Source organism: Uloborus diversus, chromosome 2 (assembly GCF_026930045.1).
Source record: "Uloborus diversus isolate 005 chromosome 2, Udiv.v.3.1, whole genome shotgun sequence".
Classification (NCBI taxonomy): Eukaryota; Metazoa; Arthropoda; class Arachnida; order Araneae; family Uloboridae; genus Uloborus; species Uloborus diversus.
In genome coordinates this window covers 206,550,091-206,694,269 of record NC_072732.1, presented here as the reverse complement: position 1 = coordinate 206,694,269, position 144,179 = coordinate 206,550,091, and the positions used below count along the sequence as shown (strand labels likewise).

Here is a 144,179-nt window from a genome sequence, read left to right as displayed (position 1 = left end):
CATAGGGGATTTTAATGCAAAACATAGATCTTGGAGTTCAGGCGGCGGGAACACTGCCGGTAAAAGAATTTATGAAATGGCGGGGAAAAACAATTTTCAAATCCTAGCTCCCTCAGACCAAACCCACTTCTATGGTGATAGAATCAGCACCACCATTGATTTTGCGATTACAAACTTCAACAATAGCTTTACTATCGATTCTCTCCACGAGCTTCGATCTGACCATAACCCAATCATGATAAACTTCCACATAAATCATACCAAACAAACATACCAAAAAACCATCACCACTATTAATTGGGAAAAATTCGCTACTACACTTGAAAGTATCACTCAAGTCACTCCCCATATCCTAAACCAAGACAACATTGACGAAGCTATCAGCTTCATTAACGAAAAAATCAAAGAAGCAAAATTAACTGCCTCCTATACTAGGATTGTCACAAACAAACCTATCAAGCTACCCACATACATCCTGAGTACAATAAAATTAAGGAATCACTTTAAGAAACTCTGGAACTCCACCTTTTACCCTCCTAATAAAACAATGTATAATCACCTCACGAAAACAGTCAAGAAACTTATTTCGGACTACAAAAAAGAAAAATGGGAAAATTACGCTCAATCCCTCTCTACTGAAGACAACTCACTTTACCAAGCTACGAGAAAACTGAATAAAAAAACCCAAATCATTCCCCCCCCCCCTCCACAGTAGCAATGGAATGGCTTACGATGAAAAAGAAAAGGCTAATGCAATTGCCTATTCACTTGAACAACAATTTACACACAGCACCCAAAGTTATAACAACAATTTAATTGATCACGTAAATAGAGAAAACAACATATTTTTCTCTTCTGATAACCTTTTCCTTCCCCCTCCACGTATCTCCCTTGATGACGTAACTGCTGAGATCAAAAAACTGAAGAACAACAAAAGCCCAGGAGAAGATGGAATTAATAACTTGATCATAAAAAATCTCCCGATTAACATTCTCATTTATATTACTCAAATTTTCAACCTCTGCATAAATTTAGGATATTTCCCGAACATTTGGAAAAACGCTATAATCGCTCCTATCCCCAAACCTAACTCGAATCCAAGCTTCCCCCAAAATTATAAGCCAATAAACCTGCTAAATTCCCTCTCAAAAATTTTTGAAAAAATTCTTTTAGCAAGAATCAACTCATACCTTGACGAGCACAATTTGATACCAAATTACCAATTTGGTTTTCGAAATAAACACTCAACAAAACATCAACTCCTAAGAGTTACTAATCATATCACCGAAGGATTACGGAAAAATCATTGCTCAATTGGACTTTTTCTAGACATATCCAAAGCATTTGATAAAGTATGGCACAAAGGGCTAATTTACAAAATGATCAAATTAAAAATCCCTAATTATCTTATAAAAATAACTAACTCCTTCCTACAAAACAGATCTTTTCAAGTAAAAATCAGAAATACCCTCTCAAACAAACTCCCAATACAAGCTGGCCTCCCACAGGGGGCAGCACTCTCGCCACAACTATACAACATCTACACCCATGATGTACCTGCTTATTCCAATACCCTCATATCTATGTTTGCCGATGATACGGCCCTTATTGCCACAAACCCCGATACTTACATAGCCCATCTCCTTCTCCAAGAACATACTAAAAGATTACAATCCTGGTTTATAAGATGGAGATTTGACATAAATACAGACAAAACAAAACTCATATATTTCACTAAAGGGAAAGTTAAATTCTTCCCCCCTCCCATAAAACTCTACGGAAACGACATTCTCTACTCTAATTCGGTCAAATACTTAGGTATTCAACTTGATGAAAATCTAAATTTCAAACAACATGCTACCAACAAAGTGTCGGAATGCAAAGAAAAAATTATAACAAACTACTCACTGTTGGTCTCTCCTAAACTAAGTCTATCAAATAAAAGACTACTATACCTCACTATTCTAAGACCAAAGCTACTCTATGCAATTGAGATTTGGGGATATGCGGCAAAATGCCACATAAACTCCCTACAAATATTTCAAAATAAGATTCTCAGAACTATCACCAAAGTTCCTAAATATGTCAGAAACAATACTCTTCACAAAGATCTAGGAATTGAATCAATCTCAAAATATATTAGAAATCAAGCCACCAATTTTTATACTAAACTCCACCCCCACCAAAACCCTAACATTGCAGATCAAATTCACTACATCTCCAACACCAAACAGTATAAAAACCGTTCAAACACTATGATTTTAAATTTTGAAACCATTAAAAATTTTCAAACTACTACAGCCAGACGTGCAGATACGACCCACCCCTTCCAGCCTCCTTGAGCCAATGGAAGCACTCCTCCCATCCGAGGATTAGCTCTCGTCCAATGGGAACTGACTGAAATTCGATTCTAAAATTTTTAAAATTTGTTTAATTCAGCACCTTTTTTCTGATGTTTTTCTGTTTGTTTTCTCTAAGACTAGTCTCTCTAGTAATTAAATCACATAAAAATAAATAAATTTATGGGGTCTCCCCATATAGTATTTATTTTTTAATTACTCTCTCTCACATATGAAACAAGATAAAGGGACCTGAAATCCCAAAATCTAAAACAAATTCGAAGAATATATAGCCTGGTCAATTTAGACATAAAAATAGTGATCAAATAACAAAAATTCCGGGAAAGCTAAATTTTTGTAGGGATCTTGGGCTTACTATTACAAATAATGTGCCAAAAGTCCCCATCGATCCCATGTGCGCTAAAAAAGTTATTCGGGGTCAAAGGTCAAAATTTTAGGTTTTTTGAATTTTTCTCAAAAACGGTAAGTTTTATCGAAAAGTACCGCAGACCAAAGTTGTAGATCTCAAAATTATCTATAAAAATGGTCCTTATGATTTTTTTCTCCAAGACCAAACCTTCCCAGATATTGCGTACTCTCAAAAGACAGCCAGTCATTTACAGAATCCCCTCTACTTGCATGGCCTTGAATAACATCTGGCTGTTCTAGTCCGTGTGGTATCGTTCACGTACCCAAAGGGGCCGGACCTACTAAGGGCATGGGCGCACCCCTCAATATCGCGGAGCCCCCCCCCCCTAAGAAGCAAGAGTCCCCCTCCAAAAACAGAAAAATACCCCTCAAAACAGCCCCCCTTTAAATGTGTTTTGAGCTCTCAAACTGTAACCACATTTCATACAATAAAACATAGTTTGGCTGGCGAGTCGCATTATTATCTTGACTTCTGACAATGTTTGGCCTTAGTGATACATTGTGAGTAAGATTTCTGGATTCTAATCTGACTCTAAGAAATCCATCTCTCTTGGTTAGACAACAAACCGTAATTGACGCTTCTTCATCTAATTTTACGTATCGTCTCACTGCTTTAGTATAACATGAGGTATTGGAAATCATATAATTCAGTAGTTACGCCCTCAAGCACCATTTCTTTTAAAGTTTTATCTGATATTCCTTTTTTAAGAAGATGATCCGAGTTTTCCCACTTCTGCTTATCAAAGAACTCAAGTTAAAATCTGAAATTGTAAATTTTCGCTATACAATCGAATTTTTTAAACTTGCCAACGTACAATGTTTAGAACATCAGCTCTTGTTCTGTAAACTGGTTACTTTGAGAATCTAAAAAATATAACACTAGGCATTGCGGATGACCATCATCAGAGAACTTGTTTCAAGACGGATTACGACGATCAGTTCGAAGATGGACAATGAACATGTATAATTCCAGATTTCAATTTTGAAGCAGAGAGACTGCTATGAGCTCATCGATAAGCAGAACTGGTAAAACTCGGCAGCTCCCTCTTTCAAAAAGTGGACTTCCGATAAAACTTTGAAAGAAATTGCTTGGTGGCGTACCTACTGAGTAGTATGGTTTTCAAAACTTCACGTCATACTAAAGCAGCGAGACGATAGGTAAAATAAGAAAAAGAAGTGTCAGGTACTCAAAACCTCACGTGTCATACTAATGCAGTGAGACGATAGGTAATATAAGAAAAATAAATGTCAGGTAGTTTGCTGCCTAACCAAAAGGGATGGATTATTCGAGTCAGATTAGAATCTAGAAATATTAAGCCACAATACCATCAAGCCACAATTTCAATCAAGACTGAAAATTATGAGGAGTAAAATAGTTCAACTCGCATGCAAAACTTATGTTTTATTGTAATCAATGTGGTTGCAGTTTGAGGGCTCAAAACCCATTAAAATTTCTTTAGAAACGTCTCTTGTTTCAAAGGGTGACTGATGTGGGCTGTTGCAAGCCACATTATTTTAAAATTTTTATACTTAACCTTTGTTCTCTATCATAGGTAAACTTGACATTTTGAGCCAAAGTTATCTGCTAAGTGGAGAATTAAACATTTTTTTACTAGATAAGAAATGCTTTTATTATTTATTTTTTTTCGTATGTATGTAAGAATTAATATGAAAACAAACTTTTACAAATCATAACTTCTAATTTTTTTTCTCTAAGTACGGAGCAACACGATGTCATTCAATTCTGACTATATTGGTCAAATTCAAGACTCAACGCATGTGTGGAACTTTAAAATACAGTTTATTATTAAAATGATCTTATGCAATGTGTAATCTACACAAAAAGCCTGCTCTTAAAAGCGATAACATTAAATTTCTCAAATTCTGATATTTGATGAAATTATTATAACTTTTTCCAGTTTTTATGCATTTATGGTCAACTTCGAGGCGCGAGCGACACCTTAAAATATTTTTTGCGGTCGAAATCCTTTTGTTGAACCAAATATCTCTACAAAAAGCAATTTTTCCGGGCTATTACTTAGCGTTTATCAGATTTTGATTTTTTTCAATCCACCCTAATGAGCATGGTCAGTAATTCAAAAGTAAGTCCACCTCGAACAAAAGCGGGATTAAGTGAATCTGAATCCAGCTTTTGTTCTAAAAAACACTGCTTATTTCGTGGCGAGGAAGCAGATGAAGAGACTGAGAAGAACAAAACGCAGAATTATCGCAGAAAAATTTAAAGTTTCCACACTTACATTCAAAGAATCACTTTTAAAATTAGCTAAAGATCGTTCTGAGGTGTGTCAAAAGCTGCTCTTGCACGTTTTAATTTTGAGTATGATTTAGTCGATGCTTTATGAATTTTTCTTTCATTATTCTGCGTTTTCTTCTTCTCAGCCTCCTCATCCGCTTTACAGCCACAAAATAAGCAGTGTTTTTAAAAACAAAAACTGGATTCAAATTCACTTAATCGCGCTACAGTACGAGGAGGACTTACTTTTGAAGTACTGGCCTCTTTATCCTCACGTTGCTGCAGAGATTGAATTTTTCCGGGTGTATGATTTTCTGCAATTCACGCGAATTGTAATGGACTTTTGACTTCTTAAATAATTAGCATTCTTATAACTTCTCCCGAGACTTGCATCGATTAAAGTTGGCATTCCATAACTGCCCAGCACAACAGTTTCCCCTTCAGTCAAAAGTTTATTGCAAATAAAGCGAAATTGTTACATTTTTCTTAAACATTGATCAGCACAACCAACAGTAGACGCTTGTGATAAATACTGTAACGGATTCGGTGCGACTTCCACTTTCTTGAAATGAAGACACAGTTCTTGATAAAAACACAGGAAATTTATTTACACTATGTACAGGAAAGATCTTCAACAACTGCTAAATTACTCATCAGCAATTAAGCAATTATCACACAACACCGTAAACTCAACGTTTACACACGTATTTACTTCCAAATACGAAAACAACACAGCGAAATGCCTCGCTATAAACAGAGCAAAATGCTCTCCGTTCGAAATCTGAATCGAAACTCACTGTTTATCCATCGCTAACGGCTTAAATACACCGAAAAGAAATCTCTCAAATATTCCAGAAATTGCTACGACGTTCTACAACTACACTTCCATTGATAAAATCAGTGAATGAAATAAAAAAAAGAATAGGGGGTTGTATACTTGAGCCATATGTTAAGGGGTTGTATATTCATTACGGGAAACTATTTACAGGTTACGTTCCTACAATAATTACTATTTACAGAATTTGTAACATTGCCCCCTTCCCAAGGACTGCACGTCCCGGGCAGTACAATCCCCAGAAAGGGTGCCAAACTTCTATCACAAGTTTACAAATATACACATTAATTAATAACTATCAGATACAGAAAACACAATAATAACAAGAAATATTACTAAACATTAAAAGCAAAAATTATCTACAACTTTTATGTTATCAACCATGGTTGTTTACGTAATACTCATGAACTATGGCCATAGTATGGGGCTAACCGATCATAATGTACAACCCTAGGTTTTGCATTAGGTGATTTTTGGATCCTCACTACGACGTCATTTAGTCGGTTAACGACTTTGTAAGGTCCATCCCAATGCGACTGCAATTTGGGTGAAAGACCTTTCCGTCGGATGGGATTCCATAACCAAACCTTGTCGCCTTCGTTGAATTCATGTCCAGTAGATCTTGTGTCGTATCGGGTCTTCATCTTCTCCGCCGCGATGTTGATTCGCTCTCGTGCGAAGTTATGAACGTCTTCCAACCGGGCCTGGAGATCCTGGATGTACTCCTCAGGCGATGCAGGCGCATCCGGAGGACGACCGAAGACGAGATCACAAGGTAGCCGAAGCTCTCGTCCGAAGAGCATCTGAGATGGGGCATATCCGGTAGTCTCGTGGACAGCACTGCGGTAGGCCAGCAGGAACAAAGGTAGCTTCTTGTCCCAATCCTGTTGATTTCTGGAGACCATAAGCGAGAGATTATTTAGGATTGTGCGGTTAAATCTCTCCACCATGCCGTCCGATTGTGGGTGTAGTGGTGTTGTCCTAGTTTTCTCAATTCCGAAAATTTGACATAGGCCCTTAAACACAGCAGAGATGAAATTCCTCCCTTGATCGGAATGAATCTGCAAAGGTGTTCCATATCTCGAGATCCAATGTTGGACTAGAGTCTCTGCTACGGTGGTAGCCTCTTGATCTGGAATGGGATATGCTTCCGGCCATTTGGTGAAGTAGTCGATGGAAACAAGAATGTATTTGTTCCCATCAGCAGTTCTTGGTAGAGGACCCAGGATGTCGATCCCAATTCGTTCGAAAGGAGCTCCAACGTTGTACAGATGTAGCTTCCCTCTGCTTCTCTTCTTCGGTCCTTTACGAGCAGCACAGGCGTCACAAGAATGGCACCACTTCTCCACGTCATCCTTCGCCTTGCTCCAGAAGAAGCGCTCCCGAACTTTATTGAGAGTTTTCAAGACACCAAAATGTCCTCCAGTCGCACTACTATGTATTTCTTTCAGAACATCTGAAATCCTGGATCGAGGAAGTAGTAACTGCCACCTAGATGTCTTGCCGTCGTCAGACTCCCATTTCCGGTGTAGCACGCCGTTCCGTAAATGGAGTGAGTTCCATAAAGCCCAGTATCTTTTTGTTGCAGGACTGAAGATGGAAACGTCCTGCCAGCTAGGTCGCCGACTGTCCCTTTCCATGAATTCCAAAATTGGTTTTATGTCGGGGTCTTCAAGTTGATCTTTTCGAACTTGGTCATCACTCCATGGATCAGGTTCTGATGATGTTGGAGTCACTGTCACCTGATAGGCGGTAGGGCTAGTCGTTCCATACTGTTTCTCGATCCGGGAACAATAGTGGCAGTTCTCAGGACAGGGTCTCCTTGATAAAGCGTCAGCATTACCGTGAGATAACCCTTTTCGATGCTTGATCTCCATGTCATATTCCTGGAGCCGCTGTATCCATCTGGCTATCTGGCCTTCCGGATTTTTGAAGTTCAAAAGCCAAGTTAATGAGGCATGATCTGTCCGAAGCAGAAATTTTCGGCCGTAGAGGTAATGATGGAAGTGTTCTACAGCTTTCACTATGGCCAGTAACTCCTTTCTGGTGACGCAGTAATTTCGCTCCGACTTTGATAAGCATTTGCTCCAGTAAGCGATGACATGTTCATTTCCGTCAATTTCTTGGGATAAAACAACTCCGATGCCCTCGTTGCTCGCATCAGTGTCCAGGATGAAGGATTTTTCAGGCTGAGGATAGGCGTTGATGTTAAAGCCTCCTTCAGTCGTAGAAATGCATCTTCGCATTCTTTGGACCATTCGAACTTTTGCTTGCTCTCAGTCAGCTTATGCAAAGGTCGTGCAATGTTGGAAAAACCCTTCACAAACTTCCTGTAGTACGTGCAGAGCCCCAGGAAACTTCGCAGCTGATGGATGTTTTCGGGACGACTCCAACTCTTGACCGCAGATACCTTTTCTGGATCGGTTTGTACACCTTCAGAAGAGATGATGTGACCAAGGTAGTTCACTTCCCGGCGGAACAAATTACATTTGGACGGACTTAACTTAAGATTGGCTTCCTTAAGCTTTTGCAGCACCTTCCTAAGATTTGCCAGATGTTCTTCGAAACTGCGTCCCACGATGATGATATCGTCTAAGTAGACCAGACAGGATTCGTAGGAAAGTCCTCTTAACACTGTCTCCATAAGACGCTCGAACGTAGCTGGTGCATTGCAGAGGCCGAAGGGCATCACTTTAAACTGCCATAAGCCTTGCCTAGTTGTAAACGCTGTCTTCTCTCGGTCATCAGGGTGTATTTCAACCTGCCAGTAGCCGCTCTTCAAGTCCAGGGTCGAAAACCACTTGTGTCCGGAAAGAGTGTCCAAGGTGTCGTCTATCCGTGGAAGAGGATTCAGCCGTCGGTAGTCGACACAAAATCTGGTGGAGCCATCTTTCTTTCGGACCAAGACGATGGGAGAGGCCCAAGGACTGGATGACGGTTCGATTACATCATTCTCCTTCATCTCTTTCAGGAGGGTTTCAACCTCTTCCTTCTTAGCGAACGGTAGTCGTCTTGGATGCTGTTTAATAGGGGGGTGTTCTCCAGTGTAGATCCTATGCTGCGTTAAATTCGTCCGACCCACATCCTCCGATGTAGATGAAAACAGATGCTTGAAGTCGTCCACCAATTGTTCCGCAGCAGTTCTTTGATCTTTCGTTAATGGTGCACTCCCAATTAACTTCGATGTCAAGGACTCAGAAGACACAGTCTCGGGGGAATTGATTCTTCTAATGATGCAGTTTACTGGAGTACAAGTTGCTAACACTTCACCTTTCCGGATATTCCTTGGCCTTTCACTCACGTTGGCGACTCTCACGGGAATTACATCCTTAGAAAGGTCCACAAGCGTAGATGCTACCAGCACTCCTTTTAGGCTATTGCTTAGGTTAGGGTATTCAATGAGTCCAAATCGAAAACTATTGGTTTCTTCAATGGAGCCAGGTATTAATGATTCTGACCTTGAGGGAATCGATAAATCTGTTTGGGCTATTATTTGATGAGCGGATTTTACATCACTTTCTGCAGGGAAAACGGCTATGTCTTCTCTCATCGAGTGCAGCTCATTAGTCTTGAAGTCGAGAGTGAAGTCATATTTCTTCAAAAAGTCCAATCCGAGAATGAAGGGGTCCGTGATATCAGCGACGAATGCCGTATGATGGTAGGTGGCATTCCCAAACACTATTTCCAAGTCCACTTTACCGTCAATCTCAATTTTGTCACCTGTCACAGTCTGGAGACTTACGCGTGGCGATGTCCACAGCAGTTTCAATCCAAATTCACGAGCCACATCTGTCCTAATGATTGTCACATTGGCTCCAGTGTCAACAATCAGTCTGCAGGGGTTCCCATTTACATGTGCATAAATGAAAAGTCCATCACTGCCACTACTAGAAGAGGAAATCTGCAGAGCTCTGGTGGTGGTGATTTCCTTCCCTCGCGTAGCTTGGCGAGCCGGACAACTCCTTCGCAGGTGTCCTTCACTACCGCATTTCCAGCACTTCTGCTCTTGTTTCTTTTGGGCTGTTATACTGCTCAGATGTCTTGCCAAGTCACCGAGTTGTCTCTCGAGTTCAGCGAGGTGGGACGACCTGGAATCAGACTCATCAGCTTCCAGAGTTCGAATGGGATGGCGAACCACACGGGTTGCTTGCTGGGCGGCCTCCAACTTCATCGCATACACAACAGCAGAATTCAGGTCTTTGACATCCGCCATCCGTAGAGCTTTCTGGATTTCCGGATCTCGAACCCCGTCGATGTAGTAGCCGAGTGCCAGGCCGTCCCGAACATCCGCAGGACAGTCACAAAAAACAAGATGAGACAGTCTCTCGATGTCCGCCGCGAGCTCTTGCAGGGTTTCCCCGGTTTTCTGGAAACGGGACTTCAACTGGAGTCGGCTGAAATCTTTTCGGCACTTCTCACCGAAGCGAAGCTCCAACACAGATGTGAGGGCGGCGAAATCCAGGCGCTGGCCGTCCGGAAGGGTCTGAAGAATGTCCGCTGCGTCACCTCTCAGGGATGCTGCAAGATGGCAGGCCTTGGTAGCAGAGTCCCATCCGTTCGCTTCCGCCACTATCATGAACTGAGTTTTGTAAACCTGCCACGAAGTTTTCCCATCAAAGGTGGCAAGTTTAATGGACGGTCGAGCAACCGATGTGGGAGCGCCAAACTGTACAGAGCTGCTTTCCGCGGTCGCCAATCTCCTTTCCAGGTCTTTAAAGATCTCCTCTTTAAGTAGATGAAATCTTCTATCTTCATCTTCAAATTTATTTTCTACAGCATTGAATCGGCTTTCAACGGTATTAAATTTTTCTTCAATAGCATCAACTCGATGCTCTATGTCAGCGGTTCCCAACCTTTTTCTCTTTGCGAACCCCTTGGAACAGGAAAAAAAGTTCGCGAACCCCCTGATGTTGAAATTAGTAACATGTAAAAAACAATAAAAAACAGCATGTTTGCTTTCCATTTTTTGCAGCATTTGATTGCAATAAACAAAAATATAATTGTAAAATATCATTATGTGCAAACATTAGTAAAAAGTTAAAACTACATCTACAAGAAAAATTATAAACAAGAAGTTTTATAAACCAACTATTTTTTTTAAGCATACTTTAAATTGGGGAAAAAATCCTTAATGCGATATTTGAGGCTGTTTGACGGAACAAAGAAACTGAAAGTTTGGTTCAATGTCTGACAGTTTGAGTCTTAAATCAGGCTCTGCATTCAATCTGCTTCGGTATTTATCTTTGAGATAAGTATAGGAGGAAAATCCTTTCTCGCACAGATATGTTGTACAAAATGGTAATAAAATTCGAATTGCTTTTTTGGACAAAACGGTATAGTCATTTCTTACACTGAGACAGAAGTCAATTAACGAGAGCTCTTTAAAGGTAGTTTTCAATGAATTATCACAGGATAACTCGATGAGCATTTCCTTTTCAGGTAATGTCAGGGTGTTCTGTAAGCATGGATTTCCTTCAAAAGGATTGCGTATCCAGTTGTTTGAGAGAGGGACGTTACGCCTATTAGGAAAATACTCGTCAAAAGTTAGTTCAAGATGTTGCAGATGTTCACATACATTTCTTTTAAAATTTCATCAAGTTTCATTGAGTTTTCTGATAAAAACTACTAAGAGAAGTGAAACAAGAAAACTCACCCATTTCCAGGCATTGGATCCAGAAATTCAATTTTTTTTACCCTAGCTTCAATTTTATCATATACAACGAAAATATTAACAACTGCACCTTGCAAGGATAGATTTAATTCATTTAATTTTGAAAAGATGTCAGCTAAATATGCAAGCCTTTGCATCCAAAGAGGATCGAATATGCAAGTGGACAAGTGAAATGGATGATCAACAAAAAATGCTTGGACTTCTGACTTCAATTCAAATAAGCGTGTCAAAATTTTGCCACGGGAAAGCCATCTAACTTCTTTGTGAAGAAGTAAAGTAACATGAAGCTTCTCGATTCCTCACAAAGCCCGTGAAATAGACGGCAGTTTGTGGCTCGTGATTTTATGAAATTTACAATTTTTACCGCATCATTCAAAGTAGCGGATAATTCTGCGGGAATACGCTTACATGCTAATGCTTGTCTATGAATGCAGCAATGAGTCCATTCAATATTCTCGTTAATCTTCTTTACTCGGACCACAAAGCCAACAAATTTTCCTGTCATTGATTTTGCACCATCCGTGCACACACCCACACACAAAGACCAATCTATTCCATTTTCTTCAAAGTAACTCTTGACCAGTTCGAAAATTGCTTCTCCAGTTGTGTTGGTTTTCAAAGTTTTTGCAAATAGTACATCTTCTTTAATTGTATCGTTAAAAATATACCTAACATAGACAAGTAATATTGCAGCGTTTGCTACATCAGTCGACTCATCAAGCTGGATCGCAAAATTATTCTCTTTTATTCTATTCACAAGTTCTTCCTCCGCATTACTTGCCAAATCAGTAATTCTGCGTGATACTGTGTTGTTTGATAGCGGAACCAGGTCAATTTTTTTTGCTGACTTTTCTCCCAGCATAAACTTAGCAATATCTTTAGCACACGGTCCAATTAAATTTTCTGCAATTGTATGTGACTGTCCAGATCTTGCAATTCTATAACTGACTCTATATGAAGCTTCAAGGGCCATTTTACTATCTTCGTTGGATTCTAACAGAAACGTAGAGACGCTACACTTTTTATTATATTCCAATTTTCTTTTAAAATATTCGATAGGTTTGTCCTTGTGTGTCGGATGCTTTGTTTCGAGGTGTCTTCTCAGAAGTGACGGTTTCAAACTGCTGTTCCCTAGAACTTCGTTGCAGAGAAGACAAAGCGGTCTAGGTTCAGACTCTTCTCCAGTAAAATAAAAGCCCATTTGTAAATAGTCACTGTCATATTTTCGGTTTTTTCCTTTTTTCTCCCCTAGTTCACTTTTCTATTTAGTCGGGGGAGGCGGCAGTTCATTACAGCTATCTATTTCAATATCCTGTGTTGATTCGAAAGTTACTGCTGATGTTGAGGGTTGATCGATTGACTGCTTGTCCATTTGTCGCTCAACCAAACTACCAGTTTTCAACCATCGATCCATAACAGCAGAAAGTTATTAAATCATAAAAATTACCAACACGATTATAACTTCACAAACGGAGTAGCAAGTTCACGTAGCAAAACCAATTGCAAACAAAATCACTTGTTTTCAAGCATCTCTAAAGTATCTCTAAATACGTCTGTTAACAATTATTTCCCCAGAACTATGAGCATGCTGATGTTATATATTTTTGAAAACGAACAGATGGGTAAAATCCAGTAATAAATTTTAAGTTTGGAGCCTTTTGCTGACATGTCTGCTATTCGATGACTGAATTCGACGGAAATTCCAGAGTTATATTTCAACCAGATTAGAAATAATACCCCTATGATGCATTGTTTGAGAATTCTTTATATTTTTCAACATATGTATAGTATGTATATTGTTTGATTGACTCCACGCGATGGCGCCTTTTTAAGGTCATCGTGATCCCCGCCACAGCTTAATACAATGTTTCTGCATGGCGCCTTGCAATAAAGAAGGAAGGATATCTCTTTTTGGTGTCTATCGAAAAAAAAATGAGAAAATTTCTTTTTAACCAAGATTATAAAACCGCTGAAAGATTTTTTTTTTTTTTTTGAGCTTAATACAAGAGTCTGGAGCGTTTTCAAATTAAAAAAAAATTTAGTAACTATGTGTGCAAATTGAATATTTTATAATTTTTTACCAAACTAGGAAAAATCCGCCATTGCACCGAAATTTTCGCGAACCCCCTTCCTGCACCTCGCGAACCCCTGGGGGTTCGCGAACCACCGGTTGGGAACCTCTGCTCTATGTCATTAAATTTATTCTCCATCACAGTCTTTACCGAAATAAGGTCGTTTTTAATTTCTTCTTGGTTAGACGTTAAGTCCTTTTTCAGCACCGTTAAATCGCTTTTTAACTGGTCTTGATTTGCCAACATACTTGCAGTCAGATCACTTTTTAATTGTTCTTGATTAACCGCCATATCATTTTTTAATTGTTCTTGATTAACCGCCATATCATTTTTTAATTGTTCTTGATTAGCCGCCATATCATTTTTTAATTGTTCTTGATTAGCCGCCATATCATTTTTTAATTGTTCTTGATTAGCCGCCATATCACTCTTCACAGAGTTGATTGCATCAAGCAGTTGTTTTAATTGTTCATCCATTGCGCGAGTAATCACCATAAAAATAAAGTCCAAATTTAAAAAGTCTTTATGAAAAAATGTCCAAAGTCAAACTTACTGCAAGAAAGTCCTGAAGTAGCCCCACGTTGGGCGCCAAATTGTAACGGATTCGGTGCGACTTCCACTTTCTTGAAATGAAGACACAGTTCTTGATAAAAACACAGGAAATTTATTTACACTATGTACAGGAAAGATCTTCAACAACTGCTAAATTACTCATCAGCAATTAAGCAATTATCACACAACACCGTAAACTCAACGTTTACACACGTATTTACTTCCAAATACGAAAACAACACAGCGAAATGCCTCGCTATAAACAGAGCAAAATGCTCTCCGTTCGAAATCTGAATCGAAACTCACTGTTTATCCATCGCTAACGGCTTAAATACACCGAAAAGAAATCTCTCAAATATTCCAGAAATTGCTACGACGTTCTACAACTACACTTCCATTGATAAAATCAGTGAATGAAATAAGAAAAAAAAGAATAGGGGGTTGTATACTTGAGCCATATGTTAAGGGGCTGTATATTCATTACGGGAAACTATTTACAGGTTACGTTCCTACAATAATTACTATTTACAGAATTTGTAACAATACGTTTATTTACTCGAACTGCACGTTTAACTCAAGGAATATTTTTCATTTGGGGGGAGGCATGCTTTTGGGGGGGGGATTTCCGCGAAAATGAGGGGATGCGCCTTTGCTCTTAGTGGGTTGGGCACCTCTGGGTACGTGAACGATGCCACACGGACTAGAATAGCCAGATGTTATTCAAGGCCACGCGAGTAGAGGGGATTCTGCAAATGGCTGGCTGTCTTTTGAGAGTACGCAATATCTGGGAAGGTTTGATCTTGGAGAAAAAAAATGATAAGGACCATTTTTATAGAGAATTTTGAGATCTACAACTTTGGTCTGCGGTACTTTTCGATAAAATTTACCGTTTTTGAGAAAAAACCTAAATTTTTGACCTTTGACCCCGAATAACTTTTTTAGCGCACATGGGATCGATGGGGACTTTTGGCACCTTATTTGTAATAGTAAACCCAAGGTCCCTACAAAAATTTAGCTTTCCCGGAATTTTTGTTATTTCAATTGTCTAAATTGACCGGACTAATATGGGCATTTTCGCTACTCCCAAAGTAGTAGAAGACGTCGTCAGCACCGTTTTCCCATATGTCTTGTGTTGGATTTCGATAGAGCTGATGTTCTACGTCGGTTTCGATTATCAAATGTTCTAAACTTGGAAATAAAGCTTGAAATTGTAAAAGGCCTGAAACACGAACACCTTATGCAGAAAAAAATCAGGTCAGTAGACTATCATTTAGTATTCTAATCCTTTTTTATGAATTACGCCGAAACCTGTCTACAACAATACAGTGGGGACGTAAAAAAGAAATTGTTATAGACTGGTTATCATTTGAACTTACGCAGTCATTTCCTCCTTATATGTATCGATATGTTTGAAATGTAAATTTGAATTATAAATGAATGCAGTATATTATACGCTTGCCTTTCTATTATTTATTGAAAAAATCTCTCTTCAAATATATTCAGTTTTAAACTACTAGGTAGGGGAGACGGGATACTTGATCCCCACTTTAGTTTTCAATTTTTTTCTCTGCTGCAAATTATCACAGAATGGCGACATATCAAGGAAAAGTCAGGGAACTTTATTAATCAGGGAAATATCAGGGAATTTTGAAAAAATAACAAAAAATCAGGGTAAAATGATTTTATGAAGAAAAAATATTTTTTATTTGCTTTACAAAATTAAGTACTCTGATTTTCTAAGCTTTTTCCACAGATTATCTGTTTAAAAAAAAGTAAAATTAATGAGGTGCGATTATATACTGCCGCATATTTGTGCATCATTTTTTCTCAACGTCAAAGTATTGAATCTTACTTATTAACCACAGGATGAATTCCTAAGATTGCTTCTGTGTCGATTAGGTTGTTTATTTTACCTAGCTTGAAATTTCCTTTTACGCTTTCAATGCTACTTAAAATAAACAACCACACAGACAAAGAGGAAGCCTTCATTAATGTCGTGGCTCCTTTGCCTTTATTCCATTGTCTCGAAGTAATTAAGTACTGTAATCACGATTTCAAGACGAAATCTTTGGTTTTTGATTTAATACTATAAAAGCTTAAAAGTTATTACTTCTTCGGGTTTTTAATTTAATTGCTAAAATTGAACTTTCAATAAAAAAAAAACTTTGTTTTTTGCCGTTGTACTATTTGTTGTCACAGCAGATTATAAAGGTTTTCTTTTCTTCAGACTTAAGTAATTCTTTAATTTTATAACCAAGTTGTATTCTTCTTTTATATATTTTAAAATTAACTAATTGCTTTTTTTCTTTTTTTTTCCCTTACATTTCAAAGTTGTTTGTTACAAAAGCAATCTAAGATTTTTTTCGTTACATACTGAAATCATTTGAAATAGAGTTAACTTGTGTACTTAAGTAAATATTTTTATTTTTTTATTGTTAAAGAACTGTATTTATTCATTAAAACCTATGTTCTTGATTAGAGAAAAGCTCCCCATGAATGGATGTCAAATGGTTTCATCTGTTTTGCATAAATATGTCACAATTAGTTATATAAGAGTTAGAGACGTACCGAGTAGCACTTTGGCCGAGTACCGAGTACTCGGCCTTTCACTACTCGGCCGAGTACCGAGTTACCGAGTACTCGGCCTTTCACAGCTCGGCCGAGTTACCAAGTACCAATTATGTTTTACGAAGAACCACCGACACACATGAGATGAATTTTGAACTTATTGGAATAGTAGTATAGACCTCCTTGTCCATATAATAGTTTTTAAAACTAAATTCCTGCTGAAGTTTAATTATGCATTATATAAACAATTTTGTTTGTGTCAAAAATTTTACCAAAAAAATTATTCTTAAAATTAAAAATAAATAAAAGGTATGATTAATCAAGTTGGAATTAAAACAAATTACAGTAAAATCCCTCTAATGTGGACACTAACAAGACAATTTTTTTTGTCCGCAATAGAGAAGTGTCCGCAGGACAGGGGTTTAATAATGTTATTTGCATTGGAACTGGGGAATTAAAAATTGTCGGCATAAGAGGGGTGTCCGTTAGGAGGGGTTTCACTGTATACCAATCAATTATAGTTTTAGTTAGTTCTAGTCCGCCAAACATAAATATTTTCTAAAAGCAGATAAAACAAATGTGCAGGAACACTGCAGACATGTGTTTCTGCCCTCCCCCCGGTTACAAGGAACGTCTTTTTCAGTGCATAACATGTGAGCTAAAGAATGTAAAGACATTCGACAAAAAAATCCGACTTTTGTCGGATGCCTTTAAATCCACGAGCTCCCATTTTGTGCATTGAAAAAGGTATTCTTTGTAACTCCAAAACACGTGTCTGCAGTGTTCCTGCACGGTGCTTTTAACGTTGTTTTATTTCCTTTAATTTTTCAAGCGAAAGTATTTTTATATATTTATAACTAATTTTTGTTTGTAGCAAAAGACCATTTTTAATATAAAAATTCCATATTTTCTATACTTAAATTTTTTGCATAATTTTTAATAAACAAGTTTTATTAACTTTGGGGACATTAAAATAAAGATTTATTCCACTGAAGCATTACAAACTCATTATTCTCAAAATTTAAATTTGACTTATAAATTTTAATTGTAAGTGATTGCAGAATATAATGCTTGCTCCTTTTTTTTTTTATAAATTTTAGTATCTGTCTTGGACAATATTCAATTTTTTGCAACTACTCGGTATTGGCCGAGTATCTGATCAGAATTTGGCCGAGTACCGAGTACTCGGCAAATTGGCCGAGTAGGCCGAATACCGAGTAGTTACCGAGTACTCGGTACGTCTCTAATAAGAATAACTACATTACTTCTCTTCAGGGGCGCCGACTTGGAAAAATTATTGAGGGGGCTGGGCCAGTCATCACCGGGGGTTTATGGGGTTATGTAACCCCGCGGAGGTTATCCCCCCCCCCCCAAAGAAAGGTCGTTTTTTGTGCCTTGAAAATGCCAATTTACATACTTTTTGGTGTGTATAATTTAAACAAACAAACAGTATGTGACATGGCGTTTTCAAAGTAAAACAATCCAAAAATTGGTATACAAATTTTTCTGGTTCAACTAGATCATGCCACTTGTCTCAGTAAGAGACATTTTTTTGTTCTATTTTATGGGGAGTCATGCAGTGCTGTAGCTAGGCATGGAAAAGGTACGGCGCTTGACTTGCATTGAAGGGCACTCCCAGAAACTCCGACTTAAAAAATATTGGGGGGAGGGGGCATGCCGCAGGAAATTTTCTAAATCTGAGATGAAAAAAAGTGAGTTTTGAAGTTTTTTTAAAGCATTTTAAAGTCATATAATCAACATTCGAACCCCGAAAAGTCGACAAGCCCGACACATATTTTTTGGCTTTGAAAAAAGGAAAAAATAAATAGGAACACACACAGTATTTTTGTAAAAAGGTAATTTAATTTAAGCATGCTTTTTAAGACCAGTTGTTTTTTCATTAGTGATATCGGCTAACATATTCAAGCATAAACACAGTCTCTCAATGTCTAGGTCACTTTTGAAAAACTCAGTTGATTTTTCAAAATGTTTCACCTTTGTTTAGTAAAAGCAAGCACTCTTGTTCAACTGCAATTACCTGTGTGCGTCCAGTTGATGTAAATCGCCCAACAATGCAAAATTGCACCATTTTACAAACCTCAATGTATATTGCCTTGTAGTACACTCGAGTCCCGACCTACGCGAGGGATGCATTCCAAGACCCCTCGCGTAAGTCGAAATTTTGCGTTGTGGAAAAAGGTATGTGTAAAATTTTTTTATAAACATACCCATTTATTTTAGACACTTGTAAAGACCCCATCAAACTGTTAAAAACCATCTCTTAACTCTACTCTAACTTTACATTCCTGTTTCTTACATAAAGAACTGAATGTTAACTTGTTTTTTAAAAATACCGTTTTACTCAACATAAAATACTGCTACGATGTACAAAATCAATGATCAATGGGAAAAAAAGAAAAAATAAACCGGTATACGGTAAGCACAGTATATAGTAAGAAAAGCAAATGCATCTTTAGTTGTACTGAACAGTCGATCCATTAGTGATATTTGTGCACAATACATGAGCAGTTTCCATTTTCATAAATATTTGCATTTTACTAAGACACTACTCGGTGAATTTTTACGGATTTCCTTTTCTTGACTTGTAATTGTATGTATGGAAGATTCACTCATATCTAATTCTCGTGCTACCTTCAACGCATTTTTTAGTTGAGCTTCAGCTTTTCAAGAAGCTCTAGCCTTTTAGACCAAGAGCTGACCCCCCAAAACACGATTTATCTCTTTTATGGCTTGTGACCGGTTAAAATAATAAAAAAATGCAATTTAAAACTTTGGCTCGAATCCCCCCCCACTAATTTTGGGTCACACGGCTGCGTGGGGGGATGAAAGGTCAAAAAAATGAAAAATATCAAAGTGATGAGTTAAATGGCTAAAAACTATATAATAGCATTAAATTAATAAGAAAAAACCCGTAGCTAATTTCCCCCCCAGCTATGTTGGGGCGAACGTGGTGCCCCCCAGGGGTAAAGTATCGATTATTAAACTTAAAAAAAAATGATCACTTTCGTGGGGGGGAATTTTACAGGGTATTAGTTTCATTATTTTGATTGCCAAAAAAAATTCCCCCCCCAGTAACTATGGGTCAATTTGTCAAAAAAAATTTTTTTTGTTCCTCTTTATTTGGTTCAAGTCGAGTATTATTCGAACTTACGCATGACTGTTTAAGTTGCAAAAAAACCCCCCAAAGTTTGAACGTTTTTTCATTAAAAAAAACTCGTAGCAATCCCCCCCCCCACACCTATGGAGGGGGTTGCTACGCGGTGCGCAGTTTTACAACGTGGTGCCCCCCCCCCAGGGGTGAATTGTCGATTGATTAAATTAAAAATAAATGATCACTTTCGTGGAGGGAATTTTACAGAGTATACATTTAATTGCAAAACAAAATATCTCCTCCCCAGCAATTATAAGTCTACTAGCTGCATTGTCAGGCGTTGCACGGTCTACCTCAAAAATGTACGTGTTTTCGGCGTTCCAAGCATTTTATACAATTATATAAATTTTCTCGCTTTCATTACATTTCTTATTGCTGCTCCACTCTTATTAGTCAAAGCGCAATGTTATATAGCCTATAGCCTTCTCAATAAATGGACTATTCAACACAAAATGAATTTTTCAGTTCGAACCCGTCGTCCCTGTAGACCAAGAGCTGAGCCCCCAAAACACGGTTTATCTGTTTTATGGCGGGTGGCCGGTTAAAATAATAAAAAAATGTGATTAAAAATTTTGGCTCTAATCCCCCCCCCTCCGCCCACTATTTTCAGGTCACACGCTGCATGAGTGGATGAAAGGTCAAAATAAAAGAAAAATATTAACATAAGTGAAATGGCTAAAAATTATATAATAACATTAAATTAATTAAAAAAAACCACGTAGCAAATCTCCCCTCCAGCTATGTTGGGGCGAATGTGGGAGCCCCCCCCCCCTCTAGAAGTGAATATCGATTGTTAAAATTAAAAAAAAAATCACTTTCGTGGGGTTGGGGATGGGGAACTTTACAGGGTATTTGTTTCATTATTTTGATTTCCAAAAGATCTCCCCCCCCCCCCCCAGTAACTATGGGTAAATTTGTCAAAAAAAAAGTTTTTTGTTTCTCTTTATTTGGTTCGAGTCCAGTACTATTCGAATTTTCCCATGACCTCTTAAATTGTAAAAAACAATTGCAATTATTTATTCGGTAAAAAAAACACGTAGAAAATCCCCCCCCCCCCCAGCTATGTTAGGGCGAACTTGTTGCCCCCCAGGAGTGAATTATCGATTGATTAAAAAAAAAAAAAAAAGATTACTTTCGTAGAGAGGAGGGATTTTCTCAGAGTTTACATTTGATTGTAGCAGGAAAAAAAATCCCCCCTCCAAAAAAATGTTTTTAATTTAAATTAGAAATTTTGAAATATTTTTCAAAATGAAAGGAAGCAATACAGCGTCCGTACATCTGCTTCTACCATTGTGTGCTCAGCATGAAAAGAATGAAGGGGAAAGTATACGCCTGTGATGATTTCTTCTTGCTGTTTCGAGGGCAGTTTCGTCAGTGATCAACTGTAGCCAACACAGTGAAGTCGTTATAGCTGTTGGTTTTTCTTTTCGGAGCACGCTGTACCGAATCCTTAAACTGAAAACGTAAAAAAAATCCCTTTTTCAAAATATATTTTGATGTTTTTTATATTATGAGTGTTTTAAAGGGTAATTTTAAGTGTAGCCAGCCACCAGATAAAAGATAATTTAGTATATTATCTCCTGAGTATACATTTAATTGTTTTTAATTGCAAAAAAAAAAATCTCCCCCTACCCCAGTAATTATGAGTTTATTTCAGAAACAAAAGTGATTTTATGTTAAAATTGCAATAACGACGTTTTTACTTGTAAATGTTAATGCGTTAATCCGATGCGTTAAATGAATTTTTAAAATAATAATTTGGAAATTCATATAGATTTATTTACCTTCAGCATATTGGTTGTGATAGTGTCTATCTAGTTTGATAAAAATGTTCTTGCAATCTCGATGATATAAATCTGCTTCTGTTAAGAACTCGGAGAAAATCTAAATCACAGGAATTTCAGTTTTCAGTGTTTTCGAATCTTTGAAACTTTTATTCCTTCAAATAAAGTTTCTGTCAAAACATTATCTATTATCTGGTGGCTGGCTACACTTAAAATTACCCTTTAAAACACTCATAATATAAAAACATCAAAATATATTTTTGAAAAAAGGATTTTTTTACGTTTTCAGTTTAAGGATGCGGTACAGCGTGCTCCGAAAAGAAAAACCAACAGCTATAACGACTTCACTGTGTTGGCTACAGTTGATCACTGACGAAACTGCCCTCGAAACAGCAAGAAGAAATCATCACAGGCGTATACTTTCCCCTTCATTCTTTTCATGCTGAGCACACAGTGGTAGAAGCAGATGTACGGACGCTGAATTGCTTCCTTTCATTTTGAAAAATATTTCAAAATTTCTAATTTAAATTAAAAACATTTTTTTTTGGGGGGGGGGGGATATTTTTTCCTGCTACAATCAAATGTAAACTCTGAGAAAATCCCTCCTCTCTACGAAAGTAATCTTTTTTTTTTATTTAATCAATCGATAATTCACTCCTGGGGGGCAACAAGTTCGCCCTAACATAGCTGGGGGGGGGGGATTTTCTACGTGTTTTTTTTTACCGAATAAATAATTGAAATTGTTTTTTTACAATTTAAGAGGTCATGGGAAAGTTCAAATAGTACTGGACTCGGACCAAATAAAGAGATACAAAAAACTTTTTTTTTTTGACAAATTTACCCATACTTACTGGGGGGGGGAGATTTTTTGGAAATCAAAATAATGAAACAAATACCCTGTAAAGTTCCCCCATCCCCAACCCCACGAAAGTGATTTTTTTTTTTTTTTAATTGTTAACAATCGATATTCACTTCTGGGGGGGGGGGGGCTCCCACATTCGCCCCAACATAGCTGGAGGGGAGATTTGCTACGTGGTTTTTTTAAATTAATTTAATGTTATTATATAATTTTCAGCCATTTCACTTATGTTAATATTTTTCTTTTATTTTGACCTTTCATCCACCCATGCAGCGTGTGACCCGAAAATAGTGGGCGGAGGGGGGGGGGGGATTAGAGCCAAAATTTTTAATCACATTTTTTTATTATTTTAACCGGCCACCCGCCATAAAACAGATAAACCGTGTTTTGGGGGCTCAGCTCTTGGTCTACAGGGACGACGGGTTCGAACTGAAAAATTCATTTTATGTTGAATAGTCCATTTATTGAGAAGGCTATAGGCTATATAACATTGCGCTTTGACTAATAAGAGTGGAGCAGCAATAAGAAATGTAATGAAAGCGAGAAAATTTATATAATTGTATAAAATGCTTGGAACGCCGAATATACGTACATTTTTGAGGTAGACCGTGCAACGCCTGGCAATGCAGCTAGTAGACTTATAATTGCTGGGGAGGAGATATTTTGTTTTGCAATTAAATGTATACTCTGTAAAATTTCCTCCACGAAAGTGATCATTTATTTTTAATTTAATCAATCGACAATTCACCCCTGGGGGGGGGGGGGCACCACGTTGTAAAACTGCGCACCGCGTAGCAACCCCCTCCATAGGTGTGGGGGGGGATTGCTACGAGTTTTTTTTAATGAAAAAACGTTCAAACTTTGGGGGGTTTTTTTGCAACTTAAACAGTCATGCGTAAGTTCGAACAATACTCGACTTGAACCAAATAAAGAGGAACAAAAAAATTTTTTTTTGACAAATTGACCCATAGTTACTGGGGGGGAATTTTTTTTGGCAATCAAAATAATGAAACTAATACCCTGTAAAATTCCCCCCCACGAAAGTGTCTTTTTTTTTTAAGTTTAATAATTGATACTTTACCCCTGGGGGGCACCACGTTCGCCCCAACATAGCTGGGGGGGAAATTAGCTACGGGTTTTTTCTTATTAATTTAATGCTATTATATAGTTTTTAGCCATTTAACTCATCACTTTGATATTTTTCATTTTTTTGACCTTTCATCCCCCCACGCAGCCGTGTGACCCAAAATTAGTGGGGGGGATTCGAGCCAAAGTTTTAAATTGCATTTTTTTATTATTTTAACCGGCCACAAGCCATAAAAGAGATAAATCGTGTTTTGGGGGGTCAGCTCTTGGTCTATTTCTTTAATTGTCAGAAACTTTCTCCTTTTATCTTCACAAACTTTAAATGAAACAGCGCTCTTAGGTATCATTATATTTCATTAACTTTCGCATTTAAAATGAAAAAGGAACTTCCACTCTCACCGATGCTAAAAGGAAAAAGATCCTATCATTATTCACACCTTTCGTTTTTCAGTTAACCTGCTTACACAACCGTAATAATTATTTGTTTTAACTCATTACTGAATGTATTTTACAAGGTAAACTATCTTCAAATAAGGAAAATAAAAGATAAATTTATGAGTTTAAAAAGCATAATGTAATTAATAATTTTTTTGATTTATTGGGGGGGCTCTGCCCCCTCAAAAATATTTTTGAGGGGGCTCGGGCCCCCTCAGGCCCCATGGAGTCGGCGCCACTGCTTCTCTTCTTTCACTATTACTTGTTATTCTTGCAACAATTATTATACTGTTTGAAAACTAAGTTCAAAATAATTTCAATTACTTTTTAGTTCTATCTTAAATACACATATTTTTTAAGAGTAATTTTAATAGTTTCTTAAAAGTCTTATGCTAAGTGGTTTCTAGAAGCAAAGTATTTTTTTTTTTAATTTTCTATAATCTTTCCATTGTATAAAAATTTAATATACTGTTTTGTAGGTTTTTTTCTCCCCCCCCCCCAAAAAAAAATTGTCTTGTTTTTTCTTTTAACCATTTTATTAAAAAAGTAGCATCTTTTTAAAATATATCTTTAGTTCAACAACTTTACACAACTCAAAACGTTTAAAATACTGCATTTTATACAAACATACAATGGATTTCAAGTAGAGCAAAGAAAGAAAACCATTATCATTGGCAATGTAAATCAGGGAAATTTGGTGAACTTAATCAGGGAAAAGTCAGGGAACTTTTTTTCACAATTCCTGTCGCCACCCTGTATCAGTTTTTTTAAGTACGTGAACAAGGTAATTTTTTCCTCTATCTAACAATTTTTTACTTCCTTTTACAAAAAAGGAAGTATTGTATTCGCGAAAAAAATTTCACTCAAAAATCGACTTTAAGTTCCATTTTACTTCCCCCCCCCCGAATGAAAATTGAGTTTTTTTCGACTCACCCGCACGTGGATAAGTGCCTAAGAACGTATAGACACGCGAAATATCCATAATGACGATTCCCGAGTTAATTACAACGAATTTTCTCGTGATTTCTGTATGTACGTATGTATGTGCGTATGTATGTCGCATAACTCAAGAACGGTAAGTCCTAGAAAGTTTAAATTTGGTACGTAGACTCCTAGTGGGGTCTAGTTGTGCACCTCCCCTTTTGGTTGCATTCGGGTGTTTTTAAAGGGGTCTTTTGTCCTTTTTTGGGGGGAAATCATTGTTAACTTCGATGTAAACTCAAGTGGTGTTACATTTGGCGGACACTCGGCGATATAGCGCCAGTCTTTTAGTCGCCAAGTTTTGTCACTAACTTGGCGACAAATTTGGTGTTTTTTTTTTTTAATCTGAGGTATAACTTTGATATACACTCCCAAAAATTATGCGCCAAATCTGGCATTTCCTACGGACTTTTTAGAGTTGCTGTTTCTTATTTTGGTGTTGCCAATTTAGGTTTTTTCAGCTTTTAGGTTTTTGCTGTTGCCAAATTTAGTATTTTCTTATATTTTGTACCATTTTTTGAGTTTTTTTTTAAAGTTTTGTTGCAACAATTTTTGTGGCAACAAAGTTTTGTGTCAACAAAAACAAAAAAAGTCGCCAAATTTCCAATTTGGGGGGGGGGGGGGTATATCAAAGTTGTTCCTAATCTGATTTTCTATTTGGCCACTGTTGGTGATAGTTAGAGAGTAAACTATGGAATCACATTAAAATTGCTAGTAATGGGAAAATGACATTAAATTGGAGTAATAGGAAATCATGTGATGCACACATCAGCTCGTTTTTAGTTTAAATTAAACAGATAGTTTTGGTAAAATAACTTTTTTCAAAAATTTCATAAAGGGATCTTGTATCCCCACATCAAGGGATAAAACACATATAGACTTCATTAGATCAGCAATTAATATATGGATTTTAATTTTTGCATAATGTTTCTAAAAAATATCACTGTTTCTAGTTTTATTTATTAGATTAAAATAATGTGAACACAAAATAACATTGTTTTAAATTCCACTAGAACATTTGTAAAAAATAAAGTGTACACAACTTTAATGAAGTTATGATGCTTTTGATCAGTTACTTATTGTCCAATACAGTTGTGAACAATATATATATTTTATTAATAAAACTAACAGGTTTTTTTTTTTTTTTTTTAAAGTAGCGTAATGAAGCTAAAACTGCAACAAATAGGATGACAAGCACAAAATTCAACTTATTTCCTTCTTGTCTTGCAATAATAAAGTTCAGAGTTTTACAGACCCAAAAGAGTTCCTATTTTTCCTACTTTTAGTGCTCTCTCCTTATTTCAAAGTAACGGACGTACCATTTGCAAGAAAAATACAATGATTCATGATGTTTTATACCTCATTTATTGATTTGCTAGTTTAAATTTTGGCATATTCAGATCAAACCCAACACTTTCTTTCACCCTGTACAAGTTTTCATTCTCATACATAAAATAAATCTGGGAACTATACATTTTTGCGAATGGTAACGGACGTACTATTTTTGGACAAGACTTTCAATGGAAGGCTAGTATTGATCAAAATTCTGTGATTTACTACATCTCACAAGTGAAAAAATATTTTTCTTACTAACCTAAATGTACAAGAATTCAAAAACAATCACAAGATTTAGAGAATTTTTTTTTATTATAATGAAAAAAAATATTTTGTGTTGGTAACGGACGTACCTTTTACAAAAGATTTAGTGTAAGAATGAAATTAATTGACAAAATGCTGTGTATGATCAAATCAAAACTTTCATATAGGATTTTTTTAAATAGTCGAGTACAGTTGTTAATAATTGAAACATTAAACAGATTCATAGTATTAACACAGTCATAATTAAAGCGGTAGTGTAATATAATGATAACGTTCAGGTCCATCATCTTTAAATATCTTACTATTTTCAAAAACATTTCACCTTATATCCAACATCCACTCACATGAGATTTGTAAGTTCAGCTTTTGCATTTAACAGCTTTTTGCATTTAATTGCAATTTTAACATGGACAAATGATCATAATTTTTTAGCATTAGAATCATTTTCCTCCTCTTCCTAGGCTGTTTCATTTAATTTTCCACCCTTTTATTTTATCTATTCCAGAAAACTCATCAGGTACAAGGATTTGATATAGTCTTTTATAGATTTTATGTAATGTAGTCTTAGGGAATTAGCTACAGCTGTTATCAAACCTTTTGAAATATGTATTAGTGTGTGGACTTGCAACATATTAAATATGTATTTTTGGATTGTCCTCTATTGCAAGTGAAACAAATTCTGAAGCAGTATTAACTATGCCTCGATGTCTCCCCCAAATACCATCAAACATTCCTTTCCCAAGAAAAGTTACAGATGATATTGAGAATGTTTTTTTCAAATAATTTGAATTTCAAAATCATTTTTTTTAACTACGAAGAAACTCCATCTGGAAATGCACTTTTCACTGTCTGAGATACGTATAAACTCTAAGTTTTTCATAATCTAAACAGTCAGAAACTAACACAGAACTTTTATTATTTTCTGTTAATCTACGCATATCTAGTGTATAAAGTATATTAAGCTCTAGCCCAGTGAGCACTTAAAATTTTCTTTTGACTTTTAAATAAAATTTAAAAAAATTTGCAAAGGATCGAGAAACAACAAAAAACATTTCCAAATATAATTATTATTTCTCTAATTCAAAACTTTCCTAGAGGGGGGGGGGAGGGAGGGCGTGCTCAATGGCTCAATGCATAACAAAAGTGCTTCACAACGAAAAAGTTTTAAATATTCAATTCAATAAGTAAAAATGACAACAACGTGTATAAAGTACAAATAAAGTGGTATAAAAGAGTTAAAAACTCAGCATGAGTAAAACCATTACCATATATATGAATGTATACCACTTTATTTGTACTTTACACACGTTGTTGTCATTTTTACTCATTCCATAGTACAAAGTTTTCGACTGCTTTTTTACAATTCAATTCAATATTTTGTTTAAATCTTTCAATTTGAGCATTTTCCAATAAATTGAATGTACTTTGAACTATATTTAGTATTTATGTCTTATATAGTTTGTTTTTACTCACTTAATAGCTTTTGCTTTAAGACTTTTTACTTTTTAGTTGAGTAAGATTGAGTAAAATACTAATAATAAATCTTTAAAGAATGCAGCTATAAATGCACTGCAATTTTATATGAAACTTAAATATTTTCGGGCGAAAAATTAAAGCTAAAAAATTTATTTATTTATTTTAAATCTGAATATTATCAAAATTAATGCAGTAAACTTCTTTTTTTGTCGTTTTTAAATAAACTATAAGACATTTTTTTATTTGAATGAAATTTTTCATAATTTTTGAAATCCACGAATTATGTATATTATTCATTTATTTTACATTAGTAAATAAAAAAAATGCTTAAAAATTTTACTTACTTTTTATCTTCATCCGAAGAGCATCTTGGTAAACCATCCAATAAATGTCATCAATCGACAAGCTCAGCTTTTCAATCATGGTATTTGTTACTCTTCCGAAAATGCGTCGAACTTTCACAAAGATCCCGTGCATGGTAGAACTCAATTCCATCTTCGTTAATGCGTACAACTTTCACAAACAACACTGTCAGCGCATTAACGGTAATGTATGGCGAGAAGTTCAAATGTTTTAGTTTCAGGGTTGTCGGAGATAACGCTTTAAAATTTGATTACCGTTTCAAGTGCTGCCTCGTGTTATGAACATGAACGGAATAAAAATTTTCCTTCTTATCGAAGCTGTTATATTTTCATTCAGCTATGAGTTGCAACGACACGACAGCTCGGATGGAAATGATTGAGCTTGCGGTGTATTTTATTGAATCTCATTAGGTTTTTTTTCGTTTTTCATTTCTTTTTTAATACAAACCTTTCTGTTCAGCATATTTCGCAAACCTTTTATTCAGAGTAATATCAATGGTTTACGTTTAATTAGAATTATGAACCGTGTTGATACCTCCATTGGTTAATTTTTAATTGTTGCATTAAAATGCTTTTTTAACCAACACGCATTCACTTTTCAGGGCTCACGAGAGGCCATATCAGCCTTGTCAAAAACTAGGGCCGCCGTCCTTAGAAGGGCCTCGCTCTTGAAAACTTTTTAGGGGGATGGGATCTGGAGACCAATCTGACAATGGGTCCACCTTGAGACCTTCGGCGGCCCTGTTAACAAGGCCGTATCCAGAGGGGGGGCCTGACGGGCCCGCCCCCCCCCCCGAAACCCGAAATGTTTTGTACCGTAAAACAGAAGAAGGTTTTTTTTTTCTTTTTTTTAAATTCCTAATGTCAGAAAAGGAAAATAACAATTTTTTTTTTAATTCTTAATTTTGCTACTATTCAAAATTTATAATATTTTGAAGAAATACAGAAAAAGGAGTTCTAGTTCTCATTAGCTGCAAGGCATACTTGAAATTTAGACCTTTAATTAGGACTTCCTGCTCTCTTTCCCAATTCAATTCAGAGCAGTCCAGGGTCAAGGCAGGCCCTTTGTCAGTTCGGTAGACTTTTAAGTCTACCGAACTGACTTCTGTGCACTTCCTCCTCAAGAGGCGTGCACAGAAATTTTGGGGCTGTCACAAATGCTTTTTTTGGGCCCCCTCCATATTGTTTACCCATATTTTCAACCCTAGGTTAAAAAATATTGGGCCCCATTTAAGCTCGGGCCCGTGCCAACAGGTGTCCCTTCTCCCCTCTGTGAACGACCCTGCCCACCTCCCCCTAAAACTCTTATAAAACTTACACTGTACTGATTTCGAGCCGGGGACTCCCCAAAGGCTGGGCCCCTAGTTTCCGATTAGGCGAGTATCTTGTTACCAAGATGTGCCAAATTCAGCTCCTCGATACATCCTGAGTAAAACATGCAAAAATCACGATTCGCGCGTTTTTGTAGCATAATTTTCAAGATCATTTTTGTGACTGATATGTTCTTGTCTTGCATTTATTTAATGCCGAATTCAGTATCATGGAAGTTTTTTGTTATTGCTTGTGTTTTTTTTTTTCTTATTTCTACTGCATACTGTTAATACCTTAAGTATAAGAAAAAAATAACACTTAGTCTACTCTCTTTCATTTTCTGCACTACTTGTGATTGAAAAAAAGTTTGTTTCGAGAAATATTTCGCTGCATTTATTTTTAACTTAAAACGGGTGTGTCCTACAAAGTTATAATCATTTTGTAAGACTTTGCAATCAACTGCTGAAAAGTGTAAATAAAGAGCTTCAAATAATTTCAACTGTTCGAGAGTCTTTGAAAATTATTTAAGTTTTTGAAATTCCTTGAAAAGTTCTTCAATTTTGGATCTTATCAAGAAAATAAAGTATGAATTGTCCAAATGGCCAGAATATTACTCTTCCGTTCTTATTTTCTGAATGTCTACACTATTTCTTTTAAACTGTTTTGTACAATTTTCATACTGTAGGGCATTTATGAAAAAAAAAAAGGGGGGGAGGGGGTAGGGGGAGTGATCAAAAGCAAACTTCACTAAAAGTCGATATGAGCAGATGGCGGGGTGCTTCTCTTTTCTCCTCTGTCGTTTTTCCTCTCTGTCCATTAAGTTCCACGATTTGGTGAGCAAGCAATTTTTATTTTGTTTGACTGATTTGCAAAAGAATGTATAACTTTTAAAAGACTTTGTTTGCATATTTTTTTTTTCATATTTTTGTAGTCTCAATTACCTAATGTAAGGCCTTAAACTACAGATTTTTTTTTTTTTTTTTTTCAAAAATTTCTCGGGGGAAGACCCCCGGACTCCCTGAAATTATGGATGTTCTACATCCGACTTAAAGGGACACTCTCCTGTTATCCTTACCACTACAAGGTGAATAAGAAATTAAAATAACAACAGTCCAAACAGTGGAATCATTAAAAATCGAGACAAAAAGTCTTCTATGTTAACATTTGTATGCGTTTGGTGTGTCTATATGTACTATGTGTGTGTGTGTGTGTTAGGGCAATGTACTAATCTGGGCCCCTCCCGAAAAAAATTTCTGGATACGGCCTTGCCTGTTAATTCCCTTGTACTATAATTAAAAATAAAATAACTGATTGAAGAATGCAGTTGATTTCTTGAAATTTCAAGCACTCATCTATCATACAGAACTATAAAAAGTTATGTATTTTTGAGTCAGTATTTCAATTTCTCCGTAATTATATCCCGTATTTCCGTTTTAACCGATATATCGGACGGATAGAAATCTAAATATCGTTACCGTGGTAATAGTTATATATCGGTATATCGCCCAGCCCTAGTACCCACCCCTGGTTCTTATGCTGTAGTTGCGGAATCGGCATTTCATTACAATCCTCATTTAAATAATAGTAATAGTAGTAAGATCGAGTAACCCGCGTGTTTCAACAATGAAACTCGTGCCACTGCATGATAGTTTCATAATGTGTTTTGGTAATATTTAACATGCAGGAAAAGGCTTTATTGTGACGAGGCTGAACTGCATCCGGTAACTTAACTGTTTTACTGGTAAGACTGTGTCATTTCAGGGGAATGAGGAAACGAAAAAGCGGTCAACTATGAACTCTATCTACTGGAGTTTAGGGTTAATCCACTAGAGTTAGGATTAAAATTTCTACTTTAAAAGTATCACCTAACTTGCAATTGCTGCGTTAAAATGTAGAAGAGAAGCAATTTTCACCCGTCATACCTTGACGGGCGACTTTGTAGTAAATTAATAAATTTTCGAAAATGCTAGTAAGCCGTGATACTGAACTTTTTTTCAATGATTTTTTTTTTTTAATCTGTCTTTTGACGACTATTATTTTTTTTTAAAAGTATTGTATTGAATTTTAAGACAATTTTTTAATGTTTTATAGACTCTGTGATGAAGATTAGGTTCTATGCCTATGTTCAACTGCTCTGTCATCAGATTTTCTAGCTTCTCCTGAAAATGAGAAAACTCCATCTCCAGTCTTCCATCTGCAAAATGTTAAATGTGTGATATGACAGAAAAAAAAGTAAAAAACATAGACAACCTTAAATCCTCAATTATTATTCCATTGGTTGTTTTTTTTTTTTTTCTATCTGTATTCTTTTGTATTAACTTATCTTGGTTGCTATTTCATCTTCTAAAGTTAAATTCAGTTAACGATTTGCTTACGTTTTACATTTTTATACTCAGCTTGTCAAAGCGTTGATTTTCATTTATTATCTTCCTTAGTATCTATTCAACCATTTACTTTTTTTTTTCAAATTGACATCATAGTTTTACTACTTATTTAGTATGAGTAATCAATTTTGAGCATTGTAATTCTTTATCAGTTACTATACTTTTGTTGTACTTATTCACCTAGAGTTATATGTTGTGAAATTGACTTTCCTAGTTTCATTTTCTAATCTGAAATTCATGATTAAATTAAAACTACCTTCATTTATCATTTCAAAAATTGCTCGTCTAAATAAGTAGGTTTGTTTTTTTCTTTCTTCTTTTTTTTCCCCTTTAAGAATATTTCGTATTGACATGGTATTTGTTTTTAGTGTTTTGGAATTCACTTTCGATAAGCTGTATAGTTTTCTATTTTGTATGTTTATTGTTCTTCTCATTTTAGGTATTAAGTGGAAGTCATTTATTGGTATTTTACTTTTCTTTTAGCAAATGATAAATTTACTTTGTCAACGGGAACTTTTTTATTCTTATGATTTTTTCATTGTTCAAGCAATTTTCTTTCATTTGATATTTCAACGTTTTAACTGTCAACTATTCATGTGTTGCTGCCTTCTCATTTCAAAAATTATTGATTTATTTTGTTGTGTTAAAACTGAATTGTACATTTTTAAGTGGAATAATAAAATCTTTTTCAAAATGAGTGGAATAAATAGTGTTTTACTATTATGTCATAGTCTTTTGACGTCTTAAACAAACTATTTGCACTTAGAAATTTAACTGAAAGCCTTTGAGATCAGAAACTGATTTTTGATGTGACGAGTTGGTGTTGTGAAAACCATTAAATTCGAAGTTTATATAATTTTAAGTTATTTTTCAAAACGTTTGAAATTCACATTAACTACATATTATAAATTGCATTACAGTCGACTCCCGCTACAACGCGATCCGACTTACGCGAAATGGCTAAAACGCGATTTTCCCCCCATAGTAAAAAAAAATTTTAGATTTAAAGCGTATTCCTCGCCCACAGCACAAGCATTTTCCCAAAGGAAGGGCAAGTATCGGCTTTGTAATTTCCTAATATTTTTTTTTCGTGAATAGACCTTTATCCCTTTTGCATCACTTCAGAGCGGAAGTTCCCACATCGTACTAGTCTTAACATCGCTGATACAAATACTCCTCATTTTCCATTTATTTTTTTCATTCGCAATGTGAATGTTGATGAAATATAATGACACCTAAGAGCGCCATTTCATCTCAAGTTTGTGAAGATGAAAGAAAAAGAGACTTTTTGACAATTAAAGAAAAGCTAAAGGTTGTGTGCATGAACAACTATGAAATGCGTTGAAGGTAGCACTTCAATTAGGTATGAGTGGGTCTTCCATATGTACAATTAAAGTCAAGAAAAGGAAATCCGTAAAAGTTCACCAAATAGTATGTAAGGAAAATGCAAAAATTATGAAAATGGAAGCTGCCCTTGTATTGTGAATTTAAGAAACCAGGAAGAGAGGTATTACCATAGATGGAAACGTTATAAAAAATAGTGAAGCAACTGTATTGTTTATTTAAAAATATATAAGAATAACGGTTTGATCAAGCAGCGTAAATCATCCTCACCATCTTCACTTTATTAAGTTACAAATATCATTACTGGATCTACTATATATTACAATTAACTGCATTTGTTTTTCTTACTACATACAGTACGTACCATACTGGTTTATTTTACATCTGTTTTTTTTCCATTGATCATTGATTTTGTGCATCGTAGCAGTATTTTGAATTGGATAAAACTTTTAAAAAAAATAATTTGAATTTTGACATCTTGAATTCAAATTATGTTTTTTGCAATCACGAGTGTGTGTGTATGTAGGCGTGTGTGCTTGTGTGTGGGGGGTTTGTGTGTATAGGCATGTGTGTTTGTGTCTGTATGCAGACATGAGTGTGTTGGCAGTTGTGTGTTTGTGTATGTATGCGCGTGTGTGTAGCACATGAACGCAACCTGGAGACGGTTTTCGCTATAGGAGCAGCATCGGGAGGGCGGTGGCGAGAAAATAAAATGATAGCACATCAAAACATTCAAATGAAAGCAATAAGCAATCGTGATTGCTCAAAAAAAAAAAAATACGTTTTTTTACGTAAGAAACAGTAATGTATGGTTGAGAAATGATTTTCAACAGTTTTAGGTGGTGTTTACAAGTGTTTAAAATAATTGGATATATTTCTATAAGTTTTTACACACACCCTTCGCCACAACGCGATTTTCGACCTACGCGAGGGATCTTGGAACACATCCCTCGCGTAATTCGGGATTCGACTGTAAAACGTAATGCTCCTACAAAGGTTTTTTTTATTGACCTCATCAATGTTTAACATTTTAAATACTTAATTGAAACAGAAGTAGTACAAGCAGTCATGAAACACAAATGTTTTAAGATTGTTGATATGACCCAAGATTTAAAATCAGGGTGGCGACAGATCAAGGAATTTTGAAAAAATAACAAAAAATCAGGGAAAATTGATCTTATGAAGAGAAAATTTTTTTTTTTTTTTGCTTTACAAAATTAAATACTCTAATTCCCTACGCATTTTCTGCCAATTATCTGTTCAAAAAAAAAAAGTAAAATTAATGAGGTGCGATTATACACATATATGCCGCATATTAGTGCATCTTTTCTCCTCAACGTCAAAGTATTGAATCTTACTTATTAATAACAGGATGAACTTCCTAAGATCGCTTCTGTGTATGTTAGGTTGTTTATTTTACCTAGCTCTAAATTTCCTTTTACGCTTTCAATGCTACGTAAAATAAACAACCATACAGGCAAAGAGGAAGCATAGCTCCTTTGCTTTTATTCCATTGTCTCGAAGTAATTAGCGTATTGTAATCACGATTTCAAGAAGAAATCTTTGGTTTTTGACATAATACTATAAAAGCTTAAAAGTTATTACTTCTTCGCGTTTTTAATTTAATTGCTAAAAATTTAACTTTCAGAAAAAAATCTTTGTTTTTTGCCGTTATACTATTCGTTGTCACCGCAGATTATAAAGATTTTCCTTTCTTCAGACTAAAGTGATTCTTGAATTTTATAACCAAGTTGTATTCTTCTTTTATATATTTTGAAATTAACTAATTGCTTTTTTTTTTCTTTTTCTTGCATTTCAAAGTTGTTTGTTACAAAAGCAATCTAAGATTTTTTTTTCGCTACATACTGAAATCATTTGAAATAGAGTTAACTTGTGTACTTAAGTAAATATCTATATTTTTTATTGATAAAATGCTGTATTCATTCATTAAAACTTATGTTCTTGATTAGAGAAAAGCTCCCTATGAATGGATGTCAAATGGTTTCATCTGTTTTGCATAAATATGTCAATTAGTTATATAATAATAACTACATTACTTCAATTCTTTCACTATTATGTTATTCTTGCAACAATTATTATACTGTTTGCAAACTTACTTCAAAGTAAGTTCAATTACTTTTTAGTTCTATCATAAATACACATATGTTTTTAAGAGTAGTTTTAATAGTTTTTAAAAATTCTTATGCTAAGTGTGGTTTCTGGAAGTAAAGTTATTTTTTTTAAAATTTCTATAATCTTTCCATGTAGAAAAATTTAATCTACTGTTTTGTAGGTACCCCCCCTCTCCCCCCAAAAAAATTGACTTGATATGTTTTTTTTAACTATTTTATTATAAAAGTAGCATTTTTTAAAAATATATCTTTAATTCAACAACTATACACAACTTAAAACATTTAAAATACTGCATTTTATACAAACGTACAATGGATTTCAAGTAGAGCAAAGCAATTAAACCATTATCATTGGTAACGTAAATCAAAGAAATTTGGCGAACTTAATCAGGGAAAAGTCAGGGAACTTTTTTTCACAGTTCCTGTCGCCACCCTGAAAATTTACGAATGTTAATTTGAAATAACAAGCTGAAGGAAAAAGCAGTTGTGAGCAAAGGTTACAAGTCGTATCTACACATAACAAAAGAAGCTATTAGCCATAGCATTTGTAAAATTTATTTAAATTTGTTAACCCTTTTAAAACGGAGCTATTTAAAAAGAGGTCTCTTTTGACGAATACACGTTTGTTAACTATAGGTAGTAAGAGCTAATTCAGCAAAATTTGTAGGCTCCCATGAACATGGGGGATCCAAAAAGGAACAAAGAAAAAAAAAAGAAGTTGTGTAGTTCGGTTTATTTTCATCGTTAAGGGCCCTAAAACTAATTCTGCCATTGTGCTTTAATCTGTGTCTGTAAATCGACGTCGATTGAAAATAATCATTAAAAATACCTTTCACAGAACTGTCCTACTGGTCAGATTAACTAAAAATGATGTCTTCTTGAAAAGGACTGGGTGTCCCTCGCTGTTTGACGAATTTTATACGTTGATCGTTTTAGTACTGAAAAATCTTGTCTGCATATAAAAAATAAGGAATAAAATCTCGCGTATTGAAAAATATTAGTAACGCTTCAAATTAACTCTAATTGTAAAATTTTATCAATCCCTTTCTTACATATGCAGTGCACTTGCACATTAAAGTTGCATGGTTTTATTCCGTTGATTCGTTTTTTACGCCTTTACAATACCGCAAACTTCAAATATGAAAAATGTTCCTGGAGCAATTTTTTTTTCTGTGGTTTTTTTAGGTTGCTAGCCGTTTCTTCTCCTTTTTAGCTATATACGCTGGAAGTAAATTGCAGCAGTTGCGTGATCGCACTTCAAGGCATACCAAGAGAAATGCCATAGCTCTTGATCGCTCTCAAATACAGCGAAACCCCAATTTTACGTCGTCCGAATTTGCGCTTTCTCCAGGTCCCAGTTTTTTCGTAGACTAGTTAATTTCACCCGGATATTTATGAATTTCCCGCATTTTACTTTTTTCCTGCGAAGTAAAAAAAAAAATGTTTTCTAATAAAAAGGAAACCACGTTTTTGGAAGTCAGTCTATGAAAACAGAAAGCCGTAGTCTGTACAAATGCTAAAATTTCGTCTTCCACTGAAGATGAACCAGAAGCATAATTTTTTATCGTGTTTACGGGAAACTTTCTTTTCTGTTCCTCTAAAATTACATTACACCACAAACTGCCTTTACTTTACTCCAAAGAAAACACGTGGAACGGATTGTTTAACCTTTTCGGTAGTATTGCTAATCACCGCAAGGCAGCGTATTCGAGCTCTGAGTTGCGAATATTTTCCCGAAGAGCCCCACTCCCAGTCATCGTTGACGTCATCAAATCAGCCAACTATTTAACCGTTCGCTCTCTTCGAACATACCTAATAGGACGTTGCTACTACTCCTCGAAAATAAGCAGCTATGATTGGCTAACGTAGTCTACTCCAGTAGGGACTACTTATTGGCAAAATAATCGCTTATTTTGGCGAAAAACTTCTAATTCTACAGGAAATAAATTACATGACGAATTATACAGTTGAGTAATATTGTCGGTTGCCATTTTTTTCTTGCGTGCAGAGAAATACGCTCGGAATCAATGTTACAAAAGCTTTGAGACTTAGTCGTAAGCGAAAGCAATTTAAATGTTTCCTTTTTGATTATTCTTTAAGAAATGCTGATGTGTATGAGAATTTTGTGGAATCCTTATTGCGATGAGGACTTCCCTTGAATTTGCTTTTTTCCAATTTTTGTGTGTGTGGGGGGGGGGATGCACTAGTACTAGAGTTCTCATGGGTTTTCGAACTAGTATTATAGAGTCCCTACGGAGATTTTTAGAAGGCGGAAATGGTTAAGAGGAATGTATTGGAAAGGAGATCTCTTAATACTCTAATGGAGACTTTTGGGGAATGTTTTTCTTTTTATAATATAGCTTGAGTTCTTGAGTATTAAATATCCTCCTTCACAGGGGTACCCACCTAGGGGGAGGATCATGGCGTTTTTAGGGGGATTCTTTTAGGGGTATTTTTTTTCATTCGGGGGACTCTTGCTCGGGTGTTTTTTACGATATTGAGAGGAGATGCGCCCTTGCCCATCGGGGATGAGCACCCCTGTCATTCAAACAAAGCTTTTCAGGGACTATTGTCCTTAATTTGATGCGTCACTTGAACAGGACCGTTGACGTTATTTATTAGGAAGAAATATACGCGGAGAGAGAGAGTTCATGGTGCACAGGCTGCTTTAATTAGGTTTTTAAGGGGGTAGTTTTAAGTGATATGTTTATCCTCATTTTAGAGGGACTCTCTTTATGGGGGGGGGGTACTCCGGTCATAGACGCTCATATGGGTGGCAAGTGAGGGCTCAAGCCCTCCCCCCTTAGAAATCAGAGAGGCGTTACCCTAAGGGCAAGGGCGCACCCGTCTCAATATTGAGCTCCTTCCCCCAAATGAGAAAAATACCCCTCCCTATAAATATTTTAATGGCGCAGTATGCGCCATGACCCCCCCCCCCCCCATCCCAGGTGTACACCCTCGGAAATCAGAACTTCCTTGATTTTAGTATTTTTTCTTCGCAAAAATGTATTAACATTTCTCTAGCTACTAATGAATAAGATATTAAAAATGTCAAATTTTAATAACTCTAATCTGTACAGAAATCGGTTTCCACGGGGAGAATATATCCTGCTACACCATGGGGAAAATATCTGGTCCCCCTCTTCTCAAAATGTTGCATATGGGCGCCCATTTTCCGGGATCAATATGATATATCAAGGGGTTAAATGGAGTTAGGACATCGCTCATGAGAAAGATTTAGGCACTCTTTTGATACTATTAAATTGTTTCATCATTCCAAGATAGTCACTTTTGGAGATCGGGAGATGTCGATTGCCCCCCCCCCCCCCCGTTATAAAAAATTTTTTGGACTAATGTCAACTATACTTTATCTTAATGAACATTGGCAAGGTCGATGCTATTCCGAAACTGTTGACTTTTTTTGTTCAGCATCATTTTTAGTATTTCTTCAGGAGAGAAATCCGACACTGCCTCTGTTTCGGTTTCTGACTTTGTATGCATATCGCGCGTCATCAGCATTACGTTAACGTCATATGTTCCTAAGCATGAATCTTGCTTTGTAACCGTGTTTCTGATCTACACACAGTCAGCACAACTTATTTGGACGATATAGTTATGAATCCCGTACTGTATATATGCACAATGGGAGAGGGGAGCATGAGTGTCCTCGGTTCCAGAGCTGGATCTGCGTACCTGCAGACCCCGCGTTGCGGGGGGCCCAATGTCCCAAGAAATTGGGGAAAAAATTAAAAAAAATAAATAAATAAATAACTACACAAAGACTTAATTACGTCACAAACATACTACTAGGGGAATGAACCTACAGATTTTGGGGCACAAAATTTATAGATCCGGTCCTGCTCAGTTTAAAGTAAAATAAAAAACAGAGCCCCTTCAAAAAAAAAATTGGGCCTACCAATACAGGGCCGCCAGAGCTTGAGTTTTCCTTCAAGATCTTATAGTTTTTTCAATTGGAGACAACCTTTTTTTAAGATCAAACTCTCCAAATAACGAGCCTGAACCTCCCTCCCCACGACCATATGGCCTATTGTGGCAATTGTCCCTGATAAAAAAAAAAAATACTTTGTGCTGATTAACTAATACGAATACGACGATCAGCCAGTTGGGGCGGATACAGAAAAATCATTTGGAGGGGGTACGAAAAATTGAATAGCCCCCCCCCCCCCCGCGTCACCTTTGATGTTTCATAACAAAGCTTTAATGACTTTATTTTTAAAAGTGCATGTTTTTTATTTCTCCTTTAGATCGAGGAATCTACTTCGAAGTACATGAATATTATGCACTAATAAACTTTTAATGTAGACCGAAAACATGTGAAATACATGAACCGAAAACATCTTTAACGTTTCAAGCCATTTAAATACTAAACCCAATATAATGTCACCGAGATGCTAGACAATGAGCAGTTTTACTCAGGAACATTGCCGTTAAGGTTATAACAAAAGGGCAAAGTTATTAAATAAACCCATATCTCACTTGAAGTTTTTTAAATTAATTTATAAAGAAAATCATAACATATAAGTTTTACTGAAGAATTCAGAAACTATTTTTGTGTGAATTTCAAAACAATTGCTGATTTGTTCTTGAAACCATGATACAGTTGAGATAACATATTGATACTACATGCCGTTTCCATTAAAAATCATGGTTTTTCCAAGAAACTACCATATTTCTTTCATTTTGCATTTTTTATAAGCTGAAAAAGAATCGCAAATAGGTTCCTGGATCAAAATGACTCTTTTAGGTGCGCCTACAAATTAAAAAAAATAAATAAATAAAATTAAAAAAAATCAAAATAATTATTGATTCCATCAAAAAAGAATTAGTGGACAAATCGCGATAATACGGTCCCTTGAATTCGAAACTAGTGAGTTAAATGTATTCTGCAACTCTGAGCCTCTGACTCCAGTAATACATCCTTAGCAAGCAAATATGCTGTGTGTGTTTTGTGTTCTTTTTAATTAACTACGTAAAAAATGCAAAAGAAAAGTCAATTAAAAAGTAATAACTAAAATAGTGAAATTAATTCATCCTTTGGGGGGGGGCGCAACTCCCAGCCAGTCTAGCATAGATTAGGGTTGGTGACAAAACCTCTCCTGAAACGTTGGTCAAAAAAAAAAAAAAAAAACCTCAAAACCATTTATTCCTAGAAAGAAAAAAAAGTGCGATTTTTCCGTTCATGTCATAGGTAGGAACAACTGCCTTAGCGCATTACAGAAGTGGGAAAAGCAGATTCTGTAGGTCGAATTTGGAGTTTAGGTTAGGGTAGGGGGGGGGGAGGAAAGCATCTTTTCACGGATTAATCGGTAAAATAAATTTAAGTGATCGATGTGCTAATTAATGGACGTATCTCAACTCCACATCAAGGAAAATTGATATTCCGTTGAGATTCTTGAGTCATTAAATACAAAATTAATCAAAAAATTTATTTTCCTTTTTTCTTCCCATAATAGGAGGAAACAAACATTAAATATGTATACTCAAACCCCAAATAATGAGGGAACTAACAAAATATTTATAAACGAATAAAAATTTTATGTTTTAAATATTTATTTAGCGACACTTATTTTCGTCGTCATGGTTACAAATCGTCTGCATTCAAGGCTTATCTCAAATAGTTTTTGCATAAAGGGGTTTTTTTGTGTAAAATCAAATATTTTCAGGAAAAACATCTAAAAATACTTAATTCTGGTAAGGATAAAAGTATAACATTATACGTTGTAAGTTTAATCTTTATGAAAAGTGCACGAGTGCAATTTGGTCATATCTTTATTACCTCATCCTAATTACTAGTTTTTTTTAAGAATATGCCTCCTTTTACCTAACCTAGAAAATCACTGGTCATGATATGATGAGTGTGAATTTGTCCTCTACTTCCATTCTATACATAGAAACAAGAAACTCAACGAGTAGGGTCCTATCACAATTTGTGATTTCGAAAAACATAATTTGAAATCAAGACGTCAAAATTCAAATGAATGCCAGGGCCTTTTTTTTTTCAAGTTACAACAATTTATACGTTTTGAAGTAAAATTGTGAAATCAAAGTTTGTGTGTGGTCTTTGTATTAATGTGGGGTCTCTTGACTAGAATGTGCTACGCTGCAAATGCTTGAAAAAAAAAATGACAGAATCTTGAAAAAGAGAGGAAAGAAACAAAATTTTGAAATCTAAGAAATCATGGCTAAAACTAAAACAAGTGAAAATGTGTGAGGGCTATCAGCTAAAAACAGATAAATAATTATAAATCATGTATTAATTTGAAAAAGAAAGGCATATCCTCTCTAATATGCACACTTGAAGGATCCATGAGCAGTGCATGTCTGAGACAATTTCTTTTACTCATTAATTTGTCCTAACATAACTGAACCCACACTTATTTGCAATATTAGCAACCAAACTTCAAATGATTAAAAATTTTTTTTTTCCACCACACTTCTAAGATTTATATGAAATGGCTAGATGTAACTGTTAAAAAATATCGTAGCTAATTTGAGAGGTTGCAGAAAATTTATAACAATCTGGTAGAAAACATTAAATATACAGACACAGAGATTTGATACAAGAACTTTATTTATAGCTTCCAAAAATATACGCAAAGTAGGTACCAATTCAAATGATCAAATCTTTATTTCTTCATGAATGAAACAGAAATATATCTGTTTAACAAATTGGATTTGATCAAGGGAAATGGAGCAAGCCTCCAAACAATATGGTAAAAATCTTTTAAAAATTAACAAATTCCTCTTAAATGAATTGTTATGAGGCATGTTATGTCTTCAGATACTTCCACCCTTTTTTGATGACAAGCAGACAAATTACACAGAATAATTTCAATATTTTGCCCCAATGTCTCGTTAGTTCTACCATTATCCTGCTTCATACTGTTCCTTCAATGTTCTACGTAGGATGCCTTTAAAGATGTCTTAACAAGCTTCTAGGCAAATATCTAGAAAAAGGAGGATCCAAGCTTTAAATCTTCAAGAATATGCTCCTACTTAGTCTTCCATTGAGCTTAAAAATTTACTTTCTGAATTTTCATTTAAACTATTTTACAAAAATTATGGGTGCTATTAACAAAGATGGGGTAAGAGATATTAAGACATGAAAGAAACAGGTGATCTAAAGAAGCTCCAAACATCTCTATATGGAGTAAAATTGCGTAACACTTTTTCATCAGGGGTGTGTAAAGAGGTGTCAGAAGGTATAAAAATTACTTAACAAATACACAGTAAAAATTAATTTAGGTTAGCTATGCCAATCACTGTAAAGTCAAGAGATCAATGAGCCTGAGCTGTTATCTTTCGCTAACAGCTCAGTTAGCAAAAGCTAACACAGTTAGCTTTTGCTCCTCAGATGTGTAGACAAAATACTACATAGTACAGTTAACTCTCAATCACTGTACTCAAAGTCCTGAAAAAAAAACTGGCTGTAACCTTTGAGTTACGGGAAGCAACCACAGCCTTCTCAAGAGTTAGGGACCCAATGAAATCTATGAGATAAAAAAATATTAGAATTAGAGTCAACTGCATAACACAAATCAATGAATAATAAAAAGTTAGAACATAAGAAAAAAATTCATGTACACTTGTTATTTGATGATTTTAAAGTTGAATAATTTCCTCCTTGATTACTTATTACAGATTAAAACTCATGAAATATCACACACATTCATACTTCTGTTGAATCAGTTATTACTCTTCAGGCTCCGACTAAATTGAAAAGCATAAGCAGAGGAAATGACAGCAAATGAAGCCAAATCTCTCTACTATGTGCCATTTAGTCACGAATTTTCAGTTTTTGCATCTGCACATGCAAAATACTTCTTGGACTGAGGGGGAAAAAACAACTTAATTTAAAACTTAAATGCACAAATATTGCCATGCATCATAATCATACTGGAATAATACACAATGCATTGTTTTTTCTCCTTTTTCAAATATCAAATTGCAGTTGGTTCTGTTTAACAACATACTATTGAATGACTTTTCATAGCCCCAGGTACTCCACTGTAGTTTTAGAAGCATTCTATTTAAGTACGATTTTTTTGTGGTCCCCTGAAAGTCGTTAGATAGTCAACTGTATTATATTTCTCATCTATTTCTAATTAAATCATTTATTTAATAGTTTTAATAGGTTAACATGCTGTTTTCAATAGCTTACTCTGCTTGACTTTTTTTGAACACAAATCAATAAACAATCACAAGTTAGAATACATGGGAAAAAGTTCATGTAGGCTTGTGTCATTTATCAACTTTTAAAAATACTACTAAGATAATAAGTAAAAATACTACTTTATCTACTTTAAAAATACTACATACAACTGAAGTTGTATGATTTTCTACTTGATTACCTCTTACAGATGAAAACCCTTGAAACATCATACAGATCCATACTTCTGTTGATTCAGTTGTTACTCTTCAGGTTCAGGCTAAACTGAAAAGTACAAGCAGAGGAAATGACTGACAGTAAATGAAGCCAAATCTCTCTACCATGTACCATTCAGTAAGGAATTCAGTTTCTGAAGCTGCACGCCCAAAATACTTTTTTAACTATGGGGGGAAAAACAACTTAATTTAAATCTTAAATGCAACAATTTTACAATGCATCACAATGGAATAGTACGCAATGCATGAGTTTTCACTGTTTTCATAAACAAATTATTATATATTTCTGTTGTCTATTACACCACGTTTCTACTTACTCAGATGAACAATATAGAATAGCATCCAAAAGGAGAACAATTATAATAAATTAATATGAATTTCTGCCTTCTGTGCATAGAAAAAAAAATCAAGAATACCAAATATCAAGCGGGGAAATGCTTTGCATACAATGCATTTTAACCTGGAGTGCTCACAGACATATAAGATAAACACACCAGTTGTGATCAGTTCTTCAGCAGTAGCCACTTCAAGGTTAATACTTGAGAAAATAGGATTCCAGGTCTCCCAATGGATTCAAAAGTGCATCAAACATCATTTACACCTCAATAGCGAAATATTAAATACATTGTAACATTTTACCCGCATCAAATCATATTATCGACATGCAAGGTCGAGCGAAACAATTTTGTAATAGATTAACTAGGTGCAACAATGTTTAAATAAATATTGTGATTCTTTAAGAATTGAAGTTTTCAACACTTTTTTTGGGCACTTATCTAGTTCTTTTGTGAAACATAAATTAAACTTAATTATTAAAATTTGCCTTACCAAATTATCCTTGGGTACTTTTCGTTCGTTCATGCGCGTCAAACCATTGCAGTCGCCTAACGTCATAGTTGCCATAAAATCCAGGTCAAAATCACAAACGATTTAGCTGTTATTTACATCTACTCGACAAGATGCTGTCCATATTTAGATAAAAGTAGCCTCACAAAAACTAGCCCAGTAATGCATTACCATGAAAAGAAAAAAGAAGCCAGGAATATAATACAAACATTACAGTGCAACAAGAATAACACACAGTAAAAGAGCTGTAACACACTATTGAAAAGATATTACATGAAGCAATTTGGCATTAAGTATAAAATAATTACCTATTGCTATTTTAATTGCCTGTTGAGCTGTAGGAGCTCTTAGTATAAAAAATGTCAGTCAATGCAATAAATGTATTATCAAACAGAAAGCTACATTAATGTTGATTAAAAATACACCAAATCGAGGTCTCAAAAACAATAGATATCTTCTTTGGTGACTAAATACGGTTCATAAAACCTATCATCGGCAAACTTAGAGTCATTAATGAATTGCGACGCATTTTGAGCAGTGTATTTATTTATAACCTTATAAAACAGCTTATACATGCAACGTAGTATTATTTTTTAAAGAGGAAGCAACTTGTAAGAAAATTAGATTATATTTCTTGTATGTCAGTTCGGTGTACTGGTCAACACACAAAACTTATACTCACTTATAGATTTCCTTTCATTTTTGTTTTCTTTCCTTTTTTTGGCACTCTCGTCCGCCAAAAACATTGGTGTATTTTAATTTGTAATACACCAATTCGACATTTCCATGTTTTTAACGTGTCGAATATGAACATCACTCGTCAATTTAGCAGAATCTTGCACATCAAAATGCACAAAATTCTCTTTTTCCGTAATTTGTCTTGTAAGCTTTCAAATGTGGAAAACTTCGCCCCTACTTCAATAGTCATTCCTCTATAATTACAATAATTAGATCTTTAAAATACTATCCATAGAGGAAAGTATGCCGAAAAAGCACGAGGCGCAGTTGTTTCTCACTGGAATAAACAACGCGAACGTGATCGCCAAATATCGAGGACGTCTGAAACCACGCCAAGTTACTACAAAGGTTGCTAGAAAAATCGAGGAGTAGCAGACACTTCCTATACCTAAATATTACTCACTTCCTACGGTTTCTTACAACTCAACTTAAACTACTTCTTCTTCAATTCGTGTTGTTTACATGAAGACAAACATGCTTAATTAATTAAAATTTTAAACAATTCTGACATTTTAAGCTTGTGTAAGAGGTAATTTTTATTATTTACAGTATTTGTTTTCATAGAACAAAGTATACCTTTCGTAAATTGTTCGATTCAGGAAAAACACCGGCTATGAATTTAAGATTATTTTAGTGTTTACTTTTTCTTCCATAAAGTGTCTAGGAACTTTTTTTTTTTAATATTTAATTTGGTTGATGCGATCATAACACTCTTCTACGTGCTTGATAAATGCTACTTTTGTTGCTCTTTTCCTAACTTTAATGCTTATCTAGTGTTGTGAATGATTTTATGTTCTTTTTTGGATCGTTTTCTAACTTTAGTTTATTGTTATCATTCTTTTCCTTTCTCCAACAACTTCCTACCCTTTAGGTTGAAGCGGTTGGATTTCATTACTCTCTTGCCTTAGTTTTGTGTACAAATTGGTTTTATGATCCCTTTGGAAGGAAATTCGAACTTCTAAAACACTTTGCCAACTGTAGATGACCAAATAATTTCGTATGGTTTTGATCTTTGCAATTTACAAATTGTAAGTTTCTTTTAGTGTAAATTTTTATTGCCAAAAAATTAGAGCAAAGATTGTAGTACAAAATCATCATTAACTAAACTTATGATAACATATAATATTTAAGTTTCCCAGTTTTTTTAGAAAAGATCTAACACAAAACAAACTATTGATTTCAGAAAGTAATATTGTGCGTATTTATGTCCAAAAGTGAGCGGATGTTCAATCTCCCAGTTGTAGAATAGTGATAATATTAATCTAAAATTGTTTTGTTAAAGGCAAATGAGCTAACACTGCATGGCATCAAAAGTAACAAAAGTCATTTTTTGTTTTCTTAAAAAGAAAAAAAATCCCCATGGATTGCAAATATTCTCCCCGAAGTAAGCATTCAGACTTATTCTTCACCCCCTACTTAGCACTTTCTTATATTCTCTATATATGTTCCATGCAATAATTTTCAAACTTCTTCCTCAATGTGCTAATGCAGCACTCCTTAATATCTATACATATAATAAAACAAGATGTTTGTGTGTGTGTGTGTGTTTGTGGCGCGCATCCTGGGAAAACGATAAGGCCTAGAAAGATGAAATTTGGTACACAGGTGCAGTTTTTGCTGAAAATGTGCACCTCGGGCGGAACAAATCTGATATACCCCCCTCTTGGCGACTTTTTCCTGTTGGCGCCAAAAAAGCGTCGCCAAGAAAACTATGTATGACGTCATATGTCATACATCGTTCTTAGCGATGCTTTTTTAGCGCCAACAGGAAAAATTCAAATTATGTCATTAATTATTTAATGAAATTAATGCATTAATTTTTTTCCGTTGTTTCTCCGGGATACGAGCCCTCGGTCTCATAGTACCTTCGTAATGAGACCTCGGCTCGCCGGCCCTGCCTCGGTCTCATTACGAAAGTACTATGAGACCTCGGGCTCGCCAGGACCTCGCTGCCGCTCGGTCCGTTATCCCTCCGACTTTTAATATACATCACAGTCGGATATAAGTCACAGATCTCCTCCGTTCAGTATACAATAAAGTCACAGATTTTATGTGAAATTAACACCATTTTTGTGCTACAAAAATGCCAACCAGACCAAAATACAAACTACCAGAAACACACTAAAAACACAATAATTCAAAATATGTTCACTTACCTTTTTTACTTTTCTTTTACTTCCTCACGTGAGGCAGTGCACATATGTTCCGCTCTTAGGGAAATTATCCCATTTTTTATTATCATTACTTTACAAAAATATTTAAGACATTTAGTTTCTGGATCTACAAAATTAAGTTTATGGTTGACTGTTAAATGCTCATACCCCTCCTCCCCCAATGTATCATATGCCCTCCAACAATCGGAATGCACCGTCGTGCCTGGTAGTATCCACTGCTTAATTGCCAAAAATAGAGTTTCCCTACCCCTATCCCCAACAGCAACCAAAAAAGTTTTCCCCGAACCCCGTTCAACCCCCCCAAAAACCCATTGTCCCTCAACTGCATGTCCCCGATTATATTTTCTTTTCCCAACTTTAGATTCATCAACTTCAATAACTTTCCCAACCCCCCCTATTTGTTCGGATTTAAATTCAATGTAATTTAATATTTCTTCATTAATATAATTTCGCCAATCGGCTAAAGTTTGTGATGAAAAAAAATATTGACTTTCAATATCAGCAGTTTTGGTCCCAATTAAAATCTCATATGTTATCAAAAAAATCTCCTCTATTTTCAACTTGCTAGAACTAAACCATGACCCACTCCTGATCGTTGCTTCTTTTCCACAAACAACACCCCCAATAACCTTTCTACAAAAAAAAATTAACCCATCTGAACATTTTTTAGTTTTTTTAATTTTCATAACAGAATTACATCTAGAACATAACATTTCATTCTTAAGTAAACCAATTTCCCTTAAAAATTCTAAAAAAACCTCTTTATTTTCAATTAGTTTAAATATAAAAAATCTATTTAGGACTCCGGTACGTCCAAACGTTGGACGACCTGACGAAAAAGAAAAAGAAGATTCATTCAAAAATTTCAATTGATACATTTGGACAACATCACAAACCAAACTCATAATTAAAATAGAAAATTCAACTAAATTAACATTAAAAAACAACAAGAAAAAGAATACTCTAAAATAAAGTTTGAATTGAAACTTTATTTTAGAGTATTCAACTTAAAATCTCCCTAAGAGCGGAACATATGAGCACCTACCTCCTACCACACAGACACGTGCAAAAAGACAGACTTCGAGAAACTACTTTCCAGCGTTCAAGTTGCAAAACCAGGGTTGCCAAGTTATCGCCTTATTGGCGATTTTCGTATCGAGCGAAAAATTAAAATCTCGCCAAGAGGGGGGCATATCAGAGGAGAGCCCCTCGGGCTTCGATTTTTGATATTTTAATTAGAAAAAAAGTTATTTAATGTTTTATGTTATTTTTAGCACTTTTTAGTACTTTTGACCTTACAGATCCCGAACCAATCGCGCCAGACGAATATTTTTTGTACTATTGTGTAGGAAATTTAATTTTAAATATGATGAATGAAAAAATTTTGAAGATAAAGCAATTTTTGTATTTGTTATAGGTTTTTGAAAAAACCTTTATTTTACATTTTTTTTTGGGGTTTAGTTTTTTTCGAAACCCATCCTGCGACAAGTATTGAACCCTCAATTCTAAAATTTTAGTTGGTAATAGTAAAAACATTCCGCCCCCTTCAGAAGAAAAAAGTTTTGAAAAATACGCAATAGTTTTTTTTTTACAATCTTTTTAATGGCAGAACACAACGCGAGCTGTTCGCTTGCCGGCTGAGTTCCGAGCTTACCTCATCACGTGATCCAACTGAAATCGTTTGCCTTCTCTTCACCTTTTTTTTTTTTGCAAGCGCTACTTTTTGAACACTACGGGGAACATAGAGCCTTTATTTTTGAGGGCTATTTTGATTAAATAAATAAAGCCCGCGATTTTTTGCATGATCTTCGTTTCTGTTACGAATTGGCGGTTAGGTTAGGTAGATACAGAGATAGATAGAGGTTGAGTGGACAAAAAATGTTTTTGTTTTCGAATTAATACTTATATAAATAAAAAAAGATTGTACTGTTAGGAGGTAGATATGCGCAGATCGTATAGAATGATAGATAGACAAATATAGAGTTCGATATAGTAGATGGACAGCAAGAAAGAGGCATGCCCGTCATTTAAGGAATTTCAATGGGGTGTCAGTGCCCCCCCCCCCCCACACACACACCATGACTTTGAAAAAACAATGCTTTCACATAAAAGTGGAAGTGCTTTTTGTTATTTTTTGACAAAATTTGCGTGAAGAGTATGTCGTTTGTGTCACCCCCTCCTTTAAAAATATTCCAAACAACGAAACTGGAGATAGATCTGGAAAATATTTTATTCAAACTACTAATGATATAGATAGATATAGATTGATTGATACCATCACGAAATTTGTTTAAGCAGCCGCCGAAGGCGGCAACATTGGTGTAAAAAGGCGAATGATAATATTGAGAGAAAAGAGAAAAACATTGATTAATACCGTCGCTAAATTGTCTAAGCAGCCGCTGAAGGCGGCAACTCTGGCGCAAAAAGGCGAATGGCGTAAAAAGACGGACCAGCTGGTCGCCGCAGGCGGCTAGTATATAATATATATTTCGCTCCCAAGGGCCCGGTACCAGGGTTGGCTTTCTGCCGGCATAAACTAGTTTTTGCCATGCCAGTGGCAGAAACTGGTTATAAATGGTAAAAGACGGCAGAAACTGGCGAAAACTTAAAAGTCTCTTTAATAATTCAAATAATTACTAAATGAAACTTGTTTAAGTAAACTAAAAAATTAAACTTCATTTCATCATTAAAAAAAAATAATTCTATGATTTGATCCTATGATTCCTATCCCTTGATTTAGTTCGGAAAAGCAACTTTTCAATTCCATTCCAGATGTTCGTAATATTTACCTATTAATTGTAATTTGCTCGCTTATAGGCTTCATCTAAATTACTTGTGATGGAAATTATCTTCAAGAAGAAAATACCAGAATTTTACTTGCCAATATTGACATATATTTTATATCTAATGTCACAGCTTTGCAAAACAAATTGGCCACATTTCTCGAAACTTAATTTTTCAGTCAAATTTTTGTCACTACTAAAGTTACTACATGGTGAACCAGTTTAAAAAAAATTACAATCGATGACAGTTTCACGAAGAATGCTTGTTCCTTGATGCATTGCCTGCTAGTTCTTCTGTTGCAAGAATATTCTAAAGTTTCTCATTTGTGCATAAATTGTGAAACTGTTTAGATTTTAGAAACTATCTTTCTAAGAGGCAACTGCAGGGTGCAAACAATGCAGCATTTGATTTTGAACTGTGATGATATTGTAATTAAATTGTGCTTTGGTTAACAATTAACTATTTTTTTCATGCATTTTCTATTGTGTGTCAATAATTAATTTTTTTATCATTTTTTGAGTTTTTGCCAGTTTCTGCCCCAAATATGGCAGAAAGTGGTTTTTACCATGCCAGTTTTAACTGGTTTCCACCAGTGGTTTTAACCACCTTGGCAGAAACTTGTGAATCCTACCGGTAGCAGAAACTGTGAGACGTGCGTCGCAGATTTTTCAGAGGTCTGCAGACTTTTTTTCCAAAGAACAAAACGAAAGAAAGATAGAAAAAATAAATAAATAAATAAAAGAAAAAAAAAAGGAATTCGACTTGGCAAAGATCGTTTTTTTACCGGAAAGGCGATGGATGCTTCAGCATTTCAGCTAGAAAAACAGTCGCCTAAGTTTTCTAAAACAAAGCAGAGTTGGATGTTTTACTTAACTGAAAACTAATGAAAATAACTTTAAATTTTCACCTTATCCTCATTGGACACAAAAGTGCTAAAAAATTTTTCAGCTAAAATGTAGTCTCATAAGGATTTTTATTTATAAATTATTTTTTGCAAAAAAATCAGAATTTAGCATCTTAATTTTTGGCATAGTTGCCATGTTTGGTGATTCCCAAGATGTTGGTTTGGTACACAAGATTCTTTAATAGGTTTACTGTCTTTCATGAGAAAAGCTCCCGCCGTTAAGTCTGAGCCTGTTTACTGCCATAGAAACTAACTTCGTTCAATTTCTGCAAGGGTTAGCAGGAGGGGTTTTTTGGCGCAATTTTGGCACTCATTCTCCTGCCTTGTGCAGTCGTATGGGTTTTTCCAACACTAAGCTTCCCTTGGGAAAATGAGACACACCTCGTTGTTATAGCAACAGACAGGCGAAGACATTTTGGCGGGGGCTTTTCTCGTGACAGTCAGACAGTTCATTTTCATAAATGGAATTGGATGTTAATTACAATGAAAACTCAAGAAAAGTGCAAAATGTGCCATTTTTTCGGGTAATTCTTAATTATTGCCTTGAAAAATGCAAAATTTTATCTTTAGAATATTATCTTGTCTTCATTGCTTTAGAGGCTAATGTGCTAAAAACTGACTATTTCGTATAAATTGTAGTTTTTCAAGGATTTTGAATTTGTTACTACTTTCATGTAACAAATTCGAAAATCTATTTATAATCATGAATTTTTCACGTGGACGCCATGCTTGGTCATTCGCAAGATGGAAATAGACGAGACTATTACTTGCCTAAGTTTCCAAAAACAGAATTGTATGTTTACCTCAATATAAACTATTGAAGATAATTACTGAGTCTTGACCTTTACAAGGGACTTGTGTATTTTATGAGAACTTAAAATAAAACTACTAATAATGCTGTAGATTATTTTTAACTGCCCAAAATAGTGTTGCAGACTAGCTAGAAAGTTTCTGCTACTGGGCCCTAGGGTTCCATGGAAATCAATCAAGAGTTTTGAGTTCATTTTCTAAATTCAAAATAGTCAGTCGACTTAAAATATTGTGAGTGAAGCATTAGTAGATATTTTTCCAAATAAAAAGCTAATAAAACATCAAAATAGGTTGTGGATTAAAAACTTAATTGTATTGTCAATGTATGACTTGTGTAAAAGTACAAGAATACAAAACTTTTTCAAAATGACATTTTATTTAAAATTAAAAAAAAAATTTTTTTTTGATGACAATAAGTATTTTTTGGAATATTTTTCATTTTTATTGCTAGCCAGCTATTTTTGAATGTTGCATTCAAACTATACTATTGAAGATAAACCAGGAGTTCCACGAGAAAAGTGGATATTGAAAAGGGTTCCACTTATCAAATAAATTAAGAAACATTGTGCTTATTGTAAAGTGTTAGGATGATAAATTTTATAAATTGTTATTACAGTCGAACCTCCATATATCAAACTTCCACATATCAAAATTTTCTATATATTGAAATACCAGCAAATTTCTATGTTCATTACATAGAAAAATTGTTTCTATATATCCAAAAAATCTCTATATATCGAAATTTTTTTCGAGACATTCGTATATTTTTTTCCACTTCAGACTGTTTGTCTCGTGAAAAATGAAAATTAGGGGAGAAAATTATGTTCACTAAAGTTGCTACGAAACTCATAAGGAATCTGGGTTGAGGGCTGTGTGGACAGGTCGTTGTTCCGTTCTGGAGTTCTTAAATTCCCTCAAGTTTATTTCAAATCTAAGTTGTAACCAGTAACACTGTAAAATCAGTTTCAAGTTATCCCTTTTGTCTGTTGATTGTCATTCCTAGTCTTTTTAGCTTCAGTAAAAATTATTCAAGTTAAGTAGATTGATTTTTTACTTTTCTTTCGATTACACTGTCAAAACGAAACCTCCCTAATGTTGCGAATCAAGTGAATTGCTGAAGAATGAAGATGTATGATGGCGCAAAAATGTAATTTCTGTTAATTTTTTATTTTTCAACTTTCATTTAATCCGATGCTCGTATAAATTAGAAATTGGGTTTTATACAGTAAAATTAGTTTCAATTTTATGGTTTTAGGAGATTTGTAGGATAAAATAAGATCGTTTCTATATGTCAAAATTTCTATATATCGAATTTTTTTCCTGAAATTTGCTACTTCGATATATGGAGGTCCGACTGTAGTTTGTAAATGATCCGAAAAATGATTTTCTTGCAGAAGGTCCTTGGTTATAAGATATTTAATCTGCCCAAACAATCAATTTATTTATTTCAGATTTCAAGTTTGCTGATAAGTTTTAAATTATCACCAATCTTCAACAAATGGCGGCAACTGCCCCAAGTGCCCTGGTGAGCCAGAAGAAGAAACATTTTATTGGTGTGCCTGCACCTCTTGGATATGTTGCTGGTGTAGGCAGAGGGTAAGACTTTCATAAGCAAGCTTCTATTAAATGGCATTTAAAACAAAAATGGTATGCAATGTGAATTGTTAAAGCATATAATGCAATTTTGTTACTGAAAGCATTCTTTATTTTTTTTATTTCTTACTATTTATCATCCTGGATTAAGATTTAAAATTCAAATCTGGGCCTATTTGTAAATCAGTTTTGTTTTACATTTTTCAAAAAATGTTGAAATTTTTTTTCCCTCCCTTTTTTTATGCGCAGTAAACCAAAGGTTCTCAAACTTTTTTGATGATTCAGAATTTTTTCACGGTACCTCAGTTCATCTCTATCATATAAACAACTAATAAGAATAAGTCGTTATTTTAAAGGGAGGTGGGGTTCCGAAACGTACGCACAGTTCATGCAGCATATGTAGAACAGAATCATATCCTCCTCCCAAATACTCTGGTGTCCGGTGTTATATTTTAGGACAAGTTTTACTAAGGCAAACCATTGCTACAATCTACCTTTCCAGATTACCAAATCTCGGGAAAAAATTGAAGGCACCCAACAATATTATTCTTTTTGAATTCATCAACTACATAATTTAAGTTTCTGGAACAGTATGCAACTTTTTTTATTCTAGTTAAACTTAAGGGAACCATGTAAAAACAAAATTACCTTAAAATAAGATCAGTTGGTTTATACATCACTCCTCATCAACAACTTTTGCTACACTGTTGCACGGTAATTAAAAGTGGCTGGTCGAAAACACTTCATCATGCGTTTAAGCTTTCTGAAAACGATGAAAAAGGATCTAGTGAATTTTTGTTATTATGTATTGAAGAATGGGGGATTTTTCCTCACTGAGCAACTGGGCATTATTTGGGGCATTCACCGTACATATATATTGATACGACAGACACTTTGCGTCACCCCTCACCTCTTCCTATGGCACCCCAGTGTGCCGCGGCATTCAGTTTGAGAATCCGTGCAGCCCAGTGGCAGAAAGTTTTGTAGCTGTCTGCGACAAGCTTTTAGAACTTCATAATCTGTCTGCAACATTTCGGGCGTAGTTTCAATAAAAAAAATAATAAACGAGTCTCTTTTAAATAATTATTTTTGAAATAAGGCAGGACCCCCCCCCCCCCCAAAGTAGATGGTGCACTTTCCTAAATTCTTTGAATCACTCCCCTCTCCAAGAAAGAGACCTCCCCCCCCCCAAACGGAGATCAAAATCTTTCTCAAATTACCTCCCCCTAAAAGTTTCAATGGTGCAATCTGATGACCCCTCACCTCTGTCCTTGGTTGGCACCTGACATTTGCAAACATGCGTTGGCTATTGAACAGGGGTCCGTCCAGGAGTTTTCACAGGGTCCATTTTATTTGTGAAAAATCAATTCATTTTTTGAAAATATAAAAACGGCTCATAAAAGAATTATTTTTTTAAAAATTGTTTTAGAAGCCTATGATAAACAGATCATTAATATCTATAGACACAGTTGCAGCAAAACTAAAATTAAACCATCTATTCAGCATTTAAGATTTTGACTCAAACAAAAACAGAATTTCGTTTTAAAATCTTAAAATGATGGTTTTAATGTACTTTTCATGAATTTGCCTTCATATGAAGCAAAGTTGGGTTCAAAGAAAAGAGAAATTTCAATTCTCATATCGGATGCAATCTTAATCAGATTGCATTTTTCAAAATGGAAGCAATAAAAGTATAAAAACGGTAAATAAAAGTTTATTAAAATAAAATAATTTTAGAATTACCATTTAACAGGGGGTGCATATTGAATTTTATTAATATCACTGACATATTCACCGAAAATTCGGAGTCGTGAAAAAAAAAAAAAAAAAAAAAACAGGATGAGTAAAGGTTTAACGCCAGACACTAAATGGCGATAATTTTAAAGCTGGTAACCGTATTTGAAGCGATCGCATTTCAATGCGCCGATAAATGCGTTTTTTTTTCTTTTTTTTTAAGTCATTAGCGGGAAGAAAAAGTTCTTACACTGCGTTTTTAGAGAACTTTATAACACCATTGCTAACGATGTGATAAAAACAAACAAGCAAAATTATTCACTATGTTAGTTATGTATCGCTTGCATCACAGAAATGTGCTAAATTTTTTTTTTTTTTTTTTTTTTTGTACACAGAAATATGCTTTATTTTGATTTCAGATTTGCTTTTTCAGTAAATAATTTGAAAAAGATCGCATTGCTTTGGTTTATAAGTGTGGCAGGCTTGTGAACAAGAACAATCACATGCGTGCGATCATTCTCTCCCTGCGTCAGGAGTTCATTATGTCCATGTCCGACAGTTGCAGACAGCTTTATTTTTTCTTTTTCTTCACTGCGGGCAGTTTCTTTTTTTTCTTTTTTTTTTTTTTTGCGGACAACTTTTATTTTTTTAGCGCGGACAGAACTGTCCGCGATAGGGTTGGGTTCCGTTGTCCGCGACATCGTCGCTGTGTCGCAGCGTTTCTGCCACTGGGCCGTGCAGTAAACAATAAATGTACTTTAGAAACAACATTTTTTAGTTAGAAGTGATGCCCATTGAGGGCAAACATTAGTGCTCTTAACTAAAAATGTAAAATTTCCGGAAATTTTGAAGTGGTGGAAAAACGTTTTTTTACCATTTTTTTTCGGAAAAAAAAGAAAAATTTATTTTTTATGAATAAAAATAGGGTTCCTTAATAGTTCTATGTTTCTTGGAACATATAAAGGGTTAAGCTTTATAAAATATGTGCAATCCAGTCATCTTTTTCTGCTTGACAGAAATACACATAATAGTAAGTTTAATTAGATAAAATATGAAATGTTTTTTGATCTACATGGAAATTATATTATCATTCTACAACTTGCATTATCAAAGTTAGACAGTATTTTAACATAGAAGAAAGAGGTGGGGGAGGAAATTGCCTCAGAATTTAAGTATGAGAAATTTCTAATCACTTTTTGCGGAAAATTTCAATTAAAACTTCCTGAAAAGTTGAAAAAAATCGTTTTTTCAATTTTTCCAAAGTATGAATAAACCCTTTCGGGAAAAAAGTCCCCCCCCCCCGTTTTTTCGGAAATTTTCCGTTTTTCCCCTGACTGTTAGTTTTCATCTCTACTCTTAACACAAAAAACTTTTTCACTGAGATAAGTAGCAACACTAATAGTCATAATCAAAAAACAATGAAACATATGAACAGCTAAATAGGACAATGTAAATGTATGGTTTCTTAAAAATTTTAAGCATTTTACTTTTAGGTTTATTAAAATAAATACATTTATTATTATTTCTGCTTGTTATTGTAACTAAACACTTTTAAAGTGTTTATGTATTTTTTCTTGCAACTATGTTTTTTTAGGTGAAGAATTTTATCCTTCATTAATTTTAATTATATTTTTAGAGCTACTGGTTTCACTACACGTTCTGATATTGGTCCAGCAAGAGATGCAAGTGATGTTCCGTAAGTATATTTTTTTCCGAATATTTTTGTTCCATTTTTAAAATGTTTAATTTATTTTTAATTTTATTGTATTTGCATTTCATAAAGAAAAGAAACTTATTATCATTTATTTATTTTCCAACTTATTGAGTTTCCATAGCCTTTGACAGTAAAATCACGTAAAGTTTCGAGTTGAACCAAACCATTGCTTCGGTCACTCGTCTGGTCAGTGCTAATTCTGTATTAGCTACCAGTTTGTTTGGTTCTCTTGTCTTCCTTAAGAGATTTTCCACCTCCAGCTCAGTCACTCCTATGCCGGGCTGATGAGCGTTAATAAGCACAAAACTGCAGTCCTCGGCTGGAATTGACTGAGTTGGCGGTGTATTCCATGTTAAGTGTTTACTTTTTGTAATAAGGTTATAAGTATCTTTTTATTCTCTGTTTGTATATTTGTTTCTCCACTCTAGTTGTTTGTTTTACTTTATTTAATTAAATTTGTTTTTGTTGAGATGTTTTATGCAGTGATATTAATATAAATTATTTTACAGCAGCGGTTCCCAACCTTTTTAGTTGTGCGCCCCACCAGTTTTGTAGAAAACACCATTGAGGCCCACTAACTACTCTAGATTAATTACACAGCCTAAATTTACTTTCTCTAGAGGGGGGGGGAGGTTGGTGGTATCTCAAAATAACTCCTAAAGTGTAAATGTGCTGTATTAGAATTGAAAGTGCATTAAAACAAGGAGTTCTGGAGATGTTAATCCCCTTTTCCCCTCATGCTGCAGCACTAATGTAGATATTCTGTACAAGAAAAAATTTCAAAATAATTTTAAAGCAAGAATATAGCTTCATTGCATTTACTTAGCTGGCATAGCTTCAAGAAAACTCAAAAAGAAGTCATCAAAGTTAGTCTCCATGGGATTTTTGACGCTGTTTTTACTCTACGAGGGAGTTGATATCTGGATTGAAACTGGATAGTTTTATTAGTCTGAAATATCTCGCAACATTCACTGCATTTCTATATTATTTTTTAAAGGAACTGCAATGAAAAGTCTCATTTAAATAGGTAGGTTGTCGAAAGTCCCACTAGTGCCTCAATTCACTGGTTATATTCATGCCAGTTCAGCAAAGGATGAGCATTTTTAGTTTGAAGATATAACTAGTTTCTTTCACAATTTTCTTTATAGTTGTTTCTGGTTTATTAGATTTCTTCTTCAATTATGGGGTAAAGTTTTAAGAAGTATGAAAAATCTTAATCTTAAAGTTTCTGCCGAGGACAGTTTTTGAGTGACGGTAAAACTAATGAGTGAATTTTCGTAAAAAACAAAAATTAAAACCTCAAGATATTACTTTGGTTCATATTCTCTACCTGTGTCCATGGCCCTGTAACACGCTGTTCGGCCCATGGGTTGGGAACCGCTGTTTTACAGCAAAGAAGAAGGGGGGGGGGATCATGTTTTAAAATGAACAACAAGGGTTTTACTTGTCTTTTACAAAACTCATATTTATCTTTATCACATTTCAATTGTATCAAACATGGATTAGAGATCTTGGAACCTAATTTCATTAATAATATTTAATGAACCCATAATAAGGGATGCCAATACTTATTTCAGTTTAGTTATGATGAAAAAAAGGGGAAAGGGCAAACTGCAATGTTTAATAAGACATTTTGCTCATTTTTGTCTATTGTAATACAAACAAGGGTGAATTTTATCAGATGAAATGAAACGAATCAGTTGTGTGGAAATAACTTGCAATAATAAACAGAAAGCTGTCCTCCCCCCCAAGAAGCTAATTTTAAGATATTTTTATTCTTTTTATGGGTATTAAAAATAAAGTAAGAATAAACAAATTTCTGAAGGGTTATTGTACAAAAATATAAATTTCACTGTGTAAGAATAACTCAATGTAGCGTAGGAAATAAAATAAAATCTAGTTTCATTTCTTTGTTTTAAGATCTGTTGAATTTTTTAAAGAAAGTTTTCTTTAAAAGTTTAAATTCACTATTATTGTTATTATTGATAGAGATGATCGCCATGCTCCTCCTAACAAGAGGAAAAAAATGCAACAAAAGGATGAAGAAGAGGATGATGATGAAGATTTGAATGATTCAAATTATGACGAGGTAATACTTTCCTCTGTACAAATTGTTTGAAGCTTGAATATCTGATGAAACCTGTGTTTTTACTTATTTAAAATTTTTGAATTCTTTCTGTTTATAATTTATCAGTTATTAATGGATAATTATCATTAGCCAATAATGAAAAAAAGAAATTTATCGATGCATTAAAACTAGAGATGGTATGAAGCGCGATTCGACTGAAGCGCCAAATACCAAAGTTTTGGCAACTAATGACCAGAGCTTCGGCTGCTCTATATGTTGAGTTTTAGCATTAAATGCGTAATAAATGCATATAGCATCATGTAATTTTTCAGATACTTTACTACTCTCTTTTTTTTTCAATATTTTCAGCTTGCTGATGTGTTTTTTAAATTAATATGTATCACCAATTAAGATTTTATCTTTGCTTTGCACTGGAAATCTGAAGCAAGGGGTAACAATTCAAATTATCCTGTATTCTGATTATTTTTTAAAAGAGAATCTCTAACATTTAAAAAAAGAAAAAAAATGAAAATTGTGTTTTTAGTTATGTATATTACATTCACAAATGCCTGTTGTTCTTTCGTAAAGCTTGGTATTCTTTGTGTAAAAAAAGTCTGTACAGCTTTCTTTTTTTAAAATTCTTAACTTGTGAATTATTTCTAGCACGTAGATGTCGTAGTATAGTTTGCTCTGTTAAATGTCCCATAAAAGTGAAAAATTTAATGCAGACAGACAATATACAGGTAAAATATAAATTGAAATAAACCTAAAATAGCATTTTGGAATACAACTTTATTTTTTTAGCTTTCTTGTTAAAAGTTTGTTTTTCACATGCATCAGCATTGACAAAATACACTTGAACACTTTTTTCTTTGAACAAAATTTGCAAGTGGTTTATGAAATGCTGTTGCTGGGTTTGGTAATACACCCAAACCTGTTTTTATGCGGTGGATAGGAGCCACATAAAATAAATCTCATTAAAAAGTTCATGAGTAGCTTTAAAAAGTTGTTCTTGCAACACAATTGCAAAAAAAAAAAAAAAATTATGTGGTGGATAAGGACTACATAAAAAAAAATCTCACATAGAAAATAACTCAAAACTTACAAAATTGTAACCTTTTAACAAAAAGTGGTGATAATTTTTGCTAAGTACTCGGACCAAATTTTCTGAATAAGGAAATTTTTAGGAGGTCACAGTGACTCCCCAAGTCGTCACTTGAAGATACTACCTCGCACTCGTTTTAAAAATAATTTCGTCAATTGAATTCCAATCTGAAATTTTAATATACCGTACAAAAAAAAAATATAATAAAAAAAGGCTGCATAAAAACAGGTTTGGGTGTATTTAAATTATGTTAAGATACCCAATTTTTGTAGCTTACTGAATATTTAATTCTATTTGTAACTTTTTATTTCTGTCATAATATTGATGTTGGTTTATTTGACAGCACATTGAGACACATTATTGAATGTTAAATGTATTCATTTCAGTTTGCTGGATATGGCGGAAGTCTTTTTAGTAAGGATCCATATGATAAAGATGACGAGGAAGCTGATGCCATCTATGAAGCGATTGATAAAAGAATGGATGAAAAAAGAAAAGAATACAGGTTATTGATTGTTGTGTTGATTTTTTTTATTTATTAATCTCTTCAAGTATTAGTTTTGCAAAATAGCAAAATGTCAACCTTAAATCTGTTTTTTAATTAGTTGAGTTATAGGACCATGAAACTTTATTTGTTAAATGACTGAAATTATCACTGCGTTCCCCTATGTTGCATAAAAGGAGTGTCCTTGTCTTATATGTCCTAAACCTTAGTGCACTTCAACTTAAATTGCTATTTTGTTCATTTTTTGTGAAATTTTTTGAAGAAATGAAACAAAAAGTCCAAATAAAAATCCGCTGACTTTTTATATATGTTTGATAGCATCCAAAACTTTTTGCTATGCTGTGATATATATATATATATATATATATATATATATATATATATATATTTGTCTTTCTAATTCTCCTTCATTAGAATTCTGTTACATTGCTAGTTATAATCTATTTATAATAATTAAATTCAAATAGAATGATTGTCTATTAAGCTAAACTTATTAAATCCATAATGAAAGGAAAGTGTTAGTTACATATTAGTGTAAACAATAATAAATTATATTAATAATTATAAATAAATAGTTTTTCCCATGGTGGAAAAAGCCTGACAATCGTGAATCCAACAATTCTCAAAGATTACTTTTAGTCTCCTCACCATTTTTAACATTTCCCCAAAAATATGAGCTTGTAAGTTCAGCTTTGGCTTGAAGACCGGACGGGAAAGGTATTTAAAACTTTTTTTTTCTCCCTGCAGTATGATAAAACATACTTTATATCGTGAGTATGAAAATAATGGTTTTAATATTTGTTGCATTTATTTCTAAATGGTCAAGGTTTTTAATAACTTGATAAGCAAAAAGATTTTTCTAAGATTAATTTACAGTTGGTTTACTGTGGTGGTAGTATTAATACTTAACATAAGGTTGGTCCTTTTGCTGGCAAAGTGGTATTTTTGTGGGGACAGTAATCAAAACTGGGAAAAAAGGCAAAACTAAGATAATTGACTGAATTTCAAAAAAATATATTAAATAACAATGTAATTTTGTACATAATTACGATTGAGAATTAAAACCAAGTATTAATTAGAAATTTCTTTAATATTAATTTGACAGTTTAAACAATTTTAAATAGTTCTCAAACAAAAACTCAAAACATTGTGGAAAAAAGTTAATTTTCTTATAAAAACAAAATGTATAAAAAAAAAATCAGGTAATATGTGATGCATTTAATAAGGAAATTATGTGTCTTTTTAGAGAGTTTATTTAACTTGGTACTGTAAGTGAAATTCCAATTTACTAACGTGGGTTCACTCTTATAGCTCAGGTATTATCTGAGGTACAGAGAGACAAAAGTTATATCTGTTGTGACAACCACATTGAATCCACATTATGGTCGATTTTTGCACATAAGAGCTGTGGTGAATAGATTATTCTATTGGGACTTAATCTGATTAGTTGGGTTTTTCAGTAAAACTCAGAACACTAATTAGCATGTATTCGTAAACAGAAAGAAAATATTAATTTAGCAGTAATTATTAACTAATTCATATCCTTCTTTGTTATTTTGACGATACCTTTTTAAGTTGATGGTGTTAACCATTTTGAACTTTTGTGCAGAGAAATGAAATTAAAAGTAGAATTGGAGAAGTATCGTCAAGAACGGCCAAAAATTCAGATGCAGTTTTCGGATTTGAAAGTAAGTGTATTTAGCTATGAAGCTTAATTTTTTATTCCATTATAGTACAACTTTGATTTATTAAACTGTAAGGGGCATGAGAAATTATTTGTATTCTTATGAAAATATTAAAGTTTCATTCAAAAGTAAAGTTATTTTAAATAATGTACTGGATATTGAATAACCATCAACAAAACACTTACTTAAAACTTGATAACAAATTATTGACAGTTTATTTTGCATTTTGCATTTTAAACATGGAAGAGGCATGGGAAGATTGGGATAGCAATTTTTTCATGCCAAAAATGGTACTAATGTGATTCAACCTTGCTGCTAGAGCCACAATGGAAAGATTATTGCTCAAAAATTAGCGACTGCTTGAAAATCTATGAAATCCAACATCTTTTTTTTATTGTTGTATTTTTTTTTATTTGGAGGGCTTATAATATTTTTAATTAACATTTTCTTATGATGTGTAAACTGTTTTTCTCTTTTTTTCTTCTACTCTGATTCTTTATCATTGCTATCATTTCTTTGTGAATAAAAGCACACTTCATCATTTATTCTTGTAACCAATTATTAAAGTAGTTCAAAATCAAACTTTTAGATGCAATTAAAATATCGTAGTTTTAGTGTTTAAAAGTTTTTGAAATTTCTAAAATTTATGCTAAGGAATGATTATAAACCTTTTGATACTAATATAATAACATGCACACCATTATATTAAAAACATTAAATGTAGTTCAAAGCAGTGACACATTGGGTCAATCAAAATAAAAATTCTACTCTGGGTGTTTGTCTACAGAATTGAAGAGAAGAATTGAATCCATACCAGTAGGAACAGCACTAAATAGAGCAATAAGCAATTGTAGAGATATTTATTTAGCGCCTGATTACTGTCCTCAAAATTCTTTCGTAATTTCTCTTGTATTTGTGAGATACATTTTTTTTTTTTGCTTTTTTATATTTTCCTTGTACAGAAAAGTGTTAAATTTGCTAGAAGCTAACATTCTTTTACCTGAATTTAATTAATACCTTTGTGCTAGAAAAATAAAAAAATTTAAAACAACATATTAATTACCAAATCAGCAGGAAAGCTGCATACATGTGTTTCAGGGTTACAAAGTGCCTCATTTTTAATGCAAAGAAAGTGAGCTTACAGATGAAAAGACATCTGACAAAAGCCACATTGTCAGCTCTTGTGTATAATTAAATTAATATCTAAATTATTTACCTAATATGAATAAATTTTAATATAAGTAATAAAATTAGTCTCTAAATAAATATCATAAACAGCAAGCTATACTTATTCTCATCATCATGGTAATCTGAAAAAAGAACGGAGCATCAAAACCGTCAAGCAAGGATTAATAGCAACTCATCATTGCTCAAAAAGTTAATTTCTATGTATTACATTCTGCACTAGAATGTAACATTGCTTCATGTTTTGAAGTAGACGCCTATTTTAATTTTATGTAAAATTTTAAAGTATTGTTTCTTGTGCAATTCTAGAGAGATCTGGCTGATGTTAGTGAAGATGAATGGAAGAACATTCCTGAAGTGGGAGATGCTCGTAATAAACGTCAAAGGAATCCTAGACCAGAAAAGTAATATTATTTTCTTCCTTGCTTTGTATCTTGACAAAAAAAAAAAAAGAACTTTCTCAAAAATTGTTTTTGTAATATTAAATTAGTTTCTCAGGCAAGTAGTTAAATAAGGAACTGCAATTCTTATTAATACTTCCAATTTAATCTGCATTTACATATGATAAATGAATTTATTTACCCTAGGTACACTCCAGTGCCTGATTCCATCCTGGCAAAAGCTGGAATTGGTGGAGAATCCTCCCTTGATCCTCTTCAGCAAGTAAGATTTGTTGTCTTGTTGGTAGTTTTTAAAGAAACAATTTTAAATTGATAGATACATTTTGAAATCAAATACAGACAGTTTATTTCAGTGCTAGAAAATCGCTCGTCAAGGTATGACAGGTGAAAATTGCTTCTGCATTTAAACGAAAAAAATTGCCTGTTTGCCGTGGCGTAGCTAGGGAAGGGGCAGTCGGCTCCGGGCGACAATTTCACTCTTTTGATGCAAAAAAATGTAACAGGTTTTCCCAATAAGGAAATCATGCTTTTGGTTGATTACTGGAGGCAAAAAAAGATCTTCGAATCGTAAGGCACGACAATGATAATGAAATCACTCTAATACAAAACATGCTTTTCTTGTGGATATCTTAGCACTATTCTTTATTTGTTCTCTTCCTTCGTCAGAAGATGAAGACTAAGGGAGAAAGTGGTATAAAGTCAATGGACCATGTTTTTCTTTCTTTTTACTGTTAAAGTTAACTGTTGCGGAGGAAACAGTACATAATTCATTGAAAAAAAAATCTGCCAGGAGCTCCAAGCCTTTTTTCTAAAAGCGTAACTAAAAAATCCGAGGACTTAACTTTTGGAAGTTTTTGGTTTGGCTCTAAATTCTTTTTTTTTTTTTATTCTTCTGCAGGAAAAAAAAAGTTTGTTTTCTTCTTTATTAAAATCTTATTAAATTGCTTTTGATTCTTTAATATATTAACTACTTCCAATCAAAAGGACAGCAAATTGAGGAACCGCCCTGGGCGACAGAAAGTGTAGGTACGTCACTGCCTGTTTGGTGATATTTTGATAGTTGAAATTTTATTCCCTCACTTCAGTGGATTAACCCTGAACTCCAGTAGATAGCATTCATTGTTGATCACTTTTTCATTTTTCCATTCTCCTAAAATTACCAATCTTCCAGTAAAACAGTTAAGTTACCAGATCCAGTTCAGCCTTGTCAAAGTAAAGCATTTCTCTGCATGTCAAACTTTTGTCAGAAAATATTAGCAAATTATCAAGTTATGGTGGGAGTTTCATTGTTGGTGACATCAGCTTTACTCAATCAGTGAGTTTGCTATTATATATATAAGTATGTTCAAATTAATGTCAGGAAGTCCTTGTCATTTTGGAGGAGTGAAATTTATCTTGGAGGAGTAAAATAAAATGATTAATTTAAAAAAAAAAAAAGAAGAAGACCATAATTGTGACCAATTCCATGAAAACTTAACTTTGTAAGGATGAAAAAAAAGCTGACAGGGAAAGAAGAGTTATTTTTTTTCTTTAAATGTTTTAACATTTAGATAATTTGACATTTTGAATTAAAATAAAATATATCACATTCAAGTGATACATTTTGTTTTCTTTTATTATTTTGTAAAATTATTATTTTATGTTATGTTTTGAATTCTAATTACCTCCCCCCCCTCTCTTTTTTTTCCTTTTTTGTTTTTAATCATGCTAAATTTTTGTTTAAAATAGGAAATGTGAAAACACTCCTAACTGAATATTTGACACATATTTCCGATTGTTAATGCATGCAATTAGAGGCATTTAAAATGTCTCTGAGTGCATAGTTATTTGTGGTAGTGTGAAAGAGCACTAATAGGCTGAATATTTCTTGATTTTGAATTGAATCTTTTGGAATCGACTTTTATTCATTAACACTATGCATCTTTTGGGACAATTTTTTTTTCTTGAGAGTTAATAAAACGAAAAAAAAAAGTTTCTGATGCGTAAAATATTTACAAAAGGATTAAAATCTCAAAAACGAGAAGTAATTTTCCACAATGAACTGAATGTTGGTGTCTCCAAAAAGTAAATTGCTTCATTAATTATTAAAATAAAAAATAAAATGTTCTAGTTTTTGGTTCCACATTCCAACTACCCTAAGTATTAAAATGTTAGCGAGATGCAAAGGAATTGAAATCTCAAAATCGGGAAACAATTACAACTGTGTTGTTTTTGCTTTGAGGTACGTAGTGCATAATAAACTTGATAAATGAAACTGTTTTCAACATTTATTTTTCTTCCTTTAAGTTAAAAAGTGAATTGCACAGTGCTTACTTTCTATTAAAAAAAAAAAAAAAAAATCAGGATCCCTATATTCTTCACAGCTTACATTCATTTGCTACAATTCTGTTTAAAATGTGAAAGTTAAGAAAAAACTGCTTGAACCTGAGCTCTCTTGAGCTTTTATGCAAACTAAGCAATGGCAGTAAAGTTTACAATTTTTTTTTTCCTACTTAATAGTTTGAAAATTTCGAGCCTTTTCTGTTTCTCTATTTTTTTTTTTTTTTTTTGTGTTCAAATGACACTAGTGATGTGGATCGGGTGAATGCCCAGCGGGTAGGTAAATATTTTTTGGGTATTTACCCAGGTATTTACCCAAGGCCAGGGTAAATACCCAAAAACTGGGTATTTTACAAAAAAATGCAAAAAGTGAATGGGATTTTTTTTTAAAGCTAAATATAAATAAATTGGTAAAACTGATACATACACATGTATTACAGTGTATAATATTTTTTATAGAAAGACATGATGAAATTATGAAAGAAACATATTGTGAACCAAAGAGTCTCTCTTTTCAATGTCATAATTAAAGAAGTATAAGCAATTCAATGATGAACTTCAGGATTTCAAAATCAAACTAGGTTGTCATATTCAAAATGAAAAAAAAAAAAAAGGAAGCATGAGGGATGTTTGGAAGAACAAACTGAGAAGTTATTAAGACTATGATGTTATTTATTTTATTGCTGTTTAAGTGATAACATGGCAAATATAGAAATAGTTTTCACATCAACATTCTGCAGAAGAATTAGGTAAATAAATAGTAATAATAAATTGAGCAACATTTGGTTACATTTTGAGGTCATGCAGGGACTTATATCTGGGTTATAAAATACTAAGGACCTTAAAAAATTGATGTTTGCTTTTTTTGTAACCAGTTAAGCTTTTTATATCTGAAATTTAGCTATCAACATTACTTTGGCATATCCAACACATTTAATGTGAATATCATATTAGATTGCCAAGTTGTTTCACACAATGATTCTTGAAATGTGATCAAAATACAACTTTTGGGTAAAAATTTATTGTTTTGTATATGGTTGGTTACATATATACATAGTGGAATACATACAGAAAAGCATTTTAGTTGAATATAAATTTTTGAAATAAATACCCGGGTAAATACCCATTTTGGGTATTTACTCGGGTATTACCCATTAATACCCATTTAATACTAATACCCACTAATGGGTAAATACCCATTTTGGGTATTTACCTGGGTATTTTACCCTGGGTATTTACCGCTAAAAATTAATACTTGGGTATTTTACATCACTAAATGACACCCTTGATGTTTAAAAATCACGAGTTGATTAATAACATCTTCTTCTAAGAGCAATATGATTTTTTCATTTCTTTTTATTGCAGGGCTATGGTGGTGGATTGATGACTCCTTATCCTGGTGCTAATACTCCTGGTGGTATAATGACCCCTGGTTGGGCCACTTCTAGCATGGATTTGGATCTCAGAAAAATTGGGCAGGCCAGAAATGCTCTCATGGACATAAAACTGAATCAAGTATGTAAAGGTTTTCTGTGTTATTGTTCTAACTTTATCTGCTAACTGAGCTCAAGTGGTATATATTACTACCCAATTTAATGCAGAAGAGTGCAGCCTCCGTTTAATAAGCACCACTGTGTTGGAAGTTCAACATATTTCAAATAACATGCAAGGAACCACCATCTACCAACACTTCAATGTTTTTGAACAAAACCAGGACCAACAACAGAGATGCTTTGTAATGGACACTAGAGATGAGTTCGGGGTCATTTTTGAGAGCCCGGGCCCGCCCGAGCCTGAAAATTTAACCGAACCCGGGTGATATTGTCTTTGACCAAAATCCGAGCCTGCCTGAGCCCGAAAGAAACTTTCTTGTATCAAAAACAACCTTCTACAGTCTGACATGATCTCTCTGTTAATGAAAATTGTTATGTCAAATGTTCTTCGTTAACAGAAGTTTCTAAATTTTCTCAAAATGCTCCACTTTAAATTCATTACTGTATGACATATTGTAATAGTAATTGCAAAAAAAAAAAAAAAGCACTATAAAAAGGCGTTAATTTCTTTTTTTAGTTAAATTTTCACATTGATTGAACTGATTTAAGTGTTCCTTTCATTTTCTCACAATAGGAAATTGTTTATTTGCTTTGAATTTGTTTGGAGATTGACGATTGAATATCTTTGCTTGAGTCCGAGCCCGAAACCTATTTTCGGTTCTAGAGCCTGTTACGGGCTCAGACTGTTGGGCTTGAGCTGAACTCGTCTCATCTGTAATGGACACTGGGATGACTTTGTGATCATGACAGACTTAATGTGCATTAGTCTTAATTGACATGTAGAGTATCTTCAACCAGCCAGTATCAAATATGTGACCTTTCATTCACAAGCTTTGTGCCTAAGCGACTGGGCCACTCAGTCCTTGAAAATAATTGGTATCTAGCTTCGAACTTTCCTTTCTATTTGAAAGGAAGGAAAGAGATTTGACTTATCTTCAGAAAAATTTTATTAGTGAATTTTTTTCTTTTTTTAAATGAAGAGTAAAAATATTGATTATTGGCGTATTTCACTAATCAGTGTTCAAGAACAAATTAGCAACATAGCAGAGTCAAATAAATCCCAGGTGCCAGGTATCTGGGACGACTGAAAAAATAACAAAAACTTGTTGATTAATTCTTTCAGAACAAGAATCTTTCAGCTGCCATGTTACACTGGATTTTCTTATTAACTCTGAGAAATAATTTGTCTGGATGATCCTATGATTTTTACTGGCTTGTCTCCTGAGATTTTATAAATTTTGTCAGTCTGTGATCAGAAGAGGTAGTTTTTAACCGAAAAATTTATTAAATTAGTGCTGTTTCTAAAAAGAAAATCTTGCCTATGTCCGTAAAAAATCTTGTGGGTCTATTATTATTTTACTGTATCTTTAGTTTTATTCCCACTAAGAGGTAAAAAAGTAAATTGATAAATGGGAGAGGACATTGTTATGAAACACAAAATTACAAAGTATTTTGTTGACACCTGTTTCTAGTTTTCAATATTGTAACATAATTGGGATGTAAACAGATAAATTTAAGTTTGTATCTCAAAGCTGATTCTCAAAGCACTTTTTTACATTGAAAAAAAATGTTTACTTACTATCTTGAAAACCATGTTTACACAGGGATGTTTTTGAGTGGCCACGATTTTCAGTCTCTTTGTGAATCTAAATTCAAAGTCAAAAAAAATTAAACAATGGGGGGATTGCTTGGAATCTCCCATAGATAGGGAATGTAAGTCAAAGTGAAATTGGGAAATATTTGCTCTACTTTTAGCACCATCTGCCTAACAATATTTAACTATGTAGTAACACATGTAGAGTCTATTCCACTCAAGAAACAAATTTCTGAAATCAAAGCATATGATAATGCAAGCAGTTTCCAAAAATTGATACTCAAATTGTAATATTTTGTTTTAAGTCGAAAATGATTTTGATATTTTCAAGTGCTAAAGTTTTTGTTTTTAACATTTTAAAATATTAATTGAAACCTTCTAACATTCAGTGCAATATTTATTTAGTTAATATTTAGCTTATTTGTATTTTTAATATTTTTCACAACTATTCAAGTGCATACAGAGCAAAGTGAAATTAGTTAATTTTACTTACTCATTCAGTCATTTACTAAGTCACTTAATTATTCATTTATTAACTAATTTATTTTCATTCCTTCATTTAATAATTTTCATTCATTCATTTATTTTCACATTCATTCGCTATTTTAATTTTCTCATTTATTTTCCCTCATATATTTATTTATTAGTTTATTGTTTCATCATCTTTTCATTTATTCAATTATCCTTTTATCTACTCAGTAGTTTGCTCAAAAATGTTTTTCACAGTCGAGTTGGAAATATTTCATTTGAAAAATATCATTTTTCACTTTGCCCCCCACATTCCCCTAAATGTGTGAAACCTGAGATTTTTTCAAAAAAAAAAAAAAAATGTATTTTCTGATTATACTAAAGAGAAAACTACTATTCATCACCTATGTATAAAAATAAATTATTTTTGAATAAAATGAGATACATGAAATATTCCACCAGCTCAGTCATTCCAGCCGAGGACTGCAGTTTTGTGTTTATTAGAATGAGATAGTTTGTTAAAAAAGCAATCATTCTAATTCTTCAGTGTGTTTATTTATTTATCTATTTTGAAACACTTTTTGTAGAAAAAAGTTTTTATTTCTTAAGTATTAAGTTCCGTATTCAATCTTCCTATTTGTTTGAAAACTTATGGGGCAAAGCTATTTTTTATTAAAAAAATTCCCATCTTTTTCAGAATTTTTTGCAGCTTTCAGTCTATGTCTGCAACATATTGTGTAATTTTGTGCATCATAAGATTGCTCTCATGGTTTCCTTACAAGGATAAAAGCATTTATTGTTTATAAAATGGTAGTTTCAATTTTTGGATCTTTCTTTTCCTTTTAAATATTTTTTAAGTCACTTACTCAGCAATGTCGAATGCAAGTAATCATTTCTAATCTAATAATGTCAGCTGGAAAATAAAACATATTTTGAGCAGGATGATTGATGCTTATTGTCGAGAAAGTGAAAATGTTTTCTGCATTGAAGGTAAAGTTTCTTTGTTATCCTGAAATAAATATACTCTCTGGTCTTTTGATATTTGAGCTTTAAATATTGTTTTTATCACCTATTTGCACAAATGGTAAATGTTTCTCCTCCAATTTTTGAATTAAAGGGGTCTGATGCCTACAATCTTTTGTAATGCTGTATGATTTACTTCTTGTAAGCACTGCTGATATTAAAAATAAATGCATTGATATTAGGGTATTTTCATTTCAAAGCTCATCCCTGCAAAAATTTTCTAAATTCGATCTTTTATAAATTTGATTTTATCATTTGCTGTTTCTGCACCAGTGGAACACAGCTTTCTTTGTTTTTATGAACTGTAAAAACTTGGTGGATTTACTTGTGTTTTTCCTTTATAAGTTTTTTTTTTCTTTTTGTAATTGTCTGTTTCAATTTAGGTTTCTGATTCTGTTAGTGGTCAGACTGTAATTGATCCGAAAGGTTATCTTACTGATTTGCAGTCTATGATACCAATGCATGGTGCCGATATTAGGTAAGTCATTTATTGTTCAGTGCTTTAAATTTCATTTCTTTTAGCAAGAAACTGCTTTTAACAAATGTGAATACATTTACTAAACATCTGAAATATTAAAACACTGAATTTGAATGAAGCAAACATTTCTTTAGAGCTAAAATATCTCTAAGCAAAGAGCCTTTGAATCAATTAAGTTTTCTAACAAAATGCTCGATCATGTTAAAATTCTCCAAAGAACATTTCATTCTGCTACGGAAAATGTTCAAAAGTGATAAAAAGAGTAAAAGAAGTGTTAAAAGAGAGTTTTGAATGAATTAAATTGCTTGTGAAGTAAAGTAAATAAGTTTTCTCACAACACAATAGCAGGGACCCAAAAAAAAAAAAAAAATCAGTTGTAAATTGCAGATTTTTCAAAGCATTTGTAAAAACTTATAACATTTACTGAGTTTGTAATTCTGTTTGACATTTGTTTTAACTTAACTAAAAGTTTGATAATGTTACTTGGCTATTGTAAGCATTTTTTGTTTATTGAATCAGGATTCTTTATAGTACAAATAAACTATTAATAATGAATAAGTTAGTCAACATTCATTAACCTAGAGTTTTTTTTATAAAAATAAACTGCGGAAACCTCAAAGAGTCCGCAATTTTCATTACTTTGTTGAAAATGTTGTCATGCACATAAATGAGGTGTAATAACACATTAATGAGATCTAATAACACATACATGAGGTCTAATAACACAAGACATTACTCAGTTTAGTTATCGCTTGTCAGAATTTCCTACTGTAAACTATTCCAGATGTTTTCCTTATTTAACTGAAAATATTTCAATTGTAAAGAAAAACTAGATTCTGTCGGAACAACTTAAAGTGTCCAAGTAACCAGAGATTGCTTTAATTATATGCCATTAGTTTGAGACTTTGAAAAAGCATTGTTACATCTAGAGTTTCATGAAATCTGGATGTTGTGTCAACAAGGTTTGACTGCATATAAATAAGGAATTGAAACCTGAATGCCTAATAATAAGAAACGCATAAAATATTGTATCCAGAAAAACTAGATTATCTCACAAATTTGGCAATTGTGTCAATTTTTCAATTATTGAAGTTTTAGTGACTCACAAGCTAATCTTTATGTTGAAGAGTTATTCAAATTATTCCTGATTGGATTTCTTGAGGTTTGTGTGTGTTGACAGTCAAAAAAATTTCATTTTTCAACATTAACCAAATCATAAAATTAATCATAATAATTGAGATCAATTATTGATTAATTTATAGCTACATTATTGAGTTTTCTAAAAATATGCTCAATCATGTAAACAAAAATGACATGAATGCAATTTATGAAGTTATTTTTCTTGAATACTAAACCAAAATTGAACTATTTTGCAGTAAGTTACCGCCCTAAGCCAGGGCTAAGGCAGAAATAGGTGGTCGCTGTATTTTATGCAAAATTGAGTGAAAATTCAAAGCAAAATATTTCTATATGTACAAATTTTTGTATGAAAATAATGTAGTTTATAATCCTGTGTGGATAATGTTGGTCTCATGTTTCAAAAATATGGAATGGTTTTTCCGTGGAATGGCTGGTATTGTTGTATTGTATGTGTACGGAAGAATTCCTAAAGCAGTTTTAGTGATCCTAAGTTTTAGAGTTGCTTTTCCTTTCATAACTTTCTTTTTTCGTTTTCTATATTTCTTATCAATGTATTATTGTAAATTTCAACATAGTAATTGTTTAAAAACTGATTAAACAATTTTTGAAAATTTTTGTTTGATATATCGTTGCCTCAAAGCAACAGCATAATATCTTACTGTTATTCCAAGGCGACAATGTGTTTAAACTCATAAAATAAAATACTTCAAGTGTTCATAATTTTTTTTAACTCTTTTCAGTGACATCAAAAAGGCTAGACTGTTGCTGAAAAGTGTAAGAGAGACAAATCCAAATCATCCCCCAGGTTTGTGATATTTAACAAGATTGTTCCTGTATTCAAAATTGCTTTCATTTAAGTGAATAATTTGGTGCCAATAATAAAGAAACAGTATTGTAGAAAAATAATGAAACTAAAAATATGGACGTTACTTTTAAAAATGTTTATTTGCCATTCTTAATTCTTTTAAGCTTGCAAAGTTTTAATATTCAGATTAGTGTAAAATACAAACATTTAGGTATACAACTAATATAAAAAAGAGTTTAGAAAAAGAAATTTTCGGCAAATATGGTAGAAGTATCAAGTATTATAAGCTTCTTTTGACAATGTTTTTTCGCTTTTGGAGCCTTTTCCTCCAATCATTTTTGTTTAAACTTAAAAATAAATGTTTGGAACATGAGCAAAGGAGGACATGTGAACTATTTATTTTAGATATTGGTTAATTTCTTTTTTTTTACTGATAGATATAAAGTAAGGAGCTGTCCAGTAATGATGTCACACTTTGAAGGTGGGGGGGGGGGGTCAAGAAATTGACAGTTTGGAATGGCAGGGGGTAACAAAAAGTGTGGCATTAGGCAATTTTTTTTTATTTATGAAAAATAGCGTGACATTAGACAGCAGGGAGCAGGGTTGGTAAGATGAAGTGGGACACTTTGTAACAAAAGAGGGGGGGGGGAGTAAAAAATTTGAAAAAAGTCATGGTTTATGGATAGCCCCTTAAGGAATGACTGGAAAAAAAAGAAATATGTTGACAATCAATTTATGATTTTCATGTATTGATCAATATAGTTAGTTCTCATCACAATGTCTATTAAGTTATTCTTTTCATGTTTGCCAACCGTTAATGCATATTAATTAATTTTTGATAATATGTGCTACATTATTGCTTAACATAGTTCATTTATTTTGCAATTTGAGTTTGTGATTCCTTTTTCTTCACACACTTTTTGTTCTGCATTAAAACACTGCTTTATTTGATCATTTTATTGATTATTAATTTATCATAGCTTCAATTGCTTCATTTTTACTTTCTTCTATGTCTAATATATAGAAGAAAGTATTGGATTTGTGCAAATTTTCGAATTTCGAAGGATTCGAACGTTTTGAGGTGTGCTGAGTCCATTTCGACTATTTTTGGAAAATGTCTGTCTGTGTGTATGTGTGTGTGTGTATGTGTGTCACGTCTGTGTGTGACCAGTTTTTTGTGGCCGCTCTACAGCAAAAACTACCGCATGAAATCGAACAAAATTTGGTACACATATGTGCCCCTATGTGAACTTGTGCCCATTGGTTTTTGGCGTGAATTCCTCCAAGGGGGTGAAGCAATGGGACGTTTTTTGAGTTACTCGTGCTTGCTATTCCTCAGGAAGTAACTGGCGGAATCAAACAAAATTTGGTCCATATGTTGCCATTAACAGGAACAGGTGCTGATTCAATTTTGGTGTCAATAACTCAAAGGGGGGTTGAGCTATAGAACGTTTTTTGTCGTCAATTGTGACTGCTGTATCTCAAGAAATAATGAACGGAATGAAAGAAAAATTTATCGGCAAATAGCCCTTAGTGGGTATAAGAGCTGATTTTATTTTGGTGTCTACAGCTAAAAAGGGGGGGTAGCGCAATCGCCCGTTCTTTTTTTCCATTGTGAGTGCCCTATCTCAAGAAGTAATGCTACATTCTGGTTGAAATTTGGAATATATGTGAAGCCATATGTAAACAGGCTTTGGTTCAATTTTGATGCCAATCGCATCAAGAGGTGTTGATTTTTTTTTGAATAAAAATAGCTTCAATAATGCAACAATAAGAAAGATAAATCGTAATAGATTGTCGTCTGCGTATTTCTCGTGATTTTAATTGTATGGAAATGATTGGAAATATTATCTCAATGATTTAAAATTTTTAACTGTTGCCATCTTATGTTTGTTAACAAATAAAATATTTGTAATTAGTTCATGCAAGGCTTTTAAAATAACTTTCAATTTTCGCTCTTTGCTTTGCTCTTATTATAATTCAGACATTGGGATGGTCGTCAAGTTTTTGCATGTGTAATTTTGTTTTTATTGCTTCCTCGTCAAGCATGGGGAAGGATCAGAAAAAAAAGAAAAATATAGAAGAAAGTTTCGTGATGGCCACAGCATACTAGTTATTTTATGTAAAGTACTGCTTTGATTTTGCATTTCATTCATCAAAAGTTTTTCCTAACTTCGCTTGTTTCCTTGTTGTTTATCATTAAAGTATTGCTTTGCTTGTTTAATTTGTTCATTGCTGTGTTATCATATCTTGGATTTCTTCAATTTTGTTTTGATTGTTTATTTTATTCATTATAATTTTTTAATGGCTTGGACTGTTTCATTTTTATTTTGCATTAAATTATTGCATTGAATACTCATTTTGTACGTTCAATAGCTTGGATTGCATCTGCCCGCCTGGAGGAAGTCACAGGAAAACTGCAGACGGCTAGAAATCTAATCATGAAAGGATGTGAAATGTGCCCCAAATCAGAGGATGTCTGGTTGGAAGCAGCACGCTTACAGGTTATTTCATAATACAAACTTCTGCTTAGTTTACAACTGGTTTGAATTTAGGTTTGAACTTCAAATGTACAAATTAAGCTTTTTAGTTAGTAAATGCTTTTTATTGCAAAGGCAATGATTTATTTGATCTTTTGTAAGTAATAATCTTAACCATTTCAAAAACATTTAGTAATGTACTGCCTTTCCTTTTGCTACTATTATTTATTTTATAAAATATTTATTCAAATTTTTTCTGCATAATTTTCTTTTAATTTTGTTTTCTAGGTGGCCATAATTGAGATATAATATTTATACATTTTGTTAATGTGTTTTTAAGATCCCTTTTTTGCTTAACATCTCTATTTTATGATAAAACAAACATTTCATTTTTGTGTTGCTAAGTACCTTTTTTTGAATGTGAAAGTTCCACTAGTGTTATTACAATTATGTGTAGATTTCATTTATTGTTGTATTCAATTCATGTAAAATGATCTTCAATTATTTCCTGAAATTTTCATATTCTGTTATAATGCTTGATAGAATTAAAGTTAGAAATTATTAGAGAAAAAGATGGAATTAGAAGGAAAGTTGAAATTAAAGTATTTACTAATTATCAAAACATTTTATAAATATTTCATTGTGCAAAATTGTTTTCATATGATTGTATTTCTACAATATAGCCATGATTAAAAAAAAAAAAAAAAAACTAATATAGCATTTCTTATGTTTAGTTGACTTTTATCAACATCTTTGTAGAGAATGAATACAAGTTATAAGCAGTTAATATTTTCTCTGATAAGAGCAAAAAGACTTTCTTTTGATTAAAATGGATGTCTAAAGTTATTTTATGCCTTCTCCCTTTCCTACCTACTGATATTTCGCTGTTTATGCTGAACAAAACAAATTAAAATATGCCTCTCTCTCTCTCTGACAGTTTCTGTTTTTCTCTTATAGCCTTCGGATTTAGCTAAAGGTGTGATCTCTCAAGCACTTCGCCATATACCCCTCTCAGTCAGGGCTTGGATCAAAGCTGCAGATTTGGAAACAGAACTAAAATCAAAGAAAAAAGTGTTCAAAAAGGTAAGATTTTAAAATTATTTGGTATTTGTAGATTTTACATCTTTCTGATGCAAATTTAATTTATATATGATTGAAAATTCAAGCTAATGTCAGAAATAGCATGGATTTTAACCAAATTTAAATATTGTTATGCTTATATGAGTATGTTGCTGTATTACTAAACTTTTCCAACATTTTGGAAGCAAGCTTGATTTTATATTTAGAAATCTGTTTGATTAATTTATTGAGAATCGTACTATTATTCAACAAAAAAAAAAAAAAAAAAAAAAAAAAGAAAAGAAAAAGAAAAAGGTTTGAAAGTTATTTCAGATAAATATTGCAACATGAATGGCATAGAACCTTGTTATCAATGCAATTGTGAGCTTTGGTATATGTACTTGAAGTGAAGCTTGTGCTAATTGACTTAAATAACTTCACTTAAATAGTTAAGCTCACAATTTTTGCGTTAATGAAAGATTTCCTTGAAATGTGTTGAAGCACGCACTCACAGGACTCCTTTTTTTTTCTCTAAAAATCCCTGTTTTAATTCCAAGTCCTCAGAAGTAGTTTTTTTCTTCCAAAATCTGGTCCCTTTTCCTTTTTTTCTTCTAAATTTGTGTTTCATGTAAAAAATTTTCCTGTAGCCTCTTTCATCCATTTGTATATTTTTTTGCTAAAAAATATGAATGTGTTTTTTGCACTCCAAGTACGGTAATTTATAAGTTTTGAATCAAAGGTGAGCACAACTGCTACAGTTCAAAATTATTAGTAAAGTGTAATAAATTCATTCAGTATAGTTTGAGCAAAAGTAATTTTGGTTTTAAAAAATATGTTTTTAGCCAATTAATTGGCTAAAATTGGTTTACAGTTCGTAGTTCAAAGAAACGGTAATGTTAGGAATTTTTTTTTTAAAGCTGATTAGTTGACTAAAATTGGCAATTTATTGAGCAATGGTACCCACACGGCTTTGCCCGTAGTAGAAAACTGAAAGGTCTTTTGGTTCGCCTGTATATTTACAAATAGTGTATGGTGAATTTCTCGCCAATGGTTTGCCCATGTTATGGATCCACGTTATGATAACTTGGTAATTTACTCATCCACCTTATGATAATTTAGCTCAGGAAAATGTTCTTAAAATTGGAATAGAAAAAGAACAAAATCGAATTTTCGAAAAATCGCTTTGAGATGCACACCCCCATGCTACAAACTAATTTTGTGCCAAATTTCATGAAAATCGGCCGAACAGTCTAGGCGCTATGAGCATCACAGAGATCCAGACAGACCTTCAGCTTTATTATTAGTAAAAATTGTCAAAGTAACCAATCACTACCAATTAATCTGCATCCCTAATTTTAGCCTTTAATGGTTAAAATTAAGGTCCTTTTTTTGTCCTTTTTCTTAGAATTCAGGTCCCTTTTTCCCAAGGGACTAACTAAAAATCTGTTGGGAGCCTTGGCTCTTAGAAAGTAAACATAATTTTGTTTGTATTCCATGCATAAATTTTATCTAACTGACTTGTGTAAAAAATTATGCAACAGTATTTTCTCATTAAAACACTGCCTTTTTTATATTTAGGCTTTAGGTCACATTCCAAATTCTGTTCGCTTGTGGAAAGCTGCTGTTGAATTAGAGGATGCTGAAGATGCCAGAATTCTGTTGAGCAGGGCTGTCGAGTGCTGTCCGACCAATACGGACCTTTGGCTTGCATTGGCGAGATTGGAGACCTATGAAAATGCTCGTAAAGTTCTAAACAAAGCACGTGAGAACATTCCCACAGATCGCCTGATCTGGATAACTGCAGCGAAATTAGAAGAAGCAAATGGAAATAGTAGGATGGTGGAAAAAATTGTTGATCGTGCCGTGACTTCTCTGCGTGCCAATGGCGTGGAAATCAACCGCGAGCAGTGGCTCAATGATGCTGTTGAATGTGAAAAGGCTGAATCAGTGCTCACTTGTCAAGCTATTGTAAGAACTGTTATTGGAATTGGTGTTGAAGATGAAGACAGGAAGCATGCATGGATGGAAGATGCTGATACAGTAAGTCCTATTTCTGTTTTATGATCTTGGCTGTTTTTTAAAATGTTTTCTTTATTTCAAATTTATCTGTTTAACTGATTAATTTTACTGATGGCAAGGATATTTATAATAAATATTAATTTGTGCCATCTAATAAAAATATGAATAATACTATTTTTCTTTAAATATGGTAAAATGTAGTTGTAAGTTGAATGAAAAGCTGAATTCTTCAGCTCTTTAATCTGTCGTTAAAAAAAAGAATAAAAATCATTTGAATTTTGCCATTTTGAATTTAATTATGTTTTGGCAATCATGAATTGAGATAAGACCCTACTCTTTGGGTTTTTTGTCTCTACAAATGGAATGGAAATGGCCAAGAAATTTGCACCTGTCATGTTATGACTGCTGATATTCTAGAGTAGGTAATACGACGCATATCCATGAGAAAAGAAGTGGTGATTAGGATATGGCAATAAAGATCAAGATTTTATACCTGTTATCTGCCAGTGCACTTATCATAAAGATTATTTGCAGCGTATAACATTATGTATTTTTATTCTTATCAATCTTGAATGACGGGAATCAGTAATATGGAAATTTTGTATTCAGATGAAGACTTGCTTTTTAAGTTCATCTATATGGGTGTCTTTTTTTTTCCTGAAAAAGCATTATTTTACACAAAACCCCCCTTTTTTATATATTTCAAGTCTGCTTAGAGAAGTCCTGGAAAAAAATATGAATAAAATCAAATCACAGACAATTTGTAACTATGATAAGGAAAATAAAAGCAATTTGTGATTGCTCCAAAAAAATGAGGACGTTGTTAAAAGAGTTGAAAATTGTGTGCATATTTTTGAAAAAATTTATATCAATCTAAACTAACCATCCCCTGTTTTTTACATTTTATTTTATTTTTCACTGTAATAAAATGTTTAATTGACATACTTGTGAATCTTAACTGATTTATTTATTTGCAGTGTGCTACACAAGGAGCATATGAATGTGCAAGAGCTATATATGCCCATGCTCTATCCATGTTCCCGAGCAAGAAGAGCATTTGGCTAAGAGCTGCATACTTTGAAAAGAATCATGGTTCAAGGTTTGTTTGTTTTTGATTTTTAATTTATATGTATGTGTGATTCTTTATAAACCTGGCATCTTCTAATTAAAAATTCTTTAAAGAAAATATACTTTTTATTATTTTTTTAAATTTAATTTACCTTTAGTCTTCATAGCAGGGTTGGCCGGATTGGACCCAATTGGGTTGGACCCAATGGGTTTTTTTTGAAAAAACCCATTTAAAAAAACCCATTATTTAGCCCACTTTTGGGTTTTTTAAATTTTTCTGAGAACTTTTTTTTAAAAAATAATTAATTTAAATACTTTTACAATTTAAACTTCTTTTTTATTTCTTCTTCACAATAGGCAGTGGACATAAAAAATGAATTTTGAACTTTAATAGTATTTCTTAACTCTTAAGGGCATTAAAAAATGCTTCAAAGATTTTAAATAAATATATTTAACTTTTTTCCTTCAACTGGTCAATAAGGAACTCAAATCATCTTGACTAAGTCCGGTCACGTCAGATTTTCTCAATATTTGCAGATTGTTACAGAGGATACTACTCTAGCCGAAAGGTTTTCGCATGAAATATTTTCTGCAAACCAATACGTCACAAATCTCGAATAAACACAAGGTATATTTTTTAGAAATTAACAGGTTTTACGAACGGTCGGACAGAAAACAGAATAGGATGTACAGTACTTTCATTATCTTACAAAAAGTTTAATATTTCTTACTCTGTACACAGAAATAGAAACAGTCAACATAAAGTTCAAAGAAATGTCTTGATTAAGCTGAATTCAGTAAAAAGGGATTTAAACTACTTTGACGTTCTACATTAGTTTTGCATAACAAAATGAAATACAATAAAAGTAAAATGCAAAAAAAAAATGTAGTAATTAAAAACGAACAATAGATTTTATCACTCGAGAAGTAACTTTGCCTTAACTGTTGGTAATCATGGAAACTAAAAAAATCTGAAACTTCACCATTCTTGAATTTTGTCGTCTTTTATACCTTTCTTCAGAAAACGCTGAATTTTTCAACTTTTTTTATCAAGACAATTTTTGTGCTTTGTCCATATACTTTTGCTACAATATACTACGAGTACCCCACCTTTCCCCTAAAGAAAGACAAAAAAACCCACATTTCTTTTAAAAAACCCAGCTTTAGTTGGGTTTTTTTGGGTTTTATTTAAAAAAACCCAAAAAACCCTGGGTCCATGCGCTTTTTTAAAAAAACCCGGGTTTTTGCCAACCCTGCTTCATAGGGAGCTAGTAAGAGAAAAAAGAAGAGGAGAGCAGATTCATTTTAACTACACTACATTTTTAACCGACTTCAAAAAGGAGGCGGTTATCAATTCATACCGTATGTATGTTTTTTTTTTTTTTTGTTTGTCCACTCATAGCGTCTCACCTAGTGAAGCGATTTTGATGATTCTTTTTTTAATGGATATGGGATGGCTCAACTTAGGTCCCATTACTTTGTTTGACCATATTTGTTCTTTAGAAAAAACGTTATGGGCAAAAAACAGTAAATTTTATGCAATTTCCCTATTAAATGATTTTGTAGCGAAGTTCGCACTTTTCATCCGTGGATAACGGTGGTTCAGTGGTAGAATTCTCGCCTCCCACACGAGCGACCCGGGTTCAAATCCCGACTAGGACAAAGTGAATTTTACTAAAATTTCGTTTCTACTGTTTCCCGTATTTTCTCGAATCTTCTATTAATTTTTGTATCTTTCCAAGTCTGGAAAGTTCCAGCACTTTCTCAAGTTGTATATAAGGAGATGTAACGTTCATTCGTGGTTCTGAATAAAGATCTCGAGTTGAGACTAAAGAGTATTCGCTTCATTTGGCTTTCACATTGTCTTCGCTATCTTCATCTACGCGACAATAGGAAACTCACTGTTATAAAAGTTTGGTGCCATATAACAGTAACATTAATAGTAATTGTAATGATAATTTTGAATGAAGGCTTCTCTGAAGCAAGCATTAAATTTCTTCAAGGGATATTTCGATAATGGGGAATCTGGCGCTGTCGTCTCATTTTTGGCGTAAATAATTTTATTTTAGTAACCCTGCTGATTTATAGTAACCCTATGTGAATTATCAAAATCTTCCTTTCTTCAGTGCTATTGCTCCATAGTAGGGGTAAACCTAACCTGGAAGCGAGGTGATGCAGTGATTAGGATCTGCTTAGCCTTCACAATGCTACCATTAGGTTTGACTCAACTACTCTGTAGTATTTTTATCGTTATCATCCATGCCGATAACAGATGATCGGGGCTAAGTAAGAAAATACAGGATTGCATCATGAGCAACTTAGATGCTGTGGAATGTAAATTAGTTAGGAAAAACGTAATACTTAAATGGTTATAATTAAATTAACTACGCATGATTTCCAGAGAGGAACAAAGATAAGTTTTTAGTGCCAATCGCTTAAAGTTTAACGCGTGTCAATGCTTTTTTTTTTTTTGTATGGAGCATTTTTAAGAAAAAAATGTGAAGTTTCGTGATGGTAACTTCTTATTATTTCTGAAATACCTACATTTACACTAAAAAGAATGAAATAAAAAAATTTTGAAAAAAAAAATAGAACCGACTTCAAAATTGCTCTAAAAAGTGAAAAATAATTTTATTCTTTAAACACCATCGATAATGCTTTTAAACATAATTTTTGAAGTTGGCGCAAAAACGATAGATAAAATCATTCACAGCCATAACTCAAATACAACTGTAAATTTAACCAGGACCAGTTTTTTCACTATCACATACATTATGCATTGATGACAGCATATTTGAATACCGATATAAATGTTTCGTTCGTAATTTTGGATGCTTTTCTGAAAAAAAATATGAACGAAGCATGGTTACACTGGATTTTACGTTTTGTTTTTGCGCCAACTTCAAAAATTATGTTTAAAAGCATTATCGATGGTGTTTAAAGAATAAAATTATTTTTCACTTTTTAGAGCAATTTTGAAGTCGGTTCTATTTTTTTTTTTTCAAAATTTTTTTAACTATACTCTTCTTGTACAGAAAGTGACAGGAAAATTGCATATTTGTTTGTCGACATTTTTCTTAAACAAAACCTATTACTAATGCCCAGAATTTTATTTCTGTTTCAACTTATTATTTTATTTTTATTTCTTAAATTAATTATACGTAACGGGTATAATCTTTAACCCCTTGAGGACCAGCGCTCGGAAAACGAAGTGCAGCTACGGGACCGAACGTTGTGAAATGGAACGCCGCCATCGGCCCGAGCATTTACAGCAGTTAAGCCTAACTGAACAAAAATATTCATATAAAATCAGCATCTCAAAATAATGGCTTGAAATTTTAATTTTGTTTAAACAATGTACTACTGATTACTAATTACTAATATAAAGACTATTACATTATTAGAAGGAACGAAATAAGTAGAATACTAAAACTTTAACCATGTGCACAAAATTAAATGATATGTGCACAAAAACAAAGTTAGAGTTTGACATCGTGAGTGTGGAATCAAAGAAAAAGAAATGTAGCAAAAAAATATGTTCCTTATGTAATTTTGATTAAAACAACTTAGGTCAACGAATTTAAACTAGTTATATTTCCCACGCGACAAGTTTCAAAACTGCTTCATAATTCACTCGAAAACATTCCCTTTCACTCACTTCGCTAATCATTTTTATTGCAGTTTCCCATCCCCAAATGAAAAAGAATAAATACAGAAGAACAATATCAGAAAGGATTCAAAAATAATCATAAACTTCAGGCCTCTTGAACTCATTCCTGTACTCTCATTGAACGGGGAATCCCAAAAGTCTGGAACACATACGCGAAAATATTTTAACCTTCCTTCCCTCCCCCATAATTTATTCAGCTAGATGTATATCTCTTTCAATTACTCGTAAAAAAAAGAGAAGCAAAGATATAAGCAAGAGCAATTGAGACCTCATAAATCATATGCGCAGAGCAGTGATTCACTGTTGTTTACATAAAAAAAAAAATCTATCCCATTGAGAGGCCCAAATAAGAAACTAAAGCGTGTACATGAAGGTCAAATACCATGTGACTCGAATATGATCAAAGTTATAGCCATTTAGCGCCATCTAGTCTCATTTAAATATTCAATTCAATCGTTCCATTTCGAGAAAGCATATACGTGACGCTGGGACTACAGCGTCGATCAGAGCGCGTAGCGGATAAGTGACGCTGGGCTGATAGGAGAGGAATCGTTGCGTAGCGTCCGCGTGACGCTGGGTACGAACGGGTTAATAATAATAAAGCTCAAAGTCTCTCTGTCAGGATGTCTAGATGTCTAGATGTCTGGATCTCTTTGACGTGCATAGCGCGATGACCGTTTGGCCGATTTTCATGAAATTTGGCACAAAGTTAGTTTGTAGCATGGAAATGTGCACCTCGAAGCGATTTTTTGAAAATTCGAGTTTTTTTTTTTTTTCTATTTCAATTTTAAGAACATTTTCTCGAACAAAATTATCATAAGATGGACGAGTAAATTACAAAATTATCATGACATGGAATGGGAGAGCGAATGAACATAGCCGATTGGCGAGAAATTCGTCATCCATTATTTGTAAATATACAGGCAAACCAAATGACCTTTTAATTTTCTAATATGGGCAAAGCCGTGGGGGTACCACTAGTAATTATATAAAAACTTTTTGTAAAAGACAGAAATGTTGTACAGGGAATGACTTCAAAAAGTGAACTACCTCAGTTTCAAACTTTAAAAATATAATAATACCAAGCAAATCAGATCTACAAAAACTTGATAAATGCAACAAAATGGTTAGAAAAAACACTATATTGCTTTACAGCAAATTAGAAATTCCTATTTTTTATCTATCATTATTAGACATATACCTAGGCCATAGGAATAAACAAAAAGCTGTTTTATTTGGCATAAAATACTGTTACGATGCAAAATCAATGATCAATGGGAAAGAGGGACATAAAATAAGCTAGAATGAACAGTATAATAATAAAATGATGCACTATGTACTGTACAGTAAATCCAGTAATGATATTTGAAACTTAAAAAAATGAAGAAGATTATGATTTATGCTGCGGGATCAAACTTTTATTCGAATATATATTTTAAATACAGTTGCATCTCTAATTCTTTTATAACGTGGCAACACCCCTCTTGCAGGTTTTTTAAATTTACAATGCAAGAGCAGTTTCCATTTTCATCATTTTTGTGTTTTGCTTAGACACTACTCGGCGAGCTTTTACGGATTTCCTTTTCTTGACTTTTAATTGTGTGTAGGTGTACATTTCAAACTTTCGCATTTAGAATGAAAAAAAGAAATATAATATAAGGAGTAGTCATTTTTATGCACTAACAAAGCCATATTCAGACAAGTACGCTGCGGAAACTTCAGCTGTCAGTGATGCTAAAGGAATGAAGGTCCATTTGTGAAAAAAATATTTTTAGTAGCCAATAACTAAGTGGATACTTATGCACCACAATTCCCTTTCGAAAATTTTCGTTGCTGACAATTTGTGTTAGGTCAAAAGTTCTTTACTTGAGAAAAAATCGCGTTATAGCCATTTCGCATAAGTCGAATCGCGTTGATGCGGGAGTCGACTGTATTTTGTTTTTGGATTATTTTAATGGAACCTTTCCTGTCATTTTACTGTCTTGCTACTTTTTATTTGATGGATTATGTTACTTTTTAATGCCATTTTTTTTTCTTTCTGATGGAACTTTTAATCTTGTTTAATGGCTTGTCTTGTTTTATTAAACAGTCCGTTGAAAAGGCAAGATATTGTATGTTATTGTCAAAGAAGTAGTTTTTAAGAAAGTACAACTTTGACCGAATTTGGCAGTAATAAGTAAAATTAAAAATAATCATTAAGATTAAAAATTTATCAAGTGTGGTGTTTTTAACAAAATATGTACCTTCTCTATTCATTTTTCATAATCTTCTTTCAAAACTATTTTATTACTTTTGAAGTACTTTTCTATTTTTCCTCAACTTGAAAATTGAACCTTAAATTTATTTTGTTATATTTCCCAGGACTTTCTAATGAATATTTAAAAACACATTTAGTTGTTATCACTCATGTTAATTTAGTTCAAAATTCTGCATGAGGCTGTTTTGCTGTAAACTTTATTTGAAAATATTTTAACTTTGGTTTTATTTTTGTTGTACATAGAGAATCATTGGAAGCCCTTCTACAAAGAGCTGTAGCTCACTGTCCCAAAGCTGAAGTCTTGTGGTTGATGGGGGCAAAATCAAAATGGCTTGCTGTAAGTGTTTTATGCGTTCACTGCATACTATTTATTGTGAATCTAATATTATATTTTTTGTCTGTAAATTTCTTTGGTAACTATTAGATGACGGACCTGTTATGCTAATCTTGCCAAGAGACATTTACAGCATCAAATCAAATGTGCACTAAGCAATTTTTTAACCTACCAACTTTATTGAATTTAATTAAATGGTTATATTTAGAGCGCATTTGCGAAGAAAATGCAATGAACTGAGGAAAAAACTATTGTTACCGTTTCTCTTTCCATCTGCTAAGGAGTTGGTTGAAAATTTCATTGCAGAGAGATACTTAAATCAGACCTGTCATTAGTAATGTGACCAGAATTGAGGCAGCGAGAAGCAAAGGGATGTAAGGAACATTTTTAAGTTTTGAGTAAAACGTGTTTAAAGATAAAGTCTTGGGTAAGCTTTCATTGGAAAGATTTTCTAAATCATACTGTACAGCAGCACCTACCTAAGGCTACTAGTACTAGCTCTTTCCCCAAGACAGAGTCGAGGTTCACCTACCATTTGAACTGGATGTCCCTGAATTTTTAATTTTGGCACTTACATCTATTTGTTTCTCTATACTCAATTTTTAAACTAAAAATCAAGACATGTCACTGACACAGGGAGGGGAGGCAATGTTTTTTTCTTTTTTTTAAAGGTTCACCATATCACCTAATTGAAGATGTTTAGATCTCAAATGAAAAATAAATTTGAGCCCCCCCCCCCATAATATATATATTAGTTGAAATCATAGCAGTTGTCCTAAAATTTTGAAATAAAATTATAATTAATAAATAAGAATTAATTCAGATGAACCTATAAAGAATAAGTTTAAACATAACTCAATATACTGTCAGTAACTGAAGCTTACAGCAAATAACTAATAAAAATGTCAGTCATAATCAGCAAGTTTTCATTGCTGCTCGAACATCTAGAAACTACATGAATCTATTCAAAACGTTTTTTTTTTTTGGTTTAAAGAAGACATGTTACTTTTCACAATGAAAGCATACAAAAGTGTTGAAAAATCTCATTTATTTATACTTCCCCATGTTCTGAAAGTGAGTGGACATCCTGAAAAAGCCCTTCTTCAATGCAAAAACATTGTAAATGACATTTTGCTAAAGTCACTGATTATTTTCAATGTATTATTCTTAAAACAATTTATAATGCTCCTCATGAAATATTTTTTGTTTTAAGGGAGATGTTCCAGCTGCTCGTAGTATCTTGTCATTGGCCTTTCAAGCCAATCCAAATAGTGAAGAAATTTGGCTTGCTGCTGTCAAACTGGAGAGTGAGAACAATGAATATGAGAGAGCTCGACGGCTGTTGGCCAAGGCCAGGGCTAGTGCGCCTACAGCCAGAGTAAGTAATTTTTTATAATATGAAGATGTATCATTGTATGTTTTATAATATTCTACTAGTCTAGAGGTGGCTGATAATGGATCAATACTGAAAATTTTAGGAGTTCACCCTTGGTATAAGTATATATATATATGTATATAAAATGTAAAACTGAATACAACAGAAATTAAAATTGAAACCTTCCTGAATGTTCTTTTCTTTAAAACTATTTTATGTGCAAATCAAACCAATTACCAACTATTTAGAATTTTCTTTAAATTTTTCTTATAAGAAGCGTGTTTCTTTTTTATTAGTTTATTATAGTGTGCTGTGAAACAGTCCTTTAATGACAAAATAATTGAAACGTTATAACCCACAAATTGAGAAATGCTCTCTAGGATATATAAAAATGACTTTTTAACAATTTCATTCTGTAATTTTTCTGTCAACGCATTTTCTTAAAATCTTCAATGCAGGACTCAAACATTGAGCAATAAGAACATGTTAATGTTATCTCAACAGTTTTACTTCCTATGTATTTTTGATTGGTAAATGTATGTATAGTTGTGGAGAGATGACAGATGAACTAATTGCAGAAACCTAACACTTTATTTTGTAGTTGGTATGATCAGTGAGAATGCGCAATTACTAAAATTTTTACAAAACAAAATATTCTGTTTATATTTTCAGTTCGTGGCGCTACTGCCAGGTCACTATTTTTGCCTAATTCAGAAAGTTAAATCTGGCAAAAAGAGATTTAAACACCACTCTACCTTGCTAGGACATTGCTCGCCATCTTCGTTGTGAATCACCGAACTTGGATAAAAAATCATAAATGATTATCAAGTAAATAAATCATAAAATTCAACATGCTTATCTCCTTCAATACCTACATGGTTCATCCGCCATCTTTCTGTGTTAGAACTATAATAATTAGCTTAGTAGAACAAACATTTGTTCTGCAGGAATATGATATGAGACATTTAGTCAAGATGCATGCAGAGGTGCAAATAATGCTCTTAAAAATCTATTTAATGAAAATCCCTAACTGTATATGTAAAAACTAAAGCTAAGATCTTTTTAGATATTTACCCCTTGCTTCTACTCTTCTACATTTGAACGAAGCAATTTCTTGTTTGGTGATATTTTGATATTTAAAATTTTAACCCTAACTCCAGTGGACAGCGTTAATTCTCAACCACTTTTTTGATTCTTCATTCCCCTAAAATGACTATCTTACGAGTAAAACAGTTAAGTTACCGGATCGAGTTCAGCCGTGTCACAAAAAAGCCTTTCCCTGCATGTTACACATTTACCAAAACATGTTATCTAATTATCATGCCGTGGTGTTTCATTATTGAAACTCATGGGTTACTCAATCATTGGCTATTATTTATATGAAGATTATACACATAAATTACTTATTTATTGGAATATAGGGTTACTTCAACTGGATTATTTGTTTTCGAAACATTATATGAAGCTGTGAGAAGCAAAGGGATGTAAGTGTCAAAATTTAAAATTTAGAGATAACTAGTACAAATGGTAGGTAAATATCTCCTCTGTCTTGGTGCAAGAGATAGTACTAGTAGCCCGGATAGGTGCTGCCGTACAGCATATTTAGAAAACTTTTCAATAAAAGCCTGCCTAGAACCGCAACTTAAAATGTGTTTTACTCAAAACTAGAAAATTTCCACTTACATCCCTTTGCTTCTCACTGCCTCATATGTGCATATGTTTTCATATATATATATATATATATATATATATATATATATATATATATATATATATATATATATATATATATATATATATATATATATAATAATAATAAAAGTGAAAAATATTGAAAAGACACACCAAGAGCCCATAGATGCGCAACGCAGCAAAACTAAAAAGCCAAGTAAAAATAAAATTAAGCAAACAGAATTACAAATATTAAACAAATTATAATAACAAATGATGATAAAAAGGAAAAATGCAAACAGCTATTAAGTAGGAATAGAAAAAGAGTGAATCCAGAGCTCTTATATATATATATATATATATATATATATATATATATATATATATATATATATATATTACTACTATTATATATGCGAAAGTTTGTCTGTATGGATGTATGGATGTATGGATGTTTGTTACTCTTTCACGCAAAAACTACTGAACGGATTTTGATGAAACTTTACAATAATATAGCTTATGCATCAGAATAACACAAAGGGTAGTTTTCGTCTCGTTATGGGGGGCAAAAACCCCCTTAGGGGAGCAATAAAATACAATTTTCGTATAAATTCTCTAATATAGGGATGAAAAAATACTTGCACATATTTACATTATATGTCCATCGAAAGCTCTGATTTTTCTGCTGAAGATGGCACTTATTCGAAATTTCTAAGTAGAATAAAAAACGAGTTATGAGCTTTTTAGTTCCATGTTCGAAGGCTTTCCTAAACTCAATACAGTATTTAGTGTATCATCTCAACTCCCTGTCGATAGCGACTATTGTTGTATTGTTGACTATCTTTGCTTTTCGTGACTGTTCAAGGCTTTTCTCAAGTCAAATCTTGAAGTAAGATTTTTGCACAAGATTGGCAAATAATACATGATTTGGCTGATCATTTTCCATTTAAACGGAACTTTAATGTAATTAATGGTTTTTATTATTATTTATGCTGATGGAACACTTACTCATTATCCAATCAACCAGCAGATTGCCAAAATTTTTGCAGAAATATTTCCGTAGCTGATGCATTTGGCAGTTATTTTCAATGTCGCTGTTTTTGAAGCCGAAGACTACGTCATAATGTTTCTCAGTTTTCACCATGTAAACAAAATATCGTCAATCAAAGAATCTTTAAAAAACTTTTTTTACTGTGTTAAATAATCCAGCAACTAAATTAGGCAAATCCATAAACAGCACAAAAACTTCCATTAATTTTTCCTTTTTGCACAATTTCAAACATTCGCCAAGTTTTACTACTTATTTTGGAAACATTTCGGATGAAACTCTTTAGCGCCATTTTATGGTGACCAAAAGTATCTCAGCACCTGGCGATAGTATCTTTGTAACGAAAATTAATATATCGTTTTACAAAGTATGGAAAGAAGGAGGGAGCATCATCGAAGGTATCCCAAAACGATTCCCGCAAATTCGGTAAAATCGCACCAAGAGCCCACAATGATTGAAATTTCCCAAACTAACTAAAGCAAGTATAAGGGGATTACGAGCAACGTGAATAGCAATGCAGAGAAGTTTTTAGACTCCATGTTAAAAAAAAAAGTATCAACAGATTAATCTTTTTAAACATGAGAAGAATAATTTCATGTTTTGGAAATTTGTATATGCTGAAATATAGTGCTTTCGTTTCTAAATCGATACTATTTTGTTCTTTATACTTATTGCTATTTTACTTTTATGGGTAAGGAAGGAACTCTACTTTTAATCATGTCAAAAAGATGTGTTTTAAATTCTTTCACTTAAACCAGAAAAAAAAAAGCCAGTAACGATTTTTTCTCATAATTATTACTGACCCAGGCAACGCCGGGTACTTTTGCTAGTATATATATATATATATATGTATATATATATGTATATATATATGTAAATATATATATATATATATGTATATATATATATATATATATATATGTATATATGTATATATATATATATGTATATATATATATATGTATATATATATATATGTATATATATGTATGTATGTATATATATGTATGTATATATATATATATATATATATATATATATATATATATATATATATATATATATATATATATATATATATATATATATATACACTAGAGGACCCAACAGACGTTGTTCTGTTCAAACTTTGTAAATTGAAAAGCTAAAAAATTTCAATAAACCATCAAGTGTTGGAACCGTTTTGTTGAAAAAAATAAGCAAAAAGAAAATGTTTTAAGCTGCTTGGTGTCAGAATGCGTATATTTATTACAACTTGATTTATCTAATGCCCACTGAGCAGTTGTTTTATTAACTATTTTTTTTCCCGTACTTGATGGTTTGTTCCCTCAGCCATAGTCAAAGGATAAAAAGCGTCCTCAAATATTTAGTGTAAAAAACTAACAACCCATCTAGAAGAAACGGGAAATCCCGCTGCAACATACCCCATATGAAAAAGAATAAAACAATCGAAAGGATATCGTTTGAAAAAAATTGTAAAGATAAAAACAGTTCTCTGAAAGAGCATAAAACACTCATTCCCTCCTCCCGATATAAAGTAAACATTGTTCAAATAAATGACTAAAAACTCTTTAAAAACGAAAAACAATTCTTTGCAATTTGAAATATTTCGCCAAATGAACAAAAAATACAATAAATTACATTAATAGTAGCATTAAAATGTAAAGAAATGTTCACGCAAATCTATTGTTTCTAGTTAAAGTCGCCAAGCCACCACGTTACTGTAATCCAGCCGATCAGTGAGCAAAGACAACTCCGACTGATTAGCAGTCCGATCTTTTGAACGAAAACTTCTTAAACTTCATATATTGCCTAATTTGTTCTTTCCACCAAAGAAAAAAATGTTCCAGTGCACTGATCTTTTGTGTACAGGTTGTAATTTCTCTGGACGAAAGTAAATTTTTTTTTGTCTTCATATCCCATCATCTTTTCTTTTAGTAATGAAAATCCGTAAAGTATTCATGACAAAACTCAGATGGATTTGAGTCGAGAAACAAATGTTGCTAGGTACAATACTTTCTGACCATTTGGTTAGGAAAACCTAAAGCACCGATCCGGTCACATGGTTCAACTACGACGACAGAACACGTTTTGCGTGAACCTTCCAGTACTTTACTTTAAAATATATGTTGGGTCCTAAAATCGTTGCTTTCAAGAGAGAGAGAAATAAAGGCTTTACTCTCTCTCTTACGTTTATCTATTCTCAATTGGCACATCACAGTAGGAAATTTCATTACAAAAAGCAGAGCTGGCTTTCTTATTGTCATTTGGCAATGGGTTAAACATATATTTTAATTCTCGCTCAACAATAAGTTAAAATAAATATTCATCATTTGGGAGATATAACCATCCAATGTTTAAATTAATTAATTAATTAACAAAAAGTTTCCGATTTGATCCATCGCACTTCGAAACCATGCTTGCCACAACTTAATTACACACAAAAATTTGATCGAAATCAGTCCAGTCATTCAAAAGCCTTGTGGTGACAAACGTCCGCACAGAAGATTTTTATATATTAAGATATATATATATATTTAAAATTTTGATCTGAGGAAGGATTTTTTTTTTCTTGTCGATGAACTATGTTTCTACATTATTTATAAATTATATCTTAAAGTTAAGTAAAGGATTGCATATTCCAACAACTTTATTCTATATGAATACAAACAATGAAAAACATACATTTTAAAACTTCTATAATGATTTTCACTTCTAGTCTGTTAAAAGTAAAATTATTTTTCGTGGTGAATTGATAGGTGATTATGAAGTCAGTGCGTCTTGAATGGGCCTTGGGAGACCTGAAAAAAGCAAACATTTTGTTAGATGAAGGAATTAAGCAGTATCCTGATTTCTCTAAATTGTGGATGATGCGAGGGCAGATATTAGAACAGGAGAATAAAGTGAATGAAGCCAGAGATGTGTACAACCTTGGTGTAAGTAGCATTGATTCTTAAACCTTTATTTTAGAAATATGAATAGGAGAAAACATAGTCAAATTCGCTTTCCACTGTTGTTTCTTTAAAACTTTTTAAAGTTCAAGAAATCGAGAAGTTCATTTAAATATGACAATGCTAAGAGTTTCGTACAGAATGTTCTTGGGGAAATAAAAGTTCAAATTTTAATTAAAATACTTTTCGTTCTTTTTGTTTTGTTGCATAAATTGCATCATTTAATTAGGTTGCTTAGAATTTGTTTATGAAAAACGGAAAAAGCTGTTAAATAATCATTACAGATGCTCCAAATATTCGGTTGGTATTTGGTATACTGCATATTTGCCAGCAGTGGTGCACACAAGGGGAGGGTCCAGGGGGTCCGGATCCCTCATGGCCCTTGAGTTTTTTAAATTGAGTATAATCCTACATAGTACTAGAATTATAATTTCAAGCAAAGGTAGCAATAATTACAGATTTCATAAATAGAGATAAAAAAAAATTTTCCATCATCCACAAGAAATTTGAACTGTATGTGAATATAAAGTGTTCTAGAATGATGATTTAGTTTCACTGTTTTTATTTTTAACTATCAGAAAAGTAAATACATTCATTCATTCTTGGGCTTTATGATATTTTAGGTATTTGTTAATCATAAATTTATTTTAACTAACGTTAAGTAACTATTGAATTTTTTTTAAAATGTATTTTGTTCCCAAAAATCAATAAAATCAGAAGAATATATTTGGATGTGTGTTTGAAGTATGATATGAGAATGGTGGACCTTCCATTCTGGACCCCCCCTTTGAGAAATTCCTGTGAGCGCCACTGTTTGGCAGACAAACCAAATATTTGGTTTGGTCCAATACATGAATATTTAGCAACCGAATAGTTAAAAAATTTAAATGAGTGTTGGTAAACAAACAGATTTATTTTATACATTGAATGAAACTTACAATAGTGTACTGCAGTGCAAAATTAATTTATATTGTTCCTTATTAGTTTTCGCAGATCCAAAGTAATTTTAAAGTAAGAGTTAAGATGTTAAATTAAAATTTTGTTGCTTTTCAATTTTTCTTAAATCTTTAGACACATTGCATTTGCTTTACTCTTACAAATTCATTTAAGTATGACACAGTTATCCGAAAAAAAAAATCATTTTGTAAAGCAGTGAAATGAATATAAAAGCCAACTTATTACTACTTAACATTAACTGTTAATTTTTATGTAAAATGTGCAGCTAATAAAGGGGGAGGAAAACACTTGGAATCTTGCAGTACTTAAATTTCTAAAGTTTTACTAAATGTTTAAAAATGTTAATGTTTAAGCAGTAAAATGAATATAAAAGTCAATTTATTACTACTTAACATTAACTGCTAACTTTTTATATAAAATATGCAGCTAAAAAAGGGGAGAAAAACACTCGGAATTCTGCAGTACTTAAATTTCTAAAATTTTACACCATATGAAATATTGAATGTTTAAAAACGACCTAATTAAAGTTAATCATTGTGATCAAAGTTTAATAATCCTTTATACTCAAAGAGAAAAAATAAAAATGCCTGGCAATATTTGAATTTCATTCCTTAATATTAATGATGCAATTATTTTTCAGTTACCAAAGAGATTAACATGACAGAAAATCACTTGAATTAATTACAATTTGTAATGAAAGTTTAAGCATCTTGGGTTTTTATGTATAAGATAAATGCAAGGTTCTTTATTTATGACAAAACATGTTACAGTGATTACCAGTTCTCAAGTCATGTATCAGAAAAGGAGTTTTATTATCCATATATTGCAGATACTCTATACTAAATTAGCTATTTGCTACGTTAATTTGTTTTTGCTTTTTGAATAATTTATTTCAAATTAATAATTACACTTAATGTAGATAAGTTTACTATGTTAAATGAAAATGCATTTGCATTTTCCATAATAGATTAATATTTTTTACTTGGGCATAAAATTCAAATTTTTCAGTTAACAGTTTTAAAGCAAATATTTGGTATTCGGCAAAATATGGTATTCGGCGCATCTCTAATAAAAATATGTTTTTCCTACTCCATAAAAGTGTGAGAAAGATAATTTTTACAAATTCTTCTTTCCCGTAAAAGTAGACCCTCTCTTTGAATTTAGAAAGTTGCTTTTCCTATATAAGGTATCTTTTATTCTTTTAAAACTTTGTAATTGCTTTAGCTGGTAAGATAATTAAATAAACTTATTAATGTAATGCTTTTTTTTCTGTTTTTTTCATAAAGTCGCATTTTCAATTACATTTTTCGGAATAATCCTATCATTGAAGTCTTAATATCTACAGAAATAACTCTAAAAGTTGCGTATGTGGAAACGCATTTAAATTATAGGTAGTGACTTTCAAAATAAGTTAAAATTTGACTTTATAAAATTTCTTTAATTGTAAATCAAATATTAATAAATCAATATTTTGGTGTTTAAAAATAATATGATAAGCAAGTAATTCACGAAAAAAAAAAAAAAGATAAATGAAAGAAAGGTAAAAGTATAAAGTTGAAGAAAATGGTTGAAGAAAAAGTTCCTGTGATATTATCTTTTTTTTAATCGTAGTTTACCGTACTAAGGTTTTTTCTATTTATTGAACATACTTTTTTTTAAATTCTAGATTAAAAAGTGCCCAAGTTCCATACCCTTGTGGCTTCTTTTATCCCAGTTGGAAGAGAGGAATGGTGCTCTAATTAAGGCACGTTCAGTTCTGGAAAAAGCTCGCTTAAAAAACCCAAAGAACCCACAACTGTTGTTGGAGTCCATAAGAGTAGAATTAAGGGCTGGTCTAAAAGACATAGCTTTAAATTTGATGGCAAAAGGTATGTTTTTTTAAAAAAGAAAGTAATGTATTTATTCTCTGTAATTTTTAACAGTAATTTTGTAGCTTTATTTATTTATTCTTGTCTATTGTATTGGAATTGATGTATCAAAAATCTGGTTTTGTCAGATTGTCAAATTTCCGAGTTAATATGTTTAGAAGAATATATATGTAGAGAGAGAGAGAAAAAAAAAGCTACTTACCCTATTCGTCATCCACGTTAGAACTTTTCACTCTCTTTTTGGCCAATTTCCATGGGTGAAAAACTTTTAGTCTTTTGACCAATTTCCCTCTGTAAAAAAAAAAAAAAAAAAAGGAACTGAGTGATATAGAACAAGTGTGAAAAGGAACAGAATGATCAGTAAATGAGTTAAATCTGAAAAGTTGATAATTTTGTCTTTGATTTAATTTGTATCATGATCATATTTAAGAGACACTGCTGCTTGTTACCTAATGATGAAAAATAAAGTTTTAAAGACAGGGAAATTCCATGTGTTACTTCTGAAAAAGTCATACTCTGCAGTGTGTGTGTTAATATTTTCTACTTTTGATCCCTTTTTGTTGAAAATAAGTTTTATTTTTTGAGTATTAAGTGCTGTATTCTACCTTTTACTTATTTAAAAACTAAGTTTGGTACACACATATTTTCTAATTAAAACGTGTCCGTCTTGAAAATTTTTGCAATTTTCACCCTTGTAAAAGCAAATACCAATGTTTTATGTTGTACTTACAACGAAAAAAAAGCATGTATGTTGCATTAGATTTTTGCTGTTCATATTGCCACCAAATGCTATGACCGTATCTATCTTCCATTTTTATCATGATGCAATCAAGAAATCATTATTGTCTGGGTGATACATGCTTAATAATCGAATAAATTGCACTCACTCACTTATTGACCACATGATACCATATAGGTTAAGTTACGCAGAACCAATTACATGTGCTCCATGTCTGACGAAAAAAAAATCTGTTGCTGTTAAAATTAGTGTAAGAATAAGAGTTTTTTTTAGCACTTATGTCACAGGTTATTTCATGCATTGCACTAATATTGAAACTAAAATAATGTCCTATTGTAGAACCTAAAGAGAGCCAAGAAAAATTTTCATACATAGCAAAAATGGTGTGTATTCTATATACTTTAGTGTATTCTATATTTATTGTAAATTTCAAGTCCCTCTAAACTTTTCTTGAAATACACCCAAATTATTATGGGTATAGATTTTCAATTTGTTTTTAAGCTCAATTAAGAAAAGCTTAAGCTTTACTATCGGGCTAAAATTATAGAATAAAATATTGGAAAAATAAATGCAAATTTCCAGTTCGCTGCAGATGCAAATAAATCTGTACTGATTAAAGTTTGAAGAAAATTAAAAACGCTCTTGCATAAAACAGCATTCCTCTTTTATAATATGTGCTGAAACATGAATCTATAAAACATTACAAGTAACCATATAATCTTTTTGTAACAGCAAATATGCATTCAACTTTTTAATGGTATGAAATAATTAAAGCAAGAAATTCAGTTTTATATTTTCATTATTTTGTATTTTTGCCAATTGTTTTTCTACACATATTCTACTAGACCAGGCTGGTACTGTGGATCGATACTGGAAATGAAATCTTTTTACTTCATTATATTTTAATGAAAAGATTTAATGAAGGAAAATATTGTGTCTATGCACATGAATACACATGTGCTTTTATTTCTCCTATCAGCAATGCAAGATTGTGCCAACAGTGGTATCTTATGGGCAGAAGCCATCTTTCTGGAACCTCGACCACAACGGAAAACCAAGAGTGTTGATGCCTTGAAGAGATGTGAACATGATCCTCATGTTCTCTTAGCAGTTTCAAAGTAAGCTTTTCAAATCTATTACTGTTGGAACTAACTAAACATAAATACAGTTAAGGGAAGCAAGCAGCTAACCTTCTCATGTGTTTTTCATCTTTACTTAAAATAATCTATTTTGATATACAGTCGGACCCGGACTTAACAAATTTTGCTATTTAGCGAATTTTTATTTTTCCCCGACTAAAATGGAAGCAAAAATCCCTATTTAATGAATAATAAACCCCGAATTAACAAATTATTTGAACAGCCTTTTTTTTTTGTCAATTTGAGTTAGGAAATATCGGATTGTTTTCCAAATGACATATCCATATTGTTCGAAGCAGAAAAACACTTTTATTGAAGCCTGCAATTTTTGAAGGGCGAGGCAGCAACCATTGAATAGCGATTCTGTTGCAGGAAACAATATTGAAACTCCCATTAAAACTTACTTTTTCAAATGCTTTACATGGCCTGGAAACTAAAAACGTATCTCATGCCTCATGCAGCATGTTGTAAACGGCAAAGTATTTTCTTCTCTACACAAAGTCGAAAGAGAACTATATTGAGTCAAGTATCGAGGAAATTGTCAAACATCTATTACTCAGTACTTTAAAATTTCAAATAACTAGTGTGTAATAATTCGTGGAATGCTAAACAAAAAGTGTACACTTTCTTGTTTTGGATATTTATGCACAATTGCTTATTAGGGCTTTGAGATAAAGTAAGTGCAATTTTTTTCCCACACCCTGATATTACGAATAACCCCGATTTAACGTATAAAAGTTTTGGTCCCGATGAATTCGTTAAATCAGGGTCCCACTGTATATTGGAGAATTCTTCTGCTAACCGAGGTTATTCTCTATGATTCTAATCAGACACACGAGTACACAACACCTTCACACTAAACTATACTTGGGGCAAACCCGACCTGACAGTGCTGTAATGCTGTAATGAGGCTCTACATAGCCTTCATAATGCTGCCAGGTTTAGGTTTGCCCAAACTATAACATTGTATGTTCACACAAAGAAAGTAGGATGAAGTTCAAGCTATGAAAATTAAGTTCCTGGTTTGTTTGTGGGCGACAGCACTGTGGGGGAGGGGGGGGGAGCAACATACAGTTTCTAACAGTTAGTTAAGATAAGACGAATATAATAGTGTAATCATATTCTTTGTTACTAGCACTGTGGCATACTGATAAACCAAAAATGATTGGTTCTAGACCTTTTTCAGATTAAGCGTAATCACTGTTAAATTTAAATAATGTGTGACCATAAAAATACGATCATTATAAAGTTTTTTCAAAGTAACCAAACCTCTGAAAGAAATAGGTGATAGCAACGCTGCTCTCAATCTAGTACAGCAATGTAAAATGGGCGCATGGCTAAGAGGTTGGGTGATGTAGAGAAACGTACAGCAGTGAAAAGTCGTGTGCAATTTTTATAAGCACTACTTAAGGATGGTGCACAAGCAAGCTCAGTGACTAAATATGTACAGTACAATCTCTTTTATCTGTACTAACTGGGACCACAGACAATCTGCATAGAACAAAAATCTAGGAAAAAGCAAAATACATTCGTTATCCAGGGATCAAAGTCATCCTATATTTCTTACAAATCCTATATTTTTCAAAAACTGTCAAAAAGTGTCCTATATTTCGTATAAATCCTTCATTTCTCCAAAAAATCCTATATTAATGATACCCAGTCTTGTATGATATAGACAAACGCGTGAACAGAGTTCGCAATGAATTTTTGGCTCTGCAGAAATTTTTAACTTCTAACGTATTTTTAAAAAAGAGAAGGAAACAAAAAAAAAAAAAAAGAAAGAAAGAAAGAAATCCTACATTTTATTTCTGTTTCTTCCAAATATTTTCCTGTCTGCCATTTTTGCCTTGTCTTCTTTGCACTTTTCTTGTGTGGAACCGCTCTTTCCACTACAGTATTGGTTAAAAAATAATGGTTAAGGTCACTTTCTTCAGTTGGTGAAAAATAAGTTTAAACAATATGTAGCATTTTTTAAAAAAATCATTTTAAAGCATTTTTTTGTCTCTTTCATATTTTAAAATAAATTTAATTCATTATTCAAGGGTGAATTAGGCAAAATAATTATTTGCAGAAACATTCCTGGCTAGGATTTGCATTTGCAGAAAGCTTTTTATTTTATTTAAGTACCCAGAGAAATAATACACCTTTTGCATAACAAGTTGTGTGACCTTTTTATAGAAAGCTATGTGCTGCTTCACCAAAAAAGAAGCTCTTAAAGGAAAAACAGGTGAAAAATTACTCGAGTTAGCCCCAGTGGATAAGTATTAGAATTTCATCTTAATTTAAAGATGTAACTTCAATTCCAAAGAATTTTATTTTCATCATTCATTGAAGAAGCCCAGTGGTTCAGTGGTAGTCCTTTGTGCTTCCATGCCGCGGGCCCGGGATCCATTCCCGGGTCAGAAATGGTCCCCTCAGCCGTTCATTTCTTCAGTGCATCGATAAAATGAGTACCAAGCGTGCTTGGGAACTAAACCAAAAAAGAAAAAAAAAAAAAAATCAAAAGATGTAAAAAGGGGAAAAAAAATGTGGAACCTAAATTGAATGATGTAACAAAAAAATTTTCTTGAAATAAACCGAAAGGATTTAAAGAAATCATTAATTCAGCTCAGACAATGATAGATGAGGGGAATACTAAATTAAAATTATTGCCTCAAATGTAAATGTGCAACTGACTTTGAGGCCTCGCAATTTTTATTTGTTTATTTATTTGTGTGAGAAATTAAAATTTTTATATTGTGACAGGAAAGAATCAATAAGACATGTATAAAATTTTTTTTATGTATATATATTTTTTCATCAATGGCACTAAATGGCACATCAATGGCACACTTATTGATGTTTGTGCAAACTTTTTTCATTATATATATTTTTTTTCGGTGTCCTATAAATCCTATATTTTTTTCAAAATGTGTCCAATATTTTTTTCAAAAAATGTCCTATAGTTTGTCAATTGGTTACTTTGATCTCTGTTTATTCGATCTTGCTAATTATTCTGCCAATGTCACCACAAAAAAATAAGTTACTAGGATAGCATAAGTATCACAAATTATGACAAATGACAAATATCAGATGTCATAATAATGACAAATGTGAAAATTTCAAGCTGAACCACCTTTAACATAATCAAAGGCTTTTGGTATGCAGAAAAACGAACGTACTGTACAGAGATAAAAACTAACAAGGCAGGTATGTACAGTTTTATGATTTTTTTTCATGAACCTGTTTTTACAAGCACTTGGTTTTAATAAGTAACTATTGCGGTCCTTTTGGCTTGTTAGGAGCACGTTCAACTGTAGAATTGAAGTTGTAGAATTATTGTGATGAATATAAATGAAGCCTAAAATAAAACCTGTGAATTTCATTTTAGGTTTTTATACCTAAATATTTGGCGTTTCTTTCAGGTTATTCTGGTCAGAGAGGAAAACAAGCAAGGCGAGAGAATGGTTCAACAAGGCAGTAAAAATTGATCCTGACTTGGGGGATGCTTGGGCCTACTATTATAAATTTGAATTGATTCACGGAACTGAAGTGAGTGATGTAACAATTAACTTTATCACACAACAGTAATAACCGTAGTGCATAATGTTTACACTTTCAGGTCTGAGTTATTTTGATTGTACAGGCATCCCTCGTATAACACAGTACTTTTACAACACGGCTTTAATATTACACGGTACCAAATTTGCGATTATTATAACACGGTTTTGATATTACACTGTACAAAACTTTAACTGATAACTACATGGTTTTGATGTAACACAAATTTTAAAAGAAGGAATTTTATTTTTGTTCAGTTTACTGTTTAAAAAAAAAGTATGATAACTGTACTCAGTTTTTACTTTATTTTTGTGAAACTTTTGCGAAAAATTGTCTGTCTTGGACTCAAAAGTTTGGTTTCCACGTATAACACTAACTTTTAACTTTTAAATACATATTTGATTTTTCTCATAAGTGTTCTAAAAGAAAAAAGGTGAATATTATTTTGTTTCTACTGCATTGTAAGAAAATAACATTAGGATTAAACATAAACTATTTTGGAAAACGATAAATAAAAAATGTACTGGAAACAAAATATAAAATAAAATAAATAGAATAATTCTATTTATTGTATTTTAAATTTTGTTTTGTTGTTGTTGCTCAGACAAACTTTATTGCTACAGAAAAGGTCAGATTTTTTTTCTTATAGAATGTGTTTTGTTCTTAATACAGAAAGAAAAGCGGATAAAGTTTTTTCTTGTTGTTCATAACAGTTTTAATTTGAGGCATGTAAAATAATTAAGTTTTATCGTTTATAAACACTCTTATTTTTAAATCAGTGGTTCTTCGTATGTTCTGGCTGCCAGTTTTCGTTTGTATGATCTATTGAGCCGAAATTTCACTTATAAAATTTGCAACTTATGACTTGGTTTTGATATAAAACAGTACACATTCCTTGATTTACACTATTTCAAGGTCTCCTATAACACGGTACACATTGACATGGTTTATGATATGTTCATGCTTAATTAGGTCAAAAAATGAGTAAAAAAATCACTTATAAAAAAAGTCGCGTATAATATGGTTTCGATACTACACAGAACGAATTAACCGTGTTATACGAGGGATACCCCTGTATCTCCTTTGGTCTCAAGTCTTTTCAGTTCTTTTTATGGTTATTTTAAAAATATACTTAAGCATAATTATTTTAATGACTTTTCTTACCATAAACTTTTTATTTTTAATAAATTAACTATTTAATTATTCTATAAATTAATATTTCATGTGAGGTTTTTCAAAAAACTTGGTTTGACTTGAAAGAAAATAGTTTCACATTACATTTTTTTTTTCTAAAACAAAATGTGCATAGACTTGAATATAAAGTTACTAAAATACGGTAATTTCAATAAACTGCAAAAAACAAGGTGGTCTGCCATTGAGATAAGCATAGTCACCATCTGTGGAACCTTTCTTGAACTTTTTGCACAAAATTGCAATAGCTGTACTTAATGTTTAATTTTCATTACATGCTTTGTACGACAACTGATTAATATTGACTTTTTTACTGCTTTTGAAAAAAATTGATGTCTTGAATTTACTTTACTTTTTGCTAAAGTTTTTTTTTTTTAAGAATTATTGATATTTTTTAATGAAGTGCTATTACTTTTTTTACTAACTCTATAACAAAAATATGTGCTGACACCAGATTAAATATTGGGAGATGCTACAATGATTGAAAGGTCAAAAGAAGTTGGTATCCTGAAATCTTTTTTTTTTTTCTTTTGAATCAGTTTTTATGTATTAAAAATTTTTAAATCAAGAGCTTTCAAGCTGGCCCCGAATTCATGTTTCTAAGTAACAAGTTCTTCATGTTAAAAGTAACTCCATTTAAATAATCATGGGGCAGGAATGCATTGAAATGTATGTACAATTTTACTTCCAAAACCAATTTTCTCAAAACAACAATTTTAAAATTTAATTTTTGTTTTCTAGAAAACAACTTTATGTATTACTTTAAAATGTTTGCCATATTTTATTTATATGTTTGTAGTTATACTAAAATGAAATTTGTGCTTTAATACTTGCAGTTTTTCCCAAACAGCTGTTTTATGGTCAAAACTTGTTTTCATTTAAAAAGTGACTATTGGTTACAATTTCATAAGTTATGAAACAAACAGAATTGCTTTAAAATTTCTCTTCAGTATACTCTTAGATAACTCTTTAAAACACTGTGATAATTGTAGGTTTCTATCACTAAAAATTTTTGAGAAAATGGTGAATAAAGTTTAGTAATTTAATATTAAACATATTAAGGCTACTGACTTCCCTTAAGTGTATTTAAAGATTGAAGCTCTAAGGCTATATAATTTAAGAAGAAATAATGATTTTACATGAAATACACCGCAGGCTCAGTCATTCCAGCCGAGGACTGCAGTTTCGTGCTTATTAGCACTCATCAGCGCGGCATAGGAAAGTGATTGAGCTGGAGATGGAAAACCTCTTAAGGAAGCCAAGAGTGCCAAACAAACTGGTAGCTAATATAGAATTAGCACAGACTAGACGAGTGACCAAAGCAACGGTTTGGTTCAACTCAAAGATTGAAGGCAAGGCAGGTATATTCAGTAAGTTACCGCCCATTAGCCAGGGTTAAGGCAAAAATACATGAAATACACCGCCAGCTCAGTCAATTCCAGTTTGTTTGGCACTCTTGGTTTCCTTAAAAGGCTTTCCACCTCCAGCTCAGTCACTTCCTCAGCCGGGCTGATGAGTGCTAATAAGCACAAAACTGCAGTCCTCAGCTGGAATTGACTGTGTAGATGTATTTCATGTATTTCTGCCTTAGCCCTGGCTGTAGGGCGGTAACTTACTGAATATACCTGCCTTGCCTTCAATCTTTGAGTTGAACCGAACTATTGCTTCGGTCACTCGTTTGGTCTGTGCTGATTCTATATTAGCTATCAGTTTGTTTGGCACTCTTGGCTTCCTTAAGAGGTTTTCCATCTCCATCTCAGTCACTTTCCTATGCCTGGCTGATGAGTGCTAATAAGCACGAAACTGCAGTTTTCGGCTGAAATGACTGAGCTGGCAGTGTATTTCATGTATTTCTGCCTTAGCCCTGGCCACTGGGCGGTAACATACTGAATAATGATTTCACCTCAAAGTACAGCTGAACGCAATTATTCCAATACTTATTTATTCTCAATTTTTCAATATTTGCATCATTTCTGATGCATGATTAAAAAAATTTCTTTACAGGATCAGCAAGAAGATGTGAAGAAGCGATGTGTGCACGCTGAACCAAGACATGGGGAAAATTGGTGCAGAGTTTCCAAAAATATAAGCAACTGGAGGAAGAAAACGGAACAAATATTGGTCATGGCTGCAGCATCTCTGAGCATACCAACATAACTTTTGTTCTAGAAAATGTTGTTTATTTGTACATAAAAGTCATATCACAGCGCATAATTAAACTTTGTTTTTTTCATTTCATCCTCATTGTTTCTTGTTAAAGCATGATGTTAATTAATTATTGATGTAAGAAAATTAATTTTGTAAGTTCCAGGTCTCGGCTTGGTGTTGTCTCCCGAAGTTTTAAGTGTTTTTCAATCTGTGGTGAATGCAGGGCTCCCACAATTCCCTCAGACTGCTTAATTTTTATTTTAACATTTTAATTAATTTTGAATGCTGCTTTAATATCTTTTTAATCAAGCAACTCAAAAATAAAAGAAAATCAAATAGATTGTCTGCCTTTTTTTCTTTGGACATTTATTTTATTTTGTGTATTTTCAAAACCAATTGCTTTTTTCTTCTGTTAAAATTGGAAGTGTTAAATAATTGCTTGGGGAAAATTGTTCATCTTTGTTTGATGTTTAAAACTGAGTAGGGGAATGTGAGGCGAAGTGAAATAGTTGAGATGACACTGGGCTTTTTCAAAATTAATAAATTGGAAATTGGTTTTGAAAATTACGATACTTAAAGAAAGAACATTCTATTTTATAATAAAACTTGCAGTGAAACAGTATTTTTAATTTTTGGCAGTAAATTTGCGCCTTCGGTGGAAAGAAAAGTAGAAAATTTTCTCTCTTTTTTCCATGGGACAAAGTGAAAAATAAAATTTTTCCAAAGAAATATTTTCTGTTCAAACTATAGGAAATATTTTTGATCAAATGAATCTGTAAATAAAAGGTTAAATAAATGAATAAATAAAAAAATACTAAAACAAAATAAACTGAAAATTCAAGTAGTTAATTAATATTATGAAGAAAAATAAATGAACAAGTAAAAGAGTATATGAATAAAAACATAGGTAAGTGAATTACTAATTGGAGTAATTTAAATGAATGAATTAATAAGTGAATTTGTAAGTGAATCAGTAAATGATTGAGCATGTAAAAAAAGTAAGCTATTTCATTTTGCCTTGTACTTGCCTGATTATAGAAAGCATTTAAAAATCAAATTAGCTTAATATTAATTAAATATTTAACAGAGAATTACTGTCCAACCACGGATTGTATGGAATTTTCAAACGTCCAGATGAGACGAATCTATGTGAATACGGGGGAAAAGTAAAAATTTTATGCATGTATTCCGCTCATTTGAATGAGACTCGACTTCTGCAAAAGCTGACATCGCTAAAAATAATAGATTTATCCATTTCCTGCTGTAAAACGGATGTTTGTCTTTCCAGACAATCCGTGGTTGGACAGTAGAAGATCTCAATGAAAATTTAAAATGTTAATGACAAGAAATTTATCATTTTATACTACCAAAAATAATTTTTGACTTGCAACGTAGGTTGCGTTCGACGAACCTCACCGGTCGACCGATAAGTAACCGGTTACAAACCGCAGCGTTCTATCATCTATCGGTTACCTCACCGGTTACCATTTTAAGCTGTTGATTGGTGGATTGGAGCATGTGATCATTAGCTGTCACGTGATTAACTAACCGAGCGCTACCGGTTGAGCTCGTCGAACGTAAGCAAAATATATTACAATTTGAAAATTGCCTGTATTATCATTAATCTTTGTGGTATTTTTTAGCTGATTGGAATAGAATACATCGACCATAGTTAAAATATTGCCTGATAAGTGGCGCTAAAAGAAGAGTTTGTCCCACATTCCCCTACTTTCTGCTTCAATTTTTCAAAATATGATACTTATAAATTGAATTTTTCCTCCCTGTTTTCAGTTTCCTTTTTAAAAGTAACCTTCTTGATGAAATTTCAATCAGTTTCTAAAGAAACTTTCCCATCTTTGCTATACTTTCATTTGGTGAAACAGTTTGATAATTACATACATGGGAACTTTTAAAGATTAGGCTTCAAAATTTTCAAATATTAGCTGTTAATGCACTTCCTGCTTAAGTCCCCATTTTATTTATTTATTTATTTTTTTATTTAATTTTACTATAGTTTATAATTTTATGTTTTTGTATGTTTATGACATCTTCTGAAGCCAAGTATAAATACTGGGAAAGCAATCAATATTGTAACCTTATGCTCACCTAGGAATGGAGACAAGTAGGGTGCTTCCAAGTATTTTATTTTTTCCATTTCCTGTGGTTGTTTTAGATGTCTAATTAATCTGTAATTTTTATATTGAAATAAAATTACAATGTTTTGGTAAATTTAGATTTCTTTTATTTATTTCTTTTATTGTTTTTGTTCATCAATCGCAAATAAGTTGTATTTGCACAATGCAAGCTGAGAAATGTTATGTACTATGGTTTTTTAAGGTATTAATATTCAGTGAAAATTGTTTGTACAAAGATGCAGTTTATTTCCTATCACTTCTTAAACACAGGATTTTTTTAATTGCTATCATTGTTACAGTGTTATGAAAAGAGCTTGTGAAAGTATTATCAGATTCTCCAAAAAAAAGCAAAGTTTTTTGGTGTGTTAAGGAATTATAAAAAAGCAAGGGAAGGAGTTGTCCTAAATATATTAAAATTTTCATTAATTAACACCAATTTTTTTTTTATTTTTTAAAAAAATAAAAAGTTCCAGTTAAATCGGTTCAAACTTCATCCAACACGCCTCCCTGTGTGTGGTAGAAATCATTAGTCTGTCAAAAACCGACTGTTATTGGGTCACTCAAGTAGATTTTTCACTGCTATAGGATCATAAGAAACGGTTGCATTAAGAATTCCCGACATTCATTTTGTCGTGATTCCACCTGTGGAGACCGTCCAGAGCGGACGTGTTTTTCTTTCCTCCTCCTCGGGACCGGTTTCCGGTCCTTGCCTGCGCTCTCACACCCCTGTTGTGGGACGAGTGCGATCCACAGCGGTAAGGCTACGGTTTTACCGGGCTGTCGGACGTGCTAGTCTGAGGGCAGAGGGTTTCGGCTAGGCGTGAAGGGCCTTTTTCAAGGCCGCCGTCTCTTCTCCTACGACTATGGCTGACCTCTCATCTTTCTATCGACATCCGGATGACGACTCCGCATCAGACCCAGATGATGACGATTATGATACGACCTGCACTGACACCTCCCGGCGAGTAGATTTTCGGAAAGAGCCGGTAAGTCATTCTAAATTTACCTCTTTGTTGCATGATTTTAATTGGAGCAGGAAAGGTATAAACAACAAAATCAGGATAGCTAGAAATGTAAATGAACTTTTAGCCCTAAGGGAAATGTTATCAACCCTCATAGATGTGTACAACTTCAATATTGACAAGAAAAATCATAGGACTTACAACAAAATTGTCAAACAGGATAGAGAAATTGTTGAAAAAATCTTTGCTATGCAAGCTCAACTCTTCTTAGCTACCAACAATACCCCCGATGCTGACGCTCGGGACATGGATCTCTCCTCCCCCCCCCAAAAAGATTAGAGAAAAGCGAGGACTAAGTGATAGTGAAAACGATGAAAATGTTGATGATTTTAAAACCCCGCGCAAAAACAAAATTGCAAGGAACACTACCAGTAAAGACTTCCCCCCCCTCCCAGTTAAAAATTCCTTCGAGAACCTTCCTGTGGAAGAAATCGTTCCGTCTAACAGTTCTGCTCTAAGCAAGAACGAAATAGCCCCCCGTCAAAACTTTCCGAACCCTGAGCATAAGCATGTCCCCCCAATCAACATATATAACCCCCCCAAACCCTTTGATCTTCTAAAAGATCTTAACAATTCAATGAACATCAACTGCACAGGGAAAACTGGCAAAAACCCCCAAACTAAAGAACCCGTTTTAATTATTTATCCCCCCAATGCTGACTCCTATCGCAAAGTTAGGAAATACATAGACGATCACGCCCTTGAATCCCACACCCACCCCCTCAATGAAGACAAAGACCTTATTATAGTGATTAGAGGCCTCCCTATTGACACCCCTACTGAAGAAATTAAATCAGAACTTGAAACCATGCAATTCAACATTAAACGCATCACTCAAATGAAAAAAGGTAAGGACCAATCCCCCATGCCCTTATTTGTTGTACACCTACCAAAAGATGATAAAAATAAAAACATCTTCAATATTGAAAGCATCTCCTGCATTAGAGTTAAAATCGAACCACTCAAGAGGAAAAATGGTAGAATTATTCAATGTTTTCGCTGCCAACAGCATGGCCACTCCAGTCGCTGCTGCACCAGGGCCCCTAAATGTTTAAAATGCGCCAGTTATCATCTGACCTATACTTGTACAAAACCCTTTGATGAACCACCCAAATGTGCCCTTTGCTCTGGCGAGCACACATCTAATTCTCAAGATTGCCCTCTTCGTCCAAAATTAAAAACCTCAAACTCCAACAACATCTGGACTAACCGCAGTGAAGCGGCTGAAATTCTAAAAAATGCCAAAGTCAACGACACCACTGCCCCCCTCTTACCCCCACTAGATCTTTAAAGTCTTGTCCAAAATTCCTCATCCAACTTGAGTATTGATACCTCCAACCCCACCCTTGCTGCTGTTAACACAATATTCCAAAACATGATCCAAAATATGCAGGCCTTACAGGTCATCTTCACTCAACTCCTCAATAATGGCCCAAATTAACGCCTTGCGGTTGGTTTCCTGGAATGCTTTTAGTCTCGTCTCCAAAATCTGCGAGCTTCGCGATTTTGTTGCTGATTATGACCCCGATCTTGTTCTCATTCAGGAAACCCACCTCAAGGCCGGGACCAAAGTCCAAATCCCCAATTTTTCTTGTTACCGAAATGACCGCCTCACTGGCAGGGGCGGCGGTACCTTAATTTTTGTCAGAAATAGTCTGACCCATTATGACAACCCCATCTCCACCCCCTCCCTTGAAAATACCAATATTACCATTGAACTTAACAACACTAAAATTAATGTCTGCTCCATGTACATCCCCCCAAACCACAATCCCACTGCCCAAGACTTTGATAAGATCACTAAGCAGCATGGGAACTTTATTATTTTTGGCGATCTCAACGCCAGGCACAGACTTTGGAACTCTGGTCTCGAAAATAACAAAGGTCAATTTGTCTATAACTATGCCACCGACAACCACTATCATATTCTTGCCCCCTCCTCCCCCACCTATTATGGCTCCCTTGCACCTTCCACAATTGATATAGCTATCACCAACATTGATCTCCCCTACCTCATCACTACTGATCATCTTTTGTCTTCCGACCACAACCCCGTTTTCCTCACCTTTTCTACTACCACCCACCTCCCAAAGCACACCTACACCTCCAGGTCCACCAACTGGAATAAGTTTCACGACCTCCTACATCACAGCATCCAGGGAAACCCAAGACTTGAGTCTGTCGCTGACATCGACAATGAAATTCATAATATTACCAACACTCTCTGCACCACTACCATCCATACTTCCTCCCCTCCCCTCAGACTCCCCCCTCATATCCGTAGGCTCATTAGGAATAAAAACAGACTTAAAAAGCTGTGGAGGACCACTGCTTACCCCCCCCTATAAAAACGAAATCAACCACCTTCAAACTGTAATTAAAGATCTCATTAAAGAGCACAGAACTAATTCCTGGAACTCTTTCATCAAAAATCTCCCCCATGACAACAAAACCCTTTACCGACTCTCCCGCAACCTCAGGAACCCCAGAACCCCCATCCCCCCCCTCACAACCCCCAACGGTACTGCAACCACTGACGAAGAGAAGGCAAATGCCTTTGCGGAAATCTTTCAAAGCAATTTCACCAACACCCTCCCCTCTCAGCTTGACAATGAAGTTACATCTACCGTCTATCAGTATCTTTGTTCCAACTCCAACCCCCCCTCACATAGCTTCTGTACCCCCTCCGACATCAACAACATCGTTAGAAACCTTCAAAACAAAAAGTCCTCTGGGCACGACAATATCACCACTAAAATGCTTAAAAACACCCCCATAAACGTCATTACCAACATTACCAAGATCATCAACAGCAGTCTACGACTTTGTTACTTCCCTAATGCCTGGAAGCATGCCATCGTCGTGTGCATTCATAAAAAGAAAACCAGCAGAACCAATATAAATAACTACCGCCCCATCAGCCTCCTAAGTGTTCTCGGCAAGATCTTCGAAAAAATTATTAAACAAAGACTCATGGACTTTTGCACACAAAACAACATCATTCAAAACGAACAATTTGGCTACAAGCCCAAACACTCTAGTATGCACCAACTCCTCAGAAATGTTAATTTTGTTATTGATGACTTCAACAACCGCCAATACTCTGTCGGAGCCTTTCTGGATATCAGCAAGGCCTTCGACAGGGTCTGGCATCTTGGCATCATCTATAAGCTCATCATGCATAACTTTCCCACTTATCTTGTCTTTTTAATTTACAACTATCTTCAAAATAGAACCTTCCAAGTTAAACTCAGGCCCTCCCTTTCACAGGTTCGCCCCATAACGGCCGGAGTCCCCCAAGGCAGTGTGATTGGACCAGTCCTTTTCAACACTTTTATGTCTGACCTCCCCCTCCACCCCCAAACCACTCTCTCCCTTTTTGCGGACGATCTTTCCATTCTTGCTAAACACTGGTCTAGAAATTTCGCCCGCAAAATGCTTCAAAATCACATCGACGTCATTGTTGAATGGTACTCCAATTGGAAACTGGATATAAACACTAACAAAACCCAAACCATCTTCTTCGCCAAGGGCAAAGCCAACCACCCCAAGCAGATTCACATTAATGGTAATGACATTTCCTACTCCTCAGAAGTCAACTACCTCGGGATCACCCTTGACAGCAAGATGAACTTCTCCAAGCACAAAAACAATCAAATAGACAAAACCGCATTCCGCACCCATCAAATGAGCTCTCTTCTAAACAAGTACTCCCACCTCCCCCACAATAGCAAACGCCTTCTTTACGTCACCATTCTCCGCCCTGTCCTTACCTATGCTGTCCAAATCTGGGGCTTCACTGCAAAGAAAAACCTTAAAAGCCTCCAAACTACTCAGAACAAAATTCTCAGAAAAATCAGTAATGCCCCTTGGTTCATCAAAGGAAAAGATGTTCACCGCGACGCGGGAATAAGCTCCATCTCCCATCACGTAATCCAGCTCGCACGTAAATTCTTCGGAGACCTCCACCTTCACCCTAACCCCCTCATCAGAGATCAAGCTATTTTTAACGATATCCTTTCCCCCAAGCACAAATACCCCGCTCACTGCAGACTCATCTCTTATGATACCCTCAGTACCAAAAATAATCCCCTCCCTAACCCGCAGCTCAAGTACCGTGCTCTCCTGCCCCCCTAGCCTGGATGTGCTCTTAGCACCAAAAAAACTCGAAAAACTGAAACTAGCCCTTCCGGCTTTTTATATAAACTGAAAAAACTCAAAAAAATGCGCCTGCGCACCAAAAAAATCATAAAATACTCTATAAACGTACAAAAAAAATTTTAAAATTTTGGAGAAAATGACTTTAAGTCAACCATAAAAATCTTGAAAACTTTTAAAATACCCTGTTACTAGCCCTTCCAGGCTTCCCCCCGCTCTCTTCCACTTCACTGGATCATATTCAGCCTTTCTCCATTCCCACTTTCTTTCAAATTTTTGTTCTTTTCCAAATTTTTGTTATGTGTGGCCCTGACGACGTCCTTTTTTTTTTTTTTCACTTCATCAATTATTGCATGCAACGCATACCTATCCTGCTCCAATAATCTCGCAACGAAGTCAGGTAAAAGGGGGCTCCCCCCTCCGCCTGTTAGATATTACATGGCTTGGCTTGGCTTGAATTCCCGACGGAAGGGGGGGGGAGGGTTAGGAATGGTTTAGGACATTCGGGGCTCCTAGGTTGCACCCCCCATTGTCAAGCCTTATACCTCTATTTGTTGGCCTTATTTACTATTTGAAAAAACCCATCATTCTTGCTTCGAACAACACAAATACTGATTTTATATTTGTAGCCTACTTTGCTTTTAAAAGTAATAATTTGAACTAAATAAAATGATAAAAACTTAACAGACACTTTATTTCGAGTAAGATGATCCGAAATACCCAAAGCTAAAATATGTTTAAAAAAGCAAATTTTTAATGAGAAACATGAAACTAGGTTTTTGTGAAAAGGCAGGGTATTTTGAGATCAAAAAACTGGAACTGTCTGAGAGTTAGAATTTTACCAGAAATCTGAATATGATATAGAACCAGAAAAGATGTGTGTACTACAGAGTTCATGCAGAGAAAGAAACATGATGGCAAGAATTTAGTTGTGGGAGTCACAAAAATTTGGGGGGTCCAGGGATCCCCCCGGAAGATTTTCCGGAATTGTAATTTTAAAAACACAATTTTAGGTGATCTTCGGTGGTTTTAGGAAGAGAAGGGTTTGGGATTCTCACCCCCCCCCCCTGAAAGAATTTAAAGAAATTAAAGTCATATAAACAAGATTAAAGTCGACCTGTAATGGCATTTGGTTGGGGATGAGATGAGATGCTCCCCTGAAAAAGTTTCAAAATTAAAGTATCAAAAATACGATTGTGGGTCATGTTTGGTAACCTTAGGGTGATGGGATTATTGACCGATTAAGATTTTGGGGGTTTCTCACCTCCCACCTTTCCTTATAATCAAACCTTAAAAATGCAAAAATTCACAGAGCGGCAACTTCAGAGTCCAGGGGTGTGGCAGTGCTCAACCACTAGCTTAAAATATTTATTGGGAAGCATAGCAATCCACACTTTTAAGTAAGCTGAAAAAACCCTTATATTAAATTGAAAATTTAAAAAGAAACCTGACCCTGTGAGGGCCAACCTCATATTAAGATGAAATATTGCTCGTCAGAATACATATAAAATTTAAATAAATTCGTTTTATTTATTTATTTATTTTTCTAGATAACTAGCAAAATCACAGAAAAAGGAAGATAGTAACTACTAAATTTTGCTAGTAGTGCAAAAGCAGAATCAAGAAGAAAAATTAAAAATCTTTTAAAAGTCTTGTGTGCTAAAACCTAATACAGTCGACTCTCTATAACTCAAAGTCAAAATGGACTGTCTAAAACATTCAAGTTATTGGTAGTTTGAGTTATGGGAAGTTTCTATTGCAGTCTCAAGATTTTGAGACGCTATGAAAACTTCGAGACAAAAGAATATTCGAGTTATAACTTCAAGTTGTCAAGATTCGACTGTACAAGTATTTTAATTGATAAAAATAGAAATTGACAACAGATAAAAATTTCAAGTCAATAGAGGTTAGAGGGTTTTTTTTTTCCTAATCTGCCAGCAATGAAATCAATACTGATCTCACTTGAAAGACTTAGAATTGCGTTTTACTTTTGCTTAAAAACATTTATAATTCTAAGATAAATAAATACCTTTGGGCTGTAAAGTAAGAATTATTTCTTACTTTATTTATAATTCTAGTTATATATAACTTGAAAGTTTCACCAGATGCAGAAAAATTTGTTCTTTCAGTTTGGTATCAATCCTTATGTATATTATACAGGCTGATTATAATTAAAGTTCCATTTTTAAAACGCTGTAAAAATAAAACCACTGGTCAGAATGACGTGAGATTTCAACAGCATGTTATCGAAAAAGGGGGAAAACGTATCGCAAATGAAAAATAAATAGTTGAAATTTTTAGCAATAGATGGTGGTGTAAGCTTCATAATTTAATGTGCATGACAGCTGTCTTGATTTACATATTTTTTCGAAGAGACTGGTACCTCTGGTCTTGTTACTTGTACCGTAACTGGTAAGCGCTGTGAATGCCTTTAGCTCAACCACGTCATTCCAGCTCTACAGCAGCGCGGATGCGGGGATGAAGTCATTTTTATGCAAGATGGCGCACCTCCGCACATCGCGAATCCAGTGAAGCAGCTGCTGAAGCGCCATTTCGGAAATGCTAGAATTATTAGCCGCCATTTCCATACAACCTGACCGTCCAGATCACCTGATCTTAACCCGTGTGACTTCTGGCTATGGAGCTATCTGAAACCTGTTGTGTTCAGTGCTCCGATTGCAAACTTAGCTGAGCTGAAGGCACGCATTGCGCAACACATTTTAAACGTTAGCCCGGAAAAACTTCAATCAGTTGTGGAACCTGCTGTTTCTCGATTTTAACTTGTTTCAGAAAACGGGGGACAGCATATTGAACATTTTTTGTGCCAGTCTCACGACAGTTAAAGACCAATTTGATAAAAGAATAAACGACCGCTCTTAAATTATGATGCTTACAGCGGCATCTATTGCTAAAAATTTCAACTATTTAATTTTCATTTGCCTTACCTTTTCCCCCTTCCTCGATAAAATGCTATTGAAATCTGACGTCATTCTGACCAGTGGTTTTATTTTTACAGCGTTTTGAAAATGGAACTTTAATTATAATCACCCTGTATAAGGATTGCTACCAATTTAAATATTAGAACTAAACTGGTACTACTTCATTCAGCTTATATGGACACCGAATTTTATTCAGGAATTTAAAACTACAATAGAACTTCAATTATCCGAACCCCTACTATCCGAATTGTTTTCAGAATTTCAGAAAAAATAAGTAAAAATGAAAACTATGATTCTCAAAATAATGATTCTGTCTATGCACTATTCCAGGGGTTCTCAAACTTTTCTGACTCACTGTAATCTTTGAAGAATTAGAATTTTCTCGTGGTGCCCTAGTCCATTTCTATTTTTCGAGATAAGTGTGTACGTTTTACGTAATAAATTTGGTTATTATGTTTTGAACCAAATAAGGCTATTCCCCCCCCCCCCCTAAGGTTCAAAACGTAATACCCCACTCTTTTTTGATTGAATTGCTTCGGCTTTTGTATATTCATCAGATGACTCATAAAAACTAAGAGAAAAATAAAACCAAGTGAAAAATTCAAATTTCAAGTATGTTTTTCTGCAGTTTTAGCAGGGAAAAGCCATTTGGTTTTATTACGAACATGCACTCTAATCAGGAAAACTTTTGGCAAAGATTACTTATCACAGAATTGAAGACATAAAATTACTATTGAACTAAAACAAATTGACAGAATCTGATATCAGTATTCTGTGGTTATTCCCTCCGCAAAACTAGTCAAACAGTTTACTTTGACCACGAACTTAAACATGCAATGGACTCATGAAACGTACGGTACATACATACTGAACTAATGTTCAGTACGTACTAACTGAACTAACGTACAGTACTTGTAAGTATGCTGAACAAGCAAAAAATGTTGTCTTTTTATTTATTTAGTTAAAAGAGATTTCTTTAAAAATTAGTTTTTTTTCTTTTTTTCTCTCATCTTCAACGCACACTCAATAAGCCTTGAGGAGCCAAATCACCTCTTAAAGGCGCGATCAGCTCCAAGTTATGACTTTGTGTTAATTCATTTAAAAAGCAAATGATGAAGGTTCCATCATTCAAACATAAACTTCTGGCATTATCAGCCATACTGGCAATAGCAATTTCAGCTATGAAATGATATGATACCCAATGTGACGTCACGGCTGCAGTATTCATTTATTATTGTTGAATTCCAACAATGGTAAATATTGTTCGCATGTCCTCAACACAGCAGCAACAATATAATTTTCATTTGAAGCAACAAATTGCAACAATGCTAGTTCTCCAACAAAGAATACGTTTTAGCTTTCGTCACTTTTGAGTGGATTAGAATCTGAATAGGAGGAATTCCAACTCGTGCAGTTTGAAAACGTTAATATAGCGTAAAAATTGCAAATATTTGTAAGTAAGTTGATTTTTTAAATTCTCTATACTGTATTCAACATACTGCAGTGATAAATTTTTAAATTTCTTTTGATATTCCCCAATATTTGCATCGCCATCATCTTCACTCTCTACGATTCGATTCAACCAAATCCAAAAGATCGCTCTAAACTTGCAGCACTTAAAACTTTAAAAAATTCTCAATCTCAAAGTTACCCCATGAAAAGATGAAAATTTACAGTGTATAATACATAAAACTTAATAACATGGCTACTTCTATGTTAATGACTTGAGGAGGTATTTATCAATGACATACAGACCTGACCTGAATGTCCTTTGGTGTGCGCAGTTCTTGAGGCACAAGCGAAAGTTTCACCAAAACAAGAATTTTGAAAAACTAACTTTACTGTCACACCAACTGCAGTGGACTATGGTTCTGAAAGCTGTCGTCAGGTAGTTCCAATACAGGTTTACTCAACAGACGCAATTGCAGATTGAACCAAAGCAATGTACCACGGAGAACCTCGTAAACAAAAATTTACCCACTGTCCCAAAGTTACCCCATCTTACGCTATCTAAATACTCACGTTTCATTAGAAAATTTGAAATTTACAATTCTTTTTCGCATAAAAAATTATTTACAACATTTAAATGCATTACATATACACATATTTGCTAGGTTAATTTTAGGTAATATTCGTATTACTTTGGCTACATCCACTAGACGGTAAAGGTGTATTTCGATAGTACGGATTTTGGTACGATATCTAAATTTTGGGTAATAATCATTTTATTCTGCCTCAATCGGCATCGCTGAAATATGTTAACGTTTTCTCTGCCATCAAAAGATTTGTCGACAATTGAAGAAATTGCCAAGAAACTTAATTTTTGAAATCTTTCAAAATTTGACAGGTTGACTATAGTAAGTGGCGGCTTTTAAAATCATGCTAAAAGCGCCTTTATTGTCAACTTTTAACAATTTTATGGGATATTACAATAAGTGAGATCATGAACATCAATTTTTTGTCAATAAATGTTAGTTTTAACAAATTTGAATTAAATTAGATCTGGCATTCAACAATTATGGCGACAGTTAGAAAAATTACCAAGAATCTCAGTTTTCAGTTATTGAAATCGTTCTTCAAAAATTTACGCTTTAGAGCTGCGTGGAACATTGGGAAGCGATTTTTAAAGACTGAAATACAAAATAAATCATAAACATAAAGAATGTTAACTCACTCGAGAGTGAATTTAAATCTGTAAAATTAAGCAAAGGAATTTATTCATAACTATAAGTATTAAACGTTTGAACTTTCAGAGTAGAAACAAATTAAAATAATTCTCATGCAAAACTTAACTTGCTATTTCGCAAGTTGAATTGCGCGCGACATCCACAAAATTTATTCACAGCTTTACGATATTTAGTGAAATATAGTCCGACCACCGATGAGATGGAAAGGCAAAAATCCGGTTTCTAGGCGGATATGGACGCATCGAATTAGTTTACAGGGGTGGTAGTTTTTTCGCTGCAGATGCGCTCTTTTGCCTCACGCAGTTTTATAAAAATAACAATTTGTTGGCGGCAATATTTTTAAAAATTCTATGTTCGATCTATATTCCTCCTGCAAATATTAATTAATTAATTTTTTCAACATAATTTTGAGCTTACCATTTTGCTTTTACATTTCCGGAGGAAATGAAAACATTTTATTTTCTTTTTGTTGTTTCCATCGAAACTTTTTGCTTCCCCTCATTTTCAACTTAGAAAATACAATAGATTAATAAGAACCTAGTGATATTATAAAACGCGTGCATCAAAACCCCGTTGAAATTTTCCCTTCTTCCCTGCTAGATTCATTCAGATGAAATCGTCCGGTTGCCACTCGACGTTAAATCCCGGTTATCACAAATTTGCCATTTCAACTGCGCTTGCGCGCGGACTTAACTGATTTCAAAACTCTTGCTCAAACTAATTTAAAACATTTTAAATTTGTTAATATGAGATAAGAACAAATAAAAATTAGAAATTACAAAGCTGTCTTTGATTTAGTTTTTACGCCTCGGTAAAGATTGAGTTTTGAGTCTTAATTATTAATGGGTTCGGAGTATGATTTTTCTATCAAACAAAAGCCCTTTTCAGAGCCAAATTTTTAACGTCAGAAGAGCGTACTCGAATTACAGCATCACTTCTAATACAAAGCTGAACCCTCAACCTAAATACAAATGTAGAAAACTGAGCTGTTTACGCCTAACGTAAAATATCCGCAAAAGACGGATATCTGTACTCATATTCCAATCATTTTTGAAGTACATATCGTGTGTTACGTTTACGTTAAATAAATATTTCCAAACCAATAAGTACTGAAGTGTCATTTTTCTCTTTTCTTTATAAAGATAATCAGTTATTCATATCCGTAGTTTCATATAATGTATCCCGAAATCGCTGTGAAAATATTCTAATTGCATTCATTAATTTGTTGGGACTCTAGCTCAGCCGAAATATAAACAAGCAACACGAAATCTCAAAACAGAAAGCCCAAAAAGCAAAGTCCGTGCGCAAGCGCAGTTGAAATGGCAAATTTGTGATAACCGGGATTTAACGTCAAGTTCGGTTGCCAGTTAAAGCTACAGACAGGGAAGGGTTACTAAAATAAAATAATTAGCACCAAAAATTTGACAATCACGTCAGATTCCCAAGTATCGAAATATCCCCTAAAACTAAATGTAGGGTCTTACGTGGAGCATGGCGCCTATCGCCTGTCAATAATGCAGATAAATACCATCAATTAGACAGAAATGATATAACGTATCAAAAGCATTACGGTGCGAAAAGTTTGCAAAGGTTTTAAAAAGTAAATATAAATGAAAAAATTAGTCCCGGGTCAGGCTATGTAAAGCTATGCTTTTATTGAATAACAAGTTTTATGTTGAAGCTGTATTCAAACTACAAACGAATTAAGTTTCAGTTACACATTTTAATTTATAAATTCAACATTATCAATTTCGATAAATTTATAATTCTGGCTTCATTTATAAGTTAATGTTATTCAATAAAAGCTTATAGCTTTTGTCGACCACTAACATTTTTTTCTCAATATTAAATTTACATAACAGTCTCTCAGATGGGTTTGAACCACCAACATTTCGATTAACAGCCGAATGCGCTTGCCGATTGCTCCTCGGAGGCTTTACTACAGATGATTTGTTAAACGATTTCATATAAACAAAGCTCTGCGCATACGTTTTGAAGGTAAAGCTTGACCACGGAGAGTGTCGGATGACCCTGAAGCGGAAACGTCATTTAAAAATGTTTGTTTATTATTATTTTGTAATAGATTGGATCAGCGAAGAGCGTCTCTGACTATTCGGCGGCCTCTGGCTGCTTCTACCTATTACGAATGATACAAATGATGTTCCAGCTTCAAGGTAATATGCTATCTCTTTGTGGTCAAGCTTTAGTAGATGAACTTTTTCTTATGTCGTTTTTCTTCAAATCGACCTGTTCGCCAACGTTCCATAAAAAGCATAGCTTTCCTTACCTTTACAAAAAGGAAAGAAAAGAAAAAACGTTAACTGCCCTTTGTTCAAATTTTAACGTTTCTCATAGGGGTTTGACCGAAATGACTCATACGAATTCCCTTTTTTCAGAAAATGATCGTCATTCGCAAAACTTCCGACATCTACGGGATGACACTCAAGCCATCCTTTGATAAAAACCTCAAGTAAGTACAAAATAATCTCTTTATATAACGTTAAGGAAAACAGTTACTAAAAATACAGTTAATAAAAAACAGTGTTAAGGAAAACAGTACACACTCACTGAACCTCGGTTCTCTTAACCATGGGGGGGAGATCACAGATTGATCTTTCAAGCGCGCAACTCGAATGCTCAAGCAGGACCTGATGCTTCTAATGACAGGGTGGCCCACCTAGGGGGGGGGGAGGTCATGTCGCAGGACTACGCATTTGAATTTTTTTGGGGGGAGGGGGGCAGGGCGCAGACTACGCATTTGAATTTTGGGGGAGGGGGTGTTTTGAGAGATATTTTCTCATTTTTGGGGGGCTTTTGTTTTGGGTTGGGGAGGGGTCTTTGCGGTATTAAGGGGAATGCGCCTTTGCTCTTAGGAGGGGGGCACCCTTGCTAATGAAGAGGCTCAGGAAGCTTGACCTTCTCCTCAGAACTTTCAGAATGGTGGAGGGGGAAATAAAATTGACTGAAAAGTGGGCTTAAAAATTTCAGTTTCTAAATGCACTTTTGAAGAATCTGAAAAAATGTGAACAAAAAATGTCAACTTTCATTAAACGTCGTCTTTACGAGCTATTTTTAAATGTAGTATTTGACACAACTTTGTTACATTACTTTAATAACATTGAATTGGTTCGGAGCAGCAATAAATCTAATTCAACAACAAATCATAGAGCCGGTACAGCAACCACCCTTATGAAAATGGTCTATAGAATTCTATAAAAAAATTCTTTAGAAATACCTATATAGAGTCTCAGAGAATTATGGCCCAATTTTCTATAGGCCGTTTTCTATAGAATTCTATAGTGAAAAAATTCTATAGGTTTCTATAAAATTAGTTCGATAGAATTCTGTATACTTCTTATAGAATTCGATAGAGTTATTTTTATAGAATCCCATAAAAATGTCCTATAGAAAATTGGGCCATATAAAACTCTATACAGGTATTTCTTACAGAGCCTCTATAGATCTTCCTATACAGCCCCTATATCCTATTAAGAGTCTCATAAAACACAATGACAATGCTTTACATAATTAATATACGTTTGACAAAACCAAATTATGCCTAAAAATATTAGGTGCAGCAATTTATTACAACGATTACACATTATTGTTAGATAAAGACACTTTATAACACTGGACAGTGGTATCATTTGCGATTGCTAATTACATATTAAAACCCCTATCAGTATATAGAACAATGTTAACACGTCCAAACTTTCGGTTATTGTTACTTATATATAAATTTATAATGCAAAAATCATTAGAAAATTAATGTCATTACTCAGCCATGAGCTTTATTTAGTAAAATCAAATGCTATTTCCGATGCATAATGAAGTTCATTCTGGATTTAAAATTCAAGTTTTGTTTTATAACTACTATTTATAAATTTTGTCATTCCCAATTGGTTTAATATAACAATAAAAATATAAAAATAATTTCTATAGGAACTTTCTTATAGACTTCCATATAATTTTCTATAGAATTCTATTAAGCTCTAGCAACCATTTTCGTAAGGGCACATATGAGGCAGTGAGAAGCAAAGGGGGTGTAAGTGGACATCTTCAAGTTTCGAGTAAAATGCGTTTAAAAGTAAGGTCCTAGACAGGCTTTCATTGAAAAGTTTTTTTTTTCTTTTTTTAAAATCATGCTGTTTTACAGAACCTACCAGGGCAACCTCTCTCTTGCCCCAAGACAGAGGAGAGGTTCACCTACCATTTGTACTGGTTATCTCCAATTTTTTAATTTTGTCCCTTTGCTTCTCACTGGCGCATATATGAACATTTCTATACGTTAATGTTAGGGGAGGGGGATTTTGAAAATGTGTTCAATTTCTATGAAAACTCTGCGTGCAATGAGCCAAAAATATGCGAACAAAACTGATATTTTTGAAAGAAATGTTAATATCTTCGTAAATAAAGGTAAATATTTCACGAAAATTTAAGAAAAATACTGTACACAGTGTAAATTAATTTCTAAAATTTGCAACCTATTCCATGCTACTTACGAGGAAGGACGATCAAGAAACGTTTTTGTTTTCTTCAATTTGTTACTTGTCACTTTAAGTGTATGAATGTATGGGCGCCCATATGCAAATTTTTAAGGTGGGGCTCAGATATTTTCCCCACGGTTTAGCAGGATATTTTCATTACGGTAATAGATTTCAATACAGATTAGAGTTATTAAAATTTGTCATTTTTAATAAATTTCACATTAATGGATGGAGAAGAAATGTTTTTACATTTTTGCAAAGGATGTACTAAAAGCAAGGTAGTTCTAATTTCTAGGGGGGGGGGGGGAGGGGCTTGACCCTTCCCATGTGGGCGCCCATGCATGAATGATACATTTTTTTATTGGAAAATGACAGCTGATAACAAAAGGTCATTTTCGGTGACAAAAGTTGCAAAGCACTTGATCCCTTTTTTCTAGCGAAACGTTTAAAAGTGAATTTTTGCTGAGTTGATGACTGAAATTAATGAGTGATAGTGTATAAAGTTCCTATTAAAGACTCCCATTTTTTCAAATGCCTTAAAAACCTGTTAAATTTAAAAGCGGAAGCGCTTCTTTTTGTGTCTTATCGAATGTAGTACTCAATGGTACTGACGTAAAGATGTAAAATCAAGAAAATTTGAAATTTACGTTTAAAAAAATCGAAAATTTATTTAAAAAAAATATATTTTTGAAACGGTGTAGCAAGAATATTAAATCCATATTTTCAAATAGTGATTTATCATGTGCCAGATAAAATGATTATCTTTCAAATAGAAAACACCAAAGCAAAGTATCGCGCACCGTTCCGGAAATAATGCAGTTTGAAATTTTTGTTGAAAATCGCGAAGGAAAAATTGTCGAGCTGTATCTCGGGTCGGAATTAATCCCATTTTTGAATATTTTAATGAGAACATCAGACAAACCATATTACCGAAATATTCAAGGAATCCAGGAAAATAGTGATAATAAACACTTTTGTAGTACAGCAGATTAAAAATTCCTTTTTTTCAGCTATAATAATTGAACTCATTCCTTGGCCAGAAGGAACGACATGATAACCTGGGGACAAACTTTTCAATGAAGTACCTTGATTATTTTAATAACTAAAATTCTTTCGAGATTGTAATTTTGCATCTTTAAGCATGCATAGTTTAGTACTACAAATTTAACTTGTGGAGTGTTGGTATAAAATTTTAAGATAATTTAAGTACATTTGAGAAACGGATGGGGATAGGCCAGGATAGTGACTTTCTAGTTATTCAAAAGTTTTTGTAGGAAAATTAAATTAGTTAATGGTATAATAAGAGTGGAATACAATCGGAAAAGTTATTTCTAGCTTTTAAAAAAAGGAGAAAAAAATATGGGTCAATCAATTTTTGTGTTAGGGTACTGAAACATAATATTGTTAGGATTTTGGAGAGTCACCCATGTACGTTAAACATAAAAGTTTTTTAAAAATGAAATCATTCAGCTTTACTCATACTTGCTCACTTTTCCTTTTAGATTTCAAGGATTGCAAATTACAGAACTCTTCCCGGGGTATCCTGCTGCAGACAAATTAAAAATCGGCGACGTCATCACCCACGTCAACTACATCAAACTCTACCAACTCAGCATTGACTTCGCCCTCAAATCCTTTTTCCGGGAGGGTCAAAAGAAAATACTTATTTTGAAATCCTTGGACCAAACCAATCCTGCCAAGTCCTCCAACAACCATCAACAAAACACTATGGAGGACATTAAAAACATTTTCCAAGAACTAATTTCACCCAATTTTTAAGCAGGATGGATAAACTCACTACACTGTTAGAACTACAGGAGCCGTTGAAAGGTCCTTTGGCACCCTGGGGTGAAAGCAAGGTGCATCCGGGTGAAAACGGAGGCTTGGAGATGTCCTTGCGGTTCTTTTGGCTCCTTTAAAAAAGGGTGCCCAGCTGTCACGTGATCTGTCACATGATATTTATGATTTTTAATGGCGGCGTTCATGAAATGATAAAAGTCATTTTCATGCATTTTGTATTATTACGTTCATTTTTCAAATTTATTCTTCGTGATTACAGTAGTAGATGCCTTCTTCTGACGACTCGATTTTACTAAAAGGAGCTTGTAACCCTGTAACCGCTGTTCCATGCTTGTTTACAAGTCAATGAAGTGAAACTGGACCGTTACTACTTCGCTAAGTTTTTTTTGTTCTTATATTTATTTCACGTATGATTATTTTGTTTCGGTCGCTATTCTATTGAGAGATGAGAAAATTATATAGTTTCGCTCACAATTCTGTAAATATCTTTGACTTTTTTTCGTTTTAATGAATCTACATCGCGTGTGCTGATACATATGGTGCTGAATTTAAGGTGAAATATTTTTTAACTTTGAGATATTTACCCACGTGATTTCATGCTGTCAATTGTTTCGAAAGCTAAATTGAGTGCATTTTTATTTCGTTTCAAACTATTTGGGTCGTTGCACAGTCAGAGATGTTTTAAGAAAATTTTCTGCCTTGCGAACGATCCTATTGGTTTGAAGCGTTGATTCTCCTTGAACAAATGAAGTTGAAATTTCTGAAGATTTGTTTACTTCTCGTCAAAAAAGTTTTAAGACTAAACTTTAAGGCTTGTGTAGTAAATTAAATCTTGACTAACATGATTCATTATAAATAATGATGTAAAACACCTCTTAGGGGCTGTGCACATATAACGTTATCAATTTTTCACATATTTTTGACCCCCCCCCCTCCCCTACGATATCAAACGTTATCATTACACGACCCCCCCCCTCACTCTATGATATCGTTATCAGGTACAAAAAAATTAAGTTTTTAATTCTATATCCCACCCATTAATTTATAACATTATTTGTGTACAGTCAATATCAATACCATAATTATCAGTAATGTTTTTATAAAATTGAGGTATAATTAACAAAGGTATTAAAAATAGAATAATTTTAATATTACGACTAATATGTGATAAATTAAAAAATGTATTTGTTATAATTATTTTATCACGTATAAATTGACATTTAAAAAAGGAAATTTAAGAATTTACAATAATTAAGATAAGGAAAAATGAACAAAAATTAAGTGGAATACAGTGATGAATAATGAAATAATGTCACAATTCTTCCCATGTTGGTTCCATTAGTTCTATTATAGGTATCTCGTCTGAAATGTTTGGAAGATCACTTTTCAAATCTGCACTGCAATCACACTCATCTTTATCAATCCACTGTAGATCATCATCATCCCTAAAACAAGCCAAAAGTTCTGTCCGCCTGCGAGCAGCAATACGCTTTGGTTTCATTTTCTCAATGATCATGGCTTTTCCGCATACTTTTGAATGATCTTTTAAAGCCTTTAAGGTGCAATGATATATATCACACTTCACACAAATGCGTTTTTTCAAGATTTCGTCGTTTATTGATGGCAAGAACAAATCATATGCAATTTCACTAACATTTGAAGATGTCTGCTTCAGCTTGGCAGCATCCTGCATCAATTGCGCGGCACACAAAGGAAGATATGCTCCTCCCTTTTGAATGGTCAATCCCTCACTGACTGGAACAGGAACTGGCAAGAAATGGTTCTTTAAGATTGAACCAATATTTGATCGTTTTGGTGTACAGCACGATCGATCGTCACATTTTACTATTTGACACAAATATGTGGAACATCTCATATGTGTTCTTTTCCAACTCTGACAAACTTCTGAACTTATACGTTCACTTCCAGGTGCCTGATACTTTGCTACTACAGGGTAGTCATCAATTACTGTTGAATTCCATACTTCAGAGAGCACATTTGCAGCTGCTTCGAAGTTTTTCTTCTCTTTCTCGACATCAACAGTCTTACCACTCGAATCCAAGTGATTTCCGAAGTGATCATGTGGCAAAACTAAACCTGAGAGTTGGCGGCTAAGGGGTGCCATTCGCCTCTCTACTGCATTGTAGGCCGAACGACCAGGGGCATTTGTGGCTAGGAATACGGCATCCAAATCAAACTTTTTAAAAGTCTCAATTGCGGCAAGCTGTACTTTTTCATACCGAGGATTTTCGTCGGGGCCACCATCACTTGTGATGATTAATACTGGTTTTACAGTAGAATCTTCCCTTCGAACTAATTTTGAAAACTCTGGCAGAGTCATCACATTGTCTAAGTCAAATGCATGAGTTTCAGCAGTTGAAGAATCGTGTTTAGCAGAGCGAATCGCTATATAAGTTGGACCGGAATATGATACTCTTGTCGGATCGCATGGTTTACCATCTTTAATTACTAGTCCGGCATAAACACTTGGTATTAGTTTGTGTCTAGCTGCTTTCACAAAATCATGGTCTGGAAGTCGAACACGATAGTCTAAGTGCATTATCAATGGGCTTTGATTTTTAGCAGCTGTAATGCCAATTGGTACCCTACATTTATCATCAACTGACAGAAAGACAACATCTTGACTGGTTAACGTTGCGGATAATTCTTTCAGGTGATTGATTGTCATTTTACAAAACTCGCTGTCTGCGTGAGCTCTTCTTTGATTGTTTTGTGGTTGGCATAAACGGACCGGCACAGTAGTAACATGGCGCTTTCCTTCGACTGTAGAATAATTTCGCGGCAGTAATCGCAAGTAAGTAGCTGTTCTACTTAGCATTAATCCGTGATTTTCCTTCAGTTCGTTGTGCAAGTCGTCTAATGTCATACATGAATTAAGGGCTTCACAACGTCGTCGTCCATCTGCACCAGCTCCCTGCTTCGCCAGTTCACAAATCACTTTCAAAATCTCTGGTTGGTCATTTTCCAGAGCTGGTCTCCCTATTTTCTTAACTAACTTCATATTATCTTCAGGATATTTCTCTTCCAATGCCTCAAAAAGTTTTCTCTTTTTTTCTCGCGCTTTCCTATTGGCTTCAGCTACATTTATTAGCCGTTTTAATTGCTTTTCTAGATTTTTCACATCATCTCTGGCCTTTTGAATATCAGAGTGGCTCACTTCAGCGAGCCCAACATCCCTTTGACGCAAAATCAAGAAAAGCCGATCTTTCGCTAGGGCAATTTTTGAAATCAGTGTCTTTTGTGCTGGTGCTTCTCGGGCATTGTTGATGGGCTTCTCAGATGAATCTTTCGGAATAACTTCAGGTTCGGGTTTCGAATTCGTTATTTCGCTACTTCCAGAACTGGTACTGTCATTCATAGCTGTTGACGCTGCAATCTGTGCTTTCTTCTCCGTTGAAGGTACCTGTGTAAAAATAAATGTTGTTTAGTGAGCGCCTTTGGAGTGAATGTTATATTTTCAAACAAAATATTACATTCACTAAAAAGAATTATAATAAACCCTTGACCGAGATATTAAGAATACCAATCGATTAAAAAAATTCCATTCGAAAATTCGCATCGGTTCGAGAGTTATCGTGCGAAGAAACGTCCGTACGTCCGTACTAACATTACGATCTTAGTATACACTACGTGATCCTAATAAAGAAAAATCTGACAAGTGTAAGAAAAGTCAGAAATCCATTTTATCAAATATTCAGAAACTGCAATTCAAAACCAACAATCAAAATCACTATGCTAATCTTTGATAAGTTCTAACTTTTGTTTTGATATTTTTATTTTAAAAGGATGACTAGCCTGTTCCGCAGTTGTAAAGGGGACTAAATAAAAACGAAAAGTACAATTTACATTTAACAAATTTCTAACGTATATAAGAATGCAGAATAAAAGAAAAATAATCATTTTTCTAAAGCAAACACGATTCAGTTTCGATTTCATTAGAAAAAATGTTCTGATGAAAAAAAAATCTTCCTGTCTGCTAAGGAAAACAAAAAAAACAGAAGTTCATTGGAAATGACAAAAAAAAAAAAAAAAAAAAAAAATATAAAATCATAACTAAAAAAATAAATATTCTCTAATAAAAAAAAACTTCAAAAAAAATGTAAAATCAAAAATAGAATAATCAACCATGGTCAAAAAAGAAACTAAAAAAATATAACATTCATCTATAATTCCAAACGATAAAAAAAAGCAGATGTGTATAAAAGAAAGGAAACTGAAAAAAAAAATTAAATTAAAAATTCTCCCCGCTAAGAAAAAAAATCTCCTCCATAATGCTCCAATTTTCTAGTGAAATGGTTTTAGAGTAGAGTGGACGCAATAGTTTACATCCCCATGTTAATACCAACGCATGCATTATCAAATTTTTAGAAAAAACTTACCTTTGTCCAAAAGGATAAAAGCCCTGCTCTCTTTTTCTTTGCAATTTTGTTCAATTCTTCAAGCTTTCTCTGTAAAACAGTGTTGAATTCTGGATCAAACTTGTGAGCATTCCAAAATATGGTTGCCTCTCTCTGACAAACTTGTTTTGTTTTATCTGGATTTGCAGTTTGAATGCTTTTATGTAGTTCTAAAAACATTTTATTTTTATCCATTTCAAGAGATTTAGAAAACGTCTTCACACAACAAGAACGATTGCATCGATGAGTGTGACTCCACAAGTTGCCGTCTTCATTCCTTATCAGTTCGCAATTCGCATAACTTCATTGGTCAATAGGTAGAAAAAAAAAGCGAGGGAATGGAACAAAGGTGACATTGGGCGACCTTGGTCGATAGAACAAAAAGATGTATCCCAGGCGAATTCTCGGAATAACCGTGGGGGAGGAGGATTTGGCTCTGGAGTGCAGGTGTGATATTTCTGGTGTTATTTCAATCAATCGTTACTGTATGTGTTTTGTGCCTTAAATTAGAAATAAACTCGCGAATATTGCACGAAAAATACGAAAATTGCAATATTATACGAAAATTTAAAAAAGTGATAACGTTATCAAACTTAAAACCCCCCCTCCCCCTCTCGATATCATACGATATCATTTGGCTTTACCCCCTCCCCCCCCCTAAAATGATAACGTTATATGTGCACAGCCCCTTAGCTGCTGCATAGGTTTTAAATTCAAATTTGGTAGGTTGTGGCAAATAGAAAAACATGCTTTGCTCTAGCAACGGAGCAATTGATATTTTTTGTATTCCCATTGACCAAAATTGTGGAAGGATCCTGATTGAGGAAGCAGTCTTGAATTTACAGTCAAACCCTGACTTAAGGCCCACCCTTTAAAGCACCAATCCTATTATGCCACCATAATTGTGTCGCTTGTTAGGACGCAGACCAATACCATGCTCCAAAAAAATGCTTTTTCAAAAAAATTTCTGATGTTTACAGTAAGTTGACAATTATTTAATTACAAATGGGGCATTCCAAGGTATTTTTGACATTTATGTAGAGTCCGTAACGTGACCTTTTTTGCCATAACTTTTTAATTTACTGTTTAATTAGCATATTATTTTATTTTGATCTTTTCCTACCAACACACCAGCTCAAATTAAAATAATTTGCAAATCAAACGGTAAATTAAAAAGTTATGGCAAAAAAAGGTCACGTTACGGACTCTACATAATGTCCAAAATACCGTGGAATGCCCCAAATACTGATTATTCTCTTCTGTATCTATAGTGTAATAAGCACTCCCATCCAAGTTATTCAAAAGTAGAGTACACCAAAATGTTTCCCGGCAAAAACGCTTTGTGGAGAGCTCGTTTGCAATAAACTTGTGGTCTACTCTCTACCGAAAAACACTATCAGTGGTTGAATAGGAAAGTGGGGCTTTGTTAACATGTGCCTGCATTTTTTACACCAGGGCTTAAATTTTACACAACCTTTACAACCCTTTTAGCTAAGTGGGTTTATGGGATGAAATTACACCAGGAACTTGTCAATAGCTGGAGATATGGGGATTTAGTTGAAGGTGAAAAACAGAGTGCAGAGTAATGTTGAAATGAGAGATTCAGAACAACATCAACAAAGAGATTGTTTTGCAAAATCTTCCACAGTAAATAAATACATTGATGCCAAAAAATCAGTTTCAGCTTTTGAAAATATGGCTCTCGAGGAAATTATTAAGTTAGCGATTCCGATTCATCTGAAGGAGAACTTGAAAATGTAGAAGGGAATTTTAAGTCAGAAACTGTAAAACGAATGTCGCATTTAGAAACTAACAAAATTCTTAAAGGAATATGCGACTGATAGAAAAATGTTGAACAGCCTTCTTGTATTAGAAAAGAACAGAGCTATCTTTTTTGAGAAAAAAAAAAGTCAAACTGAAACTAAAAAATATTAATATTTTGGACCAGAAAACAGGTAGTTTAGATAAACTAATTAATGTTGGAGCCTGAAATCTATTAATTTTTTTAACTTAAAGAGGTAAAATCATGCTTTAATTTTATCACATTTCTTAGCATTATTTGTAATCTTACACTTTATATTTCGATATATTGCCAAAATCGATATAACGTCACCAAAAGATGGGATCTGACAGTGGAGTTATATCGGAGTTTTACTGTAAGTCTATCAAACAGTCATATTAACATGATGACAGACTGCAGGGTTTTGTCGAAGCAGAAAGTGGCTCAATCACATAGGCATGATCTTACATCATTGTATCCCAAGATGTCACGAAATAGTGCTCAAAGAACTCCATAACTTGAAGGTGAAAATTCTGGTTTTTAAAAGCAATAAGCATCAGGCTCAGAGCTGAAACATTAGGAGTACAGTAGAATACCTTTATAAGGCCGACCTGTATAACGCAATTGTCTATAAACCGCACTACTTTTCAAAAGTATAAACAATAGGTTTTGAAGAAAAAAAATCTCTCTGGTTTGTCTTGCAAACATAAATATTGTTAGGTAAATTCAATTTTGAAACTGTTTTTCATCTTTTCATCTTAATTCAAAGCTTTTAAATAAAAATTAGTATTCACAGAGAAAAGAAAATACCAGATGGCTCTTGAAAATGCAGCTGTTATGTCAACCATGGAGCTAGCAGAAGTGCAGAATAATTCACTTTCTTTTGATTGTGAAACATATTTATTTGTGAATGACTAATGGTTTATAATTAGTGCTTTAGTACTCATTGCAGATAGAACTCATTCTGAAGTGCTAATATATAGATATATTCTGAATATTAGTTTCAAAATTTGAATTGACCTATATAATGCCAAAACCTGTATAACACAAAAGCTCTGGTCCCAAGGTGTGCGTTATAACGGTCTTCTACTGTATTATTTATTAATTGTGGGTACTAATAATGCAATGTATTCATTAGGTTTTTAGTTGTTGCTTTGTAGGAATTGAACATTTTTGTATTCTGTCACTTTTTTCTTACCTGGGTGCAATATGCTGTCAGATAATAGTACCAGGCTTGATGGTGCACTGATTTGGTGCAAGTAAAAAACACCATAACAAGATTAAAAAATAACTTTATGTGCACAAGAAAGACGTTGGAAAAAAAAAACATTGTCTAGCATGCATCATATACAGGGCCCTTGCTAGGGATTTCAAATTGTTAGCCAACAAATTTTAATTGTATTAGCCAAAGACCTAAATTTAGTTAATTTTAATTGTGAATTAAAAAAAATTCCAGAAAATTTCAATTGGAAAACAAAGGAGTAAGTTTATAAAATAGACAATGCTAGTGCTAATATTTTAAATATGCAGTATACACTAATATTTTACTAAGCACTTAATAGCAATGCATACGACATGGAAATCCCAATTTGTTGTTTTTTTTTCTTGCAGATTTTCTAATTATAATTTTGAGGGTCGAGGGAAAAATCTTTTTTCTATTTTTTATGAAAATTTCCGAAAATTTTCCGTTTGCCAAGAATTATAGCAAATCAGAAGCTTCTTTTGTTGAATTTACAATTTTATCACTTTTGTCGCAGTGGCAAATCTTTAGCGCGGGCCCTGATATTTGTAAGTAAGTTTTCATTTATTCTATAACTCTGCATACATTATTTTCTTAAAAATTACCGCAATGATGTACAACAACTTTGTTATATTCAGTTGGACTAAGCAATGTAGAAATTTCTACATTGTGATGCATCGCCAACCTTACATGGCAATGTCACAATACATCACAATGTAAGTTTGTTTTTTTTTTTGAAGATACAGTGAAATCTTGTCACAACAAATACCAATACAACTAAATATCGGTTTCAACAAAGGAAATTTTCTGTATATTTCATTTCCATTACTTTGCTCTAATTCAATTGCAGCGAAAATTCCGTTACAGTGAGCAAAATTTACAGTCCCTTAAAGTTTGTTGTAACGAGATTTCACTGTAAACTGCTTGTTTAAATTTTACAAAATATGTTCCAGATGAAAAAATATAAATTATCCGAGATACTACAAACAGATTCTAACGCTAGCAGGAAGTTGCCAAAAAAAAAAAAAAACTGTTTAAAGGGACAAGATAGCAATAAATATTACAGGTGTTTTGGTATTACAATGAATCTATTTTCCTAATGCAAAAAGATGTGAGCAGTCTTTTAGCATTTAAAAATTGGTTCATCAAAACACCAAAATATGTACATGCAATCTTAGTAGCTATTTTACACTTTTTTTTTTCTTTTGTTGTTGTTGAATGATCATAAGATATGTATAAACTTTGTTCATCAATATTTTTTCTGTCAAGAGCTTAAAAAACTACATTTCCTGCAAGTTTTGGGAAAAGTGAAGATCTTCGTTCGCTTATGATACTTCCATGAGAGATAACAAAACCTAAATTTTTGGTTGGGAATTTTTTTTAATTTGCTGAATTGTACTACATAAGCTATGAGTATGAATTCATCTTATGAGAAGAGACATTAAACATCATTATTTTTTTAAAAGGTAAGTTCAAAAAGTAATCGTTAAATTTTATGAATCATCTGAAAAAAATTGTGGAATAAGGGCATTTTTGTAGGTCACAGTAACCTCCCATCTGGGTGCCCCTGCTTCTACAGAATTTTGAAACAATTAAGATATTGAAACGGTAACGATTGTGGAATGGTGTCTGAATATTGGTGGTCGGATTTGTAGCCAGTGCTATATTGATGAATTGGTTTAGAGAAAAATTCTAATCTGATTTAAAGATGTAGGATGTACAACAGTTTTTTGCGATGCATTGCTCAACCCTAATATCCAGTAATATTCTATTGATATTAATTGAGATGCACTAAGTAAAAAAATATTCAGTTGAATACCTGGTTAATTTTTTTAATCTAAAAAATTTAATTTTTATTTTATGCCAATTTGAAATATTTTGCAGTAAGATACCGCCTCTAAGCCAAGGCTAAGGCCCCCAGAACAAAATGTAATGTACCAAACAGCCTGATCATCACATCCTGAGACTGCAGTTTGGATCTTTTTAGAACTCCTCGGTCAGAATTGGTGAATAACTGAGTAGATGGCAGATATCATCTCAATTGAAGCTGAGAGTGCCTACAAACTGGTAGATAAAGTGAATTCACCAGCGAGTGTTCGCAGCATGGTATGGTTCGACTCGTGAGTTGAAGACAAAGTATGGGTATTTAGCAGTAAGTTACCACCTTTAAGCCAGGGCTAAGTCAGAACTGAATTGAGATGACATCCGAAACCAGCTCTGTTATTCACTATTCCTGACTGAGGAGTTCTAGTAAGAACGAAACTACAGTCTCTATGTGATGACCGGGCTGTCGGGGTATATTGCATTCAATTTGAAGTAGTTTATCTAATTTGTGTCTTATGTGAAATTTAAATGCACTTCCATCAAAAATCCTAAATTTATTTTCCTTAAAACATAGTTATTAATTTAAAATAAATAAAAAATAAAATAAATTATTCCAAAAATAACTTAATGTAGTACAACTAATCTTGGCTATGTTTATCAGTAGAGACGTACCAAGTATTCGGTAACTACTGGGTACTCGGCTTGCTCGGACAATTTGCCGAGTACTCAGTACTCGGGCAAATTTTGATCAAGTACTTGGCCAATACCGAGTAGTTGTAAAAAATTGAATAATGTTCAAAGCAGATGTTACAATTAATAAAAAAAGTGCAAGCATATAAATAATATACTGCAATCATTTACAAGTCAAATTCAAATTCTGAGAATAATGAAGTTTGTTATGCCTCAATGGAGTAAATCTTATATTTTAATGCCCCAAAGTTAATGAAACTTAAATATTAAAAATGGGGCAAAAAGGCAAGTACAGAAAATATGATAACTGGTTATGTTGTAAGGTAATAACTATGTTTTACAACCTGTACATTGTAAATTTTCATCTTTTCACGAGGTTACTTTGGGACTGAGAAATTTTCAAAGTTAAAGGGCTGTAAGTTTACAGCCTTATTTTGACTTTGGTTGACAAAAACTAAATTTTACAAAGTGTTTAAATAGTATTAGTTACACTATCTTTTTTTAAAAAATTTCATAGCAGTTTAAAATAATATCGTAATCTTTTACTTGTTAGTTAGAATGCATTGTTCTTAATTATCTATTTAATATATAATATTCTAGGATTGATCAGAGCTAAATAATGTAGACGCACGTCGTGCGCGGATACTTCAACTGACGTGCGGATACATCGCCGCGGAGTTGCACGTCGTCCGATAATAGTAAAAGTTCATACTCTTTTCTTCTAATTCGATTTAAATTTCTTTGATATTAAATTCGTTGATATTATTTATTTAGATTGTAAAAGATATTTCCAGATCGTATATACACCCAAGCGTGTGGTGGATGTATTCGCTGCGAGCATGCGCATCTCGCGATAATCGTTCAAATTCTTATTTCTAATTTGTTTTAAAGTGATATTTAATTAATTTGTAAAAGTTATAAACGAATAGCATAAATGTAATAATAGCATAACGTATTCATAAATAACTTTTGCTACTAAATTTGTTGCACTTGTTTTTGTCCGTTCCCTCAACACAGCATTTCCAAGAAGCAGCAAATTGCTAGTTTTTCCTTTGTTCTCAGAAATTTGGATATCATATTAATTTCTTGACTTGACAGACTAAGAAGAGAAAGGTCCCACCAATGTATGATCTGCAGTGGAGATATAATACCCAAAATTATGTGAGCTTACGAATGCAAAGATATCGCTAAAAGAAGCTTAGTTTTAAAATTTTGAAATTTAACTTAGGTCTTTGCATAAATAGGCTCATATATAATTGGCATGAAAATTTGTTCCTTGTAACCTCAAAGCATATACCTGCAATTATTTGCAATTTTGTGCTTTATAACGTTGTTTTAGATAACGAATTTTTACAAAATGAAGAAATTTCTTGTGATTAATTTTTTTTTGTAATCCCAACCCCCTTCCCCCCACATTTTTTTTAAAAACGTGTTAGACAATTATTAGCTTGCAGATACTTTTGAGTTGCGTGCACAGATACTTTATATTTTTATCTGACTTTGGGATTGATATAAACTCATTTCCTTTGTTGTTCCTAGTGTAGATCAGGCACCTATGGTACAATGGTTCGCAGTCATGTTTCCTACTGTTTTGAATTGGGATAAAGCACTGTTCCAATGTTACCCCAATCAATGGGGTAAGATTAGGACAAATTTAGATTTTTTTAAATAAAATGTCACTATAACTAGAGTTATTCTTTTGCCATATCTTGTAAGAGGAATACTCAATTGACATATTAGTGATTATTTAGCTTTTTTCTTTGAAAATAAAAATAGGAACAGTTAAACTTTGAAAAATGTTCCAAAGTTATCCCATCCTACAGTACTTTTAATAAAATGTAGCTTATAATGCTTAACTTTATTTACAAATACAAGGAAAACAAAAATCAAGTTGAACAGACAGAAAACAATGGGTACAACAAAACAATTAGAATTCAAAATTGAAATGTAAAGTTGTTTTAACTGATGCAATTTTAATATATTGGGTTTAATGGTTGATATCTAGAGTATAATGTTAGGATCAGCATTTAGATAGCTTCAGTATATAGTTTTGGTTACTGCATAAGTTAAATTCACATTTTCATATGTAATGAGAGTTGGAAGAACATGCTTTGTGTTTTCAACAGCTGGGGTTTTTTGGTGTCCAGCCAAAACCAAAAATGGGTAAGCACAGACTGACAAAAATTGTAAAATCTTTGGAGGCAAGGAAAATTGGTGGGCTCCTGACAAATTGTTTTTAGAATTTGTGAGGAAATTCATAATAACATGGTTTGTAGAATAATATTGTTCTGAAATAACTAATTGCCAAGGTATTTCTTTTTTAGTCAGACCTTCAAGTGAAGTATCTGTAAGGTAGATTTAAAGGTGCAGTTTGAAGTTATGTCTATCAAGCATTCATATTCACATAACAACAGACTACAGGGTTTTCTCAAAGCAAATAACGGTTCAACCACCTACGCATGATCTCGCCACACTGTCAGTGAGTTGCCAAGGACGAATTCAGGGGAGGGTCAAAGGGTGACCGCCCCTGTGGTGAAAAATATTTTTTCATTAGTTACGAAGTCTTTAGCAATACATAAGAGAAGGTATAGTGGGAAAATGTTTCTATAAAATAAATTTAAAATCTTTTTTCCTTACTTAGTGTTATTATTGTTGAACTTCACTTTTATAGAAACTGTAAGCTTAAGTGATGATTGACTTTTCATGCCTAACTGAAGAAAATATAAAGAAATTCTATTGAAATATTGCTAGGAAAAACTTAAGTTAAAATTTGACTGGAAAATTTTATTGGGGTACAAGCACACATAAAAAAAAGGGGGGAAACTTGCTGTTTACAATCCTGCTCTCCTTAAGTTCACATCTTGATTGCATTGTAAAAGGGTTTTATTTACAATGTATGTCTACATGAAGTTGTTGTACAACATTTTAATGCCACATTGTTGTGCCTTTCTTGTTTCTTGTTTTCATGGAACAAAAATTTTCTCGACACATTGACTATAAAAAAAGTATAGAAACATGTTGTTTGGAAAATTAACTTTAACCATGAAGAGTGTAGCAATTAATGAATTTAAATTAACATTTTTTACGATAATGATATTTTTTTAGAATACATATGTTGGTAATTTAATAGAATGACATAAAAATATTAATTGAAATGGCAATGCAGTGGAACTGCAATTTTCTGATTCAATTGAAACTGAACCCCATTCGGATGATTGGATTTTAATTAGTCAATATTTGTGTTGAAAAGGAGAGAAAAGAACATTTTTAGAGAAAAAGTCTTTGATTAATTGAAAGGAAAGGCAACACATTTACTTGTGTGTGTGTTGAGTATATTTACTTGTGCTGTACATCAGAAGCTTCTACACTATAACACTGACTCTTCATCCCAATAATGTTTGTGCTGCACGTACACTAGGTTTGTAGTCTAATCTTTTTAAAAATTTATCTTACTTTTATCATCCCATTAACGTTTATGCTGCGCCTACATTAGATTGGTTGTCTCTTAAAATTTATCTTATACAGTGAAACCTGTGTAAGTTGACCACTTGCGGTGCACTACTTTTATTGATCAACTTAAACAGATGGTCAACTTATAGAGGTTGATTTATACTATAAAGGCTAATTACGTTCCTGAAAAAAGGCGGTCAACTTACAAGGGTGATCAACTTTACAGGTTTTACTGTATTTTTGTTTCAGAAATTCAGAAAGTAGGAGTTTGGATAATTGAAGTTCTACTGTAAGAGATATTCTAAAATCTGAAAAATTGATATAGGTTTCAAAAAACATAGTAGAACTCAGAGTTTACATATTGTATCAGATAAGGGTCTGCAGGGCTTAAAAATCTAAGCATATTGTTTAAAAATTCGATTCTTTACCACTCGTCGCTCTAGGGTAAAGAATCGAATCCGTACCTGCCACTATTTATGGTTTAACAAGTTGGATGTGACCCTGAAGATAGCTCTGATTTTCTGATTCAGACCAGAAAATGAGCAATCCCTGGTCCAGCACCCCCAGAGGTATCGTTTCACTTGGAGGAGTGTGTGTAACATCTCCACCCCCCTCAACTCTTTACCAATGGGCTAGTGGAAGAAATCTGTAACCCTTGCTTGTTTTTTGTTTTTATGTGCAATTTTATTTACAGCACATTCTGTACTAGCAACTTTTTACAAATTTGCTCCTTGGCTTGTATTTGCAATAAAAAATTTTATGCATTGACTAGCATTCAGAACCATTGGTGGTCTGTTGTACCGAGACGAGTAAAAATTGTTTCAGACCACCACTAAGTGGAATTCAGTATACCGTGGTACCAGTGGTTGATCACAGTCAATTAAGAAATTTCCTGTTACAGTTAAACCACATTAACCCATTAATGCCGGTTTCGAAAAAAACAATAAACTGTGATAATTTTATTAGTATTTATTTATTTTATGTCTATATATTATAATTTTTTTCCCGGTTGGTATATTTTTGTACCAACCGGCATGAATGGGTTAATGAGTTGAGCGAGTGGCACAGACTTCATATTTTTAAGGTTTGTTTTTAAGAAATTTTAATTTTTATAATTTTTTTGGGGGGGTGCCCCCCCCCCAAAAAACCCCTCATAACATGTGGGTAGGAATTCCTATTTAAAGGGGAACATCCCCTTCCGCTATAACTCTGCAGTAGGGAAAAACCATCGGCCTTCTGGATTTAAAAAAAAACAAGCTATTTATTCGAATAAAACCAAAAGTAGTAGGGCCTATTGGGGGGGGGGGGGAGGATGGAGCGGGTCATGGCTCAGACTTCAAATTTTTAAGGTTTATTTTTTAAAGATTTCAGTTTTTGTGGTGATTTTCTTTCTTTTTTCGGGGGGGGGGTCGACCCCCTCGTTTTACTTAAGGGGGTTAACTTTTAATTTCAGGGAAGCACCCCCTTCCCGAAAGTAAACGCAATATGGAACAGGCATCAGCCTTTTGGATAAAAGAAATTCAAGCAATTTATTGCAATAAGATCAAAAGCAGTGGGCCCTACGGGGGGGGGGGGGTTGCAGCGGGTCATGGCACAAGCTTCAAAATTTTAGAGTTTTTCCTTTAAAAATTTTAGTTTTTGATGGTTTTAATTTTTTTTTCTAAGGACGGGGGAGGGGGAGGTATGCCCTAGACCCCCTAATACCTGAGGGGGTGAAATCCTATTTTAGGGGGAACATCTTCTACAAGTGACTGATAAAGGGAAAAGCCATCGGCCTTCTGGATTAAAAAAAAAAGCTTATTATTTGAATAAGACCAAAAGTAGTAGGGCCTACGGGGGGGGGGGGGGATGATGTAGCGGGTCATGGCGCAGACTTCAAATTTTTAAGGTTAACTTTTACTTTTAGAGAAGCACCCCCTTTCCGAAAGTAAACGCAATATGGAACAGGCATCGGCCTTTTGGATAAAAGAAATTCAAGTAATTTATTGCAATAAGATCAAAAGCAGTGAGTCCTACGGGGGGGGGGGGGGTGAAACAAATCATGGCGCAAGCTTCAAAATTTTAAAGTTTTTCCTTTAAAAACTTTAGTTTGTAGCTTTTTTTGATAGCTTTGTTTTTTTTTCGAAGGAGGGGGGATGCCCCAGACCCCCCCCCTAATACCTAAGAGGGTGAAATCCTATTTTAGGGGAACATCTCCTTTTACAAGTGACTGCAATAGGGAACAGCCATCGGCCGTCTGGATAAAAGAACGTTCAAGCTATTTTTGTTCCATTAAGACCGAAAGCAGTGTTGCCTACGGGGGGGGGGGGGGGAATAGTTGAACGGGTGGCGCAGACTTCAGATTTTTACGGTTGGTTTTTGAAAATTTTTAATTTTCATATTTTGGGGGGGGGAGGAGGAGCCCCCACCCCCCACCCCCATGACCTGAGTAGGGTAAATTTCTATTTAAGGGGGCATCCCCTTACGCCAGTAACTCTGCAATAGGGAACTGGCATCGACCATCTGGATAAAAAATTTAAGCATTTTATTCGAATAAGGACAAAAGCAGTGTGGCCTGCGATGGGCAGGGGGGGGGGCGGAGGGGTAGTTGAGCGGATGGCGCAGACTTAATATTTGAGGTTGGTTTTTGAAAATTTTTAGTTTATTTTTATTTTTTTGTTTTTTTTGTGGGGGGGGGATTTGCCCCCCACCCCCCATGACCTGAGGGGGAGGAGAATTACTATGTAGGAGGAACATCTCCTTCCGCAAGTAACTGCAATAGGGAACAGCCATCGGCCATCTGGATAGTAAAAAGTCTATTCCAATAAGATTAAAAACAGCGGGGTGTACCAAATGGGGGGGGGGGGAGTCGGTCATGGCGCAGACTGCTTCAGTCAAAAAAAGGGATGTTTTTAAAAACTATCGATTTTTTAAGATCTTGTATTGGAGAACAGCCCCCCTGAACCCCCCACCCCCCAAAAAACCCTCCCCCTCCCCGTACCACATGAGGGGCTACCTATTTTCCATTGGGGGAGGGGTAGCGCCCTTTCCGCAAGAACTGAATATTAAAACCTGCAATAGGGAAAAGTGAGGGTGCCATTTCTCACTCCTAGTATGCCATCTTTTCACCTACTGTGCACGCTGGGGTTAAGGGTGCCAGTTTTTCACCCATTTTAAGGGTGAAATTTCGGCACCGTATAGGGTGTCGCTGGTGAACAAGCTTTTCACCCTTGAAAGGTGCCAATCGCAACCTGTAGTTTTAACAGTGTACTGCACTAATAACAAACTATTCAACTACTAACAACTTGAATGACAATAGTAATAAACGAAAAAAAAAAAAAAAAAAAAAAACAAGATTATCAAAGCCAGATCTACAGTTGCATATTACAGGTAAATTTGCCTTCTATATTTATCTCACAGGTGCAGATATATTTTAAATAAGCAATTAACTAGTTAGGAAATATTATCCACATTTTTTTGTGCTTAAAATCTAATTGATTTTACTAGACATCACTGCTTTTCAACAACTTTAAAGAGAAACGAAAAATTTGAAATTAATATTTTGATATAGATAACATTTTTTTTCCTCTCACACTATTTCCTTCAACTTTTAAAATACAGAATGTTTAAGTAACTCGAAAATAAGCTTTTGCACATGTTTTTTGACTAAATGCTGATTCAGTGCACGAAATTTTCTAACACTAGGCTAAGTTCCTCGCATTATTTATGCACGTATCACACAGTTAATTTATAATGAAAGCTAATATAACAAAAATATAAGAAACTTTCTGCTTTTTAACATAATTGAACCTTTTTATGATAAATTTAATAAAAGAACGGATGCAGTTCTTTCTTTTGTTCATATTTCATAATAGCTCCGCTATCGAGATCATTTCAAGAAATTAATCAAAATATAAACCTAGCAATTATAAAATTCTTAATATTTTTAATATATTCATGCATTGGAATTTTTGCTATTTTTTATACCTAATTTTGCTATTTCTTCTGTTTCAAGAAGTAAATTCCTGCTATTCTTGTTGTTTTAAACCTATTTAAAATATTTTCTTGCTATTCTCGCTATTTCAAAACTATTTTTATGATAAATCACTCAAAACTTTCTTTATTTCATTCTATAATGACTGCTGCTGTGTAAAATAAAATCCATCCTAAAAAATGTGACGACAGATAGTGTGACGACAGATAATGAGATCTGATCAATGGTGACGACCTTATCATGAGAAAGCATGCTGAGAACTGACGACGTTGTCATGAGAAAGTGTGATGGGAATTATTCAATGTGACGACGGTATCATGAGAAAGTGAGATGAGAACTGATCAATGTGACGACGGTATGATGAGAAAGTATGCTGAGAACTGATTAATGTGACGACGGTATCATGAGAAAGTGTAATGAGAACTGATCAATGTGACGACGGTGTCATGAGAAAGTGAGATGAGAACTGATCAATGTGACGACGGTATCATGAGAAAGTGTAATGAGAACTGATCAATGTGACGACGGTGTCATGAGAAAGTGAGATGAGAACTGATCAATGTGACGACGGTATGATGAGAAAGTGTGATGGGAACTAATCAATGTGACGACGGTATCATGAGAATGTGTGATGGGAACTAATCAATGTGACGACGGTATCATGAGAAAGTGTAACGAGAACTGATCAATGTGACGACGGTATCATGAGAATGTGTGATAGGAACTAATCAATGTGACGACGGTATCATCAGAAAGTGTAACGAGAACTCATCAATGTGACGACGGTATCATGAGAAAGTGTGATGGGAACTAATCAATGTGACGACGGTATCATGAGAAAGTGTAACGAGAACTGATCAATGTGACGACGGTATCATGAGAATGTGTGATGCGAGCTGATCATTTAAGATCCACGATCAGCTCGGGGGGCCGCAAAAGGGTTAACATCGGTATGGCAGGGTGGCCCCCTGGGGAGTGTTATCGCTTTTTTCTGAACACTTCGCAACAGTCTTTCTTTTTTTCCAAAATGATTTCTATTCTCTCTACGGAAAAACTTTAATTTAAAAAAAAAATTAATTGGTTGGCAATCGCACTTCGGCAAGAAAAGTGACGCAACTTAAATTTTAGGGAAAATGTACTAGATGTTGACTTAAAATATAAATTTAATGCTCTTTTTTGCCATAAAACTCGCAAAAAGTTATGTTACATAATTGGTGGGTGGTGGCATAAAAATTACACAATCAATAGTAATATATCATTAAATTTTCATAATTTAGGAGAAATATTTTTGATCTTTTAGTACCAGTAAGCATTACAGTATAATTTTCTTGCTAGTGTTTGACTAAATTGCTCAAAACTGCTATCTCGTAAAAACTTTCCAATGCTGTTTTTTTTGGGGGGGGCGGGGGGGTTGTGTCATTTTCCTAGCCGGGGTGCGATATGTGAAGTTGCCTATATAATGTTTTTTTTTTTTTTTTTTTTTTGACTGAAAAGTATTATACTTTGTTACTAGTGAAATCTTGTTGCTTAATTAGAAACTGAACTGAAGTTCAAGCTGAAGTGATAGGTTATTGGAATGAGGGGGAAATAATAAGAGGGATGGCACTGGTCATCCTTTTTTTAACAGAAGATTCGTTCGACGAAACTCAAAACTTCCAATCGGATCTGAGCATTTTAAATATCAAGAATCGAATACATTAACAAATCACACATGCTTTAATGCAGAAGCGCAGTTTAACAACCGGCCTTTAGCTCCATCTCATCTACTCGACAAACACCTTTTTCCTTTGGGCCAAAAATGTGCTTTATTAGTGCAGTTCAAATCATCACTTCAGTTCCACTGCAGCTCAGTGGTGCCATGTTCAGAAAAAAGCTATAACGGAAGCCAACCTCCACGTGGTACTCCCTGGGCAACGCTGTCGACTGGTAAATTGACAGCGGCTAAGTGGCTTCCATATAGTGTGAGTGTGTGTGGAATTTTCTTCACAAGTTGGATTTCTATGAAAAAGCTTTTCAGTTGAACAAAACAATTCCGATCTTTCAAAGTGATTGGAAATAATTCTATAGTTTTAAACACACGGCAGAGTGTCAGCCAAGTTCAAAAATCAGGAAATAAATGGGCGACGCATCTGCCAGTGTGTAATGTTGTATCTTACAACCTATGGCGCATCGCTAAAGAGGTCTGGTGATGTGGAGAAAAGTGTGTATCTTACACAAGTCATTTCAAGGTATTTTTGACCGGTCATTTCTCAAAAACTATTGGATCTACTCTCTTGAAATTTTGTATATCTAATTCAGCTGCGTAGAAAACCTATAATCCTAAATTTCATGAGTTATAGAATTAGTAATGTTTAAAAAGTGTCATTTTTTACACTGACTGACTGA

At 33.7% G+C, this 144,179-nt stretch overlaps 1 protein-coding gene across 1 annotated transcript; it reads left to right on the top strand.

Annotated features, from left to right (window-relative positions):
- The first annotated feature begins 46,074 nt into the window (after positions 1–46,074).
- On the top strand, positions 46,075–105,301 carry LOC129216254 (pre-mRNA-processing factor 6-like). The gene is made up of 22 exons (XM_054850452.1): positions 46,075–46,164; positions 53,759–53,903; positions 57,271–57,330; positions 59,338–59,437; positions 60,908–61,026; positions 62,636–62,714; positions 64,206–64,300; positions 64,484–64,559; positions 67,982–68,131; positions 71,638–71,732; positions 73,613–73,677; positions 76,054–76,181; positions 77,115–77,240; positions 78,795–79,256; positions 80,213–80,334; positions 86,474–86,567; positions 87,778–87,942; positions 93,418–93,594; positions 96,233–96,434; positions 98,153–98,291; positions 101,717–101,843; positions 105,048–105,301. The coding sequence occupies exons 2-22, from the start codon at positions 53,806–53,808 to the stop codon at positions 105,198–105,200; spliced, it is 2,832 nt and encodes a 943-aa protein (XP_054706427.1). The 5' UTR covers positions 46,075–46,164; positions 53,759–53,805; the 3' UTR covers positions 105,201–105,301.
- Positions 105,302–144,179: the final 38,878 nt, after the last annotated feature.

Bases quoted from the DNA above. Each gene is read 5' to 3' on its own strand.
- LOC129216254 (XM_054850452.1), top strand. From the start codon at position 53,806: ATGGCGGCAACTGCCCCAAGTGCCCTGGTGAGCCAGAAGAAGAAACAT. The intron at 53,904-57,270 runs GTAAGACTTTCA...TTATATTTTTAG, and splicing joins GTTGCTGGTGTAGGCAGAGG to AGCTACTGGTTTCACTACAC. The intron at 62,715-64,205 runs GTAAGTGTATTT...GTGCAATTCTAG, and splicing joins TGCAGTTTTCGGATTTGAAA to AGAGATCTGGCTGATGTTAG.